This window comes from Mustela lutreola, chromosome 5 (assembly GCF_030435805.1).
Source record: "Mustela lutreola isolate mMusLut2 chromosome 5, mMusLut2.pri, whole genome shotgun sequence".
NCBI classification, from domain to species: domain Eukaryota; kingdom Metazoa; phylum Chordata; class Mammalia; order Carnivora; family Mustelidae; genus Mustela; species Mustela lutreola.
Window position 1 is genome coordinate 125,900,077 of NC_081294.1, and position 144,179 is coordinate 126,044,255.

At 36.8% G+C, this 144,179-nt stretch overlaps 1 non-coding gene across 1 annotated transcript; it reads left to right on the forward strand.

Annotated features, from left to right (window-relative positions):
- Positions 1 to 7,377: 7,377 nt before the first annotated feature.
- Positions 7,378 to 7,480, forward strand: LOC131832880 (U6 spliceosomal RNA). The gene has a single exon (XR_009354232.1). It is a non-coding gene; the product is annotated as a U6 spliceosomal RNA (small nuclear RNA).
- The last annotated feature ends 136,699 nt before the right edge of the window (positions 7,481 to 144,179 follow it).

A 144,179-nucleotide genomic window follows, 5' to 3' on the forward strand; every position in this document is an offset into this window, starting at 1 on the left:
AGAGGAGGAAGCAGGCTCCCTGCGGAGCAAAGAACCCGATGCGGGGCTCGATCCCAGGACTCTGGGATCATGACCTGAGCCAAAGGCAGAGGCTTTAAACCACTGAGCCACCCAGGCGCCCCAAGGTTATCTATTTTTAAATTAAATTTCTAGTTTTATTTTTATATTTTAAACCATTCAAAATCTGGGGACACCTGGGTGGCTCAGTTGGTTAAGCAGCTGCCTTCCGCTCAGGTCGTGATCCCAGGGTCCTGGGATGGAGTCCCACATCAGGCTCCTTGCTCGGCAGGGAGCCTGCTTCTCCCTCTGCCTCTGCCTGCCTCTCTGTCTGCCTGTGCTCGCTCACTCTCTCTCCCTCTGTCTCTGACAAATAAAAATTTTTATTAAAAAAAATAAATAAATAAAGGAAAATGGCTTAGTAATGGAGAACCTACTCATTGTCAGGCATTGTTCCAAATACTTGACATACATTAACTCATTTAAAAAAAAAATAAAAATAAAAAAATCTGCACCAAAATCTCAGCAAAGTCTTTGGGCATAAGCCCTCACATCAGTTTTACAGTGTTTTGGTTTTAATTTAGATTATTTGGGGGAGCACGTAAAGATACATACTGCTGTTTTATGTAATGACCTAAAGCTTTTCCCCACTTATGTAACTTTTTGATACATAAAATGTTTTGATTTTAGGATTATAAAAGACACAGCTTTATCAACTTTACGGACATTGCTTTTTAAGCATTTTTAAATAGACTATGCTATTTTAGTTTTCCTCAGGATATTTATTTTGGCTTTCTTTTGATTAATGTTACATTCTTACATAAAATAGCATCTGACATGTGCATTTTCACAATAAACCACAACAGACAGTATTTCCTATTTTCTTTTAAACAACTTGAAACTCACATGGTTTCTAAATGGTGTGTCCTTCTCCATTCATCCTGTGCATTTACTGCTTGTCATCTACCTACCGTCCAGGTGACAGACACCTACTTTGACTCCAGTTTGCCTCCCAAGATCAGGGTACAAAGAGATTAGGGTGACACAGGCAACGCAACTAGGGTATGAATTTTAAGGAGGCTCTCATTCTCAGAGCGAGTACCCCACCCTGTACATCAGGCTCTCTGCTCCTCTCTCTGTCTGCCTCTCTGCCTACTTGTGATCTCTCTCTGTAAATAAATAAATAAAATCTTTTTAAAAAATTAAAAAATAAAAGGGGCATCTGGGTGGCTCAGTGGGTTAAAAGCCTCTGCTTTCAGCTCAGGTCATAATCCCAGGGTCCTGGGTTCGAGTCCTGCATCGGGCTCTCTGCTCAGCAGGGAGCCTGCTTCCTCCTCTCACTCTCTGCCTGCCTCTCTGTCTACTTGTGATCTCTGTCAAATAAATAAAATCCTTTAAAAAAAAAAAAAAGAAGAAGTTCTTCCTCCTACGCTAGATGGTCTCCTAAATTAACTTTATATTTTTTACCTTTATATTTAGACATTAGTGCATCTGGAGTCCACAATCATATGCAGGGTTAGCCAGTGTGACTGAGAGGATTCTGTTCACTGCTACTCCATTCTCTCCTGATAATAGAATTAACTGTCTACAACTGTGAGACCTCGCAATAGAGAAGGACTATACACTTGTACTCCACTGACTTTGGGTGTTGTCCACATGACTTGCTTTGACCAAAGTAACATGAGAAGATATGAAATGGAGCAACGTCAAGCAGAGACTCTGAAAGGCATCATATATTTTCCATTTGCCCCTCTTGCCTTCCTACTACCTGCCATGAGAAAAGCAGGCCCCCAGGGACTGCTATTCCTTTCACCTACATTTCACAGGGAGAGCTATATGAAGTGAGCCTGAATCCAAGCCTAGCCAATTTCAGCCGAAGCAAAGATTGATTATCCAATCCAAGGACATGAAAGTTGTGTTGCCACAGCAAAACCTGATTGACAGATACATGAACCCTTTACTTTTCTTCGTATAAGGGCACTATTTTTCTGTCAGGGTAACATGAAAAGCATAACAAAAAATTTCAAAAATATCTAACTAGATATATTAAAAAATTTCACTCTATCCATGTTAAAGAGCAGTTTTCCAGATGTCAAGCTAATCATAAGCATTTTAAGAGAAACTCTGGTTGGGACACCTGGATGGCTCAGTTGGTTAAGCCGCTGCCTTCCGCTCAGGTCATGATCCCAGCATCCTGGGATCGAGTCCCTCACTGGGCTCCTTGCTCAAGGGGAGAGCCTGCTTCTCTCTCTGCTTCTACCTGCCACTTTGCCTGCTTGTCCTCTCTCTCTCTCTGACAAATAAATAAATAAAATCTTGAAAAAAAAAAAAAGTGAAACTCTGGTTTACATTCATTACTAAAGCACACTGCTGTAGTCTTATAACAGGAGCATACCTTGAGGATGTCAAATTCAGTCCTCCAAAAGTGTATGATGGGGATATTGAAACCATAACTGTATAATGCATGAAGTTCACCCAAGAAAACCAAGTCATACTTACAAATTTAAGTTGATCTGTTAACTGACATAATCTGTTTAATTCTAGGATCTGTGTGTAGTCATTTTTCCTAGATCTCACAAAATTCCAACAATATAGGTGGCCAAACCATGATGGATGATACCAACCTTGACACTTAAGAGTGTGTTATTCATTATCCACCTTCTTTATTATTTGAGCCATTTAATATACTTAGTGATTTCAGTGATTTGAGCTCCCCTAGTTAGTAGTTTTGAAAACACACATAGACTATCACAGAAGTCTACTGAGGTAGGGGATATAATTACACAGACATTATTTTTTATTCTTTTTATTCCATTTCTCTCCCTTTCCTTCTAAAACTATTTTCTTAACTATTAGACCATAGTTCAGAAATTTATACTATAAATACTGATGCTTTTGTGAGATTACCTAAATAAAAAGACATTATATAGTTAAAATGATTCCATTGCTCTCATCCTTAAATATACCACAAAGTGAACCAAAAGAACTTAATTCATTTCCCATCATATTTGGCCATTATGTCTTAATTTCATTTTCACAGATTATCAGTGAAAGAATAATAACTATTTCACCTCTCACTGGGTTCACATACTATAATAATAATTATCATTTAATGGACAGTATGTGCCACCATAGTGTATTAAAAGTAATTGTCAGGATCACGTAGGTTTTGCTACAGTAACAAATCCTGAAATATCAGGGCCTTACTACTATAAAAATTTCTCATTTATGAAAAACTCTATGCAGCTAGTCAGGGATTTCCCTTCATTTCCTGATGTCTGCCTTCCCAGATTTCTAGGATTGCTAAGGCATAGCAGGAAAGAGAATAAAGAGAGAAAGAAATGTAATAACCCTTAAATGCCTCAGATGGATGTGACACATCACTCCCTCTCACAGTTTCATGGTCTCACACTAATTCTGAATTAGGCTTATGAATGTTGTTATCCTGTCTTTCCAGAAAGTGAAAATATACTGTCGAACAACCAGAACTGTCTCAACTAAATGAATAAAATGTTTTCCTTTGACATCCACTTCTATTTCCATGTACTCTTAGAGCTTCTATTTACAATCAGTCTCAGACTTCTATTCCAAAATCAGGACTACTTTCACCACATGTCACCAAGTGAATAATCATGGGGTTATGGCACAGTTTTAAATGATAATCTGTTCCCAGAAATAGATTAGCTAACTGGCTATCCTCACATGACACTTAGCTCTAATTCAACATTTGCTCTAAGACAAGGACTCCAGGAAACTCCTTTTTCTTGGGGCAGGGCTGCCTTGTCCAGATTTAGAAAGGGGACCGTGACTACGGAATCATTAGCCTTAACCATCTGGTGGACCCAGGAATAAATGGAAAGGTTCTAGCAGTCACTATTACAACTGTTAAGTGTAACATGAGCGTTCTTGTAACAATGAAAATTTTAAAAGGCCACTGAGAAGACAGGAATGCACAAAGACAAGAGTGAACAAGGACAGCAAAAGAAGAAGTGAACAGATGAACTGAGTTGCAAACAAACAGAGAGAACCTCCCTGTCTCTAATAATACAGAAGCCCGAGGAAGACTTTTCACTCTCCTATTTCTCTTCTTTCTCTCTTCTTTTATCCTGCTTTGTTTGTTCTTCTTGGGCATTGGTCTTTTTCACCGTTACATGAAAATAGAATTGGACCTTCTCTTGCTTTTGTAAAGCTTAAAAGGATGACTTCAGTCATCGAATTTAGGAAACGTACTAGATTAATCTTTGTGGAGATAAAAGTAATGTAAAATAAACAAAAAATATCCAAGTGTCTCCCTTATTCCTCCCTCATTCCTCTACCCTGACCTGCTTTCTTTCAGACATTCTCTTTGTCACCTCCGTAGAAGCAAATGAATGAATAGGAGTCAATAACCTTTCCTCAGTGTGAGGGATGAAACTACAAAGTCTGGCCTTTAATCTGAACCTCAAAAGAAAGCGTCGTTCGGGCAGGCATATGCTGAACTACTGCACTCTGAAAGCCTGACACGCCCCTCTATCTCACTATTTTTAGCGACAATATCCACTATTTTTAGTGACAACGTTTAATTTCAGCAGTTGATAAAAACCAAATGACTTCACACAACATTACCATTTGAGCATTTTATGTTACCATAAAAGATGCACTAATTACCACAGGAAGTCAGAGACAGCTTTATAGTTTTCTCTATAAATGACATAAAAACACTGGAAACTCTATAGTTGGCATCATTTCGTCACGGGTTCTTTTTCAGATTTAAATATAGACCGTTTCCAAGCTCATTTTGCAAAGCTCATGTCTGAAGAATCACGAATGACCTATTTACATTACAAGGATTTCTTTAAAATTGATAAAAGGAGTTTATTTCAGTCCCCAAACAAAAATGTTCACTTGTGCTCAATCACCAGAGAGAGTTTCTTATCCAAGCCTCCAATTTTCAACTTGATTCTTTATCACCAACAGCTCTCTTGCAAGTAGAAAGAATCTAAACCTGGTAACTTTCAATGGCAATGCTACAATGTAAAGAATCTTCCCTTTTGCAGGTACAAAACCTAAATAGATGAGGAGGAAAGAGTTTCATTTTACTGGATCAGTACAAATGGTTGCCTTGAGATCATAGTACTTCTGGGATAAAATAAGATTGAGTGTTTTAAGGTCTATTTTTACTATGCTGCAATTTAAAAATAAAAATTCTATGTGGCCCTTCATAGGAGAATACTTTTAATAATAAGATCAGAAGGAAAGCAAATGAACATCACACACATTACGTGTATGTTTAGGGCAACACTGGACAAAAACGCAGTTACGTCAAACATGGACTAAACGGGGCGCCTGGGTGGCTCAGTGGTTAAGCCGCTGCCTTCGGCTCAGGTCATGATCTCAGGGTCCTGGGATCGAGTCCCGCATGGGGCTCCCTGCTGAGCAGAGAGCCTGCTTCCTCCTCTCTCTCTCTCTGCCTGCCTCTCTGCCTACTTGTGATTTCTCTCTGTCAAATAAATAAATAAAATCTTAAAAAAAAAAAAAAACATGGACTAAACGCAATCATACTTTGCATGGAGTCTGCTGGTTTTTTCTGATGTTTACCTGTATTCTAGGCATTTTCAAATCCATTTTTTTCTATTTCAAAGCCAAGCTACAACTTGTAAGGTTAGATTTTAGCCCAGAGCTCCGTTACCAGAGGTAGTCCGTGAATACTAGTACACTAATACTAACACAAAAACAATTTTATGCTGAAATGTGTAGAAGTTCAAGAAATGCAACAAAATTGCGAGTGAAAATATCTTCTCATAGGTTTCTAACTTAATGAAATACAATTCTGAGCTCAGAGTCATTAAGTACCCCCTTAATATCATATTCAGTTGACTCCTAAAGAACACGGGTTTGAACTGCATGAGATCACTTATACCCAGATTGTGTTTGATACGGTACAGTGCTATAAATGTATTTTCTCTTCCTTGTGATTTTCTTAGTAACATTTTCTTTTCTCTCACGTACTTTATGGTAACAATACAGTATGTAATACATTATAAAATACGTGAGAACTATTTATGTTACTGTATTGGGAAGGCTTCTGGTCAATAGTAGGCTATCACTAGTTAAGTTTTTGAGGAGTCAAGGTTATACATGGATTTTCTACTGCTCAGGAGGTCGAAGTCCCTAACCCTCATGTTGTTCAAGGATCAACTATAACTAGTAATGACTGGCAGAACTCAACACTATTTGCTCACTCAAAGTCATAGAGTAGAATAGAAAAAAAAAAGAAAAGAAAAAAAAGTAAAGTAAAGTAAAAGAGCCTGGGCATTAAAAATTTAACAGTTAGTAACAGTATTGTGAGGTGTAGTTTTTATAAAAGTATGCTGCCAAGTTGTAGTAGTCTTAGAAAGAAATGGATGAGTATAGAAAATAGTCCTTCTATGTTTGTCTCATTAGAAAGATTCTCATGTTGACATTTCAAAATGTATACCTCAGATTTTTCACACTAGTATTCCCTAAGGAAGTTGGAGGGGGAGACAAACCATGAGAGACTGTGGATTCTGAGAGACAAACTTAGGGTTTTGGCGGGGGGGGGGGGGACTGGGGGTAGGGGGTGGGGTCAGCCTGGTGGTGGGTATTAAGGAGGGCACGTATTGCATGGAGCACCAGGTATGGCGCATGAACAATGAATTTTGGAACACTGGAAAAAATAAAAATTTGAAAAAAAAAACAGTGAAAAATAAGGAGTATTATGCATTCATTACATACAGACTATATGGCACTGCTTTTTGCTCAGAATTCAAGTATGAAATGCATTTTCCTTGCCTTTAAGGATAGTGTTTGGGAGCAAGCAGAAAAACAGACATATAATTCCAATTCAGCACAGTAATTATTAAGCAGGTATGTAAGAAATGTAGAAGTGCCTAAATACTTCTCTCTCAGGGCTTCCACTTATCCTATTTCATAGCAGTTTATTTTTATTGCTTTTGAAGGTGTGCAGATTACAACAAAAGTTATAACTTTCCTATGACTAATTTTTCTTTTTGCAAACCAGCCATGAGTTATAAAGAAGGTTTGGGGACAAATACCAAAAGGAGCATATCATTATCCCATTCAGTAAAATTATACTCCCAACCTTTTCTATTTGGCTTGGAGTTGAATAAAAGTAGAATTGGAAGGGAGTCTACCCAGAGTTTTTTAGATTGTACACTCTACCCTACTGCCTAGAAAAATGAGTATGTAAAGGTAAAATCCAGTTCACATGCCACATGCAGACCCAGGCATCTTGGCTTCCGTTCTTGTCCATAGGTTTGGTGAATTCAGGTAAAGATTTCTTATGGACTCGTGCCAGCCCTAAGCTTTAGGGCCTCCATTATCAGGCTGTAAGAAGACTGCCTCTATAAGAGATTCCTAGTTTGCTTTGGCAGCTCATACACAAAATTGAAATGATACAGGGAGATTAGCATGGTCCTTATGCTAAAAGGACATGCAAAATTGTGGAAAACTCCATATTTTTACATCCCTTGTTCATGGACAAGAAGAGGTAATTTGTACAAGTGGCCATACTACCCAAATCCATCTACAGATTCAATACAATCTTGAAGGCATTCCTCGCAGAAATGGAAAAAATAGTTCTTAATTTTGTTTGGAACTAGAGATGACCCTGAATAGTCAAAACAGTCCTACAGGGGAAAAAGAGTTGGAGATATCACAGCTCCTGATTTCAAACTATATTATAAAGTCATAGTAGGGTCCTGGCACAAAAACAGACACATATATTAACAGAACAGAATCAAAGTCCAGAATTAATTTCTAGCATATATGGTCCACTCATATGTGACAAGGGAGCCAATGAGGAAAGGATGCCCTCCTCTACAAATGGTGCTGAGAAAACTGGAAAAAGACAGAACAATGCAATGGGACTCCTATCTCACACCACTCACAGGCATTAACTTGAGAAGGATCAAGAATTGATACAGTAGAACTTCTAGAAGAAAACACAAGAGACTCATCAGTATTGGTCTTGGCAATGATTATTTTTGGACATGACACCAAAAGTACAAACAATGAAAGCAAAAATCAACAAAAGGGTCTACCTCAAACTCAAAAACTTCTGCAGAAAAATAAACAAAATGGAAAGACAGCCTACAGAATAAAAGAAAACTTCCCCAAACTATTTCTCAGATTAGGGGTTAATGTGCAAAATACATAACAAATGCACAGAACTTAATAATAAAAAATGACTGACTTAAAAATTGGCAGAACGAAAACATCTTTCCAAGGAGGACATCAAAAAGTCCAACAGGCCCATGAACAGATGCTCAGCATCCCTAATCGACAGGGAAATGCCCACCAAAACCACAATGAGATTTTCACCGATACCAGCGAGACTATGTATCATCAAGAAGTCAAGAACAACAGGCACTGACCAGGATATGGTGAGAAGAAACCCTTATACATTCTTAGTGCATATTGATCTAAACACCATGGAAAACAATATGCACTGTCTTCAAAACATTAAAAATAGGTCTCCCATATGATCTGGCAAATCCAGATATATACTGAGTATGTATCTAAAGAAAATGAAAACAGGATTTCAAAGAGATATATGTACTCCCATGTTTATCACAGCATTATTCACAGTAGCTGAGAAATGGAAACAATACATCAATGCATCAAAAAGATGTGTGTGTGTGTGTGTGTGTGTGTGTGTGTGTAACATGTATATAAATAATATTACTCAGCCATGAGAAGGGTGCATATCTTGCCATTTGCCACAACATGATTGGGACTTGAGTACATTATGCTGAGCTAGGTTAAGTCAGACAGAGAAAGGCAAGTACTGAGATATCACTTACATATGGAATCTGAAAAAAATCAAACCTGCAAAAAAAAAAAAAATACAGGGTAAAATAGTGGGGTAAAAAGAAGATGGGGGGTAGGGAGATAAGACTGATAGTGTTTAAAGTTATAAACTTGTAATAAGTAGTAAATATGCCAGAGAGATATATCATACAGTATAATGAACAATACTATAATATATATATATAACTATGATGTACAATACTATTATACCATAATTGTGTAATCTGATAAATAGTACAATGTCAATAATATCATAATATATAATAAATCAAAGTAGCACATGGTATTCCTTAAATTGAAACAATGTTACATGTGAAATTTATTCAATAAGACACATTTATTAACAAAACAGAGTGCCCAGAAATAAAGTCACACATACATGGTTGATTAACTTATGACAAAGGAGACAAAAAAATACTATGGGGAAAGAAAACGCTCTTCAAAAATGGTGTTTGGAAAACTGGACACTTATCTTGTTACAGAACCTGGACTGGATCCTGACGGAAGAACCAAGCAGTACTCAAAGACTTTGGAGGATAGGAGGTTTATGTAGCACCAGTGGGCTGAGAGGAGAGTGATCTCCAAAGGTCTGAACCCCCAGCACAAGCTGGGAGAGTAATTTATACCCTTCTACGCCACATACTTGGTACTTTTGGCACGTGCTGGAAACGGGTAGGGAAGAAGAACCCAGAAGGGCTTTGAGATAGGGACTGGAATTCCCTTGCTGGTTTGGTTGGCCATGTTAGAGTACAGTTTTTCCCTTATCAATCTTCTACCAAATATATAAACATCAACTCAAACTGGATTAAAAGCTTTACATATTGACTTAGTCTGGTTAGACTTAATATCACACCACTTCATGCAAAATATAAGAACCACAAACAGTGTCATTCTTTCATACTCTAACCCAACTTGTATGCAAAATACCTTCTCCTGGGGGTGCCTGGGTGGCTCAGTGGGTTAAGGCTCTGCCTTCGGCTCAGGTCATGATCTCAGGGTCCTGGGATCAAGCCCCACATCGAGCTCTCTGCTCAGCAGGGAGCCTGCTTTCCCCTCTCTCTGCCTGCCTCTCTGCTTACTTGTGATCTGTCAAATAAATAAATAAAATCTTAAAAAAAAATACCTTCTACCAATTCCCTTGGTATGATCAAACATATTGGAAGGCTTAAAAATTAAGTGCAGAGAAGAGAACTGTGAGACAGTGACTTGCTTTAAAACTACCCTAACCCAGAGTATAAAGACCATGTTCTATACTGGATGGTCTTAAGACAGCCAAACACTGGACTCAAAGACTGGCAGGCCCCCAGAAGCAACATGTCTGGGTTTCTTACTTCCCTTCCTTCTATTTGCCAACCTCTTCCCATGGGACACTATTTCAAATTCTACCATCAAGTTGTCCTTGTATTAATAAAAATACTCTGAAGCCTCAAAAAGATCAAGAGAAATAATTTTCATTCTATATTCCACCAAGGGCTTCCCTGATTTCCAGTTTCTAATGTGAGAAATGCTCCCAGTTTTCCCCAGCCCTTTGAGGTAACTGTGGTAGTGCTGACCTTCTCTCTTAACCTTCTGAATAGACGTATCGCAGGGGCCTGACTTTGCTAGTCCCACAAGAATTGATTCCATCTCTATTCAGGGGATTCAGGAAGAATATAATTCATAAGGTTTTCTTCAGAATCCAACTCTGAATGGAACTAATTATGGAAAATCCATATTATCCATGGGTCAAAAAGAATGCTAATACTTTAAGGATCTTTCTCACTAGAGCACCTGGCTGGCTCAGTTAGTTAAGCTACTGCCTTTGGTTCACGTCATGATCCCAGAGCCCTGGGATCTAGCCCCACACTGGGCTCCCTGCTCAGCATGGAGCCTGCTTCTTCTCTCCTGCTCCCCTGCTTGTGCTGTCAGATGAATGAATAAAATCTTAAAAAATAATAATAATGATGATCTTTCTCACCAAAGTCTAGAAATATCTTTAGAACAGTCTCAGGTTTTTGTGTTACTGGCCTATTATCTGAGCTCCAGCCCTGACCTGTTTGCTAATCCTCTCTAGGCCCTTCCTTGGGACACAAGTTGATCTCATATTTCCCTGAGAAACTGATTTTTTTTCCTTTTTTCTTTTATATGATTTTATTTATTTATTTGAGGAAAAGCAGGAAGAATGGCAGGCAGAGGGAGCAGCAGGCTCCCCTCTGAGCAGGGAGCTTGACACAGGATATGATCCCAGGACACTGGGAGAGCTCAACTGACTGAGCCACCCCGGTGGCCTTGTTGGTTGGTTTCTCATCAATATCATCAGCTTGACCAAAACCGATCTGTGGACAACAGAAAACAACATGCTAAAGGCTAACCTATGGGGTTAGAATATATTATGTGATGAGTCCTGGGAACAGTCATAAGTATTGGAAAACAAATCATTTTAGACAGTGAGATTGTCTTGAGATGAGTAGAGAATTGTTAGCAAAGTGAGGTTACAGTTTTAAGCAACTCGGTTTAATGCTTAGGGTCAAGGACTTGGCATGAAATAACAAAATGTGCATCCATAGAGGAGTGATACATTAGTAAAAGGTAAAAAGCAAAATAAAACAGTCATTTTAATTAAACCACAGAGCTCAGTGATTACTGCTTAAATACTCACGGAACAAACACAGTTTGTAAGCAAATATACTGAAAGTATTATATGTAGGATAAGAATGAACAAATTAAAAAAATACATTCCCAGAGAAACTAAGAGACAGAGGTGCTGTCTTTCTTAAATGTTTACATTCTGAAGAGCTAGTTCTCCGGTCCTTGAAAAATCCATTTCTGGACTATTAAGCTGACAAGAAGCTTATTTTGCTTCTGAAAAAAATACATACATACATTTCCAAGAGACAGAGAAAGAGCTTACAATTATAGGTTTTTAAAGTAAATGCTCTAAGAAAAGGGAAGGGAGAGATGTTGCTCCCCTTCTTTTCTTTCTTTTTGTTTTTTAGAGATTGGAGAGGGGCAGAGGGAAAGGAAGAGAGAATCTGAAGCAGGCTCGGACACAGTGCTTGATCTCACAACCTTGATATGATGACCGGAACGGAAATCAAGATTTGGATGCTTAAGAAACTGAGCCACCCAGGCGCCCCTCCCCTTATTTTCAAAAAAAAAAAAAAAAAAAACTAATCCTTTTATTATCTTTTTTAAGATTTTATTTATTTGACAGAGATCACAAGTAGGCAGAGAGGCAGGCAGAGAGAGAGAGGAGGAAGCAGGCTCCCTGCTGAGCAGAGAGCCCGATGTGGGGTTTGATCCCACAACCCTGGGATCATGACCTGAACCAAAGGCAGAGGCTTTAATCCACCGAGCCACCCAGGCGCCCCAAAACTAACCCTTTTATTTTTAATTTATATTTGCCATTACACTACTAAGTCCTACTGGAAGTTTGAAGGCTCCACAAACGACATAAGAACCGTGGTCTTAAGGAATTCACGTTGCTGCTGAGCAATGTGTTCATCTGGTGACTGTGTTCTTTGAGATCGTAACATGGGAAGATGTTAGTAGAGACTGGCAAATATGAATGCAGTGGAGGGGGTAGGGCATTCAACATGCTTTTCAATTTCCTTTGGACTACCTTCCTGCACTAAAGAATCTGTAAGGCTAAGAACCAACTGTGCCCACCCAATTGTGACTACATTTAGAAGGCAGATATGAAGCAAGGACCATCTTCTCTCTTTGGTGATTACTGCTCCCAAGGGACATTAGAGAGGCATCACTGTGGTTTGGAATGATTCATACTTGCCTGTGTGAGGGCATTATGATTTTTTTTTTTTTAATTTTATTTTTTCAGTGTTCCAAGATTCATTGTATGAGTTTTAAGAGGCAGATGCAGTAGAGCGGGCAGGGTTGGGAGTTGAGATTTCTGATCCTGGATGGAAACAAGGACAGTGAGTTCTGGGATCTAACAATTTACAAGGGAATGCCCTGATTCTCCCCCTTAGCAGAGGTGGCATTTTTGCCTTAAGCACCAGTTCACCAGTTCAGTGATCTTGTTCAAAAAGACATTCCTGGTGTCTAGAGCCATTCACACAGCCCCTTAAATAATTTTGTAAGACGTTAATTTCTCCCTTTGCTAAATCTGTTTCTATTTAAAAGCTCTAGAGGAACTCCTGTTTCCTACAACATTGTTTCTGGTCTTAAGGTATTTTATGGGGTTTTAATTGGTCTTTTGTATACTGAAAGTACTAATACAGAAACGTAATAATTATATGGAGAAAAGAGTATCAGTCTAACCAGATTTTATTATTAATCTAGGATATAGGAACCAAAACCATGAATGTTCTTAACTAGCATTTATAATCAGACATTTATTATCTTAATATACGCAGTTATATTTTAGCCTCATTAAAGCCAATAGTTATTTTCTCTATATAGTGTTTTACATATAACTTACATGCAAGAGCAAAGATAAAGGTGGATAGAGTAGGTATAAATTCAGAGTTCTTTACTCTTTTTGAAAAATTATTGTTTTTAAAGAAGGCAGACAGTAAAGAAATACAAGTTGGCCAAAATTTCAGAGTTAATTATACTGTCCTCTTACAAACCCCATGATTTGCAAAGGAATAAAAGTTACCTCTTGCATCACAAAACGATTTTGTCAACTAAAAAGCTTGGGGCTGTAGCTCATGACCTGGTTTAAGCAACAAACCAAAACATTTTTAAGTTCAATACACAGTGTACCAAAATTAGTTTAAACACAAAGAATAAAGGGCAACTATAGATTTTGAGAATGTCCTTCTTCACTCATATTTCATGCATATTCAATTTACTAAGCATGGATGCTTATGGAATAGAAGAATAATACAGATAAATATACTTCATGTATAAAGCATTTTTTAGCAAAGGCCAGTGATGAGCATTAAGAATCCTGAGAAATAGGGGCGCCTGGGTGGCTCAGTGGGTTAAAGCCTCTGCCTTCAGCTCAGATCATGATCCCAGGGTCCTGGGATCGAGCCCCGCATCGGGCTCTCTGCTCAGTAGGGAGCCTGCTTCTCCCTCTCTCTCTGCCTGCCTCTTTGCCTGCTTGTGATCTGTCTGTCAAATAAATAAAATTTTTTTAAAAAAAGAATTCTGATAAATATTTCATCTCTGGACTTCCTGGGAAGAGGGCAGAACAGTAGGATCCAAAGCTTACCTCTTCCAATGGAGGATACACCCAGATAACACGTACATCCGTGTGAATGACCCAGAAAACAACCTGGCAGGACAGACTATTTACAACTAAATATAGAGAAGAGGCTGCACTGAAAATGGTAAGAAGAACAGTGATGCCAGCCAGAACCAAACCGACCCAAAAGACTGTCCAGGGAGGGAGGCGGCCCACTGCAAACACAGAAGAAAGCAGCAGACCCCAGCCCAGGCACCTCACACATGGGAGACCAGCAATAAGATGATACACCCCCCTGACATGCAGCTTTGAAAACCAGAAGACCTTAATTTTGCAAGTTTTGACAATCAGTTTGGCTTAACACCTGGAACTTTAAAAATCAATGGCTCTGTTCTGGGAAATGCAGAGAACAACAGAAAATGGAGTCCCTGCCCTTAAAAAAAAAGACAGCATAACAAGCAAGGTAGCGGAGATACAGCTTGGACTCAATAGTTTGAAAAGTTCCTGTGGTGTACGAGAAGGACATTTATTTCCTAACCTCAAACAGTGCTGGAGGGGCAGGGTGACTTCTCCCAAAACAAAAGAGCCGGTGGCACCACTTCCCTCCACCCACACACCCCAGCCTACAGGCCCGGACACCTGCAGAACCTGTAAGAACACTCCCCACCCAGCTTGCCAACAGTGTGCCCTTTCCCCACACCCTTCTGTGGATCCCCCCTCCCATCCCAGCTCCAAGCAGGCTGCACAGGAATTCTACAAAGCAGCAACAGGTGCTCTCCCAGGGCAGAGCAGCACATATGTTACTAACTTCGTGTTCCCCCCAAACCCTGTGCACCCACCCCCTCCAACACACCCTCAGCCGCAGTCCATCCACAGCACCATAGCACCCCAAGTTTGGCAGCATCCAAGCAGCCCTGAGAGAGGCCTGCACCCCACCAAACAGACTCCTGCCCTGGGGAGAGGGGAGGAAAACCACACACACCAATAACACTGCAGCTGCAGAAGTCTGCTGGGGACAAACATCTGGTCCCAGTGCAGGACCCACTCACCAACAAAAGCCACTCAGAGGACAACACAGAGAGTACCCAGTGGTGCACTGTGACTGCAGCTCTGGCAAATGCCTGATCTGATCTAAGGCAGCCCCAGACTAGCCCATGAACAATACAGGGGCCAAACCTTCCCCACAATAGGCAAATAAGGCCATTGCAGATGACTGGGTTGAAGGCAATCTGGAGAGAGCCCTGATGTTCCAGGTTCTGGAGAATGGGGGACCCTGCACAGCAGGGCACCATGAGACCTCTTCTTCATAAGAACACTACTTCCAAGAGCAGGAGACATAGCTGACTTTCCGAACACATAGAAATAGGCACAGAGAGTTAGACAAAACAGGAGGCAAAGGAACATGTCCCAGATGAAAGAAGAGGACAAAATCTCAATAAGAAATATGCCTGATAAAGTAATGGTCATAAAGTTGCTCATTGGACTTGAGAAAAAAGTGGAGGACCCCAGTGTGACCTTCAACAAAGAAATAGAACATATAAGAAAGAACCAAGCAGAGGTGAAGAAACCAAGCAGAGGTAAAGAACTTAGTAACTGAAATAAGAAACACACAAGAGGGAATAAATAGTAGCCCAGGAAGCAGAGGAATGGATCAGCAACCAGAGAAATGGAAAGTGTTCACACTACACAGGAGAAAATAAAAGAATAATAAAACATGAGGACAGATTAAGGGAACTCCACAACACCATGAAGCCTAATTATATTCACACTGTAAAGATTACAAAAGGGGAAAAGGGGGCAGAAAATTGATTTGACGAAATAATAGCTGAATACTTTTTTATTCTGGGGAAGGAAGCAGACCAGATCCAGAAAGCAGAGAACCTCCTATAAAATCAACGCTGGGAGGTCCACACCAAGACACACAGTAATTAAAAATGGCAAAAAAACTAGTGATATAGAGAGAACTTTAAAGGCAGCAAGAGGAAAAGAAAACAAAAACAAAACAAAACAAAAACCTGTTAGGGTCTGTGATCAAAGGAGCAAAACTGATACAAAGCAAAGGTCAAGCAAAGCTTTATTTCCGCCAAGCATCGAGAATCAAACTGACCGGTCAGGGCTGCCTCTTACAGAGAGGGCGACCCCTCCCTGCCTTACAGACTAACTTTTTAAAGGGCAAAGGCCATGTGGTTGAGCCTGGCCACACACAGGTGGCCAATGAGATTGTAACACACAGAGAAAGTTGCATAGTCATACTAGGCCACACATGGGTGGCCAATTGAATTACAATTTACCCTACAGTAGCTTTTTGAACTAGCCTATCACCTTGGTCAGAATTGGTGCCCAAAAGGCAGGGCCCACACTCCTTGCTAGCTAGGGAGACAATATGCACACTCCACTGATTGGATGTCTCCACCTGGCCTGACTCGTCCTTGTTTCCTGGACTTGCTTCTAAGTAAGTTCCCCTGTTGGGGGTGGTGGGCAGGGGCAGGGGCAGGGGCAGTTTAGGTTTTACTGCATAAACAACAAAATCACTGTTTAACCAAGATGGAATCGCTCTGGCTAAATAGGCCCTTACAAAAACAGGACCCGAAAGTAGAGATATTTGCTAGTATCAACTAATAGTCAATGATCATAAAATATTTAACTTATTATTAAATATCACTTTTGTATTCATTATCAGCAGCAAACAAAATAGTACAGTGATTAAATATTACCATACTCCTAATGTCGGTGCTTTTTGGGAAGTGAAGGAGGGAGTTTAAAAAGGGAGGAAAGTATAAGGAGAGATTACAGATGATAGAAGTCAATAAAACAAAACATCTCAGAGCCATGGATATCTACCTGGCATTATATATTTGTTCTCTCTGGATTATTTTTCTATCTTCCATATATTTGAGCCAATCAACTATTCCTGCTCAAATAATGTTAATTTCTATAACATATATGAAATTTTAAGAAAATAATGCTTGTTTTTCTTGAAAATTCATGATGATTATAACTTCCCTAGGAGATAATGTAGAATATGGTACCATTTTATAAACATAGAAGAAAAATCAGCCTCCTGATTTTGTAACTACAATAAGAGTTCGCTAAATATTAATATTTGTACTATATTCCCTTGGTATTCTCTGAAGTTTTTCCACATGCATGTACCAGATTTGAGAATAATTTTGATCACTTAAGAAATTTATATGGAACAATTCTTGATGCCACTGTTCAAACTTGCGACTCACAGAACCGCAGGTTGAAGGTTTCTATCACACACTTTTCAGGTCCCCTGACTGCCTGCACCTAATTTGATGGAGGAGGTTCATTTTTACTCTCTTTCCAGAGACAGACATGTATATTATCTATTGCTTTACTACACAAATATTCTAAATAGGATTTGGATAGGGAACCTGAAGGACTCCATAAAAACTTATTTTTTGCTCCTTTTTCTGCTTCTTTTCTTACTAGGAACTCTACCTCCACCAGACTTTACACATGCTTTGCAACACAAATAGCATAGGTCTTCCTTGTAGAGGATATCCCCCTTGTAGGGAATAAAAAGTTAATGATTTCTCTAGAACAAATACCATTTAAGGAAGGACCTGGTAAGAATGACCTGAAGAAGCTGTCACAAATGTTTTCTAGACCAAGGCCCTCTGGCTCCAAGGAATAACACCAGGTTTTTGTATTGATTCTAACTGGTTCCTGGATGCCTAAGGGGACATGTACATCAGACCATCATCCTCAATAAAAACCCCAGAGGCCCTGAACAAAGACCACACTCAAGTTCCTTTCTAAGTCTTCAGAACACTCCATCTGTATCTTCAATAAACTGCTTTCATCCCCTGCTGGCTCACCTTTGATTTCCATTGCATTGCATTCCATTCCATTTCACTCCATTCCAGCCAAAGACCCTTCTGGCTGCTGCTGTAGGATTCCCCTCTGGGTCCCTGGACCCTGTTCCCCTTCTCTGAGCCTGCCTGTATCACTCGGAGTTCTGTTCTTTATCTTTGCATACTTAGTATATCTCAAAAAGTACTACTACATTCCAGTATAAAGAGAGCTAATTCATTCAAATACCTGCTAAGTATCCTATCCATTATATAGACCTTAGTTTTAAAAAAGAATCCTAGACTCAATTTTGCAGGGAACCGAGCGATACCAGGAAAATATGATTAATGTGTCATGTCAATTCTGCTAATTAATATTCAGCCTCTAGAAGAATTATGTGGTATTTTTATGTCACCTCTAGTGAGGACATGCAAATTATGGCTAAGATTAAGGAACACAAACCCATTAGTCCGTCCTGATTCCTGCATGCTCAATGGACTGCATGTGGGGCCAAAGGTCCAAGGTTTGCTTAGCTGACAACTGAGATTTAAAGAAAACCAACAAAAGGAAACAAGCCCCAAGGGGCACTGTGCTTTGCCAGCTCATGGTGCTCTTTTAGGCCTACCTGGTTTTGTGAGCGACGTGGAGCAACATTGGCTTTATTCTGCCTTGTTATCAGCCTCCAAACAACACTAAGCAGTGGGTGAGGTCCCAATCTTCCCTCCTTGTCACCTATGAGAAAGCTGGAGTTTTAATCTTCTCTCCTCCATGAGGCTCTCAAATATCTTTTTGTGTTGACAGCTTGATCTTCTGGTCCTGCTCTCAGCATGGCTTTCTGTTTCATTCTGTACTCAGAGACTTTGTACCAAAAACCAGAAAAGGACTCAACTGACGAGCTTAAGCTGGATAGTGGTGTTAGTTTCAAAACTAAATTGCATTTCTATAGGGATGTGTGTTCCTTTGTGGTTAAGGTAAAATGTGCTTAAATGCCAATGGTTCATTAATGTCGGTACCATTCTGGAAGAAATAAAAAACAGTGTCTTACTTCACATAATCCTCTGGAACACCACAATTCTCTCATAAAGACTAGCAGGGGCTAAATATTTTATAAATTATTACCAATAATTTGCCTATGCACTTTATGAAAACCAGTAATATACAATGACTTGTTTTGATACTCCATTTATTAGGGCCACCAAAAAAGTAAAAAAAAAAAAATAAATAAAAAAATAGAACTATTTGTTCTAATTAAAGGTGAGATAAAGATTCTGTGCCCTGTGATTACAAAATTTTATTTATTGAAATGTCCTATTTAACTTGAATGTAAGAAACTAATCACCCAACTAAATGCCATCAAACAGCCAGGTCGTTGTTTTGGACAATGTTTTGGATTGGACTTCTCCACTAGAGTCAAAATGATCAATGACTCTACACATATCTCCTCTAGGTAGTTTCCAGCCTGGGAAACAAAATAAAGCCTTGGAGTGACTCCCTGTCCCACCATGTAGACCATTCAGGCCCTCCAAGGTCCTAGCCTCAAGGTTCAGAGATCATTTATCTTATCTCAATCTCCATACAGACGGAATCTTTGCCTTGAATAATACCTTTTTGAGTAGGACAGGCAGGGCTAGGTGGGGAGAAATAGATAGGGAGCTATGTATGTAATCAGACTCAAGAAATCCCCAAAACGTGGAGGTGTAAAGAAACCAGAGATCAGGGATTGCACCAGACCACCCTGCCATAGACATCTGGGGTTGGGGGAGGGGTCTTTTTTAATGACAGTCACTTGTGATCAACAAAGAATAACCAGACCCTAAAAAGAAGTAAGCCATTAAATATGTTCTCACCAGTCCTTACTCAAACCAATATGTCTCAAGAATGTTAAGGCCACAAGCTCCGTGGTCAGTTCTCAGTAGAAGACAGTCAGTGGAGACCCACGTTGGCAACACTGTTGGGACCTCTCTCACTGCTGAGAGTTTCTTCTGTATCCTCACTTAATGCAACTCTATCATTTTACTCACTCTCTTTTATCCACAAGATTTGTTCTTCGACTCCAGGAGACAAGAACCTTGCCCTCCCGCTTCACTTTCTTCTCTCCTGGTGATCCAAACACATTTCAACTCAAATGGGGACATGTCTTCCCTCTTCAGCCAAACTCTTGACAGTTCTAGTCATGAAGCCTCCCTCCATTATTCATTCTCTAAACTCGTTTTGAACCTATTATCTCACACAATTTAACATTCAAATACTTATTACTGAATTTCCCAAATTGTACAAATTTTCTCCAAATACTACGTTTTAATAGAACATAGGAATCATAACCTTGTTTTCTGATATACACCAAAATGACCATCCTAAGGCTAAGCATTTAGTGAGAACTCAGCAAATGCTCCTAAAGCTGGTGAAGAAATAATGGCTCTGTTATCAGTAACTGAATAGTCAAGGACCAAGTGTTGCTTTAAAAATTCCAGTTTAATCTTCAAATAGAACACTCTTTATCTTTATCTAGACCTACCAAGAATCCTGCCATGTATTCAAATCTACTTTTATGAATAATTGTAGATGAAATTGTTGATAAATGGTTTTGCACTCAGTTGTTCTGGGAAATGCTTAACATTTTTGAATAATGCAATTTACTTTTCTAATGCATAACAGGCTTTTAAAAGGCTACCGCTAAAAACTGTTTACCTAAAACTGCTTTGTCCTTAAAGAAATCTGATGTTCAACTAGAAACACACATTTTATTTGATCTCTGGTTAGTTCTCAACCCCAAAATGTTCATTTTGATTCCTTAAGAGGAGTTAGGCTGATAATACTCTTGGTAAATCAGATGTTTTTAACTGAACATTTGACTTTTTTTTTCTCCTATATTATTTCATATTCAAAAAAAAGAGGATTCAATGAGCTTAATACTCATTAAAAAATTATCTTAATAAATCCATAAATTAAATTGTCTCTTCTCTCATTTAATTGCTGCTAAAAAAAAAAAACACCCTATAGATACATGTAGGTATCTTATAATTATGGCAATTCAATAACTTAATTTGATTGATTTTCTTGATACTCTAGCAAACCTGCTATGTAGGTTACCTTAATATGCACTCTCATAGCATCCCTTGTTTTTCCTTCATTACATTTATCTCTGTTTTTATTGTCATAAAGATTGTTTAGCTATGTAAGTATTTATTTAATGTCTTTTTTTATGCTAGGGTCCTTAATGGTAAAGTTGTTTACTTTTACATCCTCAGTGCTAAAGAGATTCATGCACAAAATAGGTTCTTAAAATATATTTATTGAAAAAGGAATAAAAAGAAAAGTTCTAGTTTCAGCTCCAACTGTAAAGAGTTTGGAATTATTACTCCCATACTTAAATCAAAAAAGAAGCTGCAGAAGGTCACCTGGGTGGCTCAATTGGTTAAGTGTCTGCCTTTGGCTCAGGTCATGATCCCAGGGTCCTAGGCTCGAGCCCCATATTGGGCTCCCTGCTCAGTGGGGAGCCAGCTTCTCCCACTCCCTCTGCTGCCCCCCCTGCATGTGCTCTCCCCACCCCCTCTGTCAAATAAATAAAAATCTTAAGAAAAAAAAAAGCTACAGAAACTGAAAATCTACAATTTTATGGATCCATGAGAAAACCAAGATCACAAAGCATACTGCCACCCCCCATCCAGAGAGACATACACATCCAGAAAGATGCATGTCCAACCATGATCTGCTCAGTAGAAGACACTCAAGCCAAAAACTGGTAGGGATATTTAAATGATAATTTTGGCAAGTTACCAGCAGCTCAGTGAAACATTTCTAGGGGCTGCATTCTTATTGGGAGTAAGAGGATGTGTTCACAGTTAACCTGGGCTTTCTTTTTAGGACCTCACCATGGTTTCATAGCAAAGATTCAAGAAACATCACCTGTTGGCCCAGGCAGGGATAGAGGAAGCTTAACTATTGTGAAACACAAGCAGATTTGTCCGTAACAAATTCACTAGAACACAATTCTGAAACCTATTCTGAATGGTACATCTCCCGCACCCCAGCCCCCTCCACACTTCCTGTCTTACTTACTTAAGAGGCTTAAAAAAATGAAAACAAAAAAGAAAAAAGAGCATAGGGCTTCAAAAAAAAAAAATACATCTAGAAACTAGGAGACAAAAGTTATGGATCACTGGAGGAGTAACAGAAACACTTGGGAAGGCTACAGCTTCAACACAGAGGCACACTAATCCCAAGGACTTTGAGAATGTTGAGCCTCATCCACATGCTACCACTGTGCCAGTGAGCCTCCAGTATAGTAATAGTGTATTACAAATTACAGAGCTGCAGGACAGGTAACTCTTCTCTAGTGACAGTTCACAACAAAATCTCAAAGAGGGGAGGCCAGAACAAGGACAATGAAGCAATTTGAAGACTGTATCTATAGATGCTCTAAACACAACCTGACTCCTAAACAGATCTTGATCCATGGAAGAAAAAAGCTGACAAGTTGGACTTTATGAATATTTAAAAAGAAATAGTTGGGGCACCTGGGTGGCTCAGTGGGTTAAGTTTCTGCCTTCAGCTCAGGTCATGATCTCAGGGTCCTGGGATCGAGGCCTGCATCAGAGTCTGCTTGGTGGGGAGTCTGCTTCCCCCTTTCTCTCTGCCTGCCTTTCTGCCTACTTGTGATCTCTCTGTCAAATAAATAAAAATTAAAATAAAAAACATTAAAATAAAAAAAAGAAATGGTTACATAAAAGACACATGCAGGGAGAAAATATATGCAAATCACATATTAGAGTAATGACTGATATCCAAAATATGCAAAGAACTCTTGAAACGCAACAATAAAAAAAAAAAAAAAAAAAAAACCTACTGAAAAATGGCCAAGAGAACTGAAAAGACCCGTCACCAAAAGAAGATACATAGGTGGCAAATAAGTATATGAAATAAGGATATGAAGAGATGTTCACCACTTTTTTCATTAGGACATTCTAAATTAAAGTCATTATGAATACCACTACACACCTCTAAGTGTGACTAAAATCCAAAAGAATAAAAATGGAGCAGTGGGAATTCTCATCTTTGCTAGCTGGAATACAAAATGGCATGGTCACTCTGGAAGACAGTTTGGCAGTTTCTGACAAAGATAAACATAATCCTAACATATAATCCAACGATTGTGCTCTCAGATATTTATCCAACTTTTTGAAAATTTAAGTCTACAGAAAAATAGGCACTGTAAAAATATATATAACTTTTATTTATCATCACCAAAAGTTGGAAACAATCAAGATATCCTTCAATAGGTATAGGAGAAAAGAAACAATATTATTAGTAAAGTCAACGAACTATCAAGCTATGCATAAACATAAATAAACCTTAAATGCATATTTAAGTGAAATCATAAGTGACAGAAGTTAAAGGCTCTATGTTGTCAAATTCCGTTCGTATGTTATCCTGGAAAAGCTAAAACTATAGTGACAGTAAATAGTTTTTGCCAGGGGTTTTGGGAGAGGGGAGGTTGAGGAGATAAAAGGGGACTTTTTGGAGTGGCAAAACTATTCTGTATCCTACTCTAATGATAGTTACATAACACTGTCTTTGTGAAACACCATGGAACTTTATAGCAAAAAAAGATATAAAGAGGGGAACCTGGGTGGCTCAGTGGGTTAAGCCGCTGCTTTCGGCTCAGGTCATGATCTCAGGGTCCTGGGATTGAGTCCCGCATCGGGCTCTCTGCTCAGCAAGGAGCCTGCTTCCCTCTCTCTCTCTGCCTGCCTCTCTGCCTACTTGTAATCTCTCTCTGTCAAATAAATAAATAAAATCTTTAAAAATAAATAAATAAATAAATAAATAAATAAAAGAAACAAAAATGAACCTTAATTATGAAAAGTTTAAACATCATTCAGGAGATTGGAGAATCTCGGGATGAAATTCAGGCTATGACAATACAATCTATTAATATTGCAAGTCTATGAAATGCTTCACTGATGGTTTGGGGGTAAGGTTCTGACCTAAGAAACTTTCAAAATAATTGGTGACTGAAAGACCAAGACAAATGAACTGTATAAAAGCAATGTCCTGCAGTATGTGAAATTTTTCCCTGCAATGTGGTTTAACAGACTCTGAAGATACTAAACATGTACATGGTATATGAATTGAAAATTAATTTAGAGGATGGTGGGAGCCAGGCTCCCATTCTAATGGGAGGTTACAGACAAGGCAAAAAGGAAAGAACAGTAGAGTTAGAAACATCAGATAAACTATATTTAACTGAACGTAGGTACAAATGAATACATGAAGAAATACACACACAGGCTAATATACACTCATATTTCTTTGCTCTGTGAGCTGTAAGGTATAGAACCAATGATACACGAGTAGCACTAAGCATATCCCTAGTGCTTGTATCTTGGTCTTCAATACTATTCTCCAATAAAAGAAACCATGATAATTTGGAGAAATAGCTCAGTCTAGAACTGAGACAGTGAATATGTAAGATATATATAGTGGCATAAAATATGGAAGTGCCCTCCAAAAAAGCAAACACTGCCATAATGGGGGTGTGTCAAAGAGCAGGAACCAATGAGCTCCCAGTAGCCAAAGCCAAAACAATTTGAGCAGCAAAATTAATAAAATAGTATTAGATTATGACCCAATGCATAGAATAGATATCCATGAGTCAAAACCAAAATAAAAGATTGAATAAACAAGTAAGTGGGGAGAGCAGACCTGGAAAATTATTTCAAATAATTTATGAGGATATTCACCTTGGACTATAACTCCTCATTTCTTAAGTGGGCCTGCACACAGTGATCTTCTTGAAAAGATTACGAAAGGAAGAGGAAAGGTCTGGGTAACTTTACATTGGAGAAACATGACATACATTAACTCAGCTAGATAATGAATTTTTACATTAAACAGTGAAAAAGCATGTTATTAGTATGTACTCTTCTCAGGATATGGTGAAAATGGCACTTCACCTCTCTAACCTTTCTCATAAAAACCCATAACCTCATTCTATTTTTTATTTTATAAACATATATTTTTATCCCCAGGGGTACAGGTCTGTGAATCACCAGGTTTACACACTTCACAGCACTCACCAAAGCACATACCCTCCCCAATGTCCATAATACCACCCCCTTCTCCCAAACCCCCTCCCCCCAGCAACCCTCAGTTTGTTTTGTGAGATTAAGAGTCACTTATGGTTTGTCTCCCTCCCAATCCCATCTTGTTTCATTGATTCTTCTCCTACCCACTTAAGCCCCCATGTTGCATCACCACTTCCTCATATCAGGGAGATCACATGATAGTTGTCTTTCTCTGCTTGACTTATTTCACTAAGCATGATACGCTCTAGTTCCATCCATGTTGTCGCAAATGGCAAGATTTCATTTCTTTTGATGGCTGCATAGTATTCCATTGTGTATATATACCACATCTTCTTGATCCATTCATCTGTTGATGGACATCTAGGTTCTTTCCATAGTTTGGCTATTGTGGACATTGCTGCTATAAACATTCGGGTACACGTGCCCCTTTGGATCACTACTTTTGTATCTTTAGGGTAAATACCCAATAGTGCAATTGCTGGGTCATAGGGCAGTTCTATTTTCAACATTTTGAGGAACCTCCATGCTGTTTTCCAGAGTGGTTGCACCAGCTTGCATTCCCACCAGCAGTGTAGGAGGGTTCCCCTTTCTCCGCATCCTCGCCAGCATCTGTCATTTCCTAACTTGTTAATTTTAGCCATTCTGACTGGTGTGAGGTGATATCGCATTGTGGTTTTGATTTGTATTTCCCTGATGCCGAGTGATATGGAGCACTTTTTCATGTGTATGTTGGCCATATGGATGTCTTCTTTGCAGAAATGTCTTTTCATGTCCTCTGCCCATTTCTTGATTGGATTATTTGTTCTTTGGGTGTTGAGTTTGCTAAGTTCTTTATAGATTCTGGACACTAGTCCTTTATCTGATATGTCGTTTGCAAATATCTTCTCCCATTCTGTCAGTTGTCTTTTGATTTTGTTAACTGTTTCCTTTGCTGTGCAAAAGCTTTTGATCTTGATGAAATCCCAATAGTTCATTTTTGCCCTTGCTTCCCTTGCCTTTGGCGTTGTTCCTAGGAAGATGTTGCTGCGGCTGAGGTCGAAGAGGTTGCTGCCTGTGTTCTCCTCAAGGATTTTGATGGATTCCTTTCGCACATTGAGGTCCTTCATCCATTTTGAGTCTATTTTTGTGTGTGGTGTAAGGAAATGGTCCAATTTCATTTTTCTGCATGTGGCTGTCCAATTTTCCCAGCACCATTTATTGAAGAGGCTGTCTTTTTTCCATTGGATATTCTTTCCTGCTTTGTCAAAGATTAGTTGACCATAGAGTTGAGGGTCTATTTCTGGGCTCTCTATTCTGTTCCATTGATCTATGGGTCTGTTTTTGTGCCAGTACCATGCTGTCTTGATGATGACAGCTTTGTAATAGAGCTTGAAGTCCGGAATTGTGATGCCACCAACGTTGGCTTTCTTTTTCAATATCCCTTTGGCTATTCGAGGTCTTTTCTGGTTCCATATAAATTTTAGCATTATTTGTTCCATTTCGTTGAAAAAGATGGATGGTACTTTGATAGGAATTGCATTAAATGTGTAGATTGCTTTAGGTAGCATAGACATTTTCACAATAGTTATTCTTCCAATCCAGGAGCATGGAACATTTTTCCATTTCTTTGTGTCTTCCTCAATTTCTTTCATGAGTACTTTATAGTTTTCTGAGTATAGATTCTGTGTCTCTTTGGTTAGGTTTATTCCTAGGTATCTTATGGTTTTGGGTGCAATTGTAAATGGGATTGACTCCTTAATTTCTCTTTCTTCTGTCTTGCTGTTGGTGTAGAGAAATGCAACTGATTTCTGTGCATTGATTTTATATCCTGACACTTTACTGAATTCCTGTATAAGTTCTAGCAGTTTTGGAGTGGAGTCTTTTGGGTTTTCCACATATAGTATCATATCATCTGCGAAGAGTGATAATTTGACTTCTTCTTTGCCGATTTGGATGCCTTTAATTTCCTTTTGTTGTCTGATTGCTGAGGCTAGGACCTCTAGTACGATGTTGAATAGCAGTGGTGATAATGGACATCCCTGCCGTGTTCCTGACCTTAGCGGAAAAGCTTTCAGTTTTTCTCCATTGAGAATGATATTTGCGGTGGGTTTTTCATAGATGGCTTTGATGATATTGAGGTATGTGCCCTCTATCCCTACACTTTGAAGAGTTTTGATCAGGAAGGGATGCTGTACTTTGTCAAATGCTTTTTCAGCATCTATTGAGAGTATCATATGGTTCTTGTTCTTACTTTTATTGATGTGTTGTATCACATTGACTGATTTGCGGATGTTGAACCAATCTTGCAGCCCTGGAATAAATCCCACTTGGTCGTGGTGAATAATCTTTTTAATGTACTGTTGAATCCTATTGGCTAGTATTTTGTTGAGTATTTTCGCATCTGTGTTCATCAAGGATATTGGTCTATAGCTCTCTTTTTTGGTGGGATCCTTGTCTGGTTTGGGGATCAAGGTGATGCTGGCCTCATAAAATGAGTTTGGAAGTTTTCTTTCCATTTCTATTTTTTGGAACAGTTTTAGGAGAATAGGAATTAATTCTTCTTTAAATGTTTGGTAGAATTCCCCCGGGAAGCCGTCTGGCCCTGGGCTTTTGTTTGTTTGGAGATTTTTAATGACTGTTTCAATCTCCTTACTCGTTATGGGTCTGTTCAGGCTTTCTATTTCTTCGTGGTTCAGCTGTGGTAGTTTATATGTTTCTAGGAATGCATCCATTTCTTCCAGATTGTCAAATTTATTGCCGTAGAGTTGCTCATAGTATGTTCTTATAATAGTTTGTATTTCTTTGATGTTAGTTGTGATCTCTCCTCTTTCATTCATGATTTTATTTATTTGGGTCCTTTCTCTTTTCTTTTTGATAAGTCGGGCCAGGGGTTTATCAATTTTATTAATTCTTTCAAAGAACCAGCTCCTACTTTCGTTAATTTGTTCTATTGTTTTTTTGGTTTCTATTTCATTGATTTCTGCTCTGATCTTTATGATTTCTCTTCTCCTGCTGGGCTTAGGGTTTCTTTCTTGTTCTTTCTCCAGCTCCTTTAGGTGTAGGGTTAGTTTGTGTACCTGAGACCTTTCTTGTTTCTTGAGAAGGGCTCGTACCGCTATATATTTTCCTCTCAGGACTGCCTTTGTTGTGTCCCACAGATTTTGAACCGTTGTATTTTCATTATCATTTGTTTCCATGATTTTTTTCAATTCTTCTTTAATTTCCCGGTTGACCCATTCATTCTTTAGAAGGATGCTGTTTAGTCTCCATGTATTTGGGTTCTTTTCAAATTTCCTTTTGTGGTTGAGTTCTAGCTTTAGAGCATTGTGGTCTGAAAATATGCAGGGAATGATCCCAATCTTTTGATACCGGTTGAGTCCTGATTTAGGACCGAGGATGTGATCTATTCTGGAGATGTTCCATGTGCACTAGAGAAGAATGTGTATTCTGTTGCTTTGGGATGAAATGTTCTGAATATATCTGTGATGTCCATCTGGTCCAGTGTGTCGTTTAAGGCCTTTATTTCCTTGCTGATCTTTTGCTTGGATGATCTGTCCATTTCAGTGAGGGGAGTGTTAAAGTCCCCTACTATTATTGTATTATTGTTGATGTGTTTCTTTGATTTTGTTATTAATTGGTTTATATAGTTGGCTGCTCCCACGTTGGGGGCATAGATATTTAAAATTGTTAAATCTTCTTGTTGGACAGACCCTTTGAGTATGATATAGTGTCCTTCCTCATCTCTTATTATAGTCTTTGGCTTAAAATCTAATTAATCTGATATAAGGATTGCCACTCCTGCTTTCTTCTAATGTCCATTAGCATGGTAAATTCTTGTCCACCCCCTCACTTTAAATCTGGAGGTGTCTTCGGGCTTAAAATGTGTTTCTTGGAGGCAACATATAGATGGGTTTTGTTTTTTTTATCCATTCTTATACCCTGTGTCTTTTGACAGGGGCATTTAGCCCATTAACATTCAGGGTAACTATTGAGAGATATGAATTTAGGGCCATTGTATTGCCTGAAAGGTGACTGTTACTGTATATGGTCTCTGTTCCTTTCTGATCTACCACTTGTAGGCTCTCTCTTTGCTTAGAGGACCCCTTTCAAGATTCCCTGTAGAGCTGGTTTGGTGTTTGCAAATTCTTTCAGTTTTTGTTTGTCCTGGAAGCTTTTAATCTCTCCTTCTATTTTCAATGATAGCCTAGCTGGATATAGTATTCTTGGCTGCATGTTTTTCTCATTTAGTGCTCTGAAAATATCATTCCAGCTCTTTCTGGCCTGCCAGTTCTCTGTGGATAAGTCAGCTGCCAATCTAATATTTTTACCATTGTATGTTACAGACTTCTTTTCCTGGGCTGCTTTCAGGATTTTCTCTTTGTCACTGAGACTTGTAAATTTTACTATTAGGTGACGGGGTGTGGGCCTATTCTTATTGATTTTGAGGGGCGTTCTCTGAACCTCCTGAATTTTGATGCTCTTTCCCTTTGCCATATTGGGGAAATTCTCCCCAATAATTCTCTCCAGTATACCTTCTGCTCCCCTCTCTCTTTCTTCTTCTTCTGGATTCCCAATTATTCTAATGGTATTTCGTCTTATGGTGTTACTTATCTCTCGAATTCTTCCCTCGTGGTCCAGTAGCTGTTTGTCCCTCTTTTGCTCAGCTTCTTTATTCTCTGTCATTTGGTCTTCTATATCACTAATTCTTTCTTCTGCCTCATTTATCCTAGCAGTGAGAGCCTCCATTTTTGATTGCACCTCATTAATAGCTTTTTTGATTTCAACTTGATTAGATTTTAGTTCTTTTATTTCTCCAGAAAGGGCTTTTATATCTCTCGAGAGGGTTTCTCTCATATCTTCCATGCCTTTTTCGAGCCCGGCTAGAACCTTGAGAATTGTCATTCTGAACTCTAGATTTGACATATTACCAATGTCTGTATTGATTAGGTCCCTAGCCTTCGGTACTGCCTCTTGTTCTTTTTTTTGTGTTGAATTTTTCCGTCTTGTCATTTTGTCCAGATAAGAGTATATGAAGGGGCAAGTAAAATACTAAAAGGGTGGCAACAACCCCAGGAAAATATGCTTTAACCAAATTAGAAGAGATCCAAAATCGTGAGGGGGGAGAAAGGGGATAAAAAAAGGTTCAAAAAGGAAGAAAGAAAGAAAAAAAAAAAAGAAAAAAAAATTTTAAAAAAAGAAAACACCTAAGAAAAATATAAAAAAGAAAAAATATATATATTAGATAAACTAGTAAAAAATCGTTAAAAAAGAAAAATATAACAGTTAAAAAAAAATTTTACCCAAAGGCAAGAAAAAAAAACAAAAAATGAAAAAGAAAAGAATTAAATTAACTGCAAGACTAAAAAAAATCACAGGGAAAAAGCCATGAGTTCCGTGCTTGCCTTTCTCCTCCTCTGGAATTCCGCTGCTCTCCTTGGTATTGAAACCGCAGTCCTTGTTAGGTTAACTTGGTCTCGCCTGGATTTCTTGTTTATCTTCTTTCAGAAAGTGGTTGTTTTTCTGTTTCCAGAATTGCTGTTCTTCTTCTCTTCGATCTGCCGATGGATTTTCAGGTGTTTGCAATCTTTAGATAAGCTATCTAGCTGATCTCTGGCTAGGTGAAGTAGTCTCAGCCTGCTACTTCTCCGCCATCTTGACTCCTCCTCCCCATAACCTCATTCTAATCATAAAAAATATCAGCAAATCCCAAACGAAGGCACTCTGTAATACCTGACCACTGCTCCGCAAACCTGCCAAGGTCATCAAAAATAAGGACGGCATGGAATCATTTAACAGTCTAGAGGAGATGAAGGAGAAGTAAGAACTAAAGGGAATGTGATATCCTGGATGGAACTCTCATTTAAAATGGTTATTAGGTAAAGATTAAAGAAACCTGAATAATGTATGGATTTTAGTTCATAATTTATCAGTATTGTTTTGTTAGGTCTGACATTTATATGAACATAACATGTTAACAAGAGGAAGTCTGAGTGTAGGGTTTATCAGAACCTGGTGTTATCTTCTCAATTTTCACATCAGTCTAAAATGTTCTAAAATAAAAGTTAATTTAAAAATGAAATTTACAATACAGTATGGTTAACTATAGTAATATTGTTGTACACTAGATTTCCAAGGATTTGCTGCAAGTCTTCTGACTTATGAAAATGATATTATCATTCCATCAATTAAGATATTTAATTCTTTCAGCAATGGTTTGTAGTATTCAGGATACAGTTGTTCTGTTTTTTGTAGATTCATCTCTTTTATTTTCTGATGCTATTTTAAATATATTTTGTTTCAATTTCTCATTATTCCTTGCTAGCCTACAGAAATACATTTGATTTCTGTAAATTGAAACCCCAAACTTGCTAATAAACTTGCTAATAAACTCACTTTTCAGGTTGTTTGCTTTTTTGAAAAATTCTTTTTGTATATAGATGAATATATGCAAGAGAAAACTATCTTCCTTTCCAACCTAAATGACTTTTTTCTTGCTTTATTGCACTGGATGAAAACTTCAATACAGTGTTTAAAATAAATAGTGTCATCAGATATCTTTGTCTCTTTCCTGATCTTAGAGAGAAAGCGTTCAGTTTTTTACTAATAAGTGAGATGGTCATTCTAGGAGTTTTGCAGATTTTCTTCATCAAAATAGAAAAGTTTCCCTTTATTCCTCATTTGCTCACAGATTTGTCAGGCATTGATGTTATATTTGATCAAATGGTTTTTCAATTCTACTGAGTCAATCATATGATTTTTCTTTTTTGGTATTTTGACATAGTAATTTCCATTGTTAGTGTGTGTGTGAGCTCTGTGTCCAATGTAGGGCTCAAACTCATGACCCCAAGATCAAGAGTCACATGCTCTAGTGATTAAGGAAACCAGGCACCTTGCAATTTACATTGATTTTTCAAGTGTTAAATCAAACTTGCTTACCAAGGATAAATCCCATTTGCTACCATGTCTTACTCTTTTTTTTTAATCCTTAAAAAAAAAAAAAAAAAAGTTTTTTTGATTTGCTAAAATTTTATTAGCATTTTAGCAAAATTTGCTAAATTTGATTTGTTAAATTCAAATGATTTGCTAAAATCATTGATTTGGTTTGCTAAAATTTTATTAGAATTTTTCCATTTATGTTCATAAGATTTACTACCTTTTTCTTGTAATATCTTTGACAGGCTTTGATCCTGGGGTAATGCCAGCCTCATGGAATAATCTGAAAATTCTCTCTCTCCTGAGGCACAAGTTTGAACAGCATTAGAACCACAAGTTCCATCAAGATTTAAGAAAACTATAGTCATGAATGTACCTGCTCAAAAATAACATTTTCAATTATCTTCAGGAGAAGGTGAAAAATTGCACTTTTCTAAATATTTGTAAGTTATATCTCCATTACTATATGATGGCACTTCTCCAGAAATTTTACTTTTATCTAGTAATTATACTTTGTTTTTAATGGCCAATTACATATAAAATGGTAATAAAAGCATAAACTATTACAGAACTAGAAAGAACTGGAAACTTTTTAAAAACCCTTCTAGGTATTTCTAAAGCAGGGCCCATTCACTGAGTCTAACAGGAAACTCAGAGTTCAGTCAAGAGAAAACTCTGAAGTTAAGTAATGCCTCGTGTATATTTTTTATTCAATTTACTGAACTTGAAATTTCAATAGGTCAGGGAAATTTTCTTCAGAAGTTAATCTTTAAAAGTTTCCTGCAAAATGTCTTAGAAGATGCTGTAGTACATATGTTTTTCTTAAAACAGTTAATGGCGCCCTGCTAGAAACATGTTAGTTACAGGCTGTGTTCACGGAATATGCACATCAGACAGGAGGATTCTCTGTTCTGCATTCTACACACTCAGGGATGTGCTTCCTATTCTGATTAGTTCTTCTATGAGTGTTCCAAACTCTTTACTTTTTCCTTTCCCAGTGTCTTACACATGCCATCAAATACTCTATCCATTAGATATCATTTAAAAAAAAAAACCCCTCAAATGCACATTACGGTATCAAGAGTAGCAACAGGTAGGATTTTGCAACCCAATAACTGAGTAATGAAGTCCTAGAAGTGAAAAATCTTGCATCAACAGTAGACAGATAACAAATATTTTGTGTGTTTCATGTTCTTTTCATTAATAAAATTACATGATTTATTTATAAACCAGTTCAGTTACTTATTATTTTTTCCCTTTATTCAACAATTGTATGCCTCTCAGTACGCTCTGCTGATGAAGAAAAAAAGAAACTGAACTGCTACCAGGAGCCGAAAACAAACGTGTAGAAATAGACAATAAATAAGTAAATAATACACTGTAATACTCTCATAATGTGGTGAGTCTCTAGTAAAGTAACAGAGATAAGAGAGGAAGCTGGAATGTAATGATTAAGACAGATTGGTCAAGGATGTTAATATCTGAGAACGATCTGAGAATGTGATGGTTGAGTTTAAACAAGTGAGCTCTTCTAATGTCTTCCCATGAGGTTTCCTTCTTTTTTATTTGTTATAAATTCTACCCAGTACATTTCTCCTCCTTTATTAAGTCATTTAACTATCTATTAAAAAGCACCCTAAATAGGATACAATATTGATTTAGGCCACATAAGAGAGGATGGAAATGTAATCAAACACTACTTTTCTGAAACTTAATAACATGTCAAAACAGATGACCAGAGTCTTTTGTCTCATTGTCTCAGTGGATGGGCTTTTCAAGGCTCTATCTCCTCTTGAGAAACAGATGGAATATCCTGTTGTCAGATACTTACCCTGTCTCTTATACAATTTACTTATTTATTTGAATTATTTATTTATCCAAATTGTTCATTTATTCAGATTATTTATTTATTCAAATTATTAATGCCCTTTTGTAGGCAACTTAGGATACCCCTCCAGGTTTTCTAAGGACTTTGTCAAAAAAGAAAATTTCAGAACTCAACCAAGAGATTCTAATTTAGTAGGTTTTCAGTATAGCCCAAGAAGATACAGTTGCTACAAACTACACCAGTAATTCCGATGCAGGGCCTCCTCAGAAACTATACTGATCAAAATGAACTATGCCATTCCCCGCCCCCCCGCCCAAGGAATGTACACCATAATTATGCTTTTGCCATTTTAATTTTGCAGACACCACAATTTTAAAGGTCTTTGGTGGAAAGACAATCTGAACCTTTATGTTTTTGTTTTTCCACTGTAAACCTTAAGGCCGTGCTTCACTTCTAAGTACTTGGGAGAGAGCGTAAATCTCCAAGTGTACACAGTGAATTTCCTATGTGAGCACCTGAAACCTCTCAGGCAAACAAACATACTTCTGGTCTCTACATGTCTGGGTGTCAGTGTCAGATTCCTCTTCTTCAGACTTTTGCCTTTCAAATATGCACTGTAACTTTCAATTCACTCACAAGGTTTTTCTGACTACTGTGGCCTAATGTAACCTTTCATGCAAACCCTATAATTCTAGAGATTAGAAATATTATATTAGATGGAGTCATAGAACTAGTTTAACCCACACATCTAAGAAAATTAACACTAGGGAAAGTAAATAAATTGTCCCATGTAACCCACTTTTTAGAGGTCCATAGAAGTTATCTGCTAATTTGTGATATGGTGCCTTCTTGAGCAAACCATACTTACAAAGAATAGCTCATATGGAGTACTAAACAGGGTATTTTATGCTTCTGTAATTTTTTTGCTTTATGATTTATATCCTAAATGAGTTCATGAACTACTTCAGACCCTGCCCAAAACTTCCATTGTATTACCTTCAAATTAACCAGCATATAGTGGTTACTCCAAAATGGTATACAATGCATTTTTTTTTCCTTCCTTAATAGACCTTATGTAAATCCATGTGCATAAAACAGGAAAACCAGTTCTTTGGACAGAGGAAGCGAGAGAGAAGGAAGGGGAAAAGGAACACGAGTTACCAGACCAAGCTAGGCCGGTTGCCTTGGTAACACTAGGTTCAAGACCTTTACTTACAGAGTCAGATATTTCTCTGGTATTCGTGATACAGAGCACCATCTAGTGGTTTTATTTCAAATTCAAACAATCCAATTTCCAATAAAAATTTCCAATAAAAAATGGACATTGGGGAGGGTATGTGCAATGGTGAGAATAAATAAATTAGTTAATTTCATTTAAAATATGATAGTTTTTGGTAGGATACAACATTTCGGTTATGGAATGCATATAAAAGATTCAGTAACAGAGTCAGAATCGGTTTTGTGTTTACAAAGTGCACACTTAAGAGCTCTGTATTAAAATCTACTTCCACAGTTTAAAATATGGTTATTTTTCATAAAGAACTAATTATGGCAGTTGTTTAAAACTTGGGGAGAATATGATCATTACATATGAAACAGTAAGTTGATCTGTAAAATTAAAAAAATAATTTATAAGTGTATCTCTCCAGAGAGCTCCCTTCATGAAAAGCATCCATTTGGGTCAATTTATATTACAGAGAAGGGTAAGAAGGAAAAAAGGAAAGTCAGAGAAAAATCTTCTACTTCGTAGGAAATATGGCTGGTTTGCAAGGGAGACGGTTTTGTAATTACTTGCTTTTTTGTTCATGCCAGTAAAACAGCCTGGTTGAGGTATCAGCTACCCAACCATATGTATAAATAGAAAAATTATATTCATAGTAAAATTATTATATTTCACAGATAAGCTCACAATAAAAACTTGGACACGATTATTCATTTAGTAAATAGGATTTAAAGGGAACAACACCTATTTTTGTGAAGCCTATGTAAATTATATATATATATGTGTCAACAGAGTAAAACTTTCTTAAAGCAATGGAGTAAATATTTTCAGGTTTTGTATTTTGGATTCTTATATTTTTAGGAATATTTGTGGGTTTTCCCCCCACCAAACCTGTGTAGTAGGTCACGTGCCCCTGTACCCAGGCTAGAGAAATACTAACAAGGGGTAGAATGAAAGAGGTATAAAAAGTTCCTTCACACAAATATCAAATTTCAAGTAAGCCAATTAGTCTATGACAGTTTTTTATGCCATTTTCTTCCCTCAGAGTGTCCATGCCAGCATTTCACCTACCCCGTCCCAGGCAGCTCTCACCCATCCCATGAGAGCTCCAACATAACCTTAAAAAAAACAAAAAACAACAAAAAAAACCTTTCTTATTTTTCTCATGTTCCTATTAGCATATTAGCAACTGAATACTTCTCAGTCTTAGCTGCACACTGAAATCACCTGCGGGGGCTTTGAAAAGCACCAACGATTTTTATTTAATTGGTCAGTATGAAGCATGGATATTGATATTTTTTAAAAAGCTCTCTAGAAACTCCAAAGCATAGACAAAATTAGTAACAACCACTCTGTATTATCCCTTCCACTTCAAATTAAAACTGCCTCCACTTGATTGTAAACACTTTCAAAGAGGAAATGTTATCTTATGTGGTGTTTTTATCTGAACCCTGCCTTTGGAGAACATTTGGTATGGATTAGGCACACAATACATAAGGATAGTATTGAATTTAAAGAACATTCCTGAAAGGACCAAAAGTTTATGTAGTAGATAAAGATTCTGGAATCCATGAGTTTTGGGGATGCCATTAGGGAAATGCAGAGGGAATCGTAGGGTCAGGCATCCCTCAGGGGATACTGGTGAGCTGAGACAAAGTTCAGGTATACCTCAGGGAGAACCAAAGACAAAGCATGAGTATGGAGGCAATTTGTTACTTTGTGTAAACACCAAGTGCAGAGGTGGGGAGGGGGTGGATGTTAAGATGTTTATCTGTCTCTTTGCCCCACCAAACCTTAAATGTGCCAAGGGATACCTGGCACCTACCTCTGCACATTTCTTTTGAGTTCTTTCATCACAAAGCCCTAAAGGACAGAGAAGAAAATTAAATGGATCAGGACTATGGATCCAATAGTCATTCCCTCACCAGTGTTTGAGATAATCAAACATGAGGAACAAAATGTTCAGAATGAGGTTTCTGTTGGCTTTTTTCATTTCGTTTTGTTTGTTTATTGTTGCTGTTCTGAGAGAGAGAGAGAGAGGCAGAGAGGATGCAAGCAGGAGAGGGACAGAGATCTCTTAAGCAGGCTCCACGCCCATCACAAAGCCTGACACAGGGCTCAGTTTTATGCCCCTGAGATCATGACCTGAGCCAAAATGAAGAGTCAGACACTTAACCGACTGAGCCACCCAGGCGCCCCCAGAATAAGATGTTTTTAATAACACTTAATAATAGGAACATGAACATGAAATTCAGTGCTTTACTAAGATGCCTAATCACTTGACATTTACATAGACATAGCTAGGTTATACTACTTTTGAAACTTAACGACATCAAATTAACTCTTTTTACATATTTTTCAGTGAGAGTTTCCTAAACTATATATGTTTTTCTCTTGGCATATTTTCTTTATTACAAAGGATATTAGTATAATGCAGAGCTGTTCTTTGATCTCATAGTGTTTACTTACTTGTGGATGACTGCCTTTTTTACCCTAGTTGATTTCAGCTTCTTATGAACAAAAGTGTCAGTTTTATATTTCTTTGGTAAATTTCAGTCACATCCACCTGCTAACCCCATAGCCTTAAAAATACTGACACTAGGAATGGTGCCCAAATCTCCTGCTGTGATCAGCAGGCACACCCTATGGGCTGCTCAACAACTATCTCCTGAAGCCATTAATTCAAAATGCAATCAAAAGTAAGAAAATTGCTAACATCACTGATTTTAAGAGTGACAGAGTTCAAAGGGCACTGGCCTCAAGAAACTAATCCTAATTTTTAAACATTGAGAAGAAAACAGAATGCCAAAGCAAATCATCTTAAAATTATGGCCATCTATCTCCTCATCTACTCAAGAAATGGAATTGGGGGGAGGGGTTGTGAATTAAGATAAACGCTTTGAAAAACTTACAATATATTATGAAATCTCCACTGAAATTTGAGAGACCACTGAAGACGAAGATCTTTCTTAAAGCTGGAAATGATGTACTAAGCCTGGTCTTTCAGAGAATGAGAATGATGAATGGTACCTCAATGGAGCCATCAGGTCGTTTTAGAAAGAACCTAGAGAAAACTGGTTCCATTCAGAGGCCAACCAGTCCCAGCATTCTTGATTTATTTGGTAACAACACAGTAACAATGCTATCATTTTTTTAACTCCTAGTATTTACCAGGTTTTGCTAAACTCTGTATGGCAATCAGATAATACCAGTAAGATCCCTGAAAATGTAAGTACATGATGCTGGCCTTTTTATTTGTGAAGAGTTTCTTCCTTTTTATGGTAAATAATAATTGAGAGACTACTATGTCCTCTTGTTAGAAACCTAGAGATTGTACAGTGATTAACATGCACAGCTTCCTTTCTTGGCGCTTATTTTTTAGTAGGAGAGGACAGACAATATAAAGAAGCAAATATGCAAGCCAGGAAATGAAATAACAAAGAAATTGTAGAGGGTTTAGCTAAGCTACTCCATGATGCTGTTGCTCCACATCCCATCTTGTTTGGCCTGGAGAACCTTTAACCAACACTACTCCCGCCCCCGACGCAAACACACACCCTAGGTAACAACCCACAGTCACAAGTCAACCTCCATTTCTTTTTTTTTTTTTTTTTAATTTTATTTATTTATTTGACAGAGATCACAAGTAGGCAGAGAGGCAGGCAGAGAGAGACAGGGAAGTAGGCTCCCTGCTGGGCAGAGAGCCAGATGTGGAGCTCAATCCCAGGACCCTGGGATCATGACCTGAGCTGAAGGCAGAAGCTTTAACCTACTGAGCCACCCAGGCGCCCCTCAACGTACATTTCTAATAGGACCTCCCCAGTGGTCCCTGTGATAAAAAGTCTCCCCTGCCTCCTGGGGCCTTCCCCTCGTCAGCCCCTTATATACAAATTCCCCAGAACTTACCAAAACTCGGCTCCTTTGGGTTTGAATAGACCAATCCTGTCTTTGCCCAAGACTCCTAAAAACATTGCATCTAGGACCCTAAAAAGGCATGTGCCCCAGGGCCTGCCTCTCTCCGCCTACATTAGGCCTCAGCCTCCCTGTTGGAAGTTTCCTCCCCCGGGACCTATGAGTAACAAACCTCTTTATCTCTGTTTCTTTTATGTCTTTTGTTGAACTGTGGTTCCCCATCCCACTCCCTGGGGCTCTCCTTAACAAGGTCAATTTAACAAAGTCCTAGCACAAGTCCCATACAAAGAATCAAAATATGTAATTAACTTAATTGACCAAAGAGTGAGATTTCCTTGAGAAAGTGGCTTTTTAACTGGTATGTAATTGACTAGCCAAAGTAAGACCAGCAGAGAAATTGCATTTCAGAAGGAGAAATGAGCAAAGAGAAGGCTGTGAGGAGGTACTGACAAGGCTTTTTGAGGAAGAGAAGACAGGCCAGCGTGGCTGGAGTCAGCAAAGAAAAGGAAGGGACCCGAGGAGGACAGAAGAGTAAATGGATGAGTCAGGTAGGAATTAAAAAACTCTGGGTACAGGCTTAGATTTCATTTGAATTATAAAAGTTGAGAGGGATGTTATGAAACAGATAGTGTCGGGTCTCCCCCAAATTGGGTACCCCAATAATGGGTTCGTGATTAAAGGAGCGAGACTGATACAAAGCAAAGGTCAAGCAAAGCTTTATTTTGTGCCAAGCATCAAGAATCAGATCGACCATCAAACAGACCAGTTGGGCGGCCCCTACAGAGAGGACAACCCCTCCCTGTTTTGCAGACTAACTTTTATAGAGCAAAGGCCCTGTGGTTGGGCCTGGCCACACACAGGTGGCTAATTGAATTACAATTCACCCCACAGTAGCCATGGAAACTAGCCCATCACCTTGGTAGCTAGGAGACAGTATGTGCCCCCACTGATTGAATATCTCCACCTGGCCTGACCCACCCTTGTACTTGGACTTTGTTTCGTGGGACTGGTTTCCCGGACTTACTTTTAAATAAGTTCCCCTAGCAGGGAGGGGGGGTGGTGTGCCAAGGTCAATTGAAGTTTTACAACAAAATGGCAGTTCAACCGGGGTGGGGCCACTCTGGCTGAATAGGCCCTTATCATAGAATACAGTGATTTTTTAAATCGCTGCACTATGGAGAACAGACTGTACAACAGCAAGGGTAGAAATGCAAAAAGCAATCGAAACACCATGGCAATCAGCTCAGAGAAATGTGCTCACGTCTTGGATGACAGTGGCGGCAATGAAGATGAGCAACGAAGATATGCTTGGATTCCAACAGGAATGTGAATGGATGGCACAGGTCGGGAGGTGCCAGGAAGGGTAAGGATGCTGCTAAAACTGGGGCCTGACCCACTGGGTAGCTGGGTTTGCCCACTGAGTTGTGAAGACCAGGAAAAGGATGGGCTTAGGGACGGGAAGTGCATCTTATAACAGAGACTTGAACTCTTCTCTACTAATGCCAGAGTTCACTGCACTGAGGAACAGGCCATTGAAGAGATTATGTTTCCATACTTAGGTAAATTTAGAGAATTTTTGAACACATCAGTGCTGTGTATATCTCTTCTTCTCCTGTCTGCATCCAGTTTATCATTCAAATTCTTTAAAGTACACAAAAGATGCCAGTGGTGGACTGAATGTCTCCTCCCACAATTCCTATGTTAAAACGCTAATCCCAAAGTGACCGAATTTATTTTGAAGCAGAGCCTTTTGGGGGTAATTGGGTCTTGAGGGTGGAGCCTTCTTGAGTGGGATTAGGGCCCTCCCTCATAAAGAAGAGGCCAGAGAGCTGGCTAGTTCTCTTTCCACCATCTGAGGACACAGCAATTAAGATAGCCATTTGTAAACCAGGAGGAGGACACACCAAGAACCCAACTATGCTGGCCCCTTGATCTCAGACTTCTGGGTTCCAAAACTATGAGAAATACATATTTCTTGCTTAAGCCACCCAGTGTCTGGTAATCTGATAGAAGAGCCTGAGCTAAAACAATTGTAATCTTACAAGCCCCCATAAAAATTACAAGAAAAATAACAAAGAACTCACTATTCATGAGGAGGAAACCCAGAAGTATAATTAAAAGCTTTTAAAGCAGGAAAAGTCCATAAAATATCACACTTTTGTAAAAATGGTAAAATTAAAAAAAATACTCTTATGGCTACAGCAACATGCCTAACACAGAGTGAGCAGAATAACCATGGTTAAATTAAACTGAACAAAATACTTACTTGTGTGAGAAAGATATAATCACCATCATCACTGTCAAAAATTATATTAAAAACTTAACACCATAAGCCACTGCTTTTTAAAATGAGTAGCAGAGTTCTTGGCTACTATAGACTTATAAAACGTTGACTTATCAGAGAAGAGGAATGTTGGGTGGGCTGCTCCACATGCTCTACTGGGCGACATGTACTGAATTTCCACAAGGAGTTCACATCTACAAAGATTTTTGAGCCTGAAAATGAAGGTTTGAAAAGAATTGCTTAAAGCTATGAGTTTTATTTTTCCTTAAATTTATTTCTCCAGGTTTGCCACCTGCTCCTCCCTATACTGTCATAATTCAAGGAGCTAAGGAAAAATTGACACTGCTACTCTACAGTCACTGTAATTGTGTATCAGAATTCACATCTCTGTATCCTTCCATATTTTAGTAGCTTGAACAGTTCATCCTTCAAAGTTAACTGAATAAAATAAAATATACATATATGGGTGTAGGAGAGAAAGAGAGAATCAGAAATGGCTTAGGAATGTGTTTCCTCTTTTCTGGAGCCCAGTTCAGGACTGAGGAACCTTCTACCAAGGAAAGACACACCACAGGGCGCTGAGGACGGGTCCTCTCCAAATGCTTCTCCAGTTTTAGCACTGAGACTTATGGCGACTCTGCTCCTCCCTGGGGCCACGTTAAGTTTTGCCGCCTCCTTTATCCCTAGTTAGACCAAATATATTCTCTGTCCTTTTTTGGTAATATTAATTTATATCTGGAAAGTGGATAAACAACTTGATAGTATTTATGGGGAGGTATTTCCTTAAGTCACTGTTTGTAATGCTTATAGGAGGTATTTGGGGAAGGAAGATATGTGAATAGATCAAGTGACACACAGGACTTTAAAAGCAAAGCCAATTGTGGGATATCCATTTAAAATTTATTTTCTGGGTAAAATAATATGAATTGTATCTTACCACTACAAAAAAATATTTTGCTTTGGTCAGGGAATGCTGTCCTGGTTTCTGAAATGATAAGGTCAGTGATTCACTGCTTTCATCTCCTACCCCACAGAATGGAAAAATTCCACTTGGTAAGACAAGATCCTTAGAAATGTAAATGGAAAATTACTCTACCAAAAACCATATTAAAAGCTATGACCCAGTTACGTCCAGGTAAATGGTCTTAACATTACATTATAATTTTATATTATTTTTGCTATAACTGCTGACTTAGCTTTCAGTGTAAATCTTGAAGAATAATATAGAAGTAAGTATAATTAAGCAAATAAAAAGAGAAACTGTAGCATGTATGTCCTATAAAAACGATCTATCATTTTTTTAACTGTAGCATGGTATAATTATATATTTCTGCCAAAAAAGAAAAAAAAATGCCCAATAACACAAAAGTATCTGAGTAATTATTATTATAAAAACATTCCATGTTTTCTATAACGATAATGACATCACTGTACATTCTCCTAGCTCTGATTTTTTAGGAAGTGTTCTGAACTATCACATCCCCACTCTGTCCGCATGAAATTCCATGCGATCCAATTAATTTTTGGGGTATTTACTATAAATTGGGATCAAGAACAAATGGATGATTTTTTTTTAAAGTCTACACAATTAAAGAGCTCATTAATTATACTGTTTTCCCAAGGCTCAATTAAAATGATTATCTGGAAATCATTACCATGGGTTTTGGAAATGCGTGCTGCTGGGCAAGGCTTAGAGGCCTGGGTTTGCAGAAATGCCATCTCTAGCAAAGAGGGAATTAGGAATTCAAACATTGGTATTCTTAGGGAGAATCCTTATTCCTCTGTGGAAAGCAAAAAAGCCTGACCATCCTAAATGAAATTCTTATAAATGTGGGAATTTTATGAAGGCATACAAGCACATTTTTCTGTTTGCTAAATGAAAAATTTGAAAATCACTGGTGTTCTAGGTTGATGAGGGGAAAACTCAGGGGAAAATGAGCTCTCTCTCCAGAGATTTCCTCACCTAAATTTGCCCTCCTCAGAGTGACAGTGTTATGTACTAGAGTAGAACTGAACCTACTTGCCATCCCTACGCAGATCAGACCTAGTTTAATAGAGGGCAGTGAGGCATATAAACTGATTATTAATAAAATTCACCATCCTCTGTCAAAATGCCATACAAATTTCAAAACATACATTAAGAATTCATAGATTTATTTCATCCTTTAAAAAACCTGTATTTTAAAGTTTTAATATTTACTTCATTTCACCTTCCTTTATCTATGCAACAACTTGTAGAAAAAGCATTCCAACCTTGAACAGAAAAACAGTAATAACCCTATTTACCTTTCTGTAACAGTATACAAAAATGAGAAATCCAGACAATAAGAGGACTGGAGTACTGGATTCTTCAAAACAGGAAAACAATTATCTTTGTAATTTTTTTTAATTTTTTATAAACATATAACGCCAAGTGTACAGGTCTGTGAATCGCCAAGTTTACACACTTCACAGCACTCACCTATCACATATCCTCCCCAATGTCCATAACCCCACCACCCTCTCCCTAATCCACCCCCCAGCAACCCTCAGTTTTGTGAGATGAAGAGTCTCTTATGGTTTGTCTCCCTCCCGATCCCATCTTGTTTCATTTATTCTTTTCCTACCCCCCAAACGCCCCAGTATACTACCATTTATTATCTGTCTGCCCTATAAATTACAACAAAACCTATAATTACATCACAGATCAGCTACTGCTTTGATATTTGGGTTTTCAGTGATTTGTTTTGTATAAACAATGGCTCTTCTCTTTGTTAGATTACATTGGCATGTGGAATTACCATACTTTGTGTGTCTCAAGATAGTGGTAGATAGTACTTGAACTTTATTTTTAGGGTCTGTTTGTAAAATCACCCACTCTTAATCCAGTTTTAGGTAACATCTTGACTGGCTGTTTGAATACTGACAAACCCCAGCAACCTCAGACTTTTACTTCTCCCTTTTCGACCACGCACTGATCTATACTCAGGCGTGTTACTCTTGTTTGTTTTGCTCCTGTGACACTCTTGGTTTCTTCCGAATTTCTTTTATGGATTTTATCTCCTGCATCTCTAAACAGTCGCGTGCAGTAGGGCTTTGTTCTTGGCTATGTCCTGTATCTGAACGTACTTCCTACGTGGTCACACATACTTCCTACATGGTCACACCAATTGTATGGCTTTAAGTGGTCTTTGTATTTGATGACTCCAAATTTAGATCCTTGACTGACCTCTTCCCTTCCCTAAACGGCAGCCCCATATAATGATCAGCCGACCCGATCTCTCCACTTGTATGACCAACCGGCCCCTCAAGCTTGCCATGTTCCAAATGAAACACTTAATCCCCCATTCCCCTCTCCCAACCTCAAAGGCTCCTCTGTCTGCCTTACTTCAGTAAGGAAGTAAATAACAACTCCCATCTCTCTGAATAAAAACTTTTGTCATTTTCTTTTCCTTCTCTTGCATTCGCATCTTACTTAACAACAAATTATCTAAGAAATATAACCGAAGCCAGCCATCTTCCCCTATTTCCACTGCAAACACTCTAGACCAAGACAACGTTCCCTTTAGCTTAGACGGTTTTAAAAAGCCTTGGAACAATATCCCTATTTCCACTCTTGCTTTTCCACAGCCCACTCTCCATGTGGAAATCAGAGGAATTCTTTATAAACTGACAGAGTATCATGCTCGACACCTGCCAATGGCTTCCTACTTGACCACAGTAAATCTTAAGCCCTCACAATGAGCGAAAACGTTTTCTGTGATCTGGTCCTCTGCTACTTTTCCGATCTCATCTCCTTCTAGATATCCTCTCTTACCTTAACTCTAGCCACTCTGGTCTCCCCGCTGCCCCTCAGTTTTGCTGCACAAGCCTCTGCCTCAGTCCTTGTGCTTGTTCTGACTGCCTGGAGTTGGACTCCCAAAATAGGTACATGAATTTCTCCTTCATTTCCTTCAGGTTCCCATTCAAATGTCAAGTTACTGGAGAATTTTTCCCTGACCACACTTATAAAACATGCTACTCTGCTCTATTTCTCGTCACAGCATTTATATTACCTGACAGAGATTTACTGATGATTTGCTAACTGTCTCACCTCTTCCACTGGAATTGAGGTCTTAGAAGACCTTGGGCCTTATTATTTCTGGTTTGTTCTTACAATCTAAACTGCTTCTAAAATAGTGCCTGCAATGTAGTAGGTGTTCAAGAAATATTTACTGAATGAATAAAAACCCCAACATTTACAGAGACAATCCCTTATTTTCATGCATAATGACTTCCCGAAAGAAATGCAGAGTTAGAATGATATACGTGTATATAGGAGATAGATAGGTAGATAAATTCCAATCCCCAGGAGAAAAAAAAAAATGCTCTTAAAAAATCCCTAATTACAACATGTTTTTTAGTCACTGTTTTGAAAAATGTATTTCTAACATGTCATATACATGCTTCATTTTATTTATTTTTTCCTGCAAATTTAATAACGTACATTTATGTTAGCATAACCTTAAAAGTCAGTACTTAAAGTAGTTGTAGTAGCTTCTTTTTTCTCATATGCATTACTCCTCTGAGAATCCTCACTTTTAATCTTTTTGTTTTATACTCTTTTTACAACCTCTGGGATAAAGGCACTAATATTCCCTTAAGGACACCAGCAATGCTGTGAAGATAAAGCGAGATATTCTAGTGAAGTAGCATTGTTGGCCAGAAGGCAGTTCCAAAGGAATGGATTTCATCAGCTGGTGGACACAAGTCCAAGTCTGGTTTACAAAGGAAAGTTGGAGAATCAGTAACTATGTGAGTGTAAACTGCATAAAACTCCATCACAAAGAAGGTGCAAAATTAGGGGGAATGTACCTCTCATCATGACATAAAGGTGACTGTGGCCCAAGCTCTCAGCCAGCAGTTTTCAAACTTCAACATTTATTGAATCCTCTGGAGGTTCTTCTTAAAAATTCAGACCCCTCAGTCCCAACTCAGATAAACTGATTTAACAGCTCAAAAATATTCCCCCAAATAGTCTTCTTAACAAGCATCTCATGTGATTCTGGTATAACCATTCTGAGAACCACATGGAGAAATACTTGTCTTTGTGGAAAAAAGGATCATGGTATTATATACTCAGAGGACTATCAGCCAATCTTTTGTTTTAGGAATGTACACCTTTTCTCCATGCATTATTTTCCCACCTTTTTGTAAAGTCAAGCTTATTGACATGATGGGAAGGCTTTAGCTTCTGTTCCAAAATCTGAAATGAGGAGCTTAAGGTCTTCATTTTTGCTTCCCTTGTCTTCCTGAAAATGACGCATATGATTAACTTTTTGCTGCTGTACCTATTTCTGGTGAGTGCAAATAATAAGAATTTGTCTAGCACTAACTTTTAAGTCTCAGGCTATTCAGTATCAACATATAACTATAACTCCAATTACACTGTCAGAAAATATTGCTCCATCCCCAGAAAAACACCATAGTAGAGGTTTCAGAGGATAAGTTTCCTTCAAGGTTGAGAAAGCTACAGCATTTAAAGTATGAGTAGCTCTTCTCTTGGCAAAACCAAGAAAACTATTTCAAGGTCAATGTTAAGCATAGGTTCTACATAGCTAGGAGTTTTGATATAATTAGCTGTCATTCTACTAAGCTACATTTATTATATTATGTTATAATCAAAAATTATGATCAAAAATTATTTTTCAGGGCGCCTGGGTGGCTCAGTGGGTTAAACCTCTGCCTTCATCTCAGGTCGTGTTCTCAGGGTCCTGGGATTGAGCCCCCATCAAGCCCCGCATCGGGCTCTCTGCTCAGCAGGAGTCCGCTTCCCCCTCTCTCTCTGCCTGCCTCTCTGCCTCCTTGTGATCTCTCTCTCTGTCAAATAAATAAATAAAATATTTTTAAAAAATTATTTTTAAAGACAGAGAAAAGATCAAATTAAATTCTGCTCTGGGACTTCTGTGTGCATACTGTATCTTACCATTTATTTTATATTCACTTGTTAAAACTATTACCTCATTTAGAGTATGATCTATTCATAAAAAAATAAAAAATAATTGCATACAGAATACTTGAAGATGAATATTAAAATTTGATTTTGATAACATACAACTAAAATCCTCTAAGAGGCAATGCTTTTAGCATAGACTAAAAGTAAATTACTAGATTTCTTTTGGTTGTGCTCATAACTAAGTGCATTATTTGAGAGAACTGCATTGATCTTTTATGATCTGTTTTATGTATACAAATATTTTGTGTATCCTCAGTTCATAGATACACTGGACAAGTTTTAACAGAAGTAAAAAACAATCTCATTAAGAAAATGCACAAATAAAGAAATATTAAGGTAAATAAAGCACAGAGTTATGTGATATTATGTTTATTAGAGTAGAAATTTCAAACATAAAATAAGATGCCCTACTTGAAGTGGCTTAAAGAAAATTTTACTTTTCATTGTGAGTCAGTTATGACTGAACTATTTTACACTGTTCCCCCCATCCATCAGATGTTACAGTCTGACTCCCCTTATAGGAAAAGATGTCTGCTACATGTTTTTGATGCAAAACTATCAAAAGTAGGACTTTGTCAATCAGAGAAAGACAATTATATAATTTCACTCACATGTGGAATTTAAGAAACAAAACAGGATCGTAGAGGAAAGGAGAAAAAATAAAACCAGACATTATCACAGAGAGAGACAAACCCTAGGAGACCACAGGAAACAAACTGAGGGTTGCTGAAGGGGAGGGGAGAGAGCCAGATGTGGAGCTCAATCCCAGGACCCTAGGATCATGACCTGAGCTGAAGGCAGTTGCTTAACCAACTGAGGGGAGGGGAGAGGGCGACGGGCATGAAGGAGGGCACATGGCGTAATGAGCGCTGGGTATTATATAAGACTGATGAATCACTGAACTCTGCCTCTGAAACTAAAAGTACACTATATACTAGCTGCTTCTAAAAGAATATTTTTAAAGGATATTCTGATGAGATCAAGAGTATTAACAAGTACGATTTCCTAAAGTATCATATAATAAAATGTGTTAATTTTGGAAAGTTATGAATAATGTGTTATGAACCAGTATCTACGAAAAAACTTCTTTTGTTATAAGCTCATTCACAGGGAGAAGATCCATTCAAAGCACAAGAAAACCAAGGGATTTTAATGTAACAACATGTGTAAATTTATTGATATATTTCCAGTTTTACACCGGAGTTAAAGTTTTATAAGCTAACTCTACCTAAGTTTTAGTGAAGTATTAAAGAAAAAAAGCCAAAGTTATCTGAAAAGGATACAAAAGCATTCCTTCCTTTTCCAAATCATGTCTATGTAAGACCACATTTTTTTCAGATAGATCAACGAAAACAAGATTATTCAGAATGCAGAAGGAGATATCAGGATCCAATTGTCTTAGTAAGCCGGACACTGAGGAGATTTACAAAATTATAAAATAATGCCACTCTTTTCACAGATTTTTAATTTGAAAAATTTATTTCCTAATGCTTTATAGTTTTCATAAAAAGAACATTTCTGTTGTGGTTTTGTAATTGATAATTAAAATTAATCATTTAAAAATTTGTATTAATTTCTTCCATGGCAAATTTGAAGAAAAAAAAAAAAGCAAAAGCTCTGTGCAGCCACAGTAATTTTAATAGTGTAATGGGGCCCAAGACCAAACAGCTTCAGAGGAATTGCTCTAAGTCTGTCCTTTCCTCCTACACCAATTGGTGGATGTTAACCAATTCCTCAAGCAGTCTCCCTAAATCTAACCCATGCAGCCAATGAGCAGATTGGCATTTCGAAGAATCATATCTGATATAGCTCTCGCCAGGAAGCAACCTTTCAATAACGGCTCTGGATCCCTCTAGGGACAAACTCCAACTCTGTGACAAAGTTTAAAAAGTCCATCTCCATCTCGTGCCTGACTACCTCTAAAATTCAGAGCAACTCCCCTCTTCTCATGCCACACACAAGGCTCTACCAAATATTCGTATACCTCTCCTTCTTGCCCTTGTGGCCATTTCCCTAAAATAGCCCACACATCTCACCACAGGGCGTTCATCTCCCCCACTTCAAGATTTTTCCAAGTATCATGTCTAGGACCTCTTTCTTCCTGTTCCTGAGGCTTAGGGAGGGAAAAGACCCTTCTTTCTTCTGTGCCTTTTTTGCCTCTATAGATATTTCTATCATATTTCTAAGCCTGTACTTACTGCACATGAACACACAGATAACTGGGTTCCCCTTGATTTGGGAGGAAGAAAACTTTGCCATCAGTATTGCCGTAAGTGGATTGTGCTTTTTCGGTGACTGTACTTCTTGTGTAGCTCAATATGTACAGTTACTAAGATGTGATCCTTAAGCCACAAAAGTGCCCCGTTTTTGTCATACTCTTCTATAAACCACAGTTCTGCTTTGTCATTAGCTCCCTATTATTCTCTACTATTTAGGATACCTTTAAAGACAAATGCTTCTCAGGCTTCTCTGTTTCTCTAGTCAGATTCCAGTGTGCTGACACAATGGTTCCTGTCCACTCGGTATAAAAGGATAGTTGCATTCAGAGAGGATTTACTGAGGGGTTATTTATCTCTTGGTCATGGCCGAAAGTCCTACCCTATGATACTTAATTTAAAATGATATATTACTTGTTACCTTTTTTAATATTCAAGCAATACTCAAGCATATTTATTTAGGTCATTGCTATATTAATTGTACTCATGTATATAATCAATTAATGGTGCTTTTATGTGTTTTCTGCAGATCCTGATAAGGCACGTTTAGGTGCTCTCTGAGACCTCTGAATTGTGAGGTAGGCACCTGGCATGTCTCCTCTACAGAACACTGTAAAAGGTGTCCTACCCTGCAGGGTGTAATTAAGGTGCATTAGATGATTATCTGAGTAGGTCTGTACACTAGGTCAGAGACAAACTGAAGGGCATTCAAAACAATACAACTAATAAGGAGACTGAAAGGGAAGTCTGAAAGGAAATTTGGCTGAGCTATATTAATTAAGAAATGAGTAGAGGTAATCATGATTTCTTTCAACAAGTAGAGGTTTCAGAAATTAAAATTTCTCTTGAGATATTATGTAAAAAATACAATTTGACAGCCCGGGCTGTATTATTGTGTACCTGGTATGAATCCCTCCTTGAGATACTGAAACTCACACAGTACATACCTACAGATCTTCAACATAGGATGCTTTAATGAGAATAAAAATTTCACTACTATAGAAAAGTCTATTGAGAATGAGAGAAAAGTTTTAGATCCAGATTTTCCAATAGAATGACCAACAGCTGCTCCAGGCAAATGTCATATAAGGTCATGATAGGACTCAAAGAATCCCGTACAAAGTCTCTCAAAGGTAAAAGAAGGAGGTGGGCTGCCTAGGGACTACAGAACTTAAGGAAAGACTTAGGGGCTTTGAATTCCTTTGCTTTTCTTATTGCCTCCTATATGCACCAGCCAGCAAGGGCACAGCATCTGAGCTGGCACAACCAGCAGGCACAGAAAGAAAACCTGCAGGAAACGCCTGTTCCCTCAAGCCAAAAAAGTAAAACCAAACAGCCTTTTTGACAATACCTACCCTACTCCAACAGTCTTTGTTTCTGATTAAAGAAAATCTTCAAGATTTAGAGCTAGGCAAAAAAGCATAGTCCACGAAACAGAAAAAAAAAAAAAAAAAAAAGATACAACTGACTCACAGAAATCAAAACGTTGGCTTTCCAAAGAATGCTCTGAAGAAGATGAAAAGACTAGTTAAAAACTGCTAAGAACGGGACGCCTGGGTGGCTCAGTTGGTTAAGCAGCTGCCTTCGGCTCAGGTCATGATCCCAGCGTCCTGGGATCCAGTCCCACATCGGGCTCCTTGCTCAGCGGGGAGCCTGCTTCTCCCTCTGCCTCTGCATGCCATTATGTCTGCCTGTACTTGCTTTCTCTCCCTCTCTCCCTCTGATAAATAAATAAAATCTTTAAAAAAAAAAAAAACTGCTAAAAAAAAGTTTACAAACCACAATTCCTATAAGGAAATTGCATTTGGGATCTATAAGAACTTTCAAAAACTCACATCCAAAAAAAAAAAAAAAACCACAATAAATTCAGTCAGGAAAGGAGCAAAAGATGTGAACAGATGTTTCACTGAAAAGGACATACAGATGAGCAATAAGCACGTGGAAAAGTGTCCCCTATCACTAGGCATTAGGGAAATGCAAATGAAAACTTCTTTGCTAATGTGTGTGTTCAAATCTTTTGATTGGGTGTTCTGTTTGCTATTGCATTGTGAGAGTTTCTGGAGAGATTGGGTTTGTTTACTTTTCTATTCTGAAAACAAGTCCTTGACCAGATACACATTTTGTGACTCTTTACTCTCACTGGCCCGCCCTTGTCTTTATGGTGTCTTTTGAAGATCCCAAGTTTTTAATTTTGCTAGAATTCATTTTATCAAGTCTTTCTTCATGAATTGTGCTTTTGGAGTTATATTTGAGAAATCGTGACAAGCCAATGTCACAAGATTTGCTTCTGTTTTTTACTAGAGGTTTTAGTAGGTTTAAGTTTTATAGTAAGTTTATTTTTTATATGATGTGAATCAAAGACAACCACTTTTTGTTTATTTCAGCATGTGTAGAAGAATAATTTAGAGAGGTTTTATTTAAACATTGAACTGTCTTCCCCAGAGAAAAACCATTTCTCTTAGAATCTTGATAAATATATAAAATAACATAAACCCAAGAATGCAATACATATCTTTTTTTTTTCTGTAATGGGAAAAAATACTTTCTTTGTACCAAATTGCCAAGTCCTTCATTATCTCTACTGAAAATTTCCACTATTTATTTGCTAGCATCATTAGATTTCCTAAAGATAAATCAGATTGGGATTTCTCTGTTCAACATCTGGAAGTCTTTAATATCGACATACTGGTATTTACCATGCTAAGACACAATGAGTTCTTAAGACAGATGTATTGGGGTGCCTGAGTGGCTCAGTGGGTTAAGCCTCTGCCTTCAGCCCTGGTCATGATCCTGGGATAGAGCCCCACATCAAGCTCTCTGCTCAGCAGGGTGCCTGCTTCCCCGTCTCCCTCTGCCTGCCTCTCTGCCTACTTGTGATCTCTCTCTCTCTCTGTCAAATAAATAAATAAAATCTTAAAAACAAAACAAGACAAGACAGATGTCCTGGTGGTATCATGCTTCTTTCATGATGTATGCACATCAGTTGTGTTGCCCTATGTTAATAGTTTTCTTACTTTCCTTCCTGCAGTGCAGCTGAATCAGAATTGCATTTCTAGGCTCTCCTAGCATATCTTTTTTCTACTGTATCACAGAGCCCTGAGGCAAATTTTGGGTTTATTCTAGGCAGGACTTTTCTATGAAACAGATTTTAGGCCAATAAGCTCAAGGAATTAAAACATGTTCAAATGTCCAAGGCTATCTGGTAGCAAAAAGTAAACAGTTATTCAAGAGGATGTTGTAAAGATTGACTTCTATTCCAATTCACATTTATGAGGCATGTGTTTTCTTGATGAAGCTGACGGCTTAATGCAGAAAGGCACCTGCTGAACTCTCTGTGGTAAAGCCTTCGCTGTTTCTTTGAGGCCTAAGGCATAATCTGACGGGGCCAATGAGCGAAACTCAAAACTGAGGGTTGCCGGGGGGAGGGGGTTGGGGAGAAGGGGGTGGGATTATGGACATTGGGGAGGGTATGTGATTTGGTGAGTGCTGTGAAGTGTGTAAACCTGGTGATTCACAGACCTGGGGATAAAAATATATGTATATAAAAAATATATGTTTATAAAAAATAAAAAATTAAAAAAAAAAAAAAAAAACATCTGATATTTTTACCGCTACCAAAGGAAAAAAAAAGTATGAAATAAATGGTTTCACATCAAGCAGAGTTCATTACTGACAACAAAGGTTTTGAAGACCAGCTCTTCACGATAGATTTGGTGATCGGAATTTGTGACACAGAATAAATTTAGTGGATGTTAAAGCCTTCGTTCTGTACTCTTCTTGTCCCCTGGCTCCTCTAATAATAAGGACTTCAGTCAAAGTTTTGGTTTTGATCTATTTCTTGTTTCCCCTCTCCATGATGCAATTATGCGAACATTTCATGATAGCCAATTTTGATTATAGACTAGAGAAGTGTAAGAACTATAGAGACAAATTTTTCCTGGAGGACAAGGAAGTTTTCTGGGAGAAGAGAATTGACTTTGAATTTGAAGGATGGGTTCTGGAGAAACTTTCATGGCATTTAAAAGGGCATTCCAGGGAAAGAAAACAGGGGCCACCTGCTGGAAGGTTGTAAACGTTGGCCATTATCTTCAATTATAAATTATCATAGATTTTTTTAGCTGTGAAGGACTTCAGAGTTTATGGATTCTGTTGGCCTACCAATCACGATTTTTAGCCCTGGAGTTGTCAGATGTGACTCTATGTCACAAAAACATAATGGAGGTTTTTATGTTTCATGAAAACACATTGTGCTAAAATTAAAATGTCAAAATCAGTAGTCTCTCCCAATCACCTTATTTTACATACAAGAAGGCAAACCAGTGGCAGGTTTTCTTTAGACAAAGAAAATCCTTAACAGATGGACTGCCTACCATTCATTCCACTGCTAGGCCGTGTTCAGGAATGTGCTAGATTTCTAAGGGGAAAATCCATTTTCCAGTAATTCTCAAGAAAGAGAAAATAAGAGTCCTTTTAAGGTGAAGTACTGCAAGAGAATAACAAGCAAAAATTAATGTCCCAGGATCATTTTATATAAAAAATAAACATAATTTATAAAACTCATAGTTCACAACACTGTAGCTCCACATCTACCAAGAACAGAAATGATGTTCTACTGACCAAATTCCAACTACTTATATTGAGGAAATACATTTCTGTTAAAAATTGGAATAGGTTTATTGTCCACCTTTAGGAATATATTCATCATGCATTTTTTGAAAGATCATCATGGGAAGGATACTCTCTAATGAGGGTTAATAATGGAAGACAACTTCAGAACTAAAGACTGGAAACTGAAAGAATTCTCCTAAGTTCTGAAAACAATTAAAGTTGACCCAAATATAAGATTAAGAAAATTTTATTATGGAAATACTCTGAGCTTCTTTTTTTCTTTTCTACTTGCCAGGACTCCGAGATTAAGCATTTCAAATGAATCATATAATCAAATCAATCAAATAAGGTGTGGTTTTATTTCCATCCACATTTGGCAAGTATTCAAACTGAATTGACCTTCGTCAGATCAAAATACATCCAATTCTTGCTGCTGAGAGTTTCCCCCTTTCTATGAAAGACCCACTTCTTGTGCAGTTTTGAAAATGGTAGCCAGAATCAAAGTTCATATTTGTATTTTCTTTCAAATTACATAGAAAATAAAAAAAAATATATTAGTTTTTGAACAGTGAATGTTGTAGTATATGGCCAGTTGTATGAAAAGGAGCATTCAGGTTTAACAAATAATCTTGTTAAAAAAACAATAATAAACACATGATAAACTTTAAAAATCATTCAGAAGAAAAGATTTTTTAAATAACAAATAATTGAAAACAATTCAGTGATCTCTTTATTTTCTACACTTTTTCAAAGGATTTTATTTAACAGACAGAGATCACAAGTAGACAGAGAGGCAGGGAGAGAGAGAGGAGGAAGCAGACTCCCCACCGAGAAGAGAGCCTGATGCTGGGCTCCATCCCAGGAACCTGGGATCATGACCTGAGCTGAAGGCAGAGGCTTTAACCCACTGAGCCACCCAGGCGCCCCATATTTTCTACATTTTTAAAGTTAAAAAATTCAAACTATTTTTATCCTTGTTAATCATATTTAATTACCACAAAACAATGAACTAGGAGATCTTTTCAACTATTTTCTTGCCATTTTCAGCTATAAATTTAAAAAATTAAAAATTGAATGAACCACTGTTACAATGTGAATTCAGCAGAGTACTATTTAAAATCTAAGATATATTTTCCAATGTATTAGAAATTATGAATATTCAAGTATTTGCTATCTTTTTCATTTAGTAGTTTTACTTCTTACAGTAAGATTACGGTCTTTTTCACTCTGTAAGAATGTGATACTTGTACCTAAACTTAAATTTCTGAGTCAAGTTGAAATGATAAGAAATGATAAGAAAATTCTAACACTAAGTTTAGTTTAATTAGCAAAAAGTTAAGCTCCAGTGACATTTATTATACCAATTCTTAAATATAAGTGTTCTAATTAGTTTAGTTGATTACTTTACTTATTCAGAAAGGAACACTGTCAGATTTAATTACTGTGTAAACCTAATTATTTTCAGATTTATACCATGTTAGGTGAACTGATGTATTTTTTAAAAGATTTATTTTAGACGTGAAAGAGTGTCTGAGTGGGGAGAGGGGCAGGAGGTGAGGAAGGGAGAGAACCCTCAAGCAGACTCCCTCCTGAGCATGAAGGAGGCTTGAACCTGGGACCCTGAGATCACGACCTGAGCCAAATCAGGATCAGATGCCCAACCAACTGAGCCACCCAGGCACCCCAAAAATGCATCTGTCTTAATTCAAATGTCATCCATTTACCACGAGCATATACGGACTCTGATATATAAATATCTATGCATGTAAGAGCATCAAATATTTGGGTTCAGGAAAGAGGCTATTTATATTAACACCTAAATTCCTGATTATTTATGAAAGGGTTAATTTTTTTTAATCAGCTGTAGGAAAAGGGAATACATGAACTAACCCAGTCCACATCACAATCATTTCTTTTTTTTTCCTAAAGATTTTTTATTTATTTGACAGAGAGACAGACAGCGATAAAGGGAACACAAGTAGGGGGAGTAGGAGAGGGAGAAGCAGGCTTCCCACCGAGCAGGGAACCCCATGCAGGGCTTTAGCCCAGGACCCCAGGATCATGACCTAAGCCGAAGGCAGACTCTTATTAACAACTGAGCCACTCAGGTGCCCCTCTTTTCTCTAGTCTTATTGTGGCCTTTTCAGTCATTGCTTATATTTACTAGCTGTTTTATCTCCTCATCCGCTACCAAACTAGATTTAAACCTATGTCAATTCAAAAATGAAATAAGATGAGATCGGGAGGGAGACAAACGATAAGATATTCAATCTCACAAAACAAACTGAGGATTGCTGGGGGTAGGGGAGTAGGGAGCCGGTGGTGGGGTTATGGACGTTGGAGAGGCTATGTGCTGTAACTTAGTTGGAAGGTTTCTGTGCCCCCCCAAAAACCCAACAAAGATGACTGAAATATATGGGATTTTTTTAATGTTCTTAATCTCAGAAGATTGATTTTATTTTCAAATTTTTAAATGTTCTTATGAAAAATACAACCTTGGTTTTCTGATAAAACACAAATATTATTCAAAGGAAAGAGTAAAGTGACTATTTCAGAAATAGCTGTTCAAAAGATGTATCTAAAACAATACAACATACTGCCGTAAATCAAAGGATACATGCTTACAAATTAAAACTTGAGATCCTAATGATGATACCTTGCATTGCAAACTTGCCAGTTTTTGTGAAACTAATTAGTCTTCTATAATGGAAAACTATAATTGAGTCTATATCGTTATGAGAGATGAAATTGAAAACAATCACATATTTCCTGGCATTTATACTTCTAAATTATCAAACATAATTTTTTTTTTGCAGGTAATTGGCTTGCAGTTTTATCAAGTTATTGGAATATATTCTTGCTCTGACATATTTTCATAATCCATACTCAAACAACTTCTTCACTTCAGAATGTGTTACAGTTTTAACCTGTTACTATGTTGCAAGGATATACATATATATATTTTTTTTACTAAAAGGGAAATACTTTATGGATAAACTAATAAAATATGTTACCACACTTTCTCATGGATAGGAATAATCCTTTTTATTATACAGTTAATATTAATATTCAGAAATGTCAAAAAAGGAGGGATTATTAACTCCATCAATCTGAAATCATAATACTGTAAGATTATTCATTATTGAAACTCATGTAATTTTTAATAAAGTTGTGTAATTTTTATTATGTTTGGCATTTTCAAACATGAAAATGTTAAGAAACTAAAAGAACTGAGAACTGAGAAAAGATCGTCTATTCAAAGAACCTGAAAACAGAGAGTAAAAATTACTACATATTATGAATCCAAAGAGGATCAAATTAAGTAATTTAGGTTTGAAGGAAAAGAAGACAATTTTTGAGAGAATTATTTGATTAAATCATTAAGTAAATGAGACACCGTTAAGTATTGTATTGTTCAACTAATGAGTGACGAGAACCTGTGTAAGTTCCAAAAAGTTCCAAAAACAGAGGATTATGTTAATATATATTTATTTTGCATTTACCCTACCCATCGAATGCATGTTCCAGGTGGTTCTGCCTGGCACAATCACACAAAGACAAGGCTAATGGAAGCTATGCTGCCTTTTGTTAGTCATTTTCATCTGGATCATACGTTCACCTTCTTCATTCCAACAAAAAAGGAAAGAATCCTATAAGTGAAAGCTTTGTCCCAGAGGCAAAACTCATCACTTCTTCTCATAGCCAATTGGACAGATTTAATTATCTATCTCTGGCGTGCAATCAAGGAGCAGAATAATATAGGTTTCCCTATAGATCTAGAAGGAGCAGTAAGTTAGATGTTATTGAGTACTGCTGTTCTCCCTTGCATAAGGTTAGAGGTATTTCTATCCTCTTTTAGATGATAAATTACCATTCTCTGTCTAAAAAATATTTAACCAAACTCAAGTACTCAAATTTTAATTAAGATAGTTCCACTTTAATGATGCATCCATTTTCCAAAATTCTAAGTAATATTTCTTCTTTTATGAAACAAATTATGATAAAATTATATTATTGGCATTTCTTTCTATTTGAATTTGTTATTTCAAACATAGGTTGTTATTCTAAATTTGTTGCTATTCATTTTGTAATTTTGGGGGGAGGGAAAATTTTTACTCTAAGTCTAAATTTAGTAAAAAGTAATCTCAGTATAAAGTAATAGAAAGAAAATCTCGGGCACCTGGGTGGCTCAGTTGGTTGGACGACTGCCTTTAGCTCAGGTCATGATTCTGGAGTCCCGGGATCGAGTCCCACATCGGGCTCCCTGCTCAGCAGGGAATCTGCTTCTAATCTCTGACCTTCTCCCCTCTCATGCTCTCTCACTCTCTCTCAAATAAATAAATAAAATAAAATTTAAAAAAAGAAAATCTCAGTATAAATATCTTCATTTACACATTAATTACAAAAAAATTAAATGGAGTCAAGTAAATTATGAGTATCAGAAAAAACCTGCATAGCTATTAAAATTATAATCATGAAAAGTTATTGGGACATACAGATTTTGTTTTGAGTGAATAAGCTGGAATTAAGCAAAGTATGTAATTGCATGGATATAGAAAAAAAGGACAGAAGTTTGGAAAAACTGAAGGTAGATGAGTCGGAATGATAGAATTAGAAGTGGATTTTAGTTTGTCTTTTTGGTGTGATATTTGAAAATGAAACAATATAATATGCTTCACAATGTTTTTATGGTTCTGAGTATATTTGTTTGGCATTTTGGCACACCAAGGAAATTTCTACCAATTATACCAGCACTTCCCATGAAGTATAGTGATAGAGCCAATTAATCAATAACATTTATTGAGTGATTACCATCCCAAGAACTTCAAATGCAGGACTTTAAATGTACTAATTTACTTAACATTTAATATAATATAGCCAGGTGAGCTCCATAATTACTCTGTATATACGAATAAGGAAACAGCCACAGAACTGGTGTTGTACCTAAGTGATGAACCACTGGATTTCTACTCCTGAAATCAACACTGTGCTGTATATTAACTAACTAGAATTTAAATAGAATTGGGGGGGGGGGAACAGCTGCAGAGAACTCCAGTCACATGTCCAAGTTTACCAGATTAGTAGGTTTTGGAGATAGGCACGGACACTGGGACCAATCTCTTTACAACCAGGTTCACGATATCCCATAGCTTACTGCAAGCAGATGGACGTAAGTCCACATTACAACCAAAAATTATGCAAAACAAAAATAAGGAGAAGGAGGAAATAAAATGAGGAGGGGTAACAGAGAGAGAGGAGGAGGAGTAACAGGAGACCCAAGAAGTAAAGAAAAAAACATTGTTGACAGAAATACTACTAAAACTATTACAATGTATAATTTTAATGGAGTTTGGGTATAAATTATGTACATGTAAGCTAATATGAAAGGACAGTTGTATCTTTTAATGTGTACTAAAATTCATTTTTTTAAGATTTCATTTTATTTTTTTGAATTTTAAGCTTTGATATTTTCTCTCAGAAAAAAAATTTACTTCATTTAGCTCAGCACTAGTAAACCAGATTTTTTATTACAGCAAGTTTTTTTTTAAGATTATTTATTTATTTATTTGACAGAGAGAGATGACAAGCAGGCAGAGAGGCAGGCAGAGAGAGGGGAGGAAGCAGGCTCCCTGCTGAGCAGAGAGCCCGATGCGGGGCTTGATCCCAGCACCCTGAGATCATGACCTGAGCCGAAGGCAGAGGCTTTAACCCACTAAGCCACCCAGGTGCCCCTTACAGCAAGTTTTTGATAAGCTAATAGTCAATACACAATCTTTCTGAACCAGTCACAGACCTCTAATTCTCCTCACCACATTATAATGTCTTATATTTCTTGTCCACATTAATGCAAGAGCCTTACAATCTGTCCTCCTGCCTTTATTTCCCCTTTACTATGTCCCTATACACAGTATCTCTCCCTTCCCCCTCCTTCACTAATCTACACATGCAGATTCATCCTAAACTCTTTCTGAAACATACTTCCATCTGGGTCACTTTATACATCAAGATCTGTGATATCTTTTTATTTCTTGTTGAATTAGCCAAAATGTGGTTTGGCATTTTTCATTTCTTGATCCTTATCCCTAAATATACGATCTGGGTGCCTGGGTGGCTCAGCCAGTTAAGATCTGCCTTTAGCTCAGTTCATGATCCCAGGGTCCCAGGATCAAGTCCCACATTGGGCTCCCTGCTCATCGGGGAACCTACTTTTCCCTCTGCCCTTCATCCTGCTTGTGCTCACTCTTGCTTGCTCTCTCTAATAAATAAATAAAATCTTTAAAAAAAAAAAAGAAATCAAATACCTTTCCACCTCCATTTCTGCTCCCTCAACTTCCAGCTGGAAACAGGGAAAGGATGTTGTAACCAGTATATTAATCAGCCTGTGACAATTAATAATTTATAAGTAAAAGACAGGTTTATTATATAACATTATAACATTATAAAAATGCTTTTTATTTATAAAATATATTTATAAATATAAAAAATATTTATATTTTATATATTTATATAAATTCATATCAATTTCTCTATATAAAGCTAACACATTATATATTATGTATTTAATATATAATATATAATATGCTTATATGTTATAAATATATAATATATAGTATATTTATATATTTATAAATATATTTATAAAAATAAAATTTATATTTTATAAAATTATATTATAACGTTATTAAAAATGTGGGGGTTTTTGCTCGTTTCTATAGTAAAGAGAGCATCAAATAAAAATATATTGCTTTGTCAGTTAGTTGTTTCTTCACAGCAAACAATCTTAAGACTTAGTGGTTCAAAATAACAACATTTAAATTCCCTAGTATTCTGCAAATTTGCAATCTAGCTGATCTGATCATGGGCAGGCCCTAGCGTACCCTCTCCTGTTTCTATTATCAGCTGCTCCGCTGTGCAGTGGCTGGGTGATCTACGATGCCCTTATTCACAGGCATGGCATTTGGCAAACTGTTTTAAAACACGGGCAGGTTTCCCTCCACATGTCCCCCCATCCTCTCACAGGACCCAGATTATTCACCTGATGGCTAAGGTTTCAACTTTCAGAAACAACAACAAAACAGCCAGGACAGCCAACGTATTTCAATCACCTGCTTTTTGCCACTTTCACAAAAGTCCCACTGGCCTAATAAATCACAAGGCCAATCCAGAGTCAGGGGCTGGTGAAGTCAGATCCCCCTCTTGACGAAGATAAGGTTTTATCATTTATATCTGTCCTTTTTTTTTTTTTTTATCTGTCCTTTTCATCTAAACTGTCCATCTTTTGCATAAAGATGTTCAAAATATCCCGTTACGATATTGATGATATTACTATGGGAATTTATTCCATCTCTATTTTCAAAGACTGGGGTTTTTTAATTATATGGAAACCAAAGAATCTTAATTAATCCTACTTAGTATAATAACTGAAATTACATAAAACAAAAAATGTACTGGAGCATTTTTCAAGTAGTCTGGTAATAGGAAGTAGACGCACAGGAAAGAAACACAGTAAGTCTGTGCACAAAAGAACACCTTATTCCTAGACTAACCATGAACTACTTTTCTAAGGATACCCTGTAGTTAATAATATCTGGACACATTTTTTAAGAGAAACCAGATAACAACAGAAACTTGGTGAATAGAATTCTGCTGCTCTCTCTACCAACAGTGTGCACCAAGCCCTAAGACATGCAAAGACAGATAGGGCTGCTTGAGTGAAGCAGGGCTCTCTACCTGAAGCCCACATCCAAGAAATCTTATCAATAACCCTCCACCTTGGGCGCCTGGGTGGCTCAGTGGTTTACGCCTCTGCCTTCGGCTCAGGTCATGATCACAGGGTTCTGGGATCGAGCCCCACATCGGGCTCTCTGCTTAGCGGGGAGCCTACTTCCCCCTCTCTCTCTGCCTGCCTTCTGCCTACTTGTGATCTCTATCAAATAAATAAATAAAAATCTTTAAAAAAATAAAAAAAATAAAAAAATAACCCTCCACCTTTGTCAAGTATAATTTCTATGCAAGTACTGTTAGGAAGGGAAATGAAAGTTCAGGGTGATATTAAGCTTCATGATATTCTAAACCAGAACACAGGGTTCTGACAATAAAATCTGTCCAATTGTCTCACATTCATCTCTACTTTAAAACAAGATGGGCCATTCATTAGAGCCATAGCAACGTTCTCACGCTGGAATAAAACTACATCAAGTATCATGCACTTTCTCAAATTTTATGAAGTGCTTCCCTGGAAGCACACACACAAATGTGAATTTTCTCAGGCCAATAATTTAAAAATGTCATGGTAATCAAAAGATGATATTCATTTTATAGACATCTGTTCATGTGCATTTTATGTCTTTTCAGGTATTTTTTTTGTCTGCCATAACACTTTTTACAGTTTGAGTTTGCTGGGTTATTTGCTCACTAAATTCACAGAAATACATATGACATACCAGATAACCAGAGACCATGCTATGAATTCTCCTCTGAGAAGGATTTAGGACTTGATTCTATAAACCCCTAACATACTCTGATAACAAAGTATCCTTTATTAAGGACTTCCTCTTTGGATTTATTGAACTCTTACAAATGTTAAAAAATATAGATATGGTCTATGTGTATGTATACCTTCCTGTGGAGGTAGGGGTGGATGAATGGGTGTCAATGTCTATATACAACATTTGCATATCCACTAAAAACAATAACATTTATTATGTTTGATAAAATCAGACTAGCCAGGAACAAAGGATCTTATTTTATATCTATAGTCTATTTCCTTAAAAAAATTATTTTGCATACTTTCCAGGATATTTGTTACAGTTGCCATAAAAACTGTACTTCTGTACGATATCTATTCAAAAAGAAGTGTTTCAGGGAATCACATGAGTAAATTGATAGAAAGGTGCACTCTATGAGGAGAAAATCCATGCTCTAGTGAAAATGATTCACAAAATATGTATGACTCTTCCTTGCCCAGTTTGATCTATAGCTGTCAATCTGGCTCCGTAAGTTTAATACCTGCTCATGTTACCGTTGTCACTTATCATTTGGTCATCTCATAGGAAGCTCAAATTCAAGTTATAACAAGAACATTCTTCTGACCTTACAAACATGACCTCACCTACTCCATTCTCATTCTGTGTTGATGGCATCACCATCTATCTGCTCACAGAAGGCAGAAACCTCAGATACTTAAAATCATCTGACATCTTGCTCTATCCGAACAATCCAAACTCCTTAAAAATCAGCTCCGACATGGAGGCTTAAGTGGGTAGAAGAAGAATAAATGAAACAAGATGGGATTGGGAGGGAGACAAACCATAAGTGACTCTTAATCTCACAAAACAAACTGAGGGTTGCCGGGGGGAGGTGGTTTGGGAGAAGGGGTTGGGATTATGGACATTGGGGAGGGCATGTGATTTGGTGAGTGCTGTGAAGTGTGTAAACCTGGTGATTCACAGACCTGTACCCCTGGGGATAAAAATATATGTTTATAAAAAATTAAAAAAAAAATAAAAAAATTTAAAAATTAAAAAAAAAAAAAATCAGCTCCGACCAATATCCTCACCCCTATACACACAAATACACTTTTCATTTCAACCACAGACTATAGCCCAAAGTTAATTCAGTACCACATATTCTTACTTCTTTGCTTTGGTGGACAAAAAATATATCCACTGATTTACTGAAGTCCCACCATGTTCCAGACACTGTTCCAGCAATTGAGATACCCAAATCAACAAAAAGAAAGCAAAATAAGTGCCTCCTTGGACCACATTAGGAGCTCAACAGAAAAATACAGACTGGAGATATGGATTTGGAGATCATCAGCATACTGATAATATTTAAGTGCATGAGATGAAATGAGATCACCAAGGGAGTGAGAGTAGATAGAAAAAAATAATAATAAAGGCAAAACTGCCTTTTGAAAAGAAGGGGAAGGTGCAGCAATGAGATTGGTAGTCTCAATGGATGGGAGGTCATAGTAAGGCAAAAGCTTGTTGGATGTACAATTCAAGAGGAGTGAACTGGAAAGTAGGCGGAGTAATCAATGAGATGTATAAAAATGAGATCATGGAAAGGTTGCAGGTATAGGAACTGATGTGGTCTGGGGTATAACCAAAGGAACCCCTGGCTGTGGTAAGTGATGGCCAAACTCTTTGCAGGGGATTAAAGAAGCTGAGAGGCCAGAACTGGCAAGATCCTCTCTGCATATATTCAAATCACCAAGAAATAAGACATGAGTAGATTTGGAGGAAACAGGAATAAAATAATAGTTAAATATTACTGAGAGAGAAAGCAAGTGCTCAGATACTTGTAGATTTTAATACTATGGGGAATAATAGTGATAACTTTTAAGACAAAAAAAAGAAGAGGAAGAAGAATCAAGATTGTTTTAAGGAAAATAGAAGGAGAGCGGTATGGAATTATGAATGAGGAACCAAAGAAAAAGTACTTCACCTCTATGCCCAGTGGGTATTGGGATGTGAGAAACCCCTAGTGCCCTTTGGAATAGCTTTAGGAAAAAAGGTATCATCAGTGGAGATCCAGGTTTCTTTTAGGATAAAATGGTAAAGTAAATGCTCAAAAAGGAGGTTGACAATATGGGAGGTTTTGCTATTGATGGACCATGAATTCAAAAGGGAAATGATGAGAAGGGGATTGGAAAGTGTTTGTTCAGGGTTAGAGGACAAACAGCAAACCACCCGGAGGAATGAGAAAGCAAGGGACATTCTGTCCTACTCACTTCAAAACTAGTGGAATCAAGTCATATCACTTTAGCAAAAATGTGGTCTGTGTGGGGTAGGAAGCAGTGAGGATCCCCATGTGCAGGGGAAGAGATTTTGTCAGAGGCTGGGAAGACAATGGCTACGACTATGTAGTTGAAATTGAAGACTTTATGGGAAGTCTGTGTTACTCAAGCAGAGTTCCCTTGTACCCTCTGTTGATGAAGGGTTGAAGGCTTCAGGAATAATCCCCATCTTTGCAAGTCCAGTTAAAATGTGGATCTATCTTCTCTGACAGTCACAGAGGAGACCACTAGTGTTGCCTTTCTGTTTACTTAGCACTCTGTTAATCCAACTACCACTATATGTGCCATCCTGGCTTTCCTACTAGACTCTGAGATTCCTCCATAAAGAAATACCCAGCCCTGTGTCTAGCATAGCGTCTGGCATATATATACATATTGTCTCAGGAGGTACTGTAGTTGCTAGCTGAAAGCATATTATTTTAAATGAGGAACTCTCAAACTTGAATGTCAACACAGGACACATAGGGATCTTTTAAAATGCAGATCCTAATATCTTGGATGGGTCCCCAGGTTCAGTATTTTTAATAAGAGGAGGTGCTGCTGCTGCTGCTGCTGCTGCTGCTGCTGGTGGTCTTTGGCCACATTTTGGAAAAAATGCTATTTTTTTTCCAAAAATTATTTCCAGGGTTCTAGAATATACCAAATGATAGACATTTAGACATTCAAAGGTATAATATATATAAAAGAAGAAGTCAAATGATCACTCTTTGCAGATGATATGATATTATATGTGGAAAACCCAAAAGACTCCACTCCAAATCTGCTAGAACTTGTACAGGAATTCAGTAAAGTGTCAGGATATAAAATCAATGCACAGAAATCAGTTGCATTCCTTTACACCAACAAGAAGACAGAAGAAAGAGAAATTAAGGAGTCAATCCCATTTAAAATTGCACCCAAAACCATAAGATATCTAGGAATAAACCTAACCAAAGAGGCAAAGAATCTGTACTCAGAAAACTGTGAAGTACTCATGAAAGAAACTGAGGAAGACACAAAGAAATGGAGAAACTTCCCATGCTCATGGATTGGAAGAACAAATACTGTGAAAATGTCTATGCTACCTATAGCAATCTACACATTTAATGCAATCCCTATCAAAATCCCATCCATTTTTTTCAAAGAAATGGAACGAATAATCCTAAAATTTATGTGGAACCAGGAAAGACCTCAAATAGCCAGAGGAATATTGAAAAAGAAAGCCGAAGTTGGTGGCATCACAATTCCAGACTTCAAGCTCTATTACAAAGCTGTCATCACCGAGACGGTATGGTACTGGCCCAAAAACAGACACACAGATCAATGGAACAGAATAGAGAACCCAGAAATAGACCCTCAACTCTATGGTCAACTAATCTTTGACAAAGCAGGAAAGAATGTCCAATGGAAAAAAGACAGCCTCTTCAACAAATGGTGTTGGGAAAATTGGACAGTCACATGCAGAAAAATGAAACTGGACCATTTCCTTATACCACACACAAAAATAGACTCAAAATGGATGAAGGACCTCAATGTGAGAAAGGAATCCATCAAAATCCTTGAGAAGAACACAGGCAGCAACCTCTTTGACTTCAGCTGCAGGAACTTCTTCCTAGGAACATTGCCAAAGGCAAGGGAAGCAAGGGCAAAAATGAACTATTGGGACTTCATCAAGATCAAAAGCTTTTGTACAGCAAAGGAAACAGTTAACAAAACCAAAAGACAACTGACAGAATGGGAGAAGATATTTGCAAACGACATATCAGATAAAGGGCTAGTGTCTAAAATCTATAAAGAACTTAATAAACTCAACACCCATAGAACAAATAATCCAATCAAGAAATGGGCAGAAGACATGAACAGACATTTCTGCAAAGAAGACATCCAGATGGCCAACAGACACATGAAAAAGTGCTCCACATCGCTCGGCATCAGGGAAATACAAAACAAAACCACAATGAGATATCACCTCACACCAGTCAGAATGGCTAAAATTAACAAGTCAGGAAATGACAGATGGTGGTGAGGATGTGGAGAAAGGGGAACCTTCCTACACTGTTTGTGGGAATGCAAGCTGGTGCAACCACTCTGGAAAAGAGCATGGAGGTTCCTCAAAAAGTTGAAAATAGAGCTACCCTACGACCCAGCAATTGCACTATTGGGTATTTACCCTAAAGATACAAAAGTAGTGATCTGAAGGGGCACATGCACCCGAATGTTTATAGCAGCAATGTCCACAATAGCCAAACTATGAAAAGAACCTAGATGTTCATCAACAGATGAATGGATAAAGAAGATGTGGTATAGGGGCCCCTGGGTGGCTCAATGGGTTAAAGCCTCTGCCTTCAGCTCAGGTCATGATCTCAGGGTCCTGGGATCGAGCCCCGCATCAGGCTCTCTGATCAGCAGGGAGCCTGCTTCCTCCTCTCTCTCTCTCTCTCTCTTTCTACCTGCCTCTCTGCCTACTTGTGATCTCTGTCTGTCAAATAAATAAATAAAATCTTAAAAAAAAAAAAAGATGTGGGGTATACACACACACACACACACACACACACACAGAATGGAATACTATGCAGCCATCAAAAGAAATGAAATTTTGCCATTTGCAATGATGTGGATGGAACTATAGGGTATTATGCTTAGCAAAATAAGTCAGTCGGAGAAAGTCAACTATCATATGATCTCCCTGATATGAGGAAATGGAGATGCAACGTGGGGGTTTGGGGGGTAGGAAAAGAATAAATGAAACAAGATGGGATCTGGAGGGAGACAAACCATAAAAGACTCATAATCTCACAAAACAAACTGAGGTTTGTGGGGGGGAGGGGGGAGGGAAATGGTGGTGGGGTTATGGACATTGGGGAGGGTATGTGCTATGGCGAGTGCTGTGAAGTGTGTAAACCTGGCGATTGACAGACCTGTACCCCTGGAGCTAATAATACATTATATGTTTATAAAAAATTAAAAAACTCTAATGTGTTATATATAATATATATAACACATTAATATATATATTATATAATATATAATATATATTATATATATTATTATATTATATATATTATTATATATTATATATATTATATAATATATATATTATATAATTATAAATATAAATTAATATAAATATATATAAATATATATTATATAATTATACATTATCTAATTATAATATAATATACATTATATAATTATACATTATCTATCATATTTTTTGTAAGATACACATGTTATATACTTCGCATGCATAATAGTTTTAAAATGAAAAAAAAAAGAATTTTAACTTTAATGCCTTCAGTATCAATAGATTATGTCCTTGACCAAAAATATTATATTTGGCTTTATACACACACATACCTATATAGTCTTTCTTATTAGAGCCTCTAATTACCTCAATCTCTATAGAATTAGGAGATATATATTTTCAGACATCGAAAGATCACTTTTTTTTCTTAATGTGCCAAACTCAAGGTCCTGTCCTGTCCTTATCATTGAATTTACAACCCTCAGTATTAACTTTTATTCTTCATCCCAAACTTGCAAACAATCTCTCTGCCTTTTGTAATACTCCATTGTCCTAAACTTGTTACCTTTTCTATTAATTCTTTTCTATTCCTCTCTCATATCATTTTTTCCCTTAAAATGAAAATCATTATACCTTATACCAAACTTGCTTATTTTCAAGACTACACTATTTGTTTCAGCATTCATTTTTCTATTGTGAAAATATGAAAAACAGGATGCCAACAAATTTGAAAATGTATGTTTAATGGACCAATTCATGGAGCATCAGTAAGATAAATGGCTGACCTTGCAGAAGAAATGGCTGAAATCCCGTAAGAGACAAAGTGGGCAAGAAGACACTAGAACACTTTCCCACTAGTTTCTGGATATCCATATTGTCAACTTCTATTAGACATTGTACTAAAATCTTAGGTAGTGGAAAAAACTTTTTGAAAGAAATTAATATACCGAAGGCATACAGATCAGAAAGAAAAAGTGAAATTGCTTTCATTTGCAGGGGATATGATCCTGCCTGTAGAAAATCCTAAGGGAAAAAAAAAAATGACCAGAATAAATGAGGTCACAAATTCAGAGGATACAAGTTTAATATTTGAAATCTATTTATCTCTATATACTAGCTGCAATCTGAAATAAAATTAGTAAAGTTCTATTCACAAAAACATCAGAATAAACTACTATGCAGTGAATTTAACAAAAGCATAAGATTTATACAATGAAAATTACAAAACATTGTTAAGAAAATTTAAGATCCAAATAAATGGAGAGACATTTCATATTCATTGATTGGAAGGCTCAAAATTGTCATAATGGCAATTACCACTAAATTGATCTATAAATTCAAAACCCTCTCTATCAAAATCTCAGCAGGCTAATTTGTAGAAATTGAAAAGTTTAGGAATAAGAATACCTAAGACACTTTGGGCAGAAAAAAAAAACATATTTGGAGGATTATAGTATTTGATTTCAATTTACTTTAAAGTAATGAAGACAGGGGCACTTGGGTGGCTCAGTGGGCTAAAGCCTCTGCCTTCTGCTCAGATCATGATCTCAGGATCCTGGGATCGAGCCCCACATCGGGTTCTCTGTTCTGCAGGGAGCCTGCTTCACCCACTCTCTCTCTCTGCCTACCTCTCTGCCTACTTGTGGTGTGTGTAAAACAAACAAACAAATAAATAAAATCTTAAAAAAAAAAAAGTAATGAAGACAGTGTATAATCAGAGCATTGATCAGCATATAGATCAATGGACAGAATTGGGAATTCATAAAAAGATCCTTCCTTTAAGGTCATTTATTTTCAACATTATTACACTATTACATTATTATATATATAATGGGTATTCTTTTTTAAGTGGTAATGCATCAGTTGGATATATACTTGAAAGAAAAGAAAAGAAAAAAGAGAGAGAAGAAAGAGGAGGAAAAGACCCCTATGCCCACCGTACACAACACTTAACTCAAAAAGGATCACAAACCCAGAAATTCTACTTCCAAGAATGTATCCAAGAAAAATTTTTCATAGTCCATGAAGACATATATGCAAATGTTCACAGCAATATTAGTTACTTATAAGAGCCCAAACCGAAAACAATGTAAAAACCTCTAAGTGATGATCTGGGGGGAGTGGGAAAAGGCGCAGAATATGCATAAAATGCAATAATACTCAATAACTGAAAGAAATATTGATAAATGCTACAACATAGATGAACTTCAAAAATATTATTCCAAGTGAAAGAGCTGAGAATATCCAAAAGAACATAGATTATAGGTTTCTTTTTGTATGAAATGCTTAGAAAAAGTGAATTTATAGAAACAGATTCCAAGGAGTAACTTTCCAAGGCTGAGAATGGAAGCCATTAACTATAAACAGAAATGAGGCTACTTTCAGGATGAAGGAAATATAAAAAGTGACCAACAACTTAGATTTGCCTCAGATCAAAGTGTTTCCTAGGATGTGGTATTTCTAGAGTTAATTTACTATAATCATGAAATTATACACGTTTAGCAATTGACGTTGTGATACATAAATTAATAAATGGCACAATAAACCTGTTAAGATAACAGAATGATTAAAATACTAGATAAACTTTAAACATAGTATCTTGATTATTAAAGTAAATATGCCAATTTGTAGTTTTCCAATATTCACTTTAAGTCTTAGAAAGAGAAAAAAGTTTCTCAATTTGCTCAAATAACAAAGAATTAATTTTGTATTGTATTCATTTTCAAGTTTAGAAAGCTGTGTATTAAAATTTTTTGAAAAGGCAAATTTACTGTTTAGGTTATATAAAAATAAAAATAAACACATCAATCCAATGACAAAGATATTATTGTTGAGGCACCTGGGTGGCTCAGTGGGTTAAAGCCCAGGGTCCTGAGATCGAGCCCCACATCGGGCTCTCTGCTCAGCAGGAAGCCTGATTCCCTCTCCCTCTCTCTGCCTGCCTCTTTGCCCACTTGTGATCTCTGTCAGAGAAATAAATAAATTAAAAAAAAAATATATATATATATATATATATATATGATGTTATTGTTTGTAGGCATGTTGACTATATGATAAACTCCATGAACAATTATCCTATTAACCCATTTTCCTAAGTGGAAGTATACTCGTATTAAAAAAGTTTTTGACATTTTTAACTTCCTTTTTTCTACATAAATATGCAAAATGTAGAATTGGCCTTAGTGAGCCATTTCCTTAAGCTTTTAATATTTAATTAAATGTATTTTCTTCCTTAATATAAAAGCAAACCACGGTATTTTTTTTTTTTAGATTTTATCTGTTTATTTGACATAGATCACAAGTAGACAGAGAGGCAGGCAGAGAGAGGGAGAAGCAGGCTCCCTGCTGAGCAGAGAGCCGGATGTGGGGCTCGATCCCAGGACCCTGTGATCATGACCTAAGCTGAAGGCAGAGGCTTAACCCATCAAGCCACCCAGATGCCCCCACACCATGGCATTTTTAAATAATTATATTTTACTCCTTAACGAGGAATGGTTAGAATATACACTAACGACTTATATAGTTCATTTCACATTACTCTATAAATATCTAATAGATTATATGCACTATAGCCAGAAGCATTGCATGGTTTTAGGCTACCAGAAGAAAAGCATGATCACAAACGTGCATCTCCACCAGAACTCTATGATAACCACTGAGAACAGCAGAGCTTAATCAGTGCCGGGTTTCAAGGACACCCTTTTTTCCCATCAGTCTCTAATACCACAATAGTAAACTCCCACCCTGTAAGAAGTGCAAGGGAAATTAGAGAGAAAGGGGTCAAACTATGTATTGGTTCACCCCCACTACCTTCAGAATGCCATGGGGTAGCTGGGTTAGGAGTTAATTGGACACTTAGGTCATCATGGCCAGAGTCCCCAACAACGAAAGAGGGAGCCAGGATAGCTAAGATGAAGCTGTACTAGATCCTGTTGTAGGACTTCAAGAAGACCACAGTAGCATCCTGTCTAGCAGCCTTTGCAGAAGTGACTTTTGCAAAGCATCTCCAGACAAAACAACTAACCATAGAACATTGGCCACTCACAAGTTGAAGCAGTTCGTCTCCAGATGCCAGCCCAAAAGACCATCAACATGTGAACAATAACCCAGTAAGGAGACAGGTGCATGATAAAAGTCCTGACTGGCACACGTTAGTAGCCAATCCACAGGGGGGCCACACTCAGGATGCTCCAGAGAGTCCTGCAAAAGAGCTTATAAAAACCCCTAGATTTGAACACGGAACTGGCTACTCTTTCAGGTCCCCTCCCTCTCCAGCAGCAACTTCCCTTTGCTGCCCACCGCTCTTCATCTGCTCTCCCTCTTCATTCTTTCAAGTGGTGTGCCCAAGAACAGTGGGCACTAAGGGGACAGAAATCCTGTAATCGTGAGAGAAATACCTGGATCGGTTAGAGAGCAATCCTAGTCGATTCTGAAAATACTTCCAGAGGACTGACAAATTGGCAAATCTATTTGTGAATCTCTGCAGGAGTCTCCCATGACAGTTTACTTAGGTTTAGTTTAGAAAGAGCTGAGAGAGTCGTTAACATGAAAAGAGACAAAAAAATGCTTCCTTCGTCAAGATTTCTTTTGGCTAGAAAAATGGTAGAGAGAAGAGAGTCTGTAACATTACATGGTTACCAAAAACCTACAATATAAATTGATTAACCAAGAAGACACTCCTTAAAATTATGACAAGTTTATTTCCTTTCGCTCTCTCCCCGCCCCACCCCCATCTCTTCAGCAAGTTTAAATCAAAAAGAGAAGGAGAGGGAAGGTAGGGGAGAGAGAGAGAGAGAAAGAGAAAGGAAAAACACAAGAGTGAGAGAGAGGAGGGTGGGGAGGACAGGCAATGGAGAGGAAAAAACTACTTGCAGAAGGGAAGATGCTACAAGTTTTGATATTTGAGTATCATGGGCAAATTTTTTAACCGCTGAAGTTTTCAAACACTAGAACATAAGATGTTAGCAGTGTTTAAGAAAAAAAAAAAATTGTGTAAGAGAAAAGAGAAATTGCTTAAGTAGCCACAGGAGGAATCAAAAGAGATACCTCAATTGCTATTGACATTATGATTTTTTTCTCTTCCAATTCATTTATCTTCTAAGATCAATAAATTCTTTCCCCCAAACAGGTACTTACTTGAAGTAGTTAAAAACTCTTTCCAACTTATCTTTCTCTCATCTTAGTGTTCACCTTTCCCTATTTCTCTTGCTATGTCTCTCTCCCTTCCCTCCCTGAAATTTTATCAGCTCCACATATTTAGATCAACATGCATGTGAAATTTTTACTCAACACGATATTCTGACCAAAGACTCATTTTGTGGGCTATCGTAACTCATCGGAAGAAAAATTCTCTGAGAAGATGAGTGAATGTGTGTTTGTCCTATGTCATACATCAAGGGCCATGGGAAAGCACAGGATAGGGTCAGGATGAGGTCTTCTCCAGAGTTCTAGAAAGCTCACTGAAATCTGCAGAACCCTATAGAACTGGTAGTCAGGAAACACAGTTATTTTACATTTCTTGCCTGTTAGTCAGCTATGCCTTTTTTTTCCCCTCTTAACATTAATTTATAATTATTATGTCTCAGTTCTTTTTGACATTCAATAGTTTCTTTCTTTAACCAGATAAATATTCATAGCAGCACACCTAAAAACTGTTGTTCTTCTCATGATATACATGTCACAAAAAGCTGAGAGGTTCTTTTTTAAAAAAAATTTTATTAAGTAGGACATTAGTTTATATTCTCTGAAGTGGAATCATGCACCTATTAATTTAATTAAACTTCACATATTGAGATAAATCAGTGAGGTGAAATTTAATATTATGAAACATAGTATTCAAATGTCTAAAAATTTATGTGACTTCAAAACATACTCTCCTAAAATCAGCAATCAATTTAATAGTTCCTAAAGTACTTAAAAGTCTCTCATTTTAATAAGGATGATATGCTATACTGCTTTTAAAAACTAGTGGCAGTTTTATTCATTATTTTATTAGATGCATCAAAAGACATATATTCAATTCCACTGGAATTTTATAAGTCTCTTCACCACTAAAATGAATTCATGACAAAATATCTGTACTTTGTCAAAACAAAACAGATGAAACAGTCTAATTTATCAAATTACATGTATCATGATGTAATCTAGGTATTTCCATGGTATTCTGCTTGTGTCTGATGTGGATCTGAAGCCACACAAATAACTTAGAGATGAAATTATGCTGTAAATAACACACCTATGAATAACCAAGGGAAGAAAAGAAAACCTGAAGAGCAAAATAGAATTCAATTATTTTCTGTTCTTAAGAGTAGCCTGCCATCAGAGATATTACAAAGGAGACAAGGCTCTAAACTCAACAGAACACAAGTGACTGACAGAAATATCCATAAGGCAAAACAAACTTCTCCAGACAGATTTATGAAGTAGATAGGATGTCTATTTGTGTCCTCAGCTTTAATCTTCCGCACACACAACATGCTAGAACACAAATCCCACCGTTTTATTTCCAAGTTAACCAACAAACCACAGAAAACTCAGGGTTCACTTTTTTCAAAAAATGAGATAAAGAGAAAACAAAGCAAACAAACCAGAGAGTCATATGCATTTAGATAGTAAATAACCAGAGAGTTGTAAATGCAGCTGGAAAATGCAAGGAAAGTAAAGTTAAAAAGGGGCAACTTTTAGACAAAAAGATTTTCTTGAACTTGCTCTATGCAGGGGAACCTCAGGAATTGCTGGCTCCTGGATGGATTTCTTTGAGGTATGAGACCCTGCCAAAACCTCTCTTAGAAAAGAAATTAAGATTCTGGCTTTCAGAGTGCATCCATCTGGGTCGCATTCCTGGAGAGGTGTCCACACATATTTTATTACCGTAGTTGCCAATGGTCCAGTTTTTTCTCCCAACTTTGCTACAATTCTATTCAGCAGCTTCATTTTGTTCTTCCATCCCAATCCAATCATTTTCCTCATCCAAACGTGCTCAAAATGAAATGACTCCCCAGTTAATTTTTTCTGAAATAAATCTAGTTGTGCCTAAGTTGTGCTCTATCATACTTCCTCATGAAACTCATTGGTAGGGGGATTAAAGGGGCCTTGCTCAGAGGAAGGAAAGGCATGCAGTGGTCTTCACAAAGGGCAGAACCAGCGAGCTCTGAAGACACGAGAAACCCCAATCTCCAACCCAGACCTTCTCAATCAAGACCTTCACTTTAGTAAGTTCCTAAATGGTTCTAACATGTAGTAAACACTGAGAAGTCCAGGAAAAAAAAAAATACACAGATGTGAAGTGAAATGGACCTTCCAGAAAGCTACTAAAGCAATATGCATACACAGTAATGTAAAAATTTTCTTTATGTGAATACAGAGAGAAACATATTAACATGAAAGATGATTATTGATGTGGGGCTGGAAGATTCTCATATTTATGTCAAAGTGAAAATAGAAAAATATTTATTGAGATAACTAAGTATATTTTAACTAATAAATGCAATACTATTGAACAAACAAGTATAGATATTTCTTATCTAATCAAATAAGTGGTTAGCCACACAGCATTATGTATGTATGTGAATATACCCAAGTATATAGGATATGTATGTATAGAAAGTTAACTGTATAGATACTTTAGTAACTATTTAAAAACACATTGCAGATATCTTGTCACTTTACCCATAAATACTTGAGTGTCTTAAGAGTGATAACATTCTTGGGGTGCCTGGGTGGCTCAGTGGGTTAAAGCCTCTGCCTTCAGCTCAGGTCATGATCCTAGAGTCCTGGGATTGAGCCCACATCAGGCTCTCTGCTTAGCAGGAAGCCTGCTTCCTCCTCTCTCTTTCTCTCTCTCTCTGCCTGCCTCTCTGCCTACTTGTGATCTGTCAAATAAATAAATAAAATCTTTAAAAAAAAAAAAAAGAATGATGGCATTCTTTATATAACAATAGTATAATCAACAAAATAAAAAATTTGGTATTGATACAACGTGATTATCTAATCCACAGTCCATATAAAATATTTCACATATTGTTGCAAAAATGTGTATTATAACTCTTTTCTCCAATCTAAAATCCCATCCAGGATTATGCATTAAATGTAGTTGTCATGTTTCTTTAGTCTGTGTTATCTGGAATGTCTTCTTAACATTTTGAAGTTAACAACCTTAACATTTTTTAAAAGTGCAAACTAATCATTTTATTAAATGTCCCCCAAGTTGGACATGAGTGATAGGTCTTCTTGTATAGACTGAGATTATGCATTCTGGCAGGAAAACAGAGAATTAATGTTGCATCCTTCTCAGCACATTTGATCAGGAGATATGTAGAACTCCTAAATTAATCCTAAAATGTTTCTCCTAAAATGGATGGTCCCCCCATCTACCCACCATAAAGCTACTGTTTTTCTCTTTGTAATTAATATGTATTTGGTGGCAGATACTTTACAAATGTATATACAACCTCTTCATCATTAAGTGTTCACCACAGTTAAAGCATCAAGATTATTTTTCCTTGACCTAATTATTGTTCTGACAGTTGCCACTTGACAAGTTTTATATATTTGGTAAGATGTGGCTTTGTTCCAGGATGAAGTATGATTGCCTTTTATTTCCATACTGCTTATTTTTGCCAGGTGGGAAGAATACTAGTGAACTGTTTGTGCCATCAGAACCATCATCATTATTATAGATCAACACGTGAGATCAACGTTTGGTTTGTGAAGGCTGATTCTTACTTTTCAACCTCTCTACCAACTAATTATTCTGTAACTTTGGATAAGTAACTTACTCTCTAAGCTTTGGCTTCTTCATCTCAAGTTGGAAATTATGTTAACTTAGCAGAGTTTATATAATAAATTAGTGTATGTAAAATATTTAACATTAAAACTGGGAAAATAAAAAGACAACCTGGGAAGTTTTTTGCTTAACATAAAAAGTAATGTTCTTTGTATTTAAAGAGTTCTTACAAGTCAGTTAGAAAAAAAAAAACTTAAGGGAAAAAGGACAAATTATACAAACTGAAACTTTACAGTAAAAGAAATATGCATGGCTGACCAACACATGGACCAAGCTCACAAATTTACCCACACGTAAAGTAAAATTCCTCACCATAACAAAGTATGTTTCGCCATCAGAGTGGCAAAGTTTTAAAGTTTCATAATGCACACTGTCAGCAAGGATATGAGGAAAACGGTGCTCTCAAAATCTGTTTGTTGGGGTCAGTTTACCAAAAGCTATTAAATTGCAAGTTTGAATAGTCTTAATTCACTGCTTTTAGGGGTTTGTCTGGGAGAGAAATCTGCATATATCAGATTAAAAACTCAGATCCTCACTACATAATGTTTATTTTAACCAGAGATCCAAACTATATATTTATCCCTCAATGGGAGAATATTTGGATAAATGATGGCACATGCATTTGATGGATTACAATATAGCCATGAAAAAGGAGGAAATAGGGATCACGGGTCCTATCACACACTGCACGGCTAATCAGTACACAGATACTGAACGGCAATACTATGTGTCATAATTGCAAATGTTTCCATAAATATCCCCACAGGGGTGAGCCCAATGAACAATATGATGCTAGACACTCAGAAAGAAGGAGCTCTAAGGCACACTGAGTACAAAGTAAGTGACCAAATATATGTGTATGTATTTATATTAAATTGTAACAGATTATACACACACACACACACACACACACATACAAAGAGAAAGGTCTGAAAGGATATATGGCAATCTGATGTCTCTACAGACCACTAAGGAGACAGGATTGGGTTCGGGGCCAGGGAGGGCAACAAAAGTAAACCTAACCTTCTCCATAATGTTTCATTTTGTGGGAAAAAAAAAGACTTTTTTCCCCTTACTGATTTTGCCATTCAAAATTAATTTTCCAAAATTTAAACTCAGAAAAAAATGAAAAGACCTTTAAGTTATATCATAATGTGCATGCCCAAATGCTCTGCATCTAATCTCAGCAGTAGAGAGACAAAAAAGAAGGAGCAAAGTGACAGCTCTGAACAGATAAACATGGATATAGACTGAGCACTGCCTGGAAGACACAGGAAACCACTGAAACAGGGGATGGGATAGAGGTGCTGCTGTAAGACAGAGGCTTCTGTGAGGTTATAGATGTATTAAGTAACCTTACTATACTCATTTCACAATATATACAGGTCTCAAATCATTGTGTTATACACCTTAAACTTACACAACGGTTTATATCAACTATACTTCTGTAAAGCTGGGAGAAAAAATATTCATTTAGCATTAGCATAATACCTCCCAGCAAAAAAGCATAATGAATGATATTAACATATCAGAGAAGATTCACCAGAGGCTCTTCACATGGGAATGTAATCTAGAAAACCAGATTCTATTGGATAATTAGAGCCCTATATTCACCTCAAATAAGTCTGTGTCTGTATGAGCAAAGACTATGAATTGTGACCGTTCTCATAGCAAAACCAAATACATTTTATAGAAATCACGTACACATGGAAAGCTCCCAACACTACTTTGTGACATCAGCACATAACAGCTTTATGACATTAGTCAACTTACCTATCCTCCTTAGGTGTGAGCTGTCTCTTGTAAAGGATGCATGTAAAGTGATTAGCGTGCATTTGCCTGGTTGTACCTGCACCAGAAATACTATTGCTACTATTATCTGTAATGCATGTAAAGATTCTTTTCATAGGACACATGGGTGGCTCAGTCAGTTAAGTGTCTGACTCTTGGTTTCTGCTCAGGTCATGATCTCAGAATCGTGAGATCAGGCCCAATGTCAGGCTTCAAACTCAGCATAGAGTCTGCTTGAGATGTATCCTCCTACCCCTGTTTGCACACACAGACTGACTCTAATAAATAAAATCTTTTTAAAAATTCTTTTGTAAATGCAGTCTCCTTAATAACAAAATTTAAGAAAAGATGCTTTGTTTGTTTCATTCTCGAGTGTGGTTTTTCTCTCTTCTGGAGGTTGGCACTTTTTTCCATTAAAATATGCATAATTTCATAGTCAGACATGAACAGTGTTTTAGGCCTATGATTTGCTGCCAGCTTCTACTTTTTGGTAACATGTTTGTTTCATTTTTTTTCAGATTGTTTTCAAAGATGACATTTTCCTTAGCCTACAAAGCTACCAACATTTTTGTAAATATCTAGAATCACTTCTGATGTCTGTACTTAACTCAAACTGCATGTTGTTATCAATACTGGTATTAAGCCTACAAATGACAGCTTCATATTGATATAAAGCCTGCTATCAATCAGTAAAAGACTTTTCCATATCTGCAGCGATTTTGAGACATAAACAAGTCTTTTAATAGCTGTTTCTTTTTTTCTTTTTTAAGATTTTATTTATTTGACAGAGAGAGAGAGAGATCACATGTAGGTGGGGAGGGGGTTGGGGAAGCTGGCTCCCCGCCAAGCAGAGAGCCCGATGTGGGGCTCGATCCCAGGACCCTGAGACCAGACCCGGGCAGAAGGCAGAGGCTACTGAGCCACCCAGGTGCCCCTTAATAGCTGTTTCTTTCATGTAGCACAGACAAGGTTATTGCTGATATAGAATTGAAAACTGATGAAGCATATGCAAAGTTTAAAATTATTGGACATATTTCCAACCATTTCCTGGATACAGAGTCTATATCTAACTAAGAAAATTACATACTGCCATTTTAAAACTAAGTAGCCACTATTCAAAGCAACTTGAAATACATACATACATACATAAATCAGGTCATTTAAAAGCAAAGATTTATGTCCCTTCAGGAGAGTAAATACTTTGTTTTACATTCTTATTGTGCACACACACACAAAAAAAAAAACCTGACAATTTTCTACTTGAAATTTATGGAATGCCAAACCATTAGATAAACCCAACATCTGATAATTTATTAGTATTATCATTACTTGGTGTTTTCTATGAATTGTTATTACTACTCAGCTTGGTCTCAGCACAAGCAATAATATGAAAGATATCCAAGTATGTAATGATAATTTGTTGCTGAACTTGAAATGTCATGTCCTCTTCATCAAACTTATTCTGGGATGTCTATTCATGAGTTCATTTTGATCAGGTATGTATAGATAAGAGAACAGAAGATGTCTGCCTAAGCATAGTTTGCCATAAATCTCTCTGATACAGTCATCATGTACACCCACACACAACATGTACATGTTATTTTCTAAAATGGTACCTGTTTTTCTTGCTTAGTATCAGTTATTAAAAATTATTGCATTTTCTTTTCTGCTCTCTTATGCAAAAACTGTAAACCTCATTAAGATGTAAATTCTAAGATGTAAAAATCATGTCTACTGTATTCCCCAATGTTTCTACCACCTAGCCTGGCATCCTGGAATTTCCTAAAATAGAATCAAAATTTCTGTAAAAAATATTGTAGACTAATTCTTGTATACCATACAGAAGTAGCTTCAGTGCCTTAGCTCATAGGTCTAATCTCTTACATTACTTAGGTCATACAGGGCTGTTTTTAAATAGCGATGAATTCTGAGTGCAAGAAAAAAAAAAAAAAAAGAAGTGCCTGAGACGTACGTACATGGTATTGCATTTTCATTGTCACAACTGCTGCCAGTCCTGTTACTGGACAAAAAGGATATAACTTAAAATAAAACATCTGACATAATTATAAGGTCTAGCATATCCGTAACTGAATCAGCCATGACTTCTCAGCTACACCTCCACTATTTTAAACCTTGACAGTATTCAAGTCAGTTAAAATCATTTCAGTGATTCATAAAAGCATTCCCTTGTTCATTTAATCATTCATTCATTCTTTCTGGGCTGAATCAATGTTGAAAGAAGAGCTTCCTAATCAGCATGCATTATTCCCCACATCAATATCTAGTCTGTTATTACATTTTCTTGTTCTCCTGAATGCTTGTACCAGCAACTATCTGCCCATAAATGTGTGAATTACTTTTAATCCATCTCCCTTCCATTTGTTTCAAATGTCCTTGTACTCCACTGGTGTCCTTCATTCTGTCTATCTATCGATCTATCGTCTATGTTTCATGCCTTCGATCCTTTTTGTTACTTTTGATTAGGGGAAGAAATGATGATTCATCATTGCTTGAACTAGGACTGCCCTAGCCACCTGCTTCTGGTAGCTGCCATTCCACCATGCATTCCACAGAGCAAGAGTCGCCCAACTCTGTGGTTTGCCTGCTCCTTCAAGAAGCTGAGTTGCCTGAGGTCACAGTGCCACCCTGCAGGTTTGTGCTAATACACTTAGAGCAGTAAATCAAAGGCTTACATTCAGACTGTATTTTAGCATATTTTTAAAAAGGAGGTAGATGATTAATAAGTTGTTCTCTATACTTCAAAATATTGTCAAAATATATCTTAGAATCTCTACCATTGGTACTCAATATTCCATGTCCTGTGTATAGGCATCTAAGTCTTGATAGAATAAAGATTTAAAAAGGAACTCTTATTGCAAAAATGCAGTTTGAATAAGAAGAACATGATCTATTATAATTTTTAAAGGAAAATTATCAATAACAGAGAGGAGAGAGCTGGTACCTCAAAAAAAGAAGGAGCAATGGGGGTGCCTGGGTGGCTCAGTGGGTTAAAGCTTCTACCTTTGGCTCAGGTCATGATCCCAGGGTCTTGGGATCAAGCCCCTCATCGGGCTCTCTGCTCCGCGGGGAGTCTGCTTCCTCCTCTCTCTCTCTGTCTGCCTCTCTGCCTACTCTCTCTCTGTCAAATAAATAATTTTTTTTAAAGGAGCAATGAATTCAAGTTTTTTTTTTTTAAAGATTTTACTTATTTATTTGACAGAGAGAAATCACAAGTAGATGGAGAGGCAGGCAGAGAGAGAGGGAAGCAGGCTCTCCGCTGAGCAGAGAGCCCGATGCAGGACTCGATCCCAGGACTCTGAGATCATGACCTGAGCCAAAGGCAGCGGCTTAACCCACTGAGCCACCCAGGCGCCCTGAATTCAAGTTTTTAACAGGAAAGGATGGGAATGTTATAATTTAGGTTAAAGTAACAGGCATCAATATAAACTCATGACCCTTTAACAATTCATTATCTGTCTCTAGAGAGGGCTGGAAGCTCCTTGAACTGCCTTTCCTGCTACCAGTGCTCACTCATCCCAGGCTCCCTTAGCATCCAAATCCAGCCCTTAATACCATCTCCAAGTTTTTTTGTTTTGTTTTGTTTTTGTTCTGCCTTTGAATTTTATTTTTTTTTATAAACATATATTTTTATCCCCAGGGATACAGGTCTGTGAATCACCAGGTTTACACACTTCACAGCACTCACCAAAGCACATACCCTCCCCAATGTCCATAATCCCACCCCCTTCTCCCAAACCCCCTCCCCCCAGCAACCCTCAGTTTGTTTTGTGAGATTAAGAGTCACTTATGGTTTGTCTCCCTCCCAATCCCATCTTGTTTCATTGATTCTTCTCCTACCCACTTAAGCCCCCATGTTGCATCACCACTTCCTCATATCAGGGAGATTATATGATAGTTGTCTTTCTCTGCTTGACTTATTTCACTAAGCATGATATGCTCTAGTTCCGTCCATGTTGTTGCAAATGGCAAGATTTCATTTCTTTTGATGGCTGCATAGTATTCCATTGTGTATATATACCACATCTTCTTGATCCATTCATCTGTTGATGGACATCTAGGTTCTTTCCATAGTTTGGCTATTGTGGACATTGCTGCTATAAACATTCGGGTGCATGTGCCCCTTTGGATCACTACGTTTGTATCTTTAGGGTAAATACCCAATAGTGCAATTGCTGGGTCATAGGGCAGTTCTATTTTCAACATTTTGAGGAACCTCCATGCTGTTTTCCTACCATCTCCAAGTTTTAATCACCAAAGTTAACAAATGTCAGTGGTATGCAGAAACATTAGAACATGTCATTAAAAATTACATGTATATTGCTTTTTAAAATTAAATAAAAACTTTAGACATGGACTCATTTATAAGCTAGGGCAAAAACCAAAGACAACCATTAAGTATGAAGAAATCAATAAAAAAAGAAAATACCAGCAAAATCAAAGGTTTGATAAAATTCAAGTAAAAAAATACTCATCTTTTTTTTTTTTTAATTTTTTATTTTTTATAAACTGATCTCCCTGATATGAGGAAGTGGTGATGCAACATGGAGGCTTAAGTGGGTAGAAGAATAAATGAAACAAGATGGGATTGGGAGGGAGACAAACCATAAGTGACTCTTAATCTCACAAAAATACTCATCTTTTAGAAAATTAAATGATCATACAAATTCCTCACTGAATTTCCCAAAGATTTTGTTAATTACGATTTTATAGAATTGAGATTCATTTTTGCCTAGTTCAACAACCAAAAAATATGAGTCAAATGATGGAGGGCATCTACATAAATGCTACATCTTATGTGCTGTGCTTTTTCTCCCAGGTAATAAAATCTTAGCTGTAAACACTTTTTTTTTCTTTTTCTTTGTATCTATATAAGGTGAAGGTTGTTAGCTAAACTTATTGTGATAACCATTCACCATATATATAAGTCACTATGCTGTACATCTTATACTTACTTATACTTTATAATATATTTGGGTTACAAATACAAATAAAAATGTGAGGTGGAAGATACATTAAAGTAGATTAAAAAAAGGTTCCAAAGCAAAAGGCCATCAATCCTTGTGGTACATGATGATTATCAATACCTTTCTTAGTACCAAATGGTTATAAAAACCCTCCAAATGAAAAGTGTGAGTAGCGTTCTACAAATTGAATATAACTTCTATAATAACTTATACTCAAAAAAAAAAAAAAAAAAAGCAAATAGCTATACAAAATATTCACCACCACCATGACCATCACCTCCAGGGCTAATGTCACTGGACATTTCTGGAGGTCATATGTTCTCAAAACTCATACTGTCCAGCACTCTGACTTCCAGAACACATTGCTCATTTCATAGTCAATAATCGACTTATTAAATTCAATTAGTTATAATAAATTCCAACCAAAGCACACGAGGCGATGTTATTCACAAGGAGAAAGAATACTTGGCATAATTCTGGTGAGAGATAAGCTGAAGGACCAAACTATAGGTCACAGATGTACAGATGTTACTGTACATTCTTGGAATCCAGTAAACTATAGAATGAAGAAGGATGCATGTGCTCATCATATATGTTTATAATGCATTTTTTTAAGAAACAGGAAATGGCAAAGAAAGGCATACCAGTGGTCTAGGTTTCCATGATGTGACTCAAAAGGAATCAAGATTGAGAATTAACATTGGGCCAATGAACACACTCCTTACAAATGAATTCCTTCTACAGCAAAAAAATTACCTTTATGTGTTATCTACAATTAGGGACAGATCTTTACCATCTTCAAAATAGGGAGGAAAACTGTGTTATTTTCGTCATTGTATTTTAAAGGTTTTATTTGTTTTATGTGCATGAGAGGGAGAAGGAAAGAATCTCTGGCAGACCTTCTGAATGTGGAGCCCAATGTGGGGTCTGATCTTATGACTGTAAAATCACGACCTAAGCCAAAACCAAGAGTTGTATGCTTAACCAACCGAACCACCCAGGAGCCCCCAAAGTTGTTCTTTAAAACAAGGTATCTCATTTAAAATATAGCATTTCATTCTTTTTTAATTTTTTATTTTTTATAAACATATATTTTTATCCCCAGGGGTACATATAGCATTTCATTCTTTTTTAAAGAAGTTTCTTTTTTGTAAGTTTTTTCTACTGATTAAAATAGCAAAATATATTGCTAGACTATTAGACAAGTTAGAAAACTATTCTTCACATGTCTTATTTATGGCAATAACAATGGATTATTTTCACAATAGTTATGATTGTTATATTGTTCACATTTATGAGTTGAATAAGTCTATTCAAAGATTTATCAGCAGAACATGTTCATGTGAAGTCTTATATTTAGAATTTTGATGTGCCTATCATGTGAATTCATTGTTTTGTTTTTTATATAAAAGGTAAAGTACTCTTCAAGATTCTACTTAACCTAACTATGCTTAACCAAGTAAGGACTTTACATTTCAGCTTGACAAAAGAGACAAACGTTTTAATGTCAAGTCTAGAACCTTCATATGAGATCCTTGGGGAGCAAAATGAAATATCATATCTTCAGAACATATCTTTTTTTTCTAGTATGAACAGAGGTATCTAAAGGCAATGACTATAGTGTAAATCCTGATGGCCCTCAACCACTTAACTGTGTGAATGCAAACAAGGTTGGGACCTTGGTAAGACACCAGGCATGACTGGAATCACACAGCAATCTGTTAAATGGCAATTTATAATTAATCAAAAAATAAAGTGGTTTATTTTCGCTTTTCACACATTTGAATGCAAGTGTAAATCTGTGCAGTTGCAAAGGCAGAAAATGTTAAGGTGCATGAGTAAAAGCATAATTTCTACCGCAAATATTATATACGACAGTGTCATATCCCTTAAGGGGACTGGGACAGGAAAACTTTCTATTGCTGTTTTCTCTAGCTGTTGCACTCTATTGCTGTTGTAACATTACAACAAATTTAGGGGCTTAATCAATGGAGATTTATTATCTCACAGTTCTGTAGGTCAAAAATCCAACATGGGTCTCATGGAGCAACATCAAGGTCTTGGCAGGGTTGTGCTCCTTGCTAGAGTTCCTAGAGAAGGATCCATTCCTGTTCATTTGGGTCATTAATAGAATCTAGTCTCTTCAAATTATAGGTCTGAGATCCCCCCTTTTCCTGCTAGTTATTAGCTAAGGATCTTTCCTGCTTTAAGAAACTATCCATATTTCTTGGTTTATGATTCCCTCCTCCATTTTCAAAGCTAGTAATGGCAGATAAAGTCTCTCATGCTCGAAATTTCTCCTCCTTTCCCTGTCTCATCTCTGGGACATATCTGTCAGGAAAGGTGCTCTCTCCCTCAAGGATTTGAGTGATTACAATGGGACCACCTATATTCCAGCATTAACTCCCCATCTCCAGGTCAGTACCCTTGATCCCATCGGCTGAGTCCCTTTTGTCATTCACAAGTTCTGGGGTTTAGAACATGGACATTTTGGTAGGCAAGGGCATTATTGTACTTCCCTCAACCAAAAAAAGTTTTGAGAGGATGTCTTAGAATTTATATATATGTAAAATTATATGTATAATATATATGGTATATGATATATATGTATAATTTTATAGTTTATAATATCTTATAATTTATATTTTATATAATTTATAGATATATTTATATATAATTTGGATATAGTTATATATAGTATAAAATAAACAGCAGTCATTTTTACAGAGCTAGCAAGTATAATATGTGTATCCTAGGTGGGTAGATTTTAAAGTCCTAAGAAATGGAATGAATAGGTGATAGAGACTAAGGAGGGTCCATGTGATGAGCACCGGGTGTTCTTTATAAGTGTTGAATCACTGAATTCTACCCCTTGAAGCTAATACTACACTGTAGGTTAACTGGAATTTAAATAAAAACTTGGGGGGAAAAATAAATATCAATGAATTTGGTGCAAGCAGTGATACCCATGGTATTGACTACAGGACAAAAATATGCTATAAGTCAGTACTATTTTTGAGATTTCTGAGTGGGGCAAATTGCAAGAGGTGGCCTTAATAAAATCTTCTAAATGCAATTGTATAAAAAGTGTGTAGTAATCACCTTCAGGAATACTCATGCTGGTCTTCAGGAAAGTCGGTTGAACATCGGTATATTACTCAGCTAAGAGTCATTTTTTTTCTTTTTTTATAAGTAATCTTTTCTTTTTAAGATTTTATTTATTTATTTGACAGAGAGAGAGAGAGATCATAAGTAGGCAGAGAGGCAGGCAGAGAGAGAGGGGGAAGTAGGCTCCCTGCTGAGCAGAGAGCCCAGTGTGGGGCTCCATCCCAGGACCCTGGGATCGTGACCTGAGCTGAAGGCAGAGGCTTAATCCACTGAGCCACCGAGGCGCCCCACAGCTAAGAGTTATTTCTTATGAGCTCAGCCTCCTTTAGCATTTTCACCACATGCTTGTTGAGTCTTTCCTTGCAACACTTGGACGGACACCCAACCACTCTTTTACACAAGTTTCAAGGACAAGATCTTCCTCTCTCTACCAAGTCATAAATTTAGAGAGCATGAACGATGCCATATATGTATCTGTATCCCTCTTTCAGTTTCCCATTAGCAGCCTTACATGATGATCACCATGTGCTGTGCAACAAATATCTTTATTTTGCTTCATCCAGTACTGAGATACATATATCTATTCAAATTGGCCTATTGGGCATGGTGGAAGTTATTTAGAAATTTTTCCCAAAGAAATGAAGCTACCTGCCCTTGGCACACATGGATCACCCACACTGTTACCAGAGTTTGAAACTTGAGAACATGAGGTTCAATTACATGTATACATATGCCTGGTAAATATAATAACTATGTCCAAAACACTTATTTTTAAAACACCTTGGCATCTTGCTGAGAATAAGTGTGAAATCCAAGTAACATGTTAATAACCCTACTTACGTATTTCCCCTGAAACTATTAAGAGCAGGGTATGAGTGTGAACAGATCTGATTGTTTAATCATGCTCTTACTGGGGAAACTTGGCTTGAAAGTCTAACATCCCTTGGAAAGATAGCTTTCACGTACACTATTTTGATTATATTTGTGGCCTTCTTTACTTCCTGGAATGGACATTAGATGTCCTGTTTCAAAAAATAAAATATTAAATTTCTTCTTGTTTAAAGAGATAACAAGACTAAAAAGCCATGAAGATTATTCACACCTGCCAACCTGATAAATTGGACTAAAGGGAAAACAGATCCTAAGTATAAGAATCGATTGATGTTTTCTACTAAGACATTTGCCATAATTATAATGTCATTCTTGATAGATTGACTCTTTTAATTCTCATCTATAATCTACCTAGTATTTTCCCCAAAGAAAACAAAACTCTTCACTGAACTGTGCATTTTGTTTAGAAAATTATTTCTATCACAGATTTATTTAAACATCTACTTTACACATGTAAATATGTTAAAGAATACATTGTGACAATAATACTTTTATATTCACTAGTTTTTATGATATTTTAAAAATTTTATAATGTTCATTCATATTTGCCTACTATTATTTTATAAATCAAAGAGGATATTAATTATTGAAAGAAAATTTTCTTTCTTTCAATAATTCTTTCAATAAAAAGAAAGATTTTCTTTCAATAATTAATGTAAATCATCACATAATTAACATTCATGATGATAATTATTAAGAATCTTAGTACCATCAAAAAATTACATTTAATATCACCATCATATGTCATCAGTACTCATATTCATATAATCTTTACAATCACACACAGTTGAAAAAATAAAAAAACCAGTTTCACTTAACAGTGTTGTTGAAGCCATAAATATGATTTTCAAGGAGAATAAAATAAGCCTGTTACTGGAAGGGAAAATAACTGGCAGCATTACAATCAAAGATCAAAATTTTCTTTTTCATCAAGTCAGTCATACAACTGACTTGGTTCAAGTTAAAGAAAAAAATAATAATAAAGAAAACAAAATTCTGATCAATCAACTCAGAACATTATTTTCGAGCATTCAGGATTTTTTAATCAAGGTTATAGCTTCTGATAATGGATACAAACTGCAAGACAATGTGGAAAATTATTAGAGCAGGAGCTCTAATATCAAACCAATATGTTAATGTCCAGGCTCCCCGATGTGACCTTGGAAAAGATACAGATATCTTCCAGTTAAAGCTTAATCAGAACATGGTTTTATTTCATTTCTGAACTAGAAACCTACATCTAGTTACCAGAGACGCAACTAAAGAGCATTTATGCAGGTAACGGTATGAGGACAATTACATACTTAGAAAAGCTAAGGTCAGCTGGCTTTTATTTCCACCTCATCCTGTCTTTTCAAAGTGGAATAAATGTTAAAGATGGGCAGGAGAGGAACAGGAGAGTCACCACTATACACTACACACAAAATACAGAAGGAAGACATAGTGTACAGCGTATGAAGTGTAAAATTCAGAGTTTCAGGTAATAGACCATGGATGATGGTAAGTATAATTTTCTTTTTGCACAGTTCATTCTAGACAGTATTATGTTTTAGCTAACAAGCTAGGATAGTTGTTTATCATGATTTCATTCTCCAGGGATGGCCAGATATTTTTCAACAGATAGCCATCCTGGAGGCTGCTACGAATGCTTCTGCACCCTCTCCCTCCTTTATTGCTAGTTTGGTATTGGAACAATACATACTAGAAATGTGTTTTCATTGGTGAAAGTAAATCCTTGAATTAGTAGAGTCAGTGTTTGAATAAAAGGACACTCATCACTAAAACCACTACTATGTATTTTTATCCTGTAAAAACACTGATGTATTTTACAAAAACATCAGTCTGGGATAAATTAGAACTAAGAAAAACAGAATGGTCGCTCACTTAAAAATAGGCTAAAAAAACAACCTTCTGGAATACAGTCGCATTTGCCAGCAGGGACCTTTTTACTACAAAGAGCAGTCAGATCATCTTAAATGGTGGAGAAAACAAAACTTTCAGTGTAGACAATGGGTCATATGAACTGCTTTGGACTTGCTTACTAATTATATGCGTGACAGAACTTCGTCTGAAACTTTCACTATAACCTTACAAGTAGGGTTGTTGGGGACCCTCCCCCAGTTCAAGTAGTTGTTTGTGATTGAATTGGCTTAGATTGGTTGATATCATCTGAAAAACTTCAGTACAGAGCTTCAACAAGAGATCAAGATGGGAGAAATGGCTTTAAGTATCATTAGTGGGGGAAGGAAATTATTGAACCCTAATGTACAGTGAGATCAGACACATCTAGTGGTTGGACTTAGAACTTGCAGACCATTGGGGTGAGCACACAGCATCAAAATAACCTTAGCTCAACCATCTGAGACTAAATTACAAAAGATCATTTTATTAGATTGAATTATTACACGACCAAATCATTTTTTTTAATTTTTTATTTTTTATAAACATATGTTTTTATCCCCAGGGGTACAAGTCTGTGAATAGCCAGGTTTACACACTTCACATCATTTTTGTTTTTCTTCATAACCTCTTTATATGCGGACTCTTCTTTTGTATGAGTCATTGTAACACAAATTACATAATATCATAATTATTGGTTTACTTTAAAATACTAAAAAAAAAAAAAGTCGGAGTAGCTGAGGGCAGAATTACATTTTGTGATGCACCAATTTAAGATTTTATTCATTTATTTGACAGAAAGAGAGAGAGAGAGAGCACGAGCGAGCACAATCAAGGAAAGCGGCAGAGGGAGAGGGAGAAGCAGGCTTCCTGCTTAGCCGGGAGACTGATGTGGGTTCTATAGGATCATGACCTGAGCCAAGGCAGATGCTTAACTGAGCCACACAAGGGACCGACCCCCCATGTTACACCATGTATTCAGTCAGTATCTAATGTCTTGATTATTAAAAGCAATCACTAATTATATAACAAATTAAATAAATAAAACATAGGTATATTTGTGAATATGTATATAGATGAGCATGTGTATGTATGCAAATATATGCATATCTCTATATATCATACCAGTGTGTTGACTATGCCAATTTATATTTTTTTAAAGAATTCAAGAGATTTCATTAAACTTACTCCCAAGCATTCAGAAATAAAAATGACACAGAACATTGTGTTAATTTATAATGTACAACTTGATGATTTGATATATGTACATATCATGAGGAAATTAACACAATAAAGTTAGTTGACACATCTATCACCTATCACACTATATTTTATGTGGTGATACATTTAAGATTTACTGTCTTTCAAGTCACATAATATTATTAACTATAATCACCATGCGGGACATTATATCCACAGTACTTACTCATCTTGTAACTCTAAGTTAGTATTCTTTGACCAACACCTCCCCCCTTCCCCCCAGCCCTCAGGCCCTGGCAACCACTATTCCAGCCTCTGTTTCTGAGTTGGCTTTCAGATTCTATATATAAGATCATACTGTATCTTTCTCTGATTTATTTCACTTAGTATGATGGTCTCAAGAACAATCCATTTTGTCACAAATGACAGAATTCCCCTTTTTATGACTGAATAATATTCCCTTATGTATCCATACCTAGTTGTCTTTATCCATATATCTCTCAATGGATACTTAGTCTCATCCATGCCTTGGCTATTTTGAAAAATGCTGCAATGACCACAGAGTGCAGATATCTCTTAGAGATTGTGATTTCGTTTCCTTCAGGTAATACCCAGAAGTGGGATTACTGGATGACATGACAGTTCTATTTCCTAGTTCTTTGAAGAACCTATACCATTTTCCACAGTGGCTAACCAATGCACATTTCCATCAAGAGTACACAGGGGTTCCCTTTTCTCCACATCCTTGCCAAAATATAAACATTGAAGTTAAAAGATACAATTGAAGAAACCACAAGAAAACACTTGAGATGTCTGATACTTCCTGGCAGCTTTCAGAGTCTTTCCCCATCTCACAGGAAGCACTTCATCTTCAGAACATGAACCACAAAGATAAGAATGAGATATGTTGATCTCAACAGAAGTAAGTGTCATTCTGAGAGGCGTCTTTCATACCCTTATAGTCAGGTAGGCAAAACAAGAGTGCATGACCAATTTTAGGAATGGAAACTAAGACTTCAAGCAGGAATCAGATATAATCTATCAGTCTTTTACTTTCTATATTTTAAAAAAAAAAAAAAAGCTGACAACTACTCCTTGGTGTATAGATTGCTCCGTGGTATATTCTGTACCCTAACCCAGAAATACCTCAATCACTAGTTAGAATATTCTAGGCAGGTTTGGCCATGGGTTAGCACCATGCTTTCACTCTAGGCTTTAGAGATAAGCAGAGTTGTAAAAAATCAGATTCAGATGAGATTAACCTTGTATTTACACAGTGTGTGTGTGTGTGTGTGTGTGTGTGTGTGTATGTGTGTAGACTGAGAGACAGAGAGAGGAAGGGAGGCAGACAGACAGACAGAGAAAAGCCATGATGGAAACCCATAGTAATCCAAAAGAATCAGGCTCCAAAGGAATCTCGCTTAGTAAGCCCAATATACTTCCTTAAAGCTGAAGAATCATGGTTTTAATCATAGTTTAGAAACAAAAAAATAGATCCCTGTTTTTCCTCAGACCTTCCATGGAAGCTGAAGAATCTACCCTTTAATGTAGAAAAAAAAATCTATCTTGCCAAAGGTAATTTTTTTTAGAAAGCTAATTTTATATTAAAAGCAATGAATGTCCAACATAACAATGTTATTAAGCTTAGATGGGGCAAATAGTGATTTCTAAATTTAGTGCAGCAATAGATTCAGTAACAAAACGGCTTCCCAACTAATCTCTGAAGCTTATAAATGTTTTCCGTTTGTAATATCCCTGATGTTTTTGCCATTTTCAAACTGTGCAACAAAAGTGCAAATCACCTAGCCTCTTGTGTTTCACTTTATCTTCGTACAATGTATCTTCATACAAATAGTTTCTTTCCCCCTATGTTTTATGTAAATTAAATTATTTCATAAAATATTTAAAACATTGTGCCCAACACAAAATATGTGCTTAAGACTATTAGATAAAATTATTACTATTAGTAGCAGCATGCTATGCAATGTTATTGAAAGTTCTCATACATTTTATTATTTCCTAATAACACTTTAATGGTTAGGAGTTGTTTTTTTTTATGTTTTCATTCATTTCTGGATCCCAAATCTTCACAATTCTCTATCAGTGTCACATGGGCTTGATTGTTCATTTAATTAGCATATGTTTTAGCATTAATTGGTATAGTCTGTTCTTTATAGCCTCAGGGGTATCTTTTTTACTCTTAGTTTTTAAAAAAGTGGGTCAATCTAATTTTTTCCCTCTCGTGTAAGTTTTAATAGTTTGCATCCTACATCTCCCCCCCAAAAAAATTCATGACTAAAAAAAATGTAAAATAAATTATAAATTCCATTAGGTTAACAAAATCATTTCCAAAATAAAATAAGCTTCTTGACATCAAAAGAAATGAAATCTTGCCATTTGCGACAACATGGATGGAACTAGAGCGTATCATGCTTAGCGAAATAAGTCAAGCGGAGAAAGACAACTATCATATGATCTCCCTGATATGAGGAAGTGGTGATCCAAAATAAAATAAGCATAGCAATAATATTTGCATTGTACATATTCTTTCCATTCACTGAGAAAAGTTTTCAGTATTGTCCAAAGTACTTTTAAGTCCCTTCTCTTACCACTTCAGATCCTTACAGTAAGGATCTGAATATTAAAGATCAAAATAATGAGCCTACCTTTACTATGTCATTCTAGAGAGGAAGCCAAGTACTGACAAGCCAAAAACTCAATATTCATGATTTTCAAATAAGAAAAAGCAGAAACATTTCCTATTAGCCATCACAAAACAACCTCCAAGATGACCTATTAATTCAGAGGTACAGTCTGAGATCCAAGATCTTAGTATAGCCTGCATTTTCCTGTTAAGGCCACTTATAAAAATGGCTAATATCCTGAAATAGTTAACACACCTTCAGCTCCAATCAATGAACAATCTTACCTATACAATCAGACTCACTCTTTGCACTTCAAATTCTGTGGAACAAAAGTTTGTAAATTCTCAGACTTTGAGCTCTGGACTCCTGTTATGCTTGGTGCCTAGCTGTCTTACACTGGTGCCTGCTTTTCACAGAAAGATGTCACACACAGCAGGAGAACTAGACAAAAAGGCTTTTAATAATCAGTAATGGCTCCAATTCAAAGACTTTAGGTGCTGCGAACACTGGAAACAATGATTGTTTCCACTGAGATTTCTGTTTATTCCCCGCTTTTTAAAACATTGGTTAGAGGACAACTGAGCTATTAATGACCAATTTCCAGTGATGAGAAGGCTCAAAGCATTTAAAAGGAGCCTTGAGCTCCTAAACACTCTATTTGCAGCTCTGAGTGTGCATTTCATGGGAGCATAAGAGGTGATAGGCTTTCACATACCTTTAATTGCAAGACATACTATACATACAGATACAAACCCTTTCCTATTTCTCACAAATATGGAAGAATCTAAGCAGAAAGACAAGGAAAAAAATGAGTTTTTCTCCGTAAAATAGCTAGAAAGTCACTTTTTAATTTAATGCATTTTATGTTACAGATAACAAAACATTCTAACATTGCAGAAATTACAGAATGTACTGATACTACGAAACCTATTAAAATTTGTTCTTCAAAATATACTGCTGAAAGAAATGAAAAAGAAATCAGTATACCTATGTATATTTGGTATATATGTGTGTGTGTGTGTGTGTGTGTGTGTGTGTGTATATGTTATACACATGTATCTGTTTAAAAAAAATTTCATCAACATTTATAAAGCTAAAAAAAGATCTTACTTTCCATGCTAAATTCTGTAATAATAATTGAAAAACTAAACTAAAGCCTTAAAAACTTTAGGTGTCAGGTAGGGAATAAAAGAAAACCAAGATCCAAGTACTGAAATGCATGTAAAATTTTGTTTCTTGAAAAGAGTAACAGAAAGACCACCTAGTTTTATTTAATTCTGGAAGCTGGAGAGAATTCCAATATTACTGAATTCAGATGAACATCTACTTGATTTCTCCCTATAATACCTTATCAAAATGGTGATCTAGTTTCTACTTAAATAAATCCCACCAAAGAAACTTCATTACTAATTACACAATCCAAAAGCTAAGAGAGTCTGTAAGATGTTTGAAATTCATGTATCTCTCTCTAAATTTCTGAGGAAATTATTCTTCCCAGCAGAAGAAAGCATGAGCATGCCTTCCAAGCCTAAATGCATTACCCCAAGCACCTTTTCAAAAGCTCAAGTTTCTTTGAGACTAGGGTTTATTTTAAACATTCAAAGGGAGGGACGCCTGGGTGACTCAGTGGGTTAAGCCGCTGCCTTCAGCTCAGGTCATGATCCTAGGGTCCTAGGATGGAGACCTGCATTGGCTCCTTGCTCAGCAGGGAGCCTGCCTCTCTCTCCGCCTCTGCCTGCCGCTCTTCCTGCTTGCGTGCTTTCTCTCTCTCTCTTTCTGACAAATAAATAAAATCTTAAAAAAAAAAAAAAAAGACAAAAAAAATTCAAAGGGATTTTGCATTCTACTCCAAACACACCCTTTTTGTGATAACATATTTATTATCACTCTCTAAGAGACTAAACTTAGTTTCTCAATTTCTAAAAATCTATACTGAATCGGAGAAAAACAAAGACACAAGCTTGACTCAGTATCTTACTTTTCCCTGGTATCATGGTGTTGTGGAAAACAGGCTCACACAGTGACATCCGTATAAAAGGCAAGCACGTCTACGTGCATGAGTCTTCTCAACTTATCTGCTTGGATGGTGTTTCAGAAGAGACATGGAGCGGGGTGCCTGGGTGGCTCAGGGGGTTAAGCCTTTGATTTGGCTTAGGTCACAGTCCCAGGGTCCTGGGATCAAGCCCCATGTTGGACTCTCTGCTCAGCAGGGAGCCTGCTTCCTCCTCTCTCTCTGCCTGCCTCTCTGCCTACTTGTCAACTCTGTATGTCAAATAAATAAATAAAATCTTTATTGGAAAAAAAAAAAAAAGAAGAAGAAGAAGAGACACGGAGCAAAAGGCCAGAAGACACTATAAAAAGGGAAGTTTTAACACAGCATTTCCACACTATTTGTGGAAATCTTGAATCACATTTATGTTGAGGAATCAAGTAGTTTTGTATCTTGTGGAAGACTGAAACGTTATTGATTCACCTGTCCCTCTTGTACATATTTTGGGAAATTCTTTCCTGAAGCAGGTACCTGATATTGGTCTTTATTTTGTACCCATGAGTACTGTGATTTTCCTAATGTCACTGACCTAAATTTCAAAAAAAAAAAAAAAAATATATATATATATATATATATATGATATATAGATATATATATCTATATGATTTCCTCCCTCTTTCTCTTTTTACATGGCTCTTAAACTTTATTTCCTCTAAAATGATCTTGTCCTAAGACATTGAAATTCTCAGGCTTGGATTGTAGTTTACACTTGCATGTAACCCACCTTGAAAATACATATAAAAATGGAGTCATTTCATGGGTCATTCTTTATCAATAAAAGGATGACTGCCCTTATTCACCATATCAGAATTCTCAGCTTGTCGTATCATTTTTACTTACATGAAAAATTTTAAATCAATTTTTATTCAGTTCATAAATTTCTGAATAGCAATTACCCTAAACCAGACTACATCTGTTTAATAAAGGAAGTTTACTAACACATATCTCATTAAATACTTATAAAAAATTGTTTATTCAAGCATAATTTTAAAAATTTAAGCATTTTACAACTCACAGGAGTTCAAAAAAAAGTCACAATGAAACTTTTTAAAGTTGTCACTAAGTATTTAGTGCCAGTGGATGCCTAGAAGGTGCTCAGTGACCTTGAGGTAAGTTCCCTATCCTGCCAGTTTGCAATTTTCCCACAGTCAGTACTTTGCACACATATAAACACAAATTTGCTTTCTCTGAATTTTTTTTACTAATTATTTTATCATCAATTTCTTAAATATTAGCATAGATCCATAGATATTATCATTAGCATGGTTAAGAAAGATAAATTAGCAGTATCCTCAATATTTAGACTTTTATCCAATTCTTAGAAAAATACCTGAATTAATCCTGGCCCTTCAACTAAATTTGTTAATTTTTTTGAGTTAAAAAAAAAAAAGCATTGTTGAATATTTTGGTACAGTAAGATATCTTTTTTTTTTTTGTTTGACTCTCTTTTCTGACTCAGAGAGATATTTGCCAAGCTGCTGGGTTTCCAGATTTTTCCGATTACATGAGATTTTAGTCTCAAGGCAACTCTAGAATGGACCCTAAATAATGGCTCAAACAACTTTTTATTTCCTGTATATGTGTTCTATTTATTGCCATAGCTCCTGGCCAAGACTTCTCTATTACTGGTTGTAGAAAAGTTATTTTTTAATTTAAAAAATGCACACAGAGTTCCAGTGTCATACAATGGGTGTTCTCCAATATCAAGAATTAGACTCATCTGTAGCTTCACCAAAAAAAATTGCAATTTTTGAGAAGATTTTATTTAGTTATTTTAGAGAGAGAGAGACAGACAGACAAGAGAGTGGGGTCAGAGGGGGAGCGAGAGGGAGAGAGAGAAATTCAAGTCGACTCCAGGCTGAGAACAGAGCCTGACCCGGGGCTTAATCTCACAACCCTGAGATCATGACCTGAGCCAAAATCAAGAGTTGGATGCTTAACTCCTTAAGTGAATGAGGCACCGAGGTGCCCCCACCAAATTAATTAATTAATTAATTAATTAAGTTAATATCTAAATAAATCTGTATTGTTTTTAAATCCACATATAAGGGAGTCGTTGACCTTTGCAAATTGTTCTAAAATGCCTTCTTAGTCTCCTTTACTTCTTCTTCCTCTGTATTTCATTTAAAAGCTGAGGTGGCTGGTTTAGGAAAATTTCATCTGGCATCATGCATATGACACAATTTTACGTGTCTAAGCATTTAATTATCTTAAAATGAATATTTAGGAAATGATGTGTAGGAGCTTTAGGATTACTTTCTAGTTCTGCTCCTTGGTGAATACGTGGAATCTCTACATTAGAAGATGACTTGCACAGTATTTTACTCTGAAATATAGGATAGATAATTTGCAGTTGCTACCAAAGCCTTCACATTCCAAGGTATGTCTTCACCAGCCTCTGTGGGAAAAGTTATTTAATACTGACCAAGCAGTATGCTTTGAGTCTAACATGTATATAGAACATAGGAGTTCTCCAAAAGTAAATCTTCTCTATTGTTATTATTTCTATTTTATTTTTAATTTGGTTTATGAAAAATACCTTCATTTTTAGCCATTTACATTCTTTTATTTGATCAATCCACTGATTACCAGAAATATACACACAGACACGCATGCGTGCACACACACACACGCACACAGTCCTCAGATGAATTAAATCAAATTCTGCCGAGCTATCTGTATCACCCTCATGTGGGGATGACGTAACCTGGAAGGAAGCCACTCTTGCTGCCTTCCTTACCCTTGAATTCTCAGATGAGTATTATAGAAAAATAAATCTAGTTCCTTGGTAAAGATTATTTCAAGGTTATACTTATAGCTTAAGTATACTTATACCTGTTTCTTACAACCAATACAAATATCACAGACTTATTTAATTCCAAATTATGTGAAATATCAATCCTATGCACCTGCTTCCTGTGTTTTGTGTGTTTGTGTTCGAGACCCTTCATCCACCCTTCATCTACCTCATCTTCATCTACCCTCATCCTCTGGGTGTAGCTTCACAGCTACACTCAGGATTTGATTGCTGTAGTGATTACATCACACACTCCATAGATAGTTTCCCTCCTCAGGTGCCCTCCCATGAAATGTGTCCTCCAGAGGCATTAAACCAGCAAGTCCTCTAGGCTGAAAGCTCATTTTTCAAGTCTAATTCCTCAGACAGCCATCTGTTAAATGCTGAGATTCACAATTTAATAGTCACTGTCATACTGTCCCTCAAATCACCTCTTTGGAGTAAATTATCCTCTATTGCATTATTCAAGGAAAATCATTTGAAATCATTCCAATTCAACACCTCCTTACAGAGATGGAAAAGATGTATCTGTAACAATAGGAAGCATAGTGGTAAATAAGTTATAGAATTGCATGGTAATGTAAAAGCTTCATTCTCCATTTTTTCATATGAAGAATTAGCATAATAAAAATAATTGTGTTACCCTTCAACTATACATTACTCATCTACAGTCTTCCACCTTTAACTTGGGAAGTCCTTGACTATTATTAGTTTTTGAGTCTTTGGAGCCTTAGATAATCTATGGCACTTGTTCATGAAGATATGTCCATAGACAGCATCTAGTCGCCAAAATTTATTTTCATATTGGCAGAAGATGGCATGAGGAAACAGTGCTAGGTTGCTCCTGTCTTGAGCAGCATTAAAGATCATCAGTCTTGACAATGGGAAATGCACCTGCTTCCTGTGATTCCAGAGTGTTTTACTGAAATTCTTGGTGTGCTTGTTGAAACTTTAAGTATCAAACTACCATTAAGAAACCCTAACTGGAATGTATGGTAAGCTCAGGCTACAAAATTCAGAGAAAAGGGAAATAACTAAAATAAAGGCAGAATATGGCTACTGTTTATGTTTATTTGTGTTTATTTAATATGACATAGCTGATTTTTCTCTCTTAACATCCTGACAGTCTGTACAAGGCAATTCAAGAGGACAAAGAAGCAAACCGTGTTGAAAAAGTAAAGCCAGTTCACTTAAAATGTGCATACTACCTCCAGATGGTGTCCTGAACAAACATATCAAAACAAGGAGCTCTAAGGGGTATTGAAAGGACATCTATATATACAGGGCTTCCAGTTATGACCTGTGTTATGAAAAACAGCCTTGAGACTCTGTTTATTATGCAAACTTCTGAGCATCCTCAATCAACTGGAATTCCTCCAAAACTTTATTTTATGAAACAAAACCCAAAGGGTAAGAGGCAAGAATGCAGACATCAGCATCGCAATGATTCTGGAACTTAGAGCTATAAAATCAGCCAGGGCTGTGTGAGAAGAGCAGTAGGTGTTCAATCACAACATCTTCTAGAAAAAGATGGCTTGTATACTAAATAGAATGGAATATTGTTGCTAAGAAAATATATGATATACATATGAAGACCCAGAGACTGATAACCCTACATTTCACTACACCCACCAGAGTCATCATATTTTAAACCAATTGCAATGTGATTTAATGTCCTAGTTGAAAATTTCATTTCCAGTATATAATTTCATCTTCCATTAAGCAATAAGAAATATGATCACTCTCTGAATCACCAGTGAATACTGTGATATCATCTGTTTTCCAAAATTATTAATAGAACATACACAGGAAACTGTTGTCTTGGTTTAATAACGACTTCAAGTTTAGATAGTTATTTATGAGCAATTCTCAAAAGATCATTTTCTATAGTGTCACCGGCAAAGAAAAAGGAGGATACGATTTAAGGTAATTACTAATATATTCTGAAGTACCAGAATATGTAAATTCAAAACAAAATAATAGGATAGGATAATAATTCTATGTATCTCAGGTATGCTCTAAGGCCAAATCTACAGTTCACATAGTGAGCTGACCGCTCTCTTGGGGATGAAATCAACACATACTCTCTTTGCTTGTACAGGTCTACATCAGCTTGGCAGTCAAATGATATTGGTTTCCCTATACTGAAAGGTCATATATTCTGATCACTTTTCAACTTGAAATTTCTCATCTTTTTTTTCTTCGCATGTGTAAGTAAATTCATAAAATTTAAAACCCATCAAAAATGAGTATAAAGACATCTAGCATCTATCATTAATTCCAGTGGGCTATACCACTAGCTAATTATCTTGGCTAACTTCCTTAAACTTACTCATTTGTAAAATGATTTATTTAGAAGGATAAACTGATATTTCTGCATTGGTCAAAATTCAATTTCTTTTGTTTTGGAGAGATATATATATATATCTCCCCCCACTAACCGCATTCCTGTTTCTGATAACCTTGATTTTGCTTTGTTTCTCTCTGAAGGGATAATCACCCTTCTTCCTTATCATTGTATATGGGATAACATGGGCCATCTCTCTGTCCCTCAATCCTCCTGCTCCCATCAAGTACAGAGTTTATAATCCAGACTACATCAGTTCCTATGTTCCAATTTCTCAACTGAAACTATGAGGTCAGTGAAGAGATGGAGCACAAATAGTTCTATTAAGAGTGAAATTCAGGGCCTTTTCTGAAATACTTTTTGTTGACCTAGTTAACTAGTAGAATATATGCATGAGACCCTGAGCGACCTTATCATATGTTCACAGCAATAGCCTTCATGACCATAAAGTACAACCAAGGAGGACAGAACAGAGCAGTGGAGAGAAATAGTAGCAGAATTTCCAATGACGCTGTCATTTGAAAACCTTGGATCCACTCATGCCTTAAACTAATGAGATTCACTCCCTTCAACTTCCTCATGTCATGAGTCAAAATACTCCCCTTGAACTATGTCATTTGAATTAAAGTCTTCTCACCTGTAACTGTAAGGGTCCTAACTCATCTTTAATAAGAACATGGATAAGTTACTTTTATTAATGCTGTCCCAAGCATTGCTTAGTCTTCTGACACACAAAAAGAAGCGGTACTAACTTAGCTCATCATTCACTTCCAACTTCACCTGGATTAAAAGAAGTTATTTCTATATCTTAAATGTTTTCATTTTTAAAGTAATTTTATACTTAAGTCTCTGAAGGCTTGTCCTTGCCATAAGCTACAACGCTGAGACCTTACCACTTCTTAAGTCGGTTGCACCCACCACGCACACAAATCTTGGTATTATTTTTTCTAGTACACAACACTGTGGTAGGTGTTTGATTTTTTAAAAAAAAGATTTTATTAATTTATTTGACAGACATAGCAGAGCAGGCAGCCTGATGTGGGGCTTGATCCCAGGACCCTGGGATCATAACCTGAGCCAAAGGCAGAGGCTTTAACCCACTGAACCACCCAGGTGCCCCTGTGGTAGGTGTTTTTAAATCCCAGTAAGCTTTCTAGGTTTCCTCAGTTATACATCACTCTCTCATCCTATAAACATCCAGGCTTATTATTTCTTTAACCAGTTTGGTCTGCAGGCAACTCTCCTAGGCATCCATCCCATGGTTTTCATATGCACCACTTTTTTCAAGCTTCAGCTCCAGTCCTATCTTCTCTAAGGATTATCTAAGAGACCTTTCCAGTGATCATTACTTGGACTTACACAGAAGTTGCACTCATCAGGAAAACAAAAAATTCACATAATTCAAAACTCAACTAGAGAGACCACATAATTTTGTGTGATTTTCATTTTGTTTGTACTGTTTTGTTTTGGAGATAGATATCTATCTCCAAAACAAGTATAGATATAGATATAGATATAGATATAGATATAGATATAAATATAGATATAGATATCTATATATAGAACACCCTAGAGAAACTAAAAGTATGAATATTGATGGAACAAAAGTACAATAAAAGAGTTACCCTTAAAAATAAATATAGGTTATTGTTCAAAACCAGATATAAAAAGATGTAATTGAACAAATAATATCTGGATACTTGCACGGGGGAAATGTTAAAGGAAATTGAAAGTGTGCATTAAAAGGCTTCTTTTATTCGTGACTATTTATAAATGAAGGAAATGAGGTTTTGAGAGTTACAACAATTTTCTACGATCACAGAGTTCGTACACAGCAGGAGAAGAACAAACTCCACTTCTGTTGTTTCAAACCACATTATCCCTGTGAAATTTTAGGTTCAGTAGAAAGGGCTGGAGAATAGGATGCCAGAAGACAGAGGGAATGTCCTATAATAGTGCATATAGAAAATGCAGAAACGATAAAAACAATAATGACTAAATATATGTATCTTATCAGCACTGAAAAGCAAATTAAAATGATATTTCAAAATATATTTAAAAGAAATGTATCCCTAATTTCTAGATTACCTACTTTGCTCCTTATCTCGCTTAAATCAAGTTCATATTATAAAAATTAAGCTCACGGGCGCCTGGGTGGCTCAGTGGGTTAAGCCGCTGCCTTCGGCTCAGGTCATGATCTCAGGGTCCTGGGATCGAGGCCCGCATCGGGCTCTCTGCTCAGCAGGGAGCCTGCTTCCCTCTCTCTCTCTCTGCCTGCCTCTCCATCTACTTGTGATTTCTCTCTGTCAAATAAATAAATAAAATCTTAAAAAAAAAAAATAAAAAAATAAAAAAAATAAAAATTAAGCTCACATACTAAGTAGTCCAAGTCAAAGAATACTCATTTACACAAATCATGCCCCCAGCCCCCTACTAAGTAACTATTACCTTCTGAAAGACCTAGCTGAAGTTAAAGCCCCAGTAAGTCCATGTGTTTTATACTCATCTTCCAAGGTACAGATAATTTCATCAGGAATTGGTGCCTACATTTAAGGATGCTGTAAGTGGCTAACGAATTATAGTATGTCCAATCCTAATACATCACTGCGAATCAGAACAAGAAATGTAAAAGTAAGGAAGATATGAGTAAGGAAGGGGGAAACTAAAAGTTTATAATGTAAAACTATGCCATGAATAAAACCATGCAAACCAAAAGTGAGTTATGTTAATGGTAGAAAAGAACTGCTCTCTCCACTTCATCTGTACTAGCTTATCAGTCCAAGATGGCAAGAGGCCTAGTAGAAGCAGTAATTACCATGTAACAAGTCCCCAGTAAGGCCCTGGAGAATTCCCTCAGAGCAAAATGTGAAAATAAAGAAAACTACTATAATTGCTAAAATCTCTACCCCTAGATAAGCAGTTATTGTTGATTTGAGTGGACTTCTCTTCATGAAATGCTAACCTCAAACACATATCATAATGAAAGAGGTAATAAGACTTGAATGTTTATGGATTTATTGCAAAAGTAAATTCTCCATAAAATTTTTATAAATACATGACAGAACTGCTAAAAGCCTGCCACTTTTCAGGATCAAGACAAGGATATATCTTGTCACTTTTTCCAACATCATACTGAAGAGGCGAGAAAGGGAAATAAAAGTTACAGAGATTGAGAAAGAAAAGATAAAAATGTCCATGTTTGTACAAGGCGTGAACAATTACAGCAATATTTCCAAGGACAAAGTTAATATACAAAAGTCCATCATTGTCTTAATGCCAGCAATGAACAAATGGAATTTGAAATTAAAACCACAAAACATCCTATTAATTATGGCAATAATAAGGTAAAACCTGACAGAAGTTTGGAAACATTTCCTAAGAATCTCAAGATCAAAAAAAAAAAATCTCAAGATCTGAAATGTCATAAAAATAAAGGAAAATATTAATGTTCAAAAAGAAAGCATAAAACATCTATATTGACATTCAAAAAGACTTATTTATTTGAATACCTTTTATTTCTTTTTGTTGTCTGGTTACTGTTGCTAGGACTTCTAGTACTATGTTGAACAACAGAGGCAAGAGTAGGTATCCTTGTCATGTTCCCGATCTCAATGGGAAGGCTCCCAATTTTTCCCTATTGAGAATGTTATTTGTCATGGTTTTTTCATAGACGGATTTTATGAAGTTGAGGCAGAAGATATGAACAGACACTTCTCCCTCCAGCAAAAACATACAAATGGCTAGCAGACACATGAAAAAATGTTTATCATTAGCCATCAGGGAAATTCAAATCAAAACCTCACTAAGATTCCTCTTTACACCAGTTAGTATGACAAAGGTTTATAAGGCAGGTAGGGCAGGGAACCCTCTTACACTGTTGGTAGGAATGCAAGTTGGTGCAGCAACTTTGGAAAACAGTGTGTAGATTCCTCAAAAAATTAAAAACAGAGCTCCCCTATGACCCAGCAATTGCACTACTGGGTATTTACCCCAAAGATACAAATGTAGTGAAAAGAAGGGCCATATGTACTCCAATGTTCATAGCAGCAATATCCACAATAGCCAAACAATGGAAAGAGCCCAGATGCCCTTCAACAATAGATGAATGGAAAAAGAAGATATGGTCCATATGTACAATGGAATATGACTCAGCCATCAGAACAGATGAATACCCAGCTTTTGCATCAACACAGAAGGGACTGGAGGAGATTATGCTGAATGAAATAAGTCAAGCAGAGAAAGTCAATAATCATATGGTTTCACTTACTTGTAGAACATAAAGAATAACATGGAGGACATTAGGAGAAGGAAAGGAAAAGTGAATTGGGGGAAATCAGAGGAGATGAACCATGAGAGACTGTGGACTCTGAGAAACAAACTGATGGCTTTAGAGGGAAGGGGGATGGGTAGATGGGTGACCCTAGTGATGAGTATTAAGGAGGGCACGTATTGCATGGAACATTGGGTGTGGTGCATAAACAATGAATCTTGGAACACTGCATCAAAAACAAATCACGTATTTTATGGTGACAACCATAACAAGAAAAAAAAAATGAAATGCTTAGGTATAAATCTAACAAAATATGTATAAAATATATGAGAAAATGTTAAAATTCTAATGATGGGGCACCTGGGAAAGGAAAGGTTTCCTTTCCTTCTCCTAACCCACTGGTTCAGTGGACTTCTAGTACTTCTAGTACTGCCTTCGGCTCAAGTCATGATCTCAGAGTCCTGGGATCGAATCCCACATCAGGCTCTCTGCTCAGTGGGGAGCCTGCTTCCCCCTCTCTCTCTGCCTGCCTCTCTGCCTACTTGTGATCTTGATCTCTCTCTCTGTCAAATAAATAAATAAAATCTTTTAAAAAAATTCTAATGATAGAAATCATAGAATTAAATTAATTAGTAAATACATAAATTTAATTAATAAATTAAATAAATAGACATTCCATGTTCATCGGTACGTAAACACATTACTGGTAGGAAGACACATTCAATAGAATCCCAGTCAATGCAGGTTATTTTGTGAGTATCAACAAAATGATTCTAAAGTTTATATAGAGAGGGGAAATACCCAGAATAGCAAGCACATTACTGAAAAAGAATAAAATTGTAGGACTGACATTACCCAACCTCAAGAGTTACTATAAAGGTACAGTAACCAAGAGAGTGTGGTAATGGCAAAAGAATGGACAAGTAGACAAATAGAACAGAAAAGAGTCGAGAAAAAGACCAACATGAATATAGTCAGTCTATCTTTGACAAAGGAACAAAGACAGTACAAAAGATGGTCTTTTCAATACATGGTACTAAAATGACTGCTTATCTACATGCCAAAAAAAAAAAAGAAAAGAAAAAAATCTAGTAACAGACCTTACCTTCTTCAAACAAATTAACTCAAAATGGATTAAAGACCGACATGTAAAATGCAAACCTATGAAATTCCTAGAAGATAACATAGAAGAAAACTTAGATGGTCTTGGCTTTGTCAATGACTTTCTAGATATAACACCAAATGTACTATGAAAAAATAATTGATAAGCTCGACCTCATTAAATTTAAAATTTCTGTTCTATGAAAGAGCCTGTGAGGAGAGTGATAAGCCAAGTCACAGACTATGAAAAAATATTTGCTAAAAGTATATCTGATAAAACCCCGTTATCCAATATATACAAAGAACTTCCAAGTTTAACAATAAGAAATGAACAATCTAATTTTAGTATATGTGCTGCTGAAGCGAACACAACAATCTAATTTTAAAATGGGAAAAAGTTCTTAACAGATACTTCCCTAGAGAAGATGTACAATGGTAAAGCAGCCTAGAAAAGAAACATCATATGTCATCAGGGAATAGCAAATTAAAACAGTGAGATACTACCACACAACTATGAGAACGGCAAAAATCCAAAAACACTGACAACACCACATACTGGCAAAGATGTGGAGCAACAAAAATATAAAAATAATAATAATAATTGTTATTATTATTACTTTAGATTTTCCCCAAAGTTATTGCATAGGATTTGTAATCAAGTCCCTCCAATATTTTTCTTTTGTTTTTAATTTTATTTCTTTTTTTTTATTTTCAGCATAACAGTATTCATTATTTTTGCACCACACCCAGTGCTCCATGCAATCCATGCTCCATGCACTCCGTGCCCTCTCTAATACCCACCACCTGGTACCCCGACCTCCCACTCCTCCCCCGACACTTCAGACCCCTCAGATTGTTTTTCAGAGTCCATAGTCTCTCATGGTTTTCTATTACCTATTTCTGTAGTGACAATTTCCTGTCTCATACTTCACCCCAGGAAAGCTGAGAATTACATGTTTTGAAATTATAAATATCTTTTTTCTTTTTAGTTGGATTAAGGATTATTTTTAAAAATTTTTTTAAAAATATTTTATTTTTAACACTGATGGAGGGAGGTGGGTGGGGAATGGGCTAGATGGGAGATGGGTATTGCACTGGGTGTTGCATATTTGTGATGAATCACTGAATCTGACTCCAGAAATTGATATTGTGCTGTATGTTAACTAATTAGAATTTAAATAAAAAGTTGAAACCATTTTATTTTTTTTCCAAAGGTTTAAATTCCAGTTATCATGCAGTGTAATATTGGTTTCTGTCATAGAATTTAGTGATTCATCACTCACATGCAACACCTGATGCTCATCACAACAATGCCTTCCTTAATACCCACCACCCATTTAACCCATCCCCCAACCCACCTCTCCTCCAGGAACTCTTTGTTCTCTACAGTTCATAGTCTGTTTTACAGTTTGCCTCTCTTCCCTCCACCCCAATGTTAATTTGTTTTGTTTCTTAATTTCCACACGTGAGTGAAATCATACAGAATTTGTCTTTCTCTGACTTAGTTCACTTGGAACACTAACTCCATCCACATCATTACAAATAGCAAGATTTCACTTTTTTATAGCTGAGTAATATTCCTGTGCATGTATGTGTGTGTGTGTGTGTGTGTGTGTGTGTTTGTGTGTGTGTGTGTGTGTATACCACATCTTCTTTATCCATTCATCAGTTGATAGACATTTGGGCTCTTCCCATAACTTGGCTATTGTTGATAGTGTTGCCATAAATATCTGGGTGTATGTAACCCTTCAAATGAATATTTTTTATCCTATGGGTGAATGCCTATTTACAAGTGCATCAAAAACCTTAAGATACCCAGGAATAAACCTAACCAAAAAGGTAAAAGATCTGTACTCTGAAAACTATTGGAAGAAATTGAAGATGACTTAAAGAAATGGAAAATATTCCACGCTCATGGATTAAAAGAATAAATATTGTTAGGATGACTGTGTTACCCACAGCATTCTATGCATTTAACATAACCCTCATCAGGATACCAGCAGTGGGGCACCTGGGTGGCTCAGTGGGTTAAAGCCTCTGCCTTCGGCTCAGGTCATGATCCCAGGGTCCTGGCATGGAGCCCCGAATCGGGCTCTCTGCTCAGCAGGGACCCTGCTTTCCTTCCTCTCTCTCTGCCTGCCTCTCTGCCTACTTAGGATCTCTGTCTGTCAAATAAATAAATAAAAACTTTAAAAAGAAAGATACCAGCAGCAATTTGCACAAAACTACACCAAACAATCCTAAAATTTGTATGGAACCACAAAAGACCCTGAATAGCCAGAACAATCTTCAAAAAGAAAAGCAAAGCTGGAGGCATCCCAATTCCCGACTTCAAGTCATATTACTAGGGCTTAGTGATCCCAACATTACAGTACTAGCATAAAAAAATAGATCAATGGAATAGAATAGAAAACTCAGAAAGGAACCTGCAACCATACAGTCAATTAATCTCTGACAAAGCAGGAAAGAATGTCTGCTGGGATAAAGACAGTCTCTAACTAGCGGTGTTGGGAATACTAGACAACACAAAAGAAAGAAGCTAAAACCTGTCCTTAAACCATACATAAAATAAATTCAAAATGGATGAAAGACCTAAATGTGAGAGGAAACCATCAAGATCTTAGAAGAATTCTCATTCATTATTGATAGGAATACAAAATGGTACAGTCACTTTGGAAGGAAACAGCTGGAGAGCTAAGCATACGCTTACCATATGATCCAGCAATGGCTCTCCTTGATGTCTACCCAGAGTTCAAAAAACGCCCTTACAGAAATCTGCATATGGGTGTTTACAGAAGCTTTCTTCATATTTTCCCAAATGTGGAGTCAACAAAAATGTTCACTAGTAAATAAATGGGTAAATAACTGTGGTACACCCAAGAAAAGGAATATTATTCCACACTAAAAAGAAAGGAGCTACCAAGCTATGAAAACACGAGGAGGAACTGTAAGTGCTTATTATCAAGTAAAAGAAGTCAATCTGAAAAGACTACAAGCTCTATGATTCAACCATATGACATTTAGGATAAGGCAAAACTATGTGGACAGTTAGAAGTTCAGTGGTTTTTCGGGGGGAGAGAGGCATGAAGAAATGAGCACAGAAGATATTTAGGGCTTTGAAACTACCCAGTGTGGTACTATCCTGGTGGCTATATGCCATTATACATTTGTCCCAATCCACAGAACGCACAATACAAAGAGTGAACCCTAATGCAAACTATGGGCTTTTAGTGATAATGATACATCAATGTAAGTTCATTAATTTTAAGAATTTACCACTCTCTTGACAGATGTTAATAGGAAAGTGTGGATTTGTAGGGAGAAGAGCAAGACGCCCATGGCAAATCTCTGTATGTTCCATGAAATTTTGCTGTGAATCTGAGACTGCCTTAGAAAAAAATAGAGTCAGTTTAAAAAAACAAACAAACAAAGAAACAAAAAATGGTCACTCAGGAGGCATATAAGAAAAAATTTCAATTGGAAGGAAATTGTGTATGTTATTTAAACATGAGCTGTACTTAGTAATTACAAGAAACGGAATATATTTTATAATTTTTATAAAACACACTTAAACTACTCTTCTTATTTCAATACCTGTGCCCCTTGCCGATGCCCCAGATAGGAATTTTGTTTCTACATAGATTATCAAGACACACTAATCTCCTTAGAAATAGTGATGTGCTCACTAATGAGATCTGGTCTGGTAAGACCCTTTATATTTGGCTGCTAAGTCACAGTCCAAGGTGATAATCACAAAAACGATATTACTCTTTCAGACTTTTAGCATTTTATTTCTCTATTTTATGTCCTTAGTTTATTAATTTAATAGGAAAAAAGAAGTGTTGAAAATTTGGCAGTTTTATTAACTTGGCAAATACTTTCTTCTTGCATCATATAAAATCTTAATTAGAAGGTATGGCTTTATGACAATATGAGAAATAACTCTATTGTTTACTACGAGATTCTGAACATAGAACAGAATACTTTTATCCATGTCTGAAATTATTAATATGTTAGGGCTTCACCTAAATTTATTTATTTCCAGTGTTTCCAAATTAATTACAGCAGTATAAAAAAATTGCTATCCTAGGGTTACAAGAAAGTTATGTAGATGTGGGGAAAAAAATGGCAGTGGCCTCCATTCTTGCATTGTTTCTCAACTGGACATTCTTGGACATAAAACCACTACCATAAATATGCAGCCCATTATTTTCTTTTATATCTTCTTACATGAGAGACCATTGTGAACATATCAGGTTAAGACAGAAACATCTAAAGCCATGTGACATTAGTTTTCCAGTTTCTGTATAACAGCCAGTGGACAGATGTCGATATATCATAATCACTGTTGTCATTAATAATATGCCTCAAGTAGGGATGATGAACTAGGTGAATCTGCAAAGTGAAACCCAGGGTGAAGGCTGTTGCCATTACTTCTGTTTTATGATGTTCTATTTTTCATTATAGTTGATGCTTTATATTGAGTTTGCTTCCAGAGTATTAGCCTGTGGCAATAAGGGAGGTTAGAATTTGTCCCAGATGCCTAGAATACACACTTTTAAAAAAATCATGAAGAATCAAAATGTTTACTTAAATTCTGTAAGGAGACTTATAAACAACTCAATTTACCAAGGACTTGGGTTTTAATGCTGCCAACATTTAAAAGGTTTTAAAATAGTTCTTCACTAAGATTTTGGTAAAACTACCTTATAAGTTGTAGAGGGCCACAGCCCTACATGAAGAGTCTACCTCAGTACAGTGCTTGGAAACACTGAGCAGGAACTTTAGATAGTAGTTTCCAAGCAGTTGACAGAAAAACGATAGTGTTATATGTGACTCTTTTCTTTCTTTCTCTTTTTGAGAAACTTTCCCAAGTTTATTAAGACATAATTGACATATGGCATTGTATTAAGGTATACGACGTAATCATTTGACATGTGTATATATTGCAAAATGATTATGACAGTAAGTTAACCAGAAATTTAGGTAGGTGTGAAAAAAATGTAGCAAACTCCATTTTTGCACTGTTTTTCGACTGGACATTCTTGGGCATCTAATCTCATGTAGCTATCATTTGTTTCCTGCAATGAGAACTTTCAAGATCTACTATCTCAGCATCTTTCAAATATATAATGCAACATTGTTAATGATAGTCACCATGATACAGATCTCCAAAACTTCACCTTATGACTGAAGTTTGTACCTTTTAACCATCACAACTGATTTCCCTCACCCTTCAACTCCAACCTCTGACAACCACCAATCTGTTCTATGAGTTCTGGGTCTGTGTGCTTGTTTTTTAAAATTCCACAGTTGCCAAACTGTGGAAAGAACCAAGATGCCCTTCAATGGACAAATGGATAAGGAAGATGTGGTCCATATACACTATGGAGTATTATGCCTCCATCAGAAAGGATGAATACCCAACTTATGTAGCAACATGGACGGGACTGGAAGAGATTATGCTGAGTGAAATAAGTCAAGCAGAGAGAGTCAATTATCATTTGGTTTCACTTATTTGTGGAGCATAACAAACAGCATGGAGGACATGGGGAGTTAGGAGAAGGGAGCTGAGGGAAACTGGAAGGGGAGGTGAATCATGAGAGACTATGGACTCTGAAAAACAATCTGAGGGGTTTGAAGGGGCAGAGGGGTGGGAGGTTGGGGGAACCAGGTGGTGGGTATTGGAGAGGGCACAGATTGCATGGAGCACTGGGTGTGGTGCAAAAACAATGAATACTGTTATGCTGAAAATAAATTTAAAAAATTTAAAAAAAAATTCCACATGTGAGACCATACAGTATGTCTTTCTCTGACTTATTTCACTTAGCATAATGCCCTCAAGGTCGATCCATATTGCTGCAAGATATCCTTCTTCGTGGGACTGAATAACATTCTATAGTATAGTAACATTATATATGTTTTATCCATTTTTATTGATTCTTCCACTGATGGTCACTTAGGTAGTTTCCATGCCTTGGCTATTAGAAATAATGCTGCAGTGAACATGAGGGTGCAGAGACTCTTTGAGGTAGTGACTTTGTTTCCTTCACGTATATATATCCAGAAGTAGAATTGCTAGATCATATGGTAGTTCAGTTCTTGAGGATAGTTCAGTTTTTGAGGATCTTCCCTACCATTTTCCATAATGACTGCACTAATTTACATTCCCTCCAATGGTGCACAATAGTTCCCTTTCTCCACATCCTCACTAATGGTTCTTGCATTTCTGAGGACAGCCATTCTAACAGGTGTGAGGTGAGATACCTGGTAGTGACTTTGATTTGCATTTCCCTGCTGACTAGTGATGTTGAACACATTTATAGGTCCTGTTGACCATTTCTAGGTCTTCTTTAGAAAAACATCTATTCAGTTCTTTGGTGTATATTCTAATTGGATTTTTTCCGTTGAGTTGTATGAATTCTTTATATCTTTTGAATGTTAACTTCTTACCAGATACATGATTTGAAATTATTTTCCCATTCAGTAGGTTGCCTTTTCATTTTGTTAATGGTTTCCTTCACTGTGCAAAACCTTCTTCATTTTATGTGGTCACAGTGGTTTACTTTTGCTCTTTGTCTTTGCTTTTTGTGTCAAATACAAAAAGTCTTTGAAAGGCCAGTGTTAAGGAGCTTATCCTGTATGTCTTCTTCTACAAGTTTTATGGTATTAAGTCTTACATTCAAGTTGTTAATCCACTTTGAATTGAATTTTGTGTGCGGTGTTAAGAGAGAGGTTCCATTCTTTCACATGGGGCTGTTCAATGCTCCCACCACAGTTTATTGAAGAGACTATCCTTTCCTCATTATATACTCCTGGCTCCTCTGTCATAAATTGATTGACCATATAAGTGTAGGTTTATTTCTAGGCTCTCTATTCTGTTCCATTTATCTAGGTGTCTGATTTTTATAGCAATAATACATTGTTTTTATTACTAAAGCTCTATAATACAGCTTGAAATCAGGGAATGTAATGCCTCCAGCTTTGTTCTTCTCAAGAATTCTTTGGTTATTCAGGGCCTTTTCATACAAATTTGAGATTCGTTTTTTCAGTTTTTGTGAAAAATGTCATCAGAATTTTGATAGAGGTTGTGTTAAATCTATGCATTATTTTCAGTAGTGTAAATGCTTTGATATGAATTCTTCTAATCCATGAGCATGGAATATCTTTCCATTTATTTGTGTATTCTTCAGTTTCTTTTATCAGTGTCTTATAGTTTTCAGTGTACAGGTATTTCATTTCCTTGGTTAAATTTATCCCTAGGTATTTTATTTTGATGAAAATGTAAACAGGATTTTTTCTCTTCATTTCTCAGATAGTTCATCATTACTGCACTGAAAATAACGGATTCATATATTTTGATTTGTACCCTGCAACTTTGCTGAACTTACTAACAGATGTTTTAGCTGAGTCTTTATGATTTTCTATATATGATACCATGTCATTTGCAAATAGACACTTTTACTTCTGCCCAGTTTGGACATCTCGTTTTTTGTTTTTTTTTCTTGCCTAGGTGTTCCGGTACCATGTTTAATAAAAGTAACCCAAGTGTGCATTTTTGTCTTATTTCTAATCTTAGTTTTCACCACTACATAGGATGTTAGTTGTGGGCTTGTCATATATAGCCTCTATTATATGTACTTACATTCGCTCTAGAGTTAATATAAGCCCATTTTCAAAACAAACATAGCCGGACTATATTTCGGCTGTATGAACTTGACATTAACAAATGTGCAATAGTTTCCTAGACCCAATGACAATATTGTGTATACAGTGGTAGCTGTTCTTCACTTGAAAAAATTTGTAACAATATAAATAAACATAATGGTCATTAGAAGTCTCACCTGTCCCCTGGAAAATTTTAAAGCTGAGTATCATCTATGTTGAGTTTCTACACATTTTATGCAAGGGTATTGTACATGTCATATGGTTCAATGAGTGCCAGGCTAAATAAGAGATGCCAGATAGCCAGAAAAAAAGAGGATGCTTTCAAGTTTTTGTGGATGTAGAGCATGCCAAGGTCAATGTTAGGCGTGATGCACCAAGCTGCTCTTCAAAATAGAGATGGCTCTTTTCCTCCAACCTGAGTATTTGCTGAGCTGCAGAAACTAGAGGTCTGACACTGCTGGGACACAATAGCTGAGTACAATGACACTATAGCTGAGCACAATGAGTGCAACGGAAAAGCTGTCAAGGTTCTCTAGGATTTTGAAGAACATAAAAACTGAGACTGGAGACTTTGCTGAACTCTGAAGAAGAAGAGCTGGCTAGAGCTTCCCATATCACAGGACAGGGACGGAGGACATCAGTGGGAGTGGCTTGTGCTTCCAGGTCTGATTGGGACAATAATGCATGCATTCCAGAGGGATTGAGTGATCTTGTAAAGAATGGGTCTACGATATTTTCCTTCCAGATCTAGGTACTCTAGTAGAAAGAATGGAAGTATAGAAGCTTGAAAGGGCCTACAAAAGGTTATGCAAAACTTTTCATTAACTACAGAAAAGAATGGTGCAATAGAAAAGGATCTTCAAAGAACATACAGAAAAGCTTCTGAAGTACCAAGGAGATCTCACTGATGGCCAGATTAAGTCAGCCACAGAAAAGGAATATTTTTACCATTCTTTCTGACCCACCCCTCCCCATATCCTCTATGGAGGAGCCAGAAACAGCAGCATGAGCTAGCACGGAGGATCGTACGTAACCTGAGCTAAAGACAAACTAGTGTCTTTTCCCCAGCATTACTCTACAAATCCTAAGAGGTAAGTAGGGAGAGGAGATTTGAGTTGGTTCAAAGACTGAAAGTTTTACTTACACTAGATACAACATTTTGGAACTGAAAGATGAAACGGCTTTAACAGGTGAAAAATCACTGAAAGTACAGAAGATGGTCTTTAAATGTTGGCAAGAGAAATAAGGGAATCTGGGAAGGTGGACTGTGAAAGTGACCTTGCGGGAAACAAAGGGTGGGGGAGGGTAAAGCTATTTCCACATGGAGACCAGGTTATTATATACACGAGACACATAAGTAAGGAAATGAGTAATAGAGCTAGTCTTGTTTAAATAATTGGTATTCCCAGTCTCCAATCCCTTCTGTTCTCACCTAAGTCTCGAATCACTCCCTAGGCTATAAAAAGCTCACATTTAAAACCACCTATGTGTCAATCTTCTCCGATACCCATCCACCGACCAGCACCAGTCCCTCATAAGGGTTTTATTAGGTCAACTGGAGGAAAGAATAAAGAGGATATGGTATGCTTTGTTGAAATGACTAAAATATATTCTCCTTTCTACTTATTTTTAAATACCAATTACTTTCAAAAATGATGATAGAGTAAGAGCAAAGGAAGAGGAAGTTTTGTTTATTTCTTTAAAAATAATTTTTGGTAAAAATTAAAAATAGACATTTCTATATCTAATAACATACTAACTTTACTGTTGTTTCACAAAGTCCACTTATTAAACCTAAAATCCTCTAATTAACATTTTTCATTCTCATTTTGTTGATTTAACAAATACACACACACACACACACACTTGACACAGTGTTATAAAACTGAAAAAAAAAAAAAAAGCATGGTGTAATGCTATAGATTTCGATGGTAACACAAATAGGCTATTTCTTATCTTCAAGATATAAACCTGAAGGTTAATCTCACCACACAACAAAGATGTTCACTGTTTAGTTCATCCTCCATGAGATTTCCAAACTTAGCGAACTATGCTCTAATATCACGTTACAGAATTTTCAGGAGCATTTTTTTTTTTTTTTTGTAAAGATTTTATTTATTTATTTGACAGAGATCACAAGTAGGCAGAGAGGCAGGCAGAGAGAGAGAGGAGGAAGCAGGCTCCCCGCTGAGTAGAGAGCCCGATGCGGGACTCAATCCCAGGACCCCGAGATCATGACCTGAGCCGAAGGCAGCGGCTTAACCCACTGAGCCACCCAGGCACCCCTTCAGGAGCATGTTTACACTACATTTCTACATTTAAAGTTATCACTTGGGTGAGTATCTAAAACCATCTTTAATGTGATCCAGTTCTCATTCCATAAAAGTCATTTTACTTCAAAGAGAAATTCTGGTTAAAAATTCCTCTGTCACGCTCCAATAATACTTTACATTTTACCTTCACTTCCCACATACGACATTTTTGTTCTTTGAACACAAGCTATGTAATTGGTTATTGCAGAGAAAACTGCATCATACAGTGTTGAATGAGTCACTTTAAAAAAAACAAACACTAAGTAGCTACAACTCTTATTTTTGTTTCCACTGACATTTCAGAACCCTGTGATTGATGCCATTATACCTTGTTCATGGTGCTGGAGTGGGGACAGAGGAATACCAAAAAAATTAATTAAACTGACATCTGTAAATGTATAATCTTTAATCAAATCCTGTTATCCCTATTGGGTACATTATGTACTGTGTTTTGTCTCTTTTTCCCTAAAGGAAATGGTTTCCCAGCCCCCAGCCCCCAACTACAACTTGTACATTGAATGACCAACTCCAGATTTCTTTTTTTTAATTATATATTATTTTTGTGTTACGTTAATCATCATACAGTACATCATTAGTTTTTGATGTAGTGTTCCATGATTCATTGTTTGCGTATAACACCCAGTACTCCATGCAATACTTGCCCTCCTTAATACCCATCACTGGGTCCACCCATTCCCCTATGCCCTTATCCTCTAAAACCCTCAGTTTGATTCCTGGAGTCCATAGTGTCTCATGGTTCATCTCCCCCCTCTGATTCCCCCCCCCCTTCATTTTTCCCTTCCTTCTGCTAATGTTCTCCATGCTATTCCTTATGTTCCACAAATAAGTGAGACCATATGATTATTGATTTTTTCTGCTTGACTCATTTCACTCAGCATACTTTCCTCCAGTCCCATCCATGTTGATGCAAAAGCTGAGTATTCATCCTTTATGGTAGTAGCTGAGTAATATTCCATTATATATATGGACCACATCTTCTTTATCCATTCATCCATTGAAGAGCATCTGGGTTCTTTTCACAGTTTGGCTATTGTGGACATTGCTGCTATGAATATTGGAGTGCACGTGTGCCTTCTTTTCACCATATCTGTATCTTTGGGGGTAAATATCCAGTAGCGCAATTGCTGGGTCATAGGGTAGGCTCTATTTTCAACTTTGAGGAACCTCCACACAGTTTTCCAAAGTGGCTGTACCAACTTGCACTCCTACCAATTGTAAAAGGGTTCCCCTTTCTCCACAACCTCTCCAACATTTGTTCTTGGCTTATCAATTTGGGCCATTCTAACTGGTATAAGGTAGTATCTCAATGTGGTTTTGATTTGAATTTCCCCGATGGCTAATAAAGATGAACATTTTTTATGTGTCTGTTAGCCATTTGTAGGTCTTCTTTGGAGAAGTGTCTGTTCATGTCTTCTGCCCATTCTTTGACTTGATTATTTGGTTTTTGGGTGTTGAGTTTGAGTAGTCCTTTATAAAGAACAACTCCAGATTTCTTTTCAAAAGTTATCTCTGTCTATTCCAGTGTTTACTGACCTATTTCTCTTTAATTCCTCAGCATATGTAATTTGTGCCACACACAGATTTATATACATCAAGGACTGCTTTATGCGTGTTTGTGGGTTATCTCCACAACAAGGTGAAGTTTTGTTTTGGGATTCTTTTTGTTTGGACAAAGAATGAAAGGTTTTCTTAATCCCCATGTAAGGCAGTCTATCAGAGTAGTGAGTACAGAAGATCTACAGTCAGTCAGCCAAGATCTGGATTCTGCCTATAACAAGGGCTAAGTGTGTGGCCTTGGACAAGTCACTTAACCTTTCTGAATCTCATTTTCCTTACCTGCAAGATGGGAATTAACATAATTACTTCTTAGGTTTGTCATGAAGTTTAAATGAACAAACTGACTAAAACATAGCCGAGTGTCTGACATATAATAATCGCCCCCAGAGGGCCTCTTTGTCTTCTTTTGCCTCATAGAGGCTAGCATAGTATTGATGACTTAAGAGTTATTTGTAAATTACTAAATCCCATATTTTATAGATTTTATCCCCAAATCATACTTTTATTCAGGCTTCTGCACCTCACCCCCATCAGACTACTATTACCTGCCCCCATTTCTACTTTGGTTTGAATTTGAGCCCAGCTTTCATTCATCCATTCTGTTACTATGAGTATACAGCTCTTATGTCTCTTATCAAAAAAGTTGATCTTTTCCCTTCTACCTCTTTTTAAAAGGTTGGTAAGAGTTTGTGTCAGCTATGGATCTCTCAACTCCAGATTTATCCTTTTTGCTTCTTCAGTGAAATGGACATAAGCCCTTCAACTATTTATGTGCTTTTTTTTCTTTACCCACTGGCACCCAAGTTTTAACAATAGAGGACACTGGGTGGGTATGATGGTTCCAAAGAGCTTTGCTTTCTAGTCCCCATGTGACTCCTTGGCACACACCTATACCCAGCTCCTGCAGTGCGCAGAGGCCAGAAATGTTAAGAAGCCAGCAGTGGCCCCCAGCACTCACCAGGGGTCAGTTCCAAATGAAGTCAGTCAATGAGACAGTTCCCTATGAAAAGCATCCCTCGTTACACATAGGGCAGGTTTCCAGCATCTTCAGCTGTAAATTATCAGCCATCCAATGAACCTTATAAGTGCTTTTTCCACTTAGGTCTAGATCTCGTCCCTTTCAAGAGGGAGACTGTGGAGTTCTTCCTTGCGTGCTCTGTCTCAGCCTTAAATTTAGTGACCGCTCTGTGTATATGCCATATTTTGGGGGGGTTTCTTAGTACTAAATTCCTCATTATTTCACTCTGTTATTATAAGTAATAATAATTTATATTAAATTTTCCAACTTCAAAGTATAGTTTTTGTCCCCTGTTGGACCTAGGCTGACACAGTCCACCATATTTTAATTTAACAATACACTCCAGATCATTATCTTTGCTTTTTACATTATATAAAATCATTAATGGCAAGTAAGAGATATTATATACATTATATATGCATAATTGATATTTTCAAATGTTTAGAGAAAGACAGTTCTCCAAAAGAAAATGATAGTAACTATGAAAGCAGTTCAATTCTAAAATATGTAGCTCTTTCAAAGGATAAAATGACCACCCCTATTTCGTATTTTCTATCATAAGCAGCCTTTTTTTTTTTTTTGGATACTGAACTTGTGTTTTTTTTTTTAAGTCATACCATCTTTTAATCAGAAGTTCAATTTTTTAGTAAAAAATCCCAAGTAATAAGCTGTATTCCTCATCAATGAGAGCAAAAGAATCAGAGTCCAAGGGCCAATGAATCCACAAAACATAGATTCCCTGGGTGCAAGGTGGAGAGAAAAGAAGAAGAAAGAGGAAGAACAGGAGAAGAAAAGTGCAGAGAACTGGGTCTCCTGTTCTCAATGAGACAACTGCTCTCTGCTGGTCAGAGCATCTTTGTTCCCATTCTCCTTGTATCCTGTTTTCTACAGTTTATTTGAAAGTCCTTTCACACAGGTTTTTTTCATCCCAACACTACATAATGTAACTCTTTTTGAAGCTTCTGAAATAAAATTATATGTGAAGAAAACACTTGCTTTCATCTTTTTCCTCGTGTATTTAATTTAGCAGAGCAGCAGGCATAAAGTATGGGTTGTATTGCTTTGTTGTTTTGGGTTTTTTTTTTCCACCCATCATTTGCCACAGCAGCTCTCCTAAAAGCATGTTCTTTGGTGTCTAAGCATATTGTTTGGAAAACACTGGCCTTCATGCAATGTGTTCATTCTTCTTTATTAAACATTCTTCTAAGTGCCAGGTAATTACTATAAAGTGAAGATGCTCCTAAAGTCAGAAAAAAATGAGGTTAAAGAGCAAAGTGGGTGGTCTAATCTTCTCTTAGAGGAAAAAGGTATTTCTTTTCCGAAACAGAGCAGTTCCAGTAAACATGCAATGAAAAAATCTTGCCTGAAAGTACCACAAAATATGCAGAGCCAGATATTGGAACAAATTCACCGACTGATTACTTACTGGTGTATTCACATGGTTCTAAATATTCACTATCATATGTGTTTTAAATCCAACAGAATTCTGCTGTCACACAAGTGATCTTAGCTTTTATAAGGAAGAATGCACATCCACACGAAACAAGCCATATTAACAGGATAATAATGCCATTCCCAATCTATTTGCAGCCTCAAAATTTCAAACTTTTAATAATCTAGAGATACAGAATCACTTTTTAAAGCTTTAACATTTAGGAGCGCCTGGTGGCTCAGTCGGTTAAGTGTCTGCCTTCAACTCAGGTCATAACCCCAGGGTCCTGGGATTGAGCCCCAAATTGGGCTCCTTTCTCAGTGAGGAGCCTGCTTCACCCTTACCTGCTGCTTTCCCTGCTTGTGTGCTCTCTCTCTTTGTGTCAAATAAATAAATAAAATCTTTCAAAAAAATAAAATAAAATAAAACTTTAGCATTTAATGAACCTATCCAACAAAACAGGAAGAAAATTATAGGTTATTTAAAAGGAAAGAAAAAATACAGAGAAAGCCCTCTCCTCACTTTATTCTGATACATGTGCTTTCTAACAGTGTAAACGTACTGAACAGGAGCCCTCATAACATGCACACGTTCCTACTGTCATGGGGAAAAGTACTGTCAGAACAAAAGAATCCACGAGAGAACCTGGTGGTTAACTTATTCTTCAACATAATGGGCACTAAAGATTCTGGTAGAAATACTGAAAACATTAGATAAGCCACAAGCACTAAAAAATGGCCTAAAAAAGATGTTGATTTGGAACTCAAACTTTTACTTTTGAACAGTACCCCAAGGAGAATAGTTCTATTCGCCAAACAGCAAAACAATTTTCTGCACATGGTATTTTAACCTAACTTTGCAGATCAAGAGAGTCCCTCCACTTCACATCCACACCCACGATGGCATATGTTGTTTATTTTAATGGATGTATTCAAACAGATCTTAAAATATCTCTACCTAGTAGAGATACTAAGGTCAAATTAATACACAAATAATATTTACATTTAATGTAACAGACCAGCTGTTATTATGGTTAAATATTTTTGTCAGAAAACATGAAATTAGTTTTGAACAGAAGCTCAAAATAATAACCACTTTCACAATACAAAATATACATTATACATTCTCTGTTTATTGGGGTTTTATGGTTATTTTTCTGCTTCTCTGCATTTTAAGACTGGAATTCCTTCATGAATAGTCATCAGGATTATTTCCTGAGTCTTGTTTGCCCATTCAGGCACCTGACACTGAATCAGAGGGTTCAAGTCAGGCCACTTACTAGTCAAATTCAGATTCAACATGGCTTTTTCCAACACACAGTAAAATAAAGGCAGGTAGTTGTTATGAGTATAAACACAATCTGAAATTTATATGAACTACCCTGATTGATTGTCAACTACTTATAAGACCCTACTACTGTGTACTGAGTTGTAAAGCTATGGATTGATACATAAATGAATAATGCATTTTCATGTTAATTCCATGTTCATTATAATTTCCACATCCTCAAGTACATTCGACTTGCGACAGTGACTAACCTGTAGACAGACAATAGTAACAGTGCCATGTTATTATAGAATGTTCCAGAAGAGGCATGGGGTGGGAGGTATCAACCTGTCTGTGGAGGGGACATTTGAGTTGGGCATGCATATATATGTAGGACCCCACAAGGCAAAGAAGAGCGTTCAAGCCACAAGGAATAAGTATAAAAAGCCCTAAAACAAGTTCAAGAATTCAAGTTAGTGCCAGAAGTTAGGTAGCTAGGACAGGAGTGTAAGGAGTGAGGTATTGAAACACAGGAGAAGCAGAGGCAAGGACATCATGGATGCCCTGAAAGAGAAGCTACCCTTTATCTATAGAGGCCCCCAACAGATCAGTCAGAATCAGTGACAATCAGATAAGCATGTTAAAATCCACTAATTCAGACATCACAGTGTTTACAGCAGAATGAAAAAGTCAAGGAGGGCAGTTTGGAAGCTCTCCTATCATCTTGGTGCAAGATTTTGAGGGTTTAAGCTGGCACAGTGGCGGACTTTAAAGTAAGCAACAGATGGAAAAGTCATCAACCCAAATTAACTTCTGCCCTCTTAATGAACTAAATATCCCAATATTACAGATGAACCTCAGGGAAACAAGTAGGGGAAAAACGTATCTGAAAATTCAAAGAAAATATGACTACAATACTGAATGTATAACATGTTTCATTGTCACTGGCATTAGTACAAGCCCTTAATCTAAAGAGAATCCTACGTGTGTTAGTTCTAACCCTATCAGTTTTCTATAAAGCATCAGTAACTTCCCTCTAGATGATTTCTCCCACAATTAAAACCAAGTTTTTATCAAATTCACAAAGCACTATAATAGAAAAATTTTAAAATACTATTAGCACTCAGGTTTTTAATTAGTCATCAGTTTATTCAAAAGTACCCCACATATTCCTAACACAAAATTGTCTACATATAGGGTATATTCTGTATTAGATTGTTTAAATTTTAATACCAAGTTAAAATATTCCTGCTGAGTTACATCATTTTTTATCACATTCATCTTTCTTCTTGATTTGTTGATGAGTAATGAAAGATTGCTTTTTAGAAATACAGAGTTATTGAATTTGCAGACCATTTTATTTTTTTTTCTATCTTTTCTTCCATAATACAGAAATCATTTCAATAAGCTACATCTGTAATGAGAACTGCCAATCAGGATTAAAGTCATTTAGCCACCAGGTTACAGAAATTTTAAATCTACCAACCAAAGCTCAATATCCAGTTTAATGGGATTCAAACTATCTTGTGCTATAATTGGGAATGCGTGAGGGCTATTTACTGAGAAATAAAAAATGAGCATCTTGAGAACTGAGTTAAATATGATTATAAATCTGCATTACTAAAAAAGTCTTTGTCTCAGTGCTTTGACAGAGTTTAGACATCCACAGAAACCCATGTTTTAGATGGAAATAATCCATATAGGATAACAATGTAAACACTGTATCCTAATTTCAAAATGATGTCACTTCGAGTGCTCATCGTATAATAATTGCTCATCATTTCTAGCTTTTGAAGATCTAATATTTATGACATTTTAAACATTTTTCTCTTTAAACTAAATGCATCTTTTAACTTAAGTATAGCTGACCCATGTTACATTAGTTTCAAGTGTACAACCCAGTAATTTTACAAGTTTATACATTATGCTATGGCCACCAAGTGTAGCTACCATCTGTCACCATACAACACTATTATAATACCAATGACGATAAAGTATCTTTTATCCCTGTGACTTATTTGTTCCATAACTGGAAGCCTGCATGTCCCACTCCCTTTCACTCATTTTACCCATCCCCCAAGCCCTCTTCCCTTCTAGCAACCCACCAGTTCTCTGTATTTATGGATCTGTTCTGCTTTTTGTTTCCAAATGCATTTTTAATATTCAAATGATCAAAGGATTTTTCTTTGAGTACCAAACCCATCACGACCACCAACAACCTTTCTGATTCTTTTCTGTCATTGTTTTGTATTTTAAAGCAAGTACCTGAGATTGAGAAAATATACTGAGGCTGGGGCAGGGCTATGCTTGAATCCTTTGTATGTGTACCCTGGAAGTTCACAATATGAGTTCTTCAAAGAAAACCAGCATGAACTGACAAATTAAAAAATCTGGCATAGTATCTTTCACTTGTATAACCATATAAAACACACTATTTTTCCACAACCATAAAAATGTAAGTGCTTTCTCAGATATGATTCTACTAGAAAATGGCAAGCATATTTTCTAATATATACCTTAAACATACTTAAAGGCATTTGACTTGATTTAATTGCTCTTAGAATCTAAGAATGAATATAGCAGACTATCAGACCTCATATATATTTACAAAAACACAGAATTTTGAGTTCTGCTGGTGAAGTAAAATTAATGGAAATAACTTTTCCACTTTCTATGAAGGGAGAAATTTAAAGATCAGAGGACAAAATCCGTGGGTGATACTTGGGATTGTCCATTTAAAATTTACTCTGACTTGGGGCATCTGGATGGCTCAGTAGGTTAATATTCTGTCTTCAGCTCAGGTCATGATCTTAGGGTCCTGGGGTTGAGCCCCACATTGGGCTCTCTGCTCAGCAGGGAGTCGACTTCCCCCTCTCTCTGCCTGCCTCTCTGCCTACTTGTGATCTCTGTCAAATAAATAATCTTTAAAAGAAATAAAAAATAAATAAAATTTACTCTGACAGAAACATTTTCAACCAATGTAGAGGCCCATTTAATGAAAATCTACTCAGGAAAGTATCAAAATGTTTTTGGTACAATGATTCTAGTTATTTTTTAACAAGGTATAGAGCATATAGAATATGGTTTTCTTATGTACAACTTTATGGCATTTACTCTGGAAAAAGTAAAGAATGCTTGAGTGTAGGACTTCTTTGCTCTTAGGAAAGTAAAAAAACAGCCAAAGTCTTGCCAACAACAACTCTGAACTAGAATTGGAACATTCTCCATTTTCCTACCTATTTGGAATCAGATGAATCCTCAGATGAACTATGAATCAGGAAAATCCTCTATTCATATTGGCCCAAAACCTGATACATTGGGATTTTTGAGACCCAAGTCTGAAGTATCTTTCTTATGTGAGAAGGAATAAAGTCTTCTCAGTGAGAGGTGACATAGGAAGCTGAGGGAGAAGGGCAAACCTGAATGAAGGCAATGGAGTGAGCTATCAAATTAAATTACAGCCCATCCCTTAACTTTCTTCTTATAAGGAAGCATATTTACCAGTTAGTGTCACTCCTACTCTATAATGCCTAAGTTCCTTCCCGGACTGTGAAGTAAAGAATGCCTAACACCCGCTGACGCTCACCATGCTGTCTGACAAGGGGAGACACAGTGCCATACCTCTTCAATGACAGAACCCAAATGGTGGTGTTCCAGTGGGAACACTAGACCAGGACACTATGGACCAGTAGTCAAGTCCCTGAGCATGAGAGTCCACAAAACCAATTCTCATCTTTCCCAGTGACCTACCCTATATCACAGAACAACCTACCCTTCCTACCACCAGCGCTGAGTAAGAAAGGATAGAGATGGATTCTTGATGTCTTGCCTGGAAAATAGAAACACTAATTTTACCTTAGCATCCTCCTTTATTTCCTTGAGGGGTGAATGATTAAGTAAAACTGGGTGAGAAAAAGTCAACTTGATTCCTTCTAAACTCTAGTAAAATATTTTTTTGTCTGTCCCTTTATTGAATGTCTTTTCATTATTAAGATGATTTATCTTGGTGGTTGGGGGGATATTTGCACAAAAACCATATCTACCTAAGAGAAGAAAGGATAGTGTTCCTTAGAAAATTTTCATGAAGACTATTTCCTTATATAAAACTTGTCCTGAGATGATGGCTTCTTCAGCCATAACATTGCTGTAACCAGATCATATACGTTAACAGTTCCAAAATCAAATGACAGCAAAATGGACAACAGGAACATCCTCCCTCTCTAGATACAAAAATCCAGGAAATTCCATACAGAATTACTCATAAGTGCTCTATTTTAAAATATGCTCTATTTTAGCTAAGTATAAAAAATGTGTCAAACAAAGATGAAAGGTTTTTTAAATTTTTTAAAAGATTTTATTTATTTGACAGAGATCACAAGTAGGCAGAGAGGCAGGCAGAGAGGAGAAGAGAGGAAGCAAGCTCCCTGCAGAGCAGAGAGCCTGACGTAGGGCTAGAACCCAGGACCCGGGATCATGACCTGAGCCAAAGGCAGAGGCTTTTAACCCACTGAGCCACCCAGGCACTCCTTTTATTTTTTAATTTTTTTTAAGATTTTATTTATTTATTTATTTGACAGAGATCACAAGTAGGCAGAGAGACAGAGAGAGGAGGAAGCAGAAAGATCAAAGTATTTTAATGGACAATGTCTCTGATTCCTTAAAATGCTAATGTGTACTGTGATGCTGCAAGAGAGATAAATGGTGTGCTGTATTCCCCAAATTCACTTGACTCTAGAAACCTGTTTTGGGTCAGGTGATAAAGGATAGCTTACATCCATTAAGAGCTGGAGAAAAAAGTAATGTTTGAGGAAACCTAGTTTAGGTAAAATAATCCCGGGAGAGGGACCAAAAGATGTGGATGTCTATTCCAGAAAAGACAGAGTGTTCCAACCCTGGGAATATTCCATTAAATGAAATAAAAAATCATCCCAGTGAGATAAACTCTAGTGTACCAAGTTGTATTTTCATATATTGAGATAACTTAACCTAATCCTGGTTATCTCTTTGGCATCTGGAAATGATCACAACATAAGTAATTAATGCAGCTAAAATGAGAGTAGAATAGCCCATGTTCCAACTGCAGGGTACTAAGGGCAGATGCTACTGAGGACAATTATCACTGCTGGAAAAGATAAATGCAATATCAGTTCTGCTACAAATCTTAAGTGACCATGATAAAGACCAGGGATTTTACCAAAGATGGACTAGGAAGAAATACGTGTGGATTTCATCCTCAGGACAGGGAGAGCCTAGATGAAAGCCCTCCAACAAGTCCCCTTAACTGACATCAGACGGTAATACTGACCTACTCTGGGAGGAGACATGATGGCAGATCCCTTGGTTATCTCTAAACCAAAGCTGGATGGATAACTTTCCTACAGGACATAGGAACTGGGAGAAACTCACTGTGGCCCCTGCGGATATGCCAATATCATGATATTCCTAATTACCTAGAACGTGATGGCCAATCCCTTACCTAACCTAATTCTACCCTAGTGTTTACGTGCAAGACCTGGTGGCTACAAGTTTTTTGTGGGGACTTTCCACAGTTCTAACTGGCAGTTCAAGATAATAGATGCTGACTTCCCAGAATAGAAGTTATTGGTTATTGAACAACTGACAGTGGGACTAAACTTACCCATGAATTCTTTAAATCTGGGTGAAAATGAAAAGTTGAATGTACCTTAATTAGCTAATTTGTCACATATCATCCTTGTAATGTTAGCAAAAAATGTATCTCCCTTAAATTTATCTGATTGTTTTTCTCACATCAATCCACAACTAGATATGTCATTGAAGACTATCAGTCACAGACAAACACATTGGAACACCAAATGTGACCTATTGATGAATACAAAAGCACAATGATCAAACAGTATAAAAATCAGTGGAAAAGGGGGAATATCAACTAAGATCCTGTATAATTCACTCTTGAATAACCTGTTCACACTCTGGGAACCAGAGCATGATAAATCTTACTCTGTAACATTTACCCTGTAAATTTCAAATTCTTCAAATATTTTTTTATCAGCTTAACAAATTAAATAGAAAATGTTCTCGTTTTAATGAAGCATGTGGAACAGAGAGAGACTGAGTAACTCAGTTATAAGCCAGGTGAGTCAGAAGCAAGTAAGTTTTTTGTTTGTTTGTTTGTTTGGTTGGTTGGTTTTTTTTAATTTTTTTATTTTTTATAAACATATATTTTTATCCCCAGGGGTACAGACACGGAGGAATGTATGCTTTGCCACTGGAGAGCTCATCTCAACCTCAAGGGAGAGAAAGTGCTTGAGAATTGTGTTCAGGATTATATTCCTGGAGCAATTACATCTTTATTTGAAGGTGGCTCCAATCTTAAAACACTTTCTGGTTGTGGGCCTCCTGTAGGGTCATTGGAGCATCATATCCTCTGCAGCATGAGCTTATGTATTTCTCAAGTCTGGTTCCTAAAATAGTTATTAGGGAGGTATTCCAAGATTAGCAAGGAACTAGACCTCAGTCAGTCTCTCTCATTGCCTCTTTTTTTTTTTAATATAATTTTTTATTTTTTATAAACATATATTTTTATCCCCAGGGGTACAGGTCTGTGAATCACCAGGTTTACACACTTCACAGCACTGACCAAAACACATACCCTCCCCAATGTCCATAATACCACCCCCTTCTCCCAAACCCCCTCCCCCCAACAACCCTCAGTTTGTTTTGTGAGATTAAGAGTCACTTATGGTTTGTCTCCCTCCCAATCCCATCTTGTTTCATTGATTCTTCTCGTACCCACTTAAGCCCCCATGTTGCATCACCACTTCCTCATATCAGGGAGATCATATGATAGTTGTCTTTCTCCGCTTGACTTATTTCGCTAAGCATGATACGCTCTAGTTCCATCCATGTTGTCGCAAATGGCAAGATTTCATTTCTTTTGATGGCTGCATAGTATTCCATTGTGTATATATACCACATCTTCTTGATCCATTCATCTGTTGATGGACATCTAGGTTCTTTCCATAGTTTCGCTATTGTGGACATTGCTGCTATAAACATTCGGGTGCACGTGCCCCTTTGGATCACTACGTTTGTATCTTTAAAATCAACAAGTCAGGAAATGACAGATGCTGGCGAGGATGCAGAGAAAGGGGAACCCTCCTACACTGTTGGTGGGAATGCAAGCTGGTGCAGCCACTCTGGAAAACAGCATGGAGGTTCCTCAAAATGTTGAAAATAGAACTGCCCTATGACCCAGCAATTGCACTATTGGGTATTTACCCTAAAGATACAAATGTAATGATCCAAAGGGGCACGTGCACCCGAATGTTTATAGCAGTAATTTCCATTGATTTTTATCATTGAGGCAGTGCTGCTTCATTTTAAAATCATAAGGTCAAAATTCAATTTGGCAAAACTAAGTTGTGATGTTCTCTTTGTAGCATCCATATCCTAGTGTGAGCTGTAACAGAGTTAAGAAGGTTTTATTCAGGGCGCCTGGGTGGCTCAGTGGGTTAAGCCGCTGCTTTCAGCTCAGGTCATGATCTCAGGGTCCTGGGATCGAGTCCCGCATCGGGCTCTCTGCTCAGCAGAGGGCCTGCTTCCCTCTCTCTCTGCCTGCCTCTCCGCCTACTTGTGATTTCTCTCTGTCAAATAAATAAATAAAATTAAAAAAAAAAAAAAAAAAAAAAAAAAAAAAAAAAAAGAAGGTTTTATTCAAAATCATTATTTTCTGTTGGAGTATGTGAGATTGTCCAGATCTGCTCAATCCTAACCGCTTCACGAGCGGTCCTGAGACTCTTAAGAAATGAATTAGTAACTTGCTGCTTATGAACTGTGACCAGCCTCCTAGAAGAAAGCAAATGAGAGAAACAAGCTCATTTGTGACAGGTTTCCATCCCTGTCTTAATGGGATGCCCTTCAAGCATACTGTTTTCCAAATCCACAGAATTCTACTAAAGCTGTGAGAACAGCAGAGAGAGGCATCTCACGGAAACAGATCTTGAGAAATGGCGGGGGTGGGGGCGGCGGGGGTGGGGGCGTAATTTGCTGAAGAAAAGTTTAGTGACTAATTCACAAAAAGTGTTCAAAACACTTTTGTTCCTAGTTGCCAAGGCTTTTCTTTTATTCCAGTAGAACGAAAATCTTTTCCACATTTGGAAACTGACATCTCGTTTAAGTATATTGCCATTTATAATCCTCGAAACTGGCTAGGGCTCCTTAAAGAAACAAAAGGTGATATGAAAGAAAACACAAAGCTTGCTAGATACAACAAGAAGGGGACATGGCACAGAAAGAAAGCACAACATTATGGTTGTTTGGGGGATGTCTTGAGAAAGAAAGGCAGCGACCTGGGAGCAGTGTAGGGGGCAGGGGAGTGCTGGATAAAATAGACGTTTGGTAGAAGTCTATAACAAATATCCATTTGGTATAAGCAGGATTATTAAGATTGGATACTCTTGGTCTAGAAGCTGCGGTCAGTACTTAGGGCTGTTACCCTCTCTGACGAGGTCATTGGGTCATACAGGGCATGGGCTGCCCTAAAACACCCACTGAGGTATGACGAATGCAATTTCACCTACAGTCTACTCACCTGGCAAAGCCCTCTGGCTTAAGCTTACATTTCCAGGGAAGAAGCTGGAAGTTCTGTCTTTCTCACATACACATGCAGAGGTCTGCTATTGACAAGGCATGCTTGTGTGAGGATCCTTCTGTCTTCTAAGGAGAACTATTTCATAATTTTCATGAAGGTTCATCCAGGCCAACAAAGGCCTTAAAATTATTTGAGTGACTCTGAATTCCTTCTAAATGCTAAAAGTGTAGCATTAGCATGAACTCAGTGTAGGTCCAACTGGTCTGTTGCAACAATTTGAAAAGCACTGAAATCAGTCATCAGATATTGTTCCCAGTCTATCATCACAAATTATTCTGACCCTGTCTTCTCATCAACAACATAGGGAAGCTGCCCTTTTACCTACCACAATGGGTGAATATAATCCTCAAATGAGATAAAGTAATACACATCATACACATCATAAGCTGTAAAGTATGAGAAACTTTAATACATGGATATAAGAGGCAAATAGACCTGGAAGAGTAAAGACAACCTTAGCCTAGATACTATTTAGGAGTCAGCAGAATAAGATTTTTTTCCCAGTAAAAAGATAAAAATCTGAAGCAAAGCAAAAGCTTTCAACTCCCCCACATTCCCCAAATTTCAAAGGTCCAAAAACAGAACCTGATTTGTGAACAGCCTTTAAGAACTGAGGCTCAAGGGGTCAGGCCAAGTGAGGTGGTCTCCTTCTTAAACACTTGTAGGACCTCATCATATTCTGAACTTAATGAGTTCTCAAGAGAAAGAACAACAGAGAAGAATTTTAAAAGTGTGGGAAATTTTCTGGTCCCCTCAATGTACACAGTCTTCATTGTGAGCTTAAGCAGAAAGATGTAAATTGTTTTCATTCCACGGTATTTTTCTTAGTGTAAGTACCTCACTTACTTAGGATGAAAAAGATTAAAGGGTGCACAAGGCAGCTACTTACCTGATGCTCAGAAAAACTAACAAAAACAAACAAAAAAGCATTCTTCAAAGTTAGTGTAGCAAGTGTTTCTGTTGGATTCTGTGCTGCAGTATGTAAGGGAACATAAGAATATTCCAGAGTAATATTATCTGAATTGTACCTTTCCCATTTTAGAGTTTAAATCACATAGATAATTTGATTTCACTCTTACATTAAACAATTCTAAAAACTACTGGAATGAGCTCCTAATTAATCTCTGCTGGCTCTAACCTTGACCCTTTGCGACTGACCCTTGAAGAGCTACCCAAGTGATCTTTCTAAAATGAAAATCACATCATCTGTCTCACCTGATTAAAATCTTTCCCAATAAAGTTTTATTACCAAGAGTAAATGCCAAGTTATTTAGTTTGGCATAAAAATGTTCCCCTTGATTTGAACCTTAACTGTTCATTTTCAATCCATTGCACCCACCATTCCAAGCTAACACTGAATGCTCCAACCAAACTGAACAGCTTATCGTTTGCTCTAGACAATTATTTACACATACTCTTCTCTATGCCTGTAATACTCCCCCACCTTCTTTTTCATCTGCAAAACTGTTCAATTCTTTTTAAGATTTTATTTATTTATTTGGGAGATCACTAGTAGGCAGAGAGGCAGGCAGAGAGAGAGGGGGAAGCAGGCTCCCCGCTGAGCAGAGAGCCCGACGCAGGGCTCTATCCCAGGACCCCAGGATTACGACCCAAGCCAAAGGGAGAGGCCCCAACCCACTGACCCACCCAGGAGCCCCTGTTCTTCATCTTTTAAAAGTCAGCTCGGTATTACCTTGCTTAGGAAGTCCTCCATGAGTCCTCAGCTCAGTTTAAAGTTTCTTTTATCTGTGCTTCATTCATACCTTTGCATACTTCTAATCTAGCATTTTTTTATTTATAGCTAACAGCATTTACTAGACTGAGAATTTCCCAGAAATAAGGGTTGTAACTTTGCTTTTCCAGTGCCTGTTACAAAACATGATTCATAGAAAGTGTTCTATAAATCGTCTGTAAGTGAATCAATAAAGTACTACTACATTAGCGTCTTACTTTGTATCCAGTGCCAACTAAATCTCTTTACCATTTCACTCTCCCCTAAGGTCAAAATACCTTTGCTAATTCCCACATTGATTCAAGATTCTCCAAAATTTCTCCCTCAAACCTAATCCCAGTCAAGCAGATTTCCTGTTTCTCTAGACTTGATTCTATCATTGCAAGATGTTCTATATTTATGATCTTTGTAACAAAGTTTACAGCCTAAGTGGTTCATAACACACTTTATTCCTCTCTCACATTAAATGAGAGCTGCAGATTGACTACAGAACTGACCTACAGAATGTAGGCAGAAGGGCAGCACTTCTCTGGCACATACTGTTCTCGGGTATAAGAGGCAGGGAAAGCTGGGGGGGGGGGAAGCAAGGGAAGAGACAATGTATCAACTGTAATAACACTTTCTAAATTTATGCTTAAATCCATTCACTGTCCACTGCAAAAAAAAAAAAAAAAAAAAAAAAAAAACGATCCATCTGAGGATGGATCAGAGCAGGGCGATATCCTCTTTTCTACCTACAAGGAGGCACGGTAAAAGCAAAGATGACTAATACTTCTACATGGAAGATAACAGGCAATGGACACAATAAAACAATGTACTACAGAATCCCTACAACAAACCATACCCTTCTAAAGAAATGTGACCAGATCATGGCATATCAGATGGAAGTCCAACTAAATTTAACCCATTTCCTGGCCCCTAAAACTTTAACTTGCTCCACCAACGCATGGATTAATGATGACAAGTGACAGAACACAAAGTCTAAAACATTCTTCTGCTGACTTTGGGCAGATAAGGCACCAAAGCTAAAGGAAAAGAAAGCGTCTAAAAATTCAAGTTGATAAATTCTCAGAAAGGAGATTTTTAAAAATATTCCTTTCAAATATCTGACCACAATAGTGGTCAAGAAAGAGAATAATCACTATCAAGTGGTCCCTTTTGAAAAGCATATACTGAGCAGCAGCTTTAATTTTTTAAAACCATGTCTTTATATAATTGGAACAAGTAAAAATGTCTCAGGTGCATTTGTTGTGCCCTGAGAGTACACAGTGCCACTTCCAAGTCTTTGCAAAAGAGAGAGGGGACCCAATAAGATAGACATCTCTAAAACTTGCTTTCCTCATTAAACAGAACTTTCCTATAATTTCAGCATCTTCTTTATTTAACTATAAAATCTTTTATCCCTACCTAAGTGTTATCCCTACCAACAAAATATAATTAAAAATTACTATGAAACAAACTTGTTAGAACAATGAACTCTTTTCACTCAAAAATCACACACTTTAAATCATTTATCTACAGTGAACTAACAAATGGAAAAGAGATGGGCTACCTAAGCCTAATGGCAAGAGTCATCATATCCAATGGTAAATTTTTGGAGGGTAGAAAGTATATAATTTTTATTAGATATGTCATTGGCATATGAACCTGAAATTCTCCTTCTTTCCTACATAAGATAGCTAGCTAAGCAAGCAAACCCTCCTATGCCACTAGATAGATGTCTCCTTTGACAATATTTCAGTTTAGTTCTATTAAGATTCAAGCACTTTCAGTTAAGAAAACAGCAGAATGTCAGTTATCAAGATATATTCATATGTATTCTTAGAATTTACAACATATCTGATCAAATACTTATATACTCTGCTGTGGGCTAAAATTGTTATCCTATTGGCCTGGTTTAAAGGTGTGTTGTGCCCACTCCATCTCTCCATCCATCTTACCTGGCTTTAGGCTCTAATATTGGAGTGGGGAGGAAGGAAAGGGGAAATGAAAGTCATTTATGTGAGTCCCCAAGGAACGTTTGCTTTCTTCTTTATGTTGACATCACCACGGAACTAGATTCAGAGTCAATCACAACCAACTATCCTAATCAAGACTTCACCTTCAAGATAGCTCTTAATTTAATGCCTCCAACCCCACCCCCCCACACACACACAGATGCACCTCAGCCCCACAAAGTGTTCCTCTAACATGCACATCCTTGTTCTACTGCTGTCTTATTTAACTAACATCCGTGACCCCAACATAGTGAAATTCATCCCTTGTAGCCCTTAGAACAAAGAATTCAAGGGTAGTCTGTACTCTCACCACAAGGCCCATTGTTGCATCTACTACTCTGGTACATTTTCCTAGTGTTTTTTCCCTAGTTCTGGGCCGGAATCATGTGGACATATTCAATACCCAAGCATACATTCAGCATCTTGAATATAGGCATGAATTTTAGAAACAGTTCTTCCTCTATCCCATCCCCTTATCTTTGGAGAAGAGAACCAATTTTCTCTGCTTTCCTACAAAGAAAAAGGGATAGCTGTGGACCTCCTTGCACTGTATACACCATAAAAGTGATCTTTCCAATCTCTCAGTACTACTTCAATGTTTTCCACATTCCTATTGCTAGATGACACCCAAAGAAGAGGCATTCTACTCTTTTGGGAAAAAAAGGCTACTTTTCCACAGGAAAAGTCCTATACCTTCTAAATTCTTCTTTTCATTTGGTTTCAAATGCAGCATCAGGTTTATTAATAACGTGACTTCAATACAGTAGTTGAACATTTAGAGAAAAGAAATGATGCCCCTGACATAGCAATTAGAATTTACCACTTCTTGGGTATTCTCATAACTTGTGTTACACACAAGAGATGCCAGAGAACCACATGAAAAGGGAAACAATTAGTAATGAGAAGTGTAATTTCAACACAATACGAGTGATGTCTCTATTCAACAGTAGTAACAGACAGCATGTGTCAGTATTATATGCCTGTTTCAAATTAAGGAGACTGAGGCATAGAGAGTCATTCATCACTACCATGATTTGCACTAAGAAATTAAATGCCTAGAGGGCATGGTTTTAGAGAATCTCAGAATGGGGCGTAACAACAGATTTATAGTCACTATTTTAACCTTTAAATCAGTGCTTGATTATTAAAAGCTCTATAGGAAGTACTTCTACAATATTCAAAAAGCACTTAGGAATTTATGGCAAAAGTTCCATGCATATTTCCAAGCCATAAACAATATTCTCATCACCAACTTTAAGTGAGAACATGTCCATGCATAATATTCAGTAGTATATCCTAGAAATATTTTATAAGCAACACGTTATTTTATTTTCTAATTTCCTCTGAAATTAAATGCTGATTGTTTCCCTGAATTACAGCTCTTCAGAGCAAGTCTAGAAACCACTGTCAGCATGTTTATTGCCCCATGATCTTGCAAGAAAAATTAGTATACCCAGAATATACACATTTGGCAGTACTTTTGTTAGAACTAAATAGAGTTGCGTAGTAAAACAAATAAGTAAATCTACCAAATGAGACAACATGCCTGGAGAGTGCTCAGGGAAATCCTACTCACTCAACACCACAACCTCCCAACGCTCACCCTCAAAACTTTACAGCAGGGCATGCAGAAAATTCAGAGCACCACACATGGACTGCGTGTTAGAGTTTTCTCAAAGTATGAGGTCATGCACATCAGGTAATGTTCACATAATTCTGAGGAATGCCTTGAAAAAATATAGACTCTTTGTTCAGTCTTCCACATTGGAAGATTTTCTTAACATTTTGAACTGTGGCTCTAATATGGTTCTCTTAAAAAAACAAACTTCTTTGAGGTATGAATGACTTTCGATCTCATTTTCTCCCTCAATTCTGTCAAGTGTTGATTTACAGACCTCGTTTTTTATTAGTTAATTTAGAATCGCTATGTCTTCTAATAAAGTGTCCCTTTTATCATTATGAACTGGCACATTCTACCACATTTTTTAATTTGAATTCAATGAACTAACATATAGTGTATTAGTTTCAGAAGTAGAGGCCAGTGATTCATCAGTCTTATATAATATCCAGTGCTCATGGCCTCACGTGCCTTCCTATGCCCATCACACAGTTACCCCACCTTCCCCTCCAGCAATTCTCAGTCTGTTTCCGATGATTATGAATCTCTTATGGTTTGTTTCCCTCTCTGGCTTTGTCTTACTTTTCCCTCCCTTCCTTTATGCTCCACTGTTTCATTTCTTAAATTCCACATACGAGTGAAATCATATAATTGTCTTTATCTGATGAAGTTATTTTGCTTAATATAATACCCTCTAGTTCCATCCTAGTCTTTATAAATGGTAAGATTTCATTTTTTTGATGGCTCACTAATACTCAGTTATATACATATATACCACATCTTCTTTATCCATTCATCTGTTGATGGGCATCTGGGCTCTTTCCATAGTTGGGCTATTGTGGATAGAGCTGCTCCAGACTTCAAGCTCTATTACAAAGCTGTAATCATCAAAACAGTATGACACAAACATAGACACATAAATTGGGGGAGAGAATAAAGAACCCAGAAATAGACCCTCAATTCTATGATCAAGTAATCTCTGACATTTGGAAGAGAACTAAATATAGCACATATTGAAAAAAATCATTAGAAAATAACCAAATTGAACTATATATGCTGCTTTCAGAAAGTTATCATGGCCTCGAGTATTTTGAAAAGTTGACAGAAATGTCCGGATTCTATTATTGTCAATTTCAATTTCTACTTCACTTAAAAAAAAAAAAAAAGGCAGTATATCTATCCTCTGGACACCTACAGAACCTTCTCCGTTTTACAACTGATTTCTCAATACCTTATGCCCATGTCATGTCATTTCTGTACCTTTGACACTGAACATGGTATTTTGTTTACAAGTTTATGATAAATTATTGAACATAAATGCATATTTTCCTTATCTTATTCTTCCTAAAGTTAAAGCAATAGTATTTTTTCAAGAATGAGGTGCTTTGAACTCTAGACATTGAATAAATTAGGAGGTGTTTTTTTTTTTTACTGGTTATATCTTATTTAATTTTAAATTTGTTTTAGAAACAAAGTGGTTTGGAATATTTTCATTTAGGTAATGGATCTTCTTATTGGAGTCTATGTGGAGAAAGGGTATTACAGTCAACAGAAAAAAATCCCACACAACTTAAAGTAATGAATCTTGGTAAGACACCTTACAACAAACCAAATTCAGCATTTGCCTACTGGTAATTATCATTAAAGATTGAAGAGATATTTATCTCATACAAAAGACTTAATGGAATCTCAGCAGGGAAATGTTTTGCTTATAGTAATGTTCCACAAAGGTTTTCTAGCTATAAACTTTCTTCACATCATCATACAAAAACATAGAAATAATTTATGCATATATTACTTAATGAGTATTAAGTTTCATTTATGCTAGGTAAGTGCCAGGGAACAGTTTGCAAATGTCTGAACTCATCAAATTGTACACATCAAGTATGTGTAATCTTTGTATATCAACTTCAAAGGAGATGTTACAATGATTTGTGTAACACCTCAAAATATAAATACTTTCAAAAGATATTTCATAAACTACTTAATAGCATTTTGAACTATAAATAATGGCACATTCCACTCAGCAAAACTCTAAAATAAGCTAAATAGTTTTAGAAAGGTATTTGACAGTGATATGATTTTTTCTCTAACATTTTTCACATTTGTTGTGATGGGTTTGAATGCACGTGTAAATACACACATATTGACCTTAAACACTATTTTTTACCAGGATAAATTCCCTTAATACCTCCACTCATGAAACTATCAGAGTGTTGTATAATGAATAAAGTCCCTGGAACAACAAACAAAGATCTGAAATGATTAGGCTCATTAACAGGGACCAGCGTTCTCATGATTTTCTTCCCAGACACTTGTTGTATTTCTACACTCTGCATCATACTTCCTTTAGAAGGCAGGAAAGAATAAGAGAACTATTTTTGACAGGTTCCTAAGAAAACAGATGGTAGAAAAATGAGCCTGACATTAAAAAGAAAGAGTCAAGGGGCACCTGAGTGGCTCAGTGAGTTAAACCCTTTGCCTTTGGCTCAGGTCATGATCTCAGGGTCCTGGGATCGAGTCTCACATCAGGCTCTCTGCTCAGCAGGGGACCTGCTTCCTCCCCTCTCTCTCTGCCTGCCTCTCTGCCTACTTGTGATCTCTCACTCTGTCGAATAAATTAAAAAAAAAAAAAAGGAAGAGTCAAAATAATGAACAATTTACAATGTAAAAAAACAGGATTTAGCAATATTGTATCTACACCTGCCTAGGACTTAAAAGCTCAGAGAAGCTGTAGGTATTTACAGGGGGCAGAGGCTGTCATTTAGAATTTGGGTGTTTTCAGCCAAACATGCTGAATCAAAGATCTAGTGATATGAAGTCATGAAGAAGGATAAGACCCAGAGAATAAAGGAAGCAGGTCCCTGCGAAGGAAGTTTTGGTGCAAAGAGGTCAGAATTAGTACTGTAGTTGGGTCCTACAGAGTAAATACTCAACATATAGTTGCAGAGTGAACAAGACAATGAATGTATCAGTTTCAATCATTTATTGAATCACAGTCAAAGTTTACAGATGAGAACAATGGTAATGTATTTATGACTCTGTGGGTTTACTAATTCTGCTCCTTGTCCATTTTCTGGGGTCATTAAGATGCCTGTGTTGAGAGTGTGACTGACGCCAACCCAGTTCTATGCATATTTTCCCTGCGTTTCTCCCTCTACTTGGATTTTCTCTCCCCTGCCCAGGCCCCTTTATTATGGCTTCTGTCTCCAGCACTGTAGCTTGGACTTCCTTAGAGTAGGGCAGCTGCATCATCTCACTGCAGTACAGCACAAATCAGGTGAAGATTCAGGGATGTTCTCAAATGGATGTTCAACTAAAAGTTGGTTTGTATGAGAATTAACAAACTAATATCAAAAAATGCATTGAATTTTTTGAAGATGGGCACAATGCCAGAGGGTGTCATTATGATGGAGTAAGACCTATTAACTTACTTTATTTATTCTGATCCATTAAAAATTTATTGGAGTATGTATAGTTTTAAAATATTTTTATTGTGGCAAAATATAACATAAAATTTGCAATTTTAACTATTTTTCAGCTTATAATTCAATGGCAGTCATTATGTTCACAATTCTGTGTAGTCATCACCACACTCTATTTCTGAAACTTTTCATCATCACAAAGACACTCTGTATCCAATCAAGAAACAACCCCACAGTACTTCCTACTGCCAATCCTTGGTTGCCTCCAATCTACTTTCTTCATAATTTTGCCTATTCATATAAGTGGAATTGTACAATAAGTGTCCTTTCATGTCTGGTTTCTGTTAGTGTTATATTTTCAAGGTTGATCGATGTTATAGTATTTATCAGCACTTAATTCCTTCCTGTGGATGAATAAAATTTGACTATGTCTACCTCATTATGTTTAGCCGTACCTTTTAGCTATGACGAATAAGGTTATAAAGAGCATTGACATACATGTAATGTTCAAATCCCTCTTTTCAGTTCTTTTGGGTAGACACCTAGGAGTAGATTTTCTGGGTCATACAGTAATTCTGTGTTTAATTTTTTTGTGGCAGAGTACCTATTTTATATCAAGCACATCCAACAGTCTTTCCACTAAAATACATTCATACAGGTTTCATGTGATTTTTTTTTTTAATTGAGTTTTCAGCTGCCTGGGTGGCTCAGTGAGTTAAGCATCTGCCCTCAGCCCAGGTCATGATCCCAGGGTCTTGGGATCACGTCCCCCCCCCCCCCGCCCTGCCCCTTGTCTGGCTCCCTGCTCAGCTGGAAGTCTGTCTCTACCTCCCCCTCACCCCCCTCATGCTTTATCAAAATAAATAAAAATCTTTAAAAAGAATAAATAAAATTTGTGGTTTTCATCCATACATACATACTCTGTCATATATGTTTTCATACATGTGCTTTGTTCTTTTACCTAGAATTTATTTAGTATGTATTTTATCACCCAGCTGAGAACACAGAAGTATACATTTCCTTTCATTTGACTATCTTCACCCATCCCCCAAACTGGCTGGAGTGCTTAAGATCTATTTTGTCTTTACCTCCACTCATCCCTAAACCTAAGGTGCCCATTACTGTCCTCAACTTGTTGCATCTAGTCATCTAGGCTCTGCTCATAGAGTTTTGAGACTCAAATTATGGCACCTGAACTCAGGTCTCCTATGAATACAATCAAATGATACAGTATTTTATCATGCCTTTAAGGTAACATTTTCCTGTATTACTCTTAAATAGTCTGAAGCTATTGCCACTCCCTTCTGAGTAAATACAATCAAATGGAAAATGAATAAACATCTAAGGAACAAAAAAGAAAACTCAGAAGTGTTTATATATAAATAATATATACATATAATTTGTATATAATTTATTTCCATTTTATATATATAAATGATATATGTATCATTTACATATATAATTTCTATTTTATATATATTTATTTCTATTGACATGGTGTACTGAGTACTTATTTTATGATTTTTATAGACGTATATAATGTATTTCGCCAAAAACAAATGAAATTCATGTGTATATGCTAAAACTCAATCAACCCATGCTTCACCCAAAGTTCCTTGACTTCCAGAACTTCACACTTGAACATACCTCATAGCCTTGAACTTGGAACTTGAGGATTATTATGACTCTTGACTGTCTGGCAATTCATAAGATCAGGGAAAATGCCATCAGAGAGTAATTGGATAGCAAGGAGGAGACAAATCAGCAGAGCAAATCCATATGCCAAATGCAGAGTCACTTGCAGCCACCCAAGACTGAGACATTCAGGCAGTGCTATAGGACAACTTTTTTTTTTTTTTTTTTTTTTGGCTCTGTTACATCTTAAAAGACATCTTAATGAAAGGGAAATGATTAATGATCAGCCACGCAAGACCTCTGCTAGGATTAATAAATGGGAAACCCCTTTCACCAACCCCATCTAAGGAGGGACTGATCATAACTTGTCATCTTAATAACATTTTAATGCCAGCTCCAGATTCATTGCATTTTTATGGAAATTTAAATCACGCCCAAGTGTGGAACACCTCCAATAATGAGCATGAAAATGCAAAGAGATTGTGATTAATATCAGCTACTGAAGAACCAGAAATATTTTGTGGGGAGCTGAGGAGCTTCACAAACTGTTTTGAGGGTGTTTTAATGACATGAGATCAGCAAATATACTATATTTATAGTATCTATGCATACTAGGGTTTACATCTGTGAATATTTTTTTTTAAATAAGACTTAAGACAGGAATGTTTTTTCTAATTATGAACAGTTCTTGTCATGAAGCATTCTAAGAAGCTTTGTTCAGGAGCGCATCTGCACAGACAGGAAATTTCTATTCACAACTTTACTCCTAGAGCTGCACAGGGTAGAATACAACAGAAAACTTCTCAATTTCAGATTATGGAAGGTAAGAAGGAGATACAATATGGTAGTCTTACTTCAAAAATTACATCAGGAGATACAACTCAGGTATCTTCAGAATCTGGCCTCCAAGTTACATGACCATCATTTAGAACACATATCAACATGGTATTCTCGAACGAGTTACATCACACTGACATTTTGAGGCATGGGAAACATGAAACTTCTCAGTATCTTACAAAGCAAAGTAAAACAGAAATTTCAGGAAATGGATCAAACTTTCTGACATCTCTGAAGCAGAAAGTACCTGCAAAGAGTAACATCTACTTCACAGATGACAGAATGTAAGTAATAAGTGACATTTTTATGGCAATAAAACCTTTTCCCTCTTTCTTGGCATAAATCTATAGAAAGCTTGCCAACACTTTGAAAAATTACATTAACCTTGGATTTATGTTTAGGTAAGCTCCAAATGAAACAATTATGGAATTAACTTTAAAAACTAAAAATACGAGGCGCATGGGTGGCTCAGTGGGTTGAGTCTCTGCCTTTGGCTTGGGTCGTGATCCCAGAGTCCTAGGATCGAGCCGCATCTGGCTCTCTGCTCGGCGGGGGTCCTGCTCCCCCCACCCCCGTCTGCCTGCCTCTCTGCCTACTTGTGATTTCTGTCAAATAAATTTTTTTAAAAATCTTTAAAAATATTTAAAAACTAAAAATACAGGGTGCCTGGGTGGTTCAGTCGGTTAAAGCCTCTGCCTTCGGCTCAAGTCATGATCCCAGGGTCCTGGGATGGAGTCCTGCACCGGGCTCTCTGCTCAGCAGGGAACCTGCTTCCTCCTCTCTGTCTGCCTGCTTCTCCGCCTACTTGTGATCTCTGTCTGTCAAATAAATAAATATAATCTTTAAAAAAAAATGTTAAAAAAAAAAGAAAAAACTAAGGATAGGGGCACCTGGGTGGCTCAGTCAGTTAAAGCCTTTGCCTTCAGCTCAGATCATGGTCTCAGGATCCTGGGATCGAGCCCTGCATCGGGCTCTCTGCCTGCTTCCCACCCCCCCCTCCTCTCTCTCTGCCTGCCTCTCTGTCTGTGATGCCGGTCTGTCAAATAAATAAAAATAAAAACTAAAAATAATATTTCTAACTCCTTAGCTATTATTGGGCATATGACCCTTATACACTATTAAATAATTGTATAGTGTCAATGAAGTGGTCAGACAAGTCTCGGATGGAATCAGTATCAGCTGCAACGGAACAAACTTCATCGCTCCCACTCTTCCCAGCAAAACTGCCATCACTACTCTACTCCCCACTCCAGCCATACCAAACCTCTTTCTTCTCCTTTACCACCACTCATTATTTCATGCACACGTGAATGAATCCACTTACCGGTTTTTTAAAAAATATTAAGAAGCAAGGAAGAGGGCTAAAAGCCGGGTCTTCAAAAATGATCAAGCCAAAACAACCACTACCATCATTGAAAGTATTGAAATAGTTCAGTAATTTCAAATGTGCATTTTCCTCTTTTTGAAATAGCCACCTTCTTTCTCTCCTGCCTAAATTATTTCAACTCTCCATTGTCATCCAGCTCAGGTAGAGACTTTCTCTGGAGCCTTTCTTACTCCTCCGAAAAAGACTCAATGTTTTTTCTTTAGTACTCTCGTTACTTCTCGAACCTTACTCTGCTCATATTAGTAGGGAGTATTTCTTTACCTACTTGTTCATCCCCCACCAGAATGTAAACTTCTTAGGAGCAGGAATCGTGACTAATTCATCACAGTGTTTAGTGCACAGTTAGTATTCAATAAAATCAGTTGTTTTGATGAATGAATAAGAATGAAGAAGCTTCTTTCATTTAATGTTTTTCTCTAAAATGTTTGATATTTGCTCTGTATCTACAAATATCTTTTCAACTCACAGGTACATATTTAACATTTTGCTACGGGAAAAGAATTTCTAAATTATGGAAAAATGTCATAAAAATATAATATTTTACTATAGAAATACTAAGAAAAAAGTGTAAGAAAATATCACCAACATATATATGTTTATAAAAAATAAAAAATTTAAAAAAAACCTCAGTCTCAAAAAAAAATCACCAAAAATTTTAAAGATAAATGCTGAGTGAAAAGTTGACTCCATTGAACATGATAAGTAGTCAACTTCATTATTAATCATTAAATTAATCAATGGAATGTCAACTACAACAATGAGATAGAATACATCTTTGAAATAGAGATTTTTTAAAATGCCATTGAGAATATGTCCAAACAGACACTTGCATATACTAGTGGTAGAAATACACTTTGTATAAAACAAGTGGAAAAAAGGTGAGTCGTTTATACATCTGTAGATTCTTTCCCATTTCCCTCACTGAATGTGTTGTTAGAAGTTATCTAAAAGTAGAATAACGTAGGAAAATTCTATAGGTCATTAATATTTTATAATCTTTTAAAATGTTTAAAGGATTTGCAATGATATTATAACCAATGGTTATCAAAGGGAATTCTCGGTTTCTGAACCATGGAAAGTTAAACTCTAACTTTTCCCTGACGACATGAAGGCCACCGTTTGAAACAACACGAACAAATAGAAAGAATTCCATTCTCACTGATCAGAAGTACAAATATTGTTAATATCCTTATACTACCTGAAGCGATCTACACATTTTATGCAATCCCTACCAAAATATTAACGCTTTTCACAGAACGAGAACAAACAATCCTAAAATCTGTATGCAATCAAAAAACAACTTTTTAAAAAGATTCTATTTAAATTGACAATTGACAGAGAAAGAACACAAGCAGGGGGAGCAGCAGGCAGAAGGAGAGACAGAAACAGGCTCCTCGCTGAGCAAATAACCCAACAAAGGGCTCAATCCCAGTACCCTGGGATTATGAGCTGAGCCAAAGACAGATGCTTAACTGACTGAGCCACCCAGGTGCCCCACCAAAGCAAATTGAAAAAGAAAAGCAAAGCTGTAGGCATCACCATTCCAGACTTCAAGCTCTATTACAAAGCTGTAGTGATCAAAACAGTATGGTACTGGCACATAAACAGACACATAGGTCAATGGAACAGAATAGAAAATCCAGAAAGGAGTCCACAATTATATGTGATCAATTAATCTTTGACAAAGAAGGCAATAATATGCAATGGGAAAAAGTCTCTTTAATAAATGAAGTTGGGGAGCACCTGGGTGGCTCAGTGGGTTGAAGCCTCTGCCTTCGGCTCAGGTCATGATCCCAGAGTCCTGGGATAGAGCCCCACATCCGGCTCTCTGCTCAGCGGGAAGCCTGCTTCCCTCTCTCTCTCTGCCTGCCCTCTCTGCCTACTTGTGATCTCTGTCTGTCTGTCAAATTAAAATATATATATATATATATACATATATATATATTTTTTTTTTTAAATAAATAAATGAAGTTGGGAAACCTGAGCTGCTCTATGCAAAAGAATGAATCTGGACCACTTTCTAACATTGAACACAGAATAAACTCAAAATGGATTAAAGACCTCAGTGTGAGACCTTAAACCATAAAAAGCCTAGAAGTGAGAACAGGTAATAACTTCTGTGACATCAGTCATATGGAC